The sequence below is a fragment of the Dendrobates tinctorius genome, unplaced genomic scaffold (assembly GCF_039654945.1).
Source record: "Dendrobates tinctorius isolate UK_male_01 unplaced genomic scaffold, ASM3965494v1 ptg000199l, whole genome shotgun sequence".
NCBI lineage: Eukaryota > Metazoa > Chordata > Amphibia > Anura > Dendrobatidae > Dendrobates > Dendrobates tinctorius.
In genome coordinates this window covers 9,259,426-9,383,693 of record NW_027361866.1, presented here as the reverse complement: position 1 = coordinate 9,383,693, position 124,268 = coordinate 9,259,426, and the positions used below count along the sequence as shown (strand labels likewise).

The following is a 124,268-nucleotide window of genomic DNA, read 5'->3' as shown; positions in this document are numbered from 1 at the left end:
GATCTTCTGGTCAAATAGAGCCCCTAGGGCTGCAATGCAATCTGGACTTTCATGATATTAGTGGAAAGGCCCATCTAGGTCTTTCTGAAGAAATTCCAATATTTCTGTAAGCGGAATCTATTTGGTTGACAAATTTCTTCTAGAGAAATCCAAGAACCTAAGCCAAATTTTAGTATAAATTATTATTTATTTATATAGCACCATTGATTCCATGGTGCTGTACATGAGAAAGGGTTACATACAAATTACAGATATCACTTACAGTAAACAAACTAACAATGACAGACTGATACAGAGGGGAGAGGACCCTCCCCTTTCGGGCTTACAGTCTACAGGATGGTGGGGAAGGAGACAGTAGGATGGGGGGTTGCAGCAGCTTCAGTGATGGTGAGGCGGTAGCTCCAGTAGTGGTGAGGAGACAGCGGGGATCATTGCAGGCTGTAAGCTTTCCTGAAGAGATGGGTTTTCAGGTTCTGTCTGAAGGATCCAATTGTGGTTGATAGTCGGACGTGTTGGGGCAAAGAATTCCAGAGGATGGGGGCTATTCGGGAGAAGTCTTGGAGGCGGTTGGGTGAGGAGTGAATAAGTGTGGAGGAGAGGAGGTCTTGGGAGGACCGGAGATTACGTGAGGGAAGATATCGGGAGATTAGTTAAGAGACATATGGAGGAGACAGGTTATAGCTGGCCTTGTAGGTCAGTATTAGTCATTTGAATTAGATACGCTGAGGGAATAGGAGCCAGTGAAGAGATTTGCAGAGGTGAGTAGCGAGGAGAGAGATGAATTAGTCTGGAGAGGTAACATTTTTCTACAGGAAAGCAGGTTAGAGATGAAGTTCCAGGATGTTAGATGCAGGTTGCGAATTTGAGGAAGGCAGACCAAATCCTTAAACAGAAGATTGTGACCTTAGGGAAGTTTCCAGGGGTCTGAGACTGAAATAATTCTTAGTCACGTGAACCATGATCTCATGGGCTAAAAGGGGACATTCTGATTCCCTTCTCCCAGGACTTGATCCACCGTTAATGGTCTTCTTAGTTTCCTATACGAGAACAAGAGCCAATGCAAAAAAAAACCCAAAAAACACACCAATATTGACAAAGTGCTAGTTGAAAAATCATAATGAAAATACCACAAATACTTGCTGCAATAGAAGGACTAAATACGGACAAGTCGCAATAATCCGAAACGCGTGTCGGGTGGACACGCCGACCCCTATCCCCTGCACAGGATCTTTTCACAGGTACTATTACCAGCCCTAATTGTATTTTATATATTACCTTTGTATTTGGCAACATTCATTATGGCACCTGTTGATGTGTTATGGCCAGCGGTCACGGGCAATCTTTTTATTGTTATCCATATAAATCACTATGGCCTTCTTTTGGGTCAACGACCAGTTATATGGGGATATTTTGTCATCATAGGGGTCTGTGCCTAATGGTTGTACTCACTGACAGTTTGTCTCTGCATACCTGCTCAATAAAGATTTATATTTTTCCTAATAATGGACTGTTTTGGTCGTAATTGTGGTCCTCACAGACCACCTTTTGTTTCGCTTAGTTTCCTATACGTCTGGTTGATGTGGCACTTTTTTTTTTTCTTTATGCAGAAAGGAGGGACCTCTGCTATAATTAGTTACAGTTCTGGGCACCACTGAAATACCCTAGGGTAAGCACTGATATAGAATATGAAGGTCTCCCTTGATATTTACAGCAACACAGATATTTTGATAGATTGAGACATACTAAACATTCTTCAGGGTAGATTCTAGAATCTCCATGCTGCACTACGCTATTTTGTTTAAATGCGAGTTTAGGGCTCATACTCATCAGCGTGAATAAAATGGGTCCAATGTTGTTCCTGAAAAGATGGACAAGTGTCATGCGATTTTTCTCACCTACCATCCGTCTGACATGCGTATGCAATGCGATTTTAACATTAGCTTTTACATAGAGTAATTCTTTGTCATCTATATATATATAAAATTGAATGTGTGTGTGTCACGAACCAATCACGAAACATCTTTCATTTCACCAGAGCTATTTAAAAGAAGCTGAGCTGTGATTGGTTGCTATGAGCAACAGTTTTCTCACTCCACAACAACACTTCAGCAGACAGTGACCGGGTGGGAGAAATCTAGCATCCCCAGACACAAGCTCCCAGCCATTGTCTGCCCCCCAGAAAGGAGCAGAGAGCACATGACAGAAATGAATCCCCCTCCCGTGCCCATATACCCATCACACATCCTCCATCTCATAGGCACATCTTCCCTCTTAAAGAGATCTCCGGTATGGGAGTTAGGACAAATCCCTCAGCACTCTGATTCTGATCCCAGGCTTCTATTAAAGGGATCATTGGTATGGAAGCCAGGGCAAATCCATCTAGCGCTTTAGTTTTGACCCCAGGCCTCTCTTAAAGGGATCCCCGATAAGGAAGTTAGGACCGTTCCACTCAGCGCTGTGGTTCTGACCCCAGGGCCTCTTAAAGGGATCATTGGTATGGATGTTAGGGCAAATCCTCTCAGCGCTCTGGTCCTGACCCCAGGGCCTCTTAAAGAGATCCCTGGTATGGAAGTGAGGGCAAATCCACTCAGTACTTTGGTACTGACCCCAGGCCTCTCTTAAAGGGATCTCCGGTATGGAAATCACTAGAACTCACTTCTGTTGTAGGAGGCACATTTCTGGCAGTTGGTCCACTACCTCTGGCGGGACCCATCCTGCAGGAGTTACCCTTAGGCTATGTGCCCACGCTAGCATTTTTAAACGCTCAGGAAAAGGATCCCCTTTCCTAGAAACCGCGCGTCTTTTGACACACGATTTCTGGGATCATTGGGGATGGCTAAAAACACTGAGCAATGCGGGAATTAATGAGCATGCTGCGTTTTTAGCCGCTAAGCGATTCCTGAGCGGTTAAAAACGCATGCATTGGCACAAAGCCAAAACCGCATGCTAATTAATTAGAAGCATCTTGTAAGCATTTCTGCAGCGTCTGAGCCGGCAAAAACGCTGCAGAAACGCTTACAAAAACGCAACGTGGGCACACAGCCTTATGCTTCCACTTGTAGACAGTTTGATGCTGAAAGTCTAGCCTGTCCCTCTGAAATTTCCTTTGTTTTCTGACAGTAACCTCTGTCTCATATTTCTCTAGACTTTCATTTAGCTTAACTCTGAAATTATTGACCTCTCTGTATCAAACTTAGTTCATTTAAACTCAAGCTCCTTTATTTGGGCCTTTGTGGAAGCAAATAACTCTTTATCATGCTCCAGAAGCATGTTTATGAGGATGTTGGAGCATCGTGTTAACCCCTGCTCCCATGTCTGCTTAAAGGAGGAAGAGGGCTCCCATGCTGGAAAAATAGGGATACGTAGACCGTGAGAAATATACCCAGCCCTCAAATAATCCTCTAAACTCCTCATATTCCACCAAAGTCTTACACCACTTTTGTGTGCATTAATAAGATCAAGACAAAGTTGAGAAAAATCTGAATTTACAGCCGGCACCTCAGCCTGAAACACATGTCGGTTTTGCCTGCCATGCTGCCTCCCTGGCATCCCAATCCATGACCACAGCAGGAGATGTACACACCAAAGTGTAATATAAATCAATCAACCAAGATTAGCTCCAATAGCTACCTCTATTCTACCCAAATAGGTATGTGCTACCCCACTAGAAAAAACCTGTAACCAGGAAAGGACAATATGTTGTATAAAAAGGTGTGAGGTGCACCAAACAATCAATGTGTTCTATATATGAGGGTGCAAAAGCCTTGCATGGAGAGAACCATGAAATGTAAGAGAAAAAAAAAGACCAAGCAAAGAATGGCCTACATAACAATTAAATCTGATAACACAACCGTAGAAAAATTCTTTATTGGAAAACACAACACACGTGTTAAGAACAATTAAAAAGGACAAAGGAAGTCCATGTAACACCCCCACATGTAATAATCACATACAGCCATAATAGGGATAGAGCTCCTTTTGTATCATTAAGAGCACAGACAATGAAAAGCCATCACAATACACCATGTGTGCAGAGTTTTTTCTGAGACATATGTAGTCTCCAAATTGATTCCTATATACCAGCCCAATGTACAAACTTTCCAGGACCACAACTCAGGAGCCTGAAAACAAATAAGGCTGTTAAGATGTAAGAGAAGTTGTAGCTACATACTCACTGAGCCACCTAAGTGCTGAAGGTTTTGCAGCCTCTGGTTTGCATCTTTATACACAGAAACACTAGCTGCTGTATCTGACCGGTCTGAATAAACTGAATACACTGCACAAACAAACCAATACAGTGGTATATGGAATGATCTCACGGTCTTACCGCAAGATGGGACAATCCAGCGGTCTTCTCGCGAGATTTCGGTGTGAACACCGGGCTGCACGAGACATCTGCAGGGCCATGACCACTGGGGAGTTTTCACACACCAGATGATGTTTAAGGTATTATCTACATGCTATTTAAATGCTGAGTTTGGGCCAGCAAGCACACTTCCCCTGACGAAGCTGCTTTAAGCAAGCGATACGCGTGGGGTTGCTCCTCACACCCCTGCTCCATGTCTTTAGCCCTGTCTTAGCTTGATTTTGGATGCCTATGGGCATTATTCCCTTGGCTATCCACAGACATCATGGGTGCCTGGCCATCCACCAGCACATCATCTGGCAATATTGAGCTGGCTTTCAGGGTTTTTGCTCACTAGGTGGCTCAGTGAGTATGTAGCTACAACTTCTCTTACATCTTAACAGCCTTAATTGTGGTCCTGGAAAGTTTTGTACATTGGGCTGGTATATAGGAACCAATTTGGAGACTACATGTCTCAGAGAAAACTCTGCACACATGGTGTATTGTGATGGCTTTTCATTGTCTGTGCTCTTAATGATACAAAAGGAGCTCTATCCCTATTATGGCTGCATGTTATTATTACATGCTGGGGTGTTACATGGACTTCCTTTGTCCTTTAGTTGTTTTTAACACGTGTTGTGTTTTCCAATAAAGCATTTTTCTACGGTTATTATGTGTTATCAGATTTAATTGGTGTGCAGGCCATTCTTTGCTTGGTCTTTTTTTCTCTTACATTTCGAGGTCAGCACGCTGCTGCTGGGACCAAACAGAGGAGACATCAGACCATGATAAGAGCTCCAAGGAGGAGCTGAAGATTTCTATCATGCTATTTTAGAAGAGGGGGCCAAGGGAGGGAAGGGGTGTGTTACCACAAGGGCACATAATGTGGCAATTTGGGATATTATGGGGGAATTTTGAAAGGGCATAGCAAAGGAGGAGTGGGGGCATTATGAAGAGGGGTGTGGGAGAGATTACATAGAAAGGCAGTATGGGGGGGGCATACAATCTGTACAATAGGGGGGGATATTTTGGAGAAGGGAAGTCTGTGTGGTGAAATATTTTGGAGAGGGGGCAGCGTGTGGGGGTTATTTTGTGCAAGAATCACAGAGGGGGGCAATTTTTTTTTATTCATCAGCAAGCCATGGGCGATATATTGTTATTAATGGAGCAGTATAATGATGCATTTATTTTTAAGGGCAGAGTGTTAGAATGTACTGCCAAAGATGGAGACAAGGCAAGTGTGGAGAGCAAAGCTCTGGGCATGAAATCTTTTCATAGCTTATGTGCTACATGGAGACAAAGGGTATGGGAATGACTCCAAGCAGATGTAGTCACTTAAAGTACCTGGATGTAAATTTTTCTTGGGACAGATTACATCTCAGTGCTGAGGTTCCTGTATGGCCTGCAGTTTGACAATGGCTAGTAACAAATCCAAGCTTCGCCTTACCCAATTTCTTAAGGACTGGAAGTTGTAGGTGCATGCAATACAAAGGTATATGGGGCTGACCTGACATTACAATTGATCACTGTACCAAGATTGGCTCTGCATTCTGGCACAGCATTCATGCACCGATAGTGGTTCTGATCTTGTACACATGAAACAATTCAGAGTGTGCTTGATGGCTATGTTACCACTTAGAAGTTTTAGATGGAGGAGGATTTGGAAAGTTTCTACTAAAAAACAAGCCTCTGTTTAAAGGTAGCTTGTGTTCACACGATCAAAGTCCTTCTCAGATACTGAAATTTGAGTTCCCGTGAAGTATTATGCACTGATGGTGGTTCTGGTGATGTATTCACGTAGCTGCTAGTTATGAGTGAGCATGCTTAGGTGGTATCCAACCATCTCGGGCACACTGGCGTAATGTGTTAGACCACTGCAACACATGCAGGGACTCAAACGTATTATTTGCGCATGACTGACATCATCCAAACATACATTAAACACCAAATCAGCCACTACATGAGGACTTTATGGTACTCTCCTCATTCTAATGTGTTGAAACTACCATACTAGAAGTGTTAGGGTAACCACTAGGCATCTCAGATCCTTACATCATGAAGAAAGCCCAGAGGAATGCCAGGCGGCAGCATCCAAAGGAACTTCTAAATCAATTAATCCTGGGTCCCCCCCCCCATTTATTACACAGACAATGTGAACACTACTCTCCTGGGAAGTAGGCCACCAGTTTGGGTGAACCAGCATTGCATCTTATGGCGCAGCAGTTCTTCGTCGCCTACACTTACAACAGATATTCAAAGCCATAAAGAACAAATTAACACCAATGCAATACCATATTTTATTGTAACAGTACAAAAATCCTTTAACAGCATTTTGTCTTTGGAATGCTAATGGTGGAAAAGTCGCAGGTTGGTGTGCGCCAAAACAATGCCCAACTCGTCACATGCTTCAATTATCAATTTGTCGGCTGCAGATCCAGAAGGAGCAGCAATGAACTGAACCCCGCTCTGCAAGGGAAATATAGGAATTAGAATAGGAACGATACAGCCTGAGACATAAGAGTGCACAGGTCGGTCATTAAGAGATACGACATGTTACAAAAACTTCTAAACATGGATTTACACTGTCGATTGTGGCTCGTAAAGGGTAGACATCGGCCAATATACGGTAACTAGCGGATTGGTGGGGGAGAGCAGAGCCATGCATACAACGAAGGGGACCGGGGGAGCCACACAGAGCAGGACAGGGATGAGGGGACAGTGCATACCCAGCTTATACTCAAGTCAATAAGCTTACCCAGTTTTCCATGGCAAAATTAGGTGTCTCGGCTTAAACTGTAGCATACAATATACCGTATATACTCATGATAACGCAATCTATTAACAAGTAAAGTTTTGCTTTTAAACTCAAATCCATTTGATGTGCATCTTTCCCCACCCCCCTATAAAAAAAAAAAAAAATAAAAAAAAAAAAAGATCCAACAAAGTAGATTGGCTTTACAACAATCTCATGCCCAGCTAGAGTCCGCACACGACTGCACTAATTTTACGGCTTAGTTACAGCAGGGTTTCTCTCATTTTGTCTCTCGTAGGTTTTGCATGTTTTATGGCCAATGTGAACATGCGTTTAAGTGCTGCATGTATGCCAACCCAAAACAAGCTGAATTTTTGTATTATAAGTGCACTAATGCAGATTCGCCAGAGCTGCATATAAAAGTATCAAAAACAGAGCAGCTTCATATTAAAACATACAAAAAAAAAAAAAAAAAAACCGACACACATGAGCTGCCCTATGTGCAGAAAAGCAGAGATGAAAAGTGGACAGATACTCCAGATGAGCGATTGCTTTTTGCAGGACTTTAATGCCATTAAAAAGGGCATAATGGCTGTTATTGGGGGGGGGGGGGGGTCACTGTCCCCAGACATCACAGTAGTGCATTATCTGTAGCGAGCACCAAGTGTGCAAGGAGCCTCCCTGCACCATCATATGTACATATATAGAGGCTATCAGGAAGAACTTTTTTTGGTCAGTATTTTGTCCCTTGGAGAACTTGCGCCATTTCACAGAATACCTATGTTCCCTGTACTCTGCTTGGATATAAAACCATTTTGATTATAGACCACTGTATAATAGGAACAAGGTAACCCCCCCCCCCCCCCCCCACCCACACACACACACACACACACACACTTGCTCATCATCTCACCTTCTTTGCCCGCTCCACATTGTCTCTGAATGGAAAAAATGCATCGGAGCTCAGGGAAACGCCAGCTAGAGTAGAGATCCATTGCCTCTTGTCTTCTGGAGTCAGCTGCTCTGGGGGTTGATCAAACAGGGACTTCCATTGCTCTAGCTCCTCCTGGGGACAGACGCCACATGTATACAGGGTTCAGTCATTTGTCACACTGCTCCAATGCTCACCAGTCATACAACACAGATGCCCCTGTCAAGCGATACCTTTTCTAGGGTCCCGCTGACATATTGGTCAATGGCATTTGAAATATCAGCCCTCTTCACTCCGGCTTTAAACTTCATTCCCAGGACACGTGGGTGGTGCCGCAGCCACCAGTTATCAGCTTTGTCCCCAGCCAGACGGGTGCAGTGTATGCGGGATTGTTGACCAGCCCCCATACCCACCACCTGTCCAAAAAAAAAAACTCAGATTATACATGTACTACAGAAAGTGATGCTTTATATGAAAAGGATATTTCCATGTTAAAGTGGTAGATTATGACTAGGATAAGCCAGTAGCTCCTACTATCCACCCTAGCCGACCCATCCCCATATCCTGACCCCGGAGAGAAGAATTAAAAAGTGTACTTTGTTTTTGAACCTTATGTCACAATAAGTGTATAAAATTCATAATTTCTTTACCTGTCCATCCTTGGCGTAGCATACAGAATTAGACTGGGTATATTTCAGGGCAATAGTGGCGACAATTAAGTCTCTGATTGCAGACTCTGAGAGCTACAAAACATATCAGAAGAGCAACTTTAGCATTACATTGTCTTTTAATCTCCATGCATCATACAATGAATAGGGAAGGTGTGTTAAAAAAAAAAAAAAAAAAAAAAAAAAGCACCAATGGCAAGATTATAGGGGTGGGGATATACTCTGTATCATAGTGTATTGGGACGGTGATACAGGAAGTGAACGTCACTGAAAACTTCCCAGTCATGTGGGTGATCACATGATCCAATCATACACTACGCTGGTTGGCAAGGGTAAGCTTCCTTAGCGCCAAGGACACTTACCCTTGCCCACTAGCGTAGGATATGATTGGATCATGTGACCACCCATATGACCGGGAAGTTGTCAGTGACGTTCACTTCCTGTATCACCATCCCAATATGTGGGGCCCCTGAGGGTCCAGTCGGCACAGGTACTGCACCTCATCAAGAGGTGTGGTATCCCATCCTAAGGTAAGGAGGGAGCACCACCCAGGACTCCTAATACTCGCACCCAACACACACCAGGTTAGTCAGGGCATCTGGGTATACCCTTGAGGATGGCCTCATCCCAGGCTGGCTAGGAAAGGGTTTTGGGGAGTTAGTGGGGAAAGGTAGGTAGAAGGGGAGGAGCTTAGGAGGTGGTGTGAGAAAGGGTATCCAGTCAGTGGCAGTTGGTGGGTGCAGTTAAGGTGGAGGAAAAGGATTGTTCTGGAAAGATCCAGTCGGTTGGTGACGGGACAGCAGAGGAGCAGGACTGACGTGGGGAGTGTAAGGGTCGGAGAGACACATCTAGTAAGAAGAAAGCTCTTAGGAGATTAGAAGGGGTCCTTGGGGCATGGGTAGTAAAGAACCACCCGTGGGGCCCGTATCCAGACGTGGAAGGACCAGGCCACAGTGGGGGAGCCAGCCCTTAAGTCTAGTGGAGAACAAATGAGGCTCAGCTAGCAAGCCAGAGGCTGAGGTACTTCAAGTGCCCCAGCCACAGGCATTCCCCAAAAAGGCAGCCAGATAGGAGCAAGACGACTTTGGAATGTCACCCGACAGCGTCTGCTGGCTCAAGGACACTGCTTGTGAAGGCGCAGGGCAGGAGAGAGAGGAGGAGATCAGCGCAGAGAGGCAGCCTAGAAAGGTGAACATAAAGGGGAGTCCTGAAAAGGTGTTCCCCAAATTACCTGGGAGTTTGCTGGACCCCTCCCCGGAGGACAGTGCCAAGTGGGCCACCGTATACGCAGGAATTGTGAGTAAAAACCCTGAAACTGCACCCAACTGTGTTCGAGTCATTTGCGTTTAGCCTGCCTTACACTGCATTCACCATCTCACCTGTTACTACCTTAACTGCCCTGGGACACAGCTCTGCCCATGGAGAGCTTCATCTCTGCTGCCCCAACACCAGAGGATTTGCATTGCAGCGTCGGCTACCCTTGCCGAAAACCACGGGTGGTGTTACAATTTCATTTTCCCTACCATTTTCCCCCATCATCCTTCATTAAACATCCATCTTTACTGGACGCCCAGGGCCACGGACTGGGTCACTGCCACCGTGACATTCCCTTTAAAGAACCTGACCGGCCCGGTACAGCGTAACCCAAGGCCCTGTGGGGGCGCTCCAATTACACACTAAGATACAGCGTATATCCCCACCCCATATCTTGCCATTGGTGCATACTTATGTTTAACACCCCTTCCCAATTCATTGGCCCACAGTTCATTTTATACTCACTACCATCCTGATGACGCCACCCCCTGACAAGGCAACATGCTGAAATGCGCGTTGAGGTGGACACCATCCAGGAGTCAGAGCCATATCTCCACTGAGTATTCCCACATCTGGTCATTATTTTACTGCTATTTTTTTCACTTTGTTCTCTGCTGTACACCTTTAGTTTGATAGTGATTCTATGTGCGCATTACCTTTAGGTATATTTTTAGACCCTCTACACTGTATACCCCTGGCTCACATTTTTTTGTCACACAACCTTATGGTATATTCTTATACTTTCTACACTGAAGACCCCTTGCTCACTTTTTTGCACACAATGTGTGTCTTAACACTAATACTAGTTTTTCGGCAATTTGTTTACTTTTACCAGTTATATTGCACTGGCACTTTATGCCACTTGTTAATTCTTTTTATCATTTTACATATTTCTGTGCAAGTGTATGTGACAGCATTATTTTGCACATTTCACCCAGTTTTTAATGCTTTATACCTGGGTATGCGTCCTCTGTATTAGCATTGTACTTATCTTATTACCTGTATTTGTTTTACCAATTATCTATATCGGGGTGTGTGTAACCAATCACAAAGCATCTTTTACTTCACCAGAGATGTTTAAAAGAAGCTGAGCTATGATTGGTTGTTATGAGCAACAGTTTCCCCACTCTACAACACCTCAGCAGACACTGACATGGTGGGAGAAATCTAGCAACCCTGGGAACATAAGCTCCCAACCATTGTCTGCCCCCCAGAAAGGAGCAAAGAGCACATGACAGAAATGAATCCCCCCCTCCCATATCCCCTTCACACATCCTCCATCCCATAGGCACATCTTCCCTCTTAAGGGATCTCCGGTATGGAAGTTGGGCAAATCTCTTAGCACTCTGATTCTCACCCCAGGCTTCTATTAAAGGGATACCCGGTATGGAAGTCAGGGCAATTGTCTTCAAATGCTCTGGTACTGACCCCAGTCTCTTAAAGGGACCCCCGGTATGGAAGTTAGGACCATTCTACTCAGCACTGTGGTTCTGACCCCAGGATTCTATTAAAGGGATCATTGGTATGCAAGTCAGGGCAAATCCTCTCAGCGCTCTGGTTCTGATCCCAGTTTCAGAGTGATCCCCGGTATGGAAGTGAGGGCAAATCTACACCGCTTTGGTCCTGACCCCAGGCCTCTCTTAAAGGGATCTCCGGTATGGAAGTTAGGGTAAATCCCTCAGCGCTCTGATTCTCACCCAGGCTTCTATTAAAAGGGAACATTGGTATGGAAATCAGGGCAAATCCACTCAGCTCTCTGGTTCTGATGCCAGGCCTCTTAGGTTAGTTTCACACTTGTGTTAGGAGGCGCACGGCCGCCATGCAACTCCGCCCCCTGCCACGCCCCCTCCAGTCAGCTCCTCCTATGGGTGCATGACACTGCATGAGACTTGCGTACCCCCATCGTTAGCATTGGGTACGCAGGCATGATTTTGATGACGCATGCGCCCTTTTGACAGTATGCAGACGTGCGCCAAATGCACCGTGTTGCATTTTGGTGCGCTCTCCCTACATTATGCTGATGAGCAGTGATGCCACATATGGGGCTCTTTTAAAAAGGAGCATGACAAAAGTCAGTTTGTTAGGCATGTGCTAGGTGTATGGATCCCTAGAATTAAGTCCAGTGTATTTTCCGTGACTTCTCCTGGCACATATAGCCATTACAATGTTTTAAACAGAATTAACGACCCATAAAAAATGGACTGCAAGCCTGTACCTCTTTCTTTGCTGTAACCAGATTGCTGAAGAGGGAGCTGTCCACAACTGCGTCATTTCTCCGTTGTTCCAGTTGCAAACCAAAAATGGTTCGTATCTCGGTATCATCAGGTTCATAAGTGGAGTCCACCTAAAAGAGAAAAGGTCATTAACACCACTAGTCTGCTTTAAGTGTATAATGAAGACTGCTTTCAGGTGCCCATACTGGAAAGAGGAACCCACACGACAAGTTAAGCTACATCTCCTCAAATTGCCATTTTTTATGTGACAGTTTCGCCAAGGGAGAACAACTTTTTTGGCAACCAAACTTTCAGAAGTGTGCCCACTCAGACCTTACTCCCAAGCACATGGAGATCATCATGTTCACCACAACATGTGCTTCCAACTATATGGAGGTGCTTATTACCAAATTATGGGATCAAGCTGTGCATGGGCACCTAGTGCTAGTGTAAGGACTCTGCGAAAGGAGAATGAAAAATGAAAAAAAAAAACCCAACAATTTCGCTAATCACATCCAGATGGAAAAAGCCCATCATATCCCAATATAGCCCACTTAACTTCTAGGACCCTAAATACCTTTGTATTTACAGCATTTTCTGGATTTCTTCATACTGGAGATCAGTGAGGATGTACATCGTTTAATGAAAACCAGCCCCCCCCCCCCCCCCCCTGTGTACGACCATACATTACCTGCAGGACACAATAATTGCCATTCTTCTTTTTGGAGAGGATTTTCAGAGCCTCTTCATCATACCCTGGAGCTATAATGCCATCAGAAACCTGGCAGAATAAAAGATTAAGAGCTGACCATTAGCGACTGATGAAATAGGATTACGGGAGGATTCGTTATTAGGACGTGCATCGACTGAGTCAAAATCCTTCCATCTGCATTGGAATAAAGCTGGGATTCCCATGTAGGAGAGTTCAGGCCTAGGCCATACATATGCCTGGTAGTGCGATGCCAAATCCTTTATAGATTTAGACTCCAATGAAAATTAGGCAGGTGGTGGACACCTATTCGATAAGGGCTTGCCTGGGACCTAACTGATGAAAGGCTGGATACAAGGGCACCGTCAGACGGCCATATAAGTTGGGACAGACATCGGATTGCAATGCAAGGACTGGCCGGGGGCTCTAACAGAGTGGGACTGTTTCATACATATTTCTATGCAGCCGTCACGCTCCGGTCAGGAGAGCCGTTGGCCAGTCTTTCATTGTGGTCACATTTATACGACCATCTGACTGCACGTATAGTGATGTAGGAGGCGGAACAGATGCACCCAGTACTACAACATCTCCCATTCAAGTCTATAGCTTGGGTTGGCAAAGAATGCACAGAATGGACGGGAGAAAAGAAAAAAACCCATAAAATTGAGTTTTCCAACTGTTGGCATAAAGCATATAACTCATACCTCCACTGAAGGCTGCTTGCCCTCACTTTATAGACCCCAATATCACTGGTCAGTGCAGCCCCTGTACCAGGGGTGAGAAGCTTTAGCGAAAACACTGATCCCTTCAGTAATTAATGCCCAGCGTTTCACCTAGTGAGCTCTTCGTACCTCTCTGGAGATGATCTTTGCAGTGGGGACATCACACACATCAGAAAGGGCAATAAAGTCACCAAAAGACGACATCCTGTCAGAACCTAAGAAATAAAAGCCGTCGCAACAGCAATTAACAGATGCCCAAATTCTTGATGCTTTCCGAAAAAAGGAGATTTTTGTGTACTCACCGTAAAGCCTCAGCCTTTAATTGGGGGACACAGAACCGTGGGTGTTATGCTGCTGTCCACTAGGAGGCGACACTATGCATAATCTGAAAAAGATTAACTTTGTCTCCTCCTCTGCAGTATACACCCCTGGACGGCGTCAGCCTTCTCCAGTTTTGTGCAAAAGCATTAGGAGGAAAATACCAGAAACATAACCATGCCTGTAAGAAGGCTACTATAAACGAGCTCAAACAACAATAAGAGAACCCAACCGTAACAACAGCCCGCAAGGGCAACAGGGTGGGAGCTGTGTCCCCCAATTAAAGGCTAAGAGAAAGATTTTACGGTGAGTACACAAAAATCTCCTTTACTATGTCGCCTTATTGGGGGACACAGAACCGTGGGACGTCCCAAAGCAGTCCCTGGGCGGGAAGCAGTGGACGAATATTGTGCTGACAGTCCCCTAGACTTGGGGTACTGCCGCCTGCAGGACCCGTCTACCCAGGCTCGCATCCGCTGAGGACTGGGTATGCACTCGGTAGTGTTTTGTAAATGTGTGCAGGCTAGTCCAAGTGGCTGCCTTACACACTTGATGTGCCGAGGCTTGATGCCGAATGTCCCAAGAGGCCCCTACCGCCCGCGTAGAGTGCCTTGATACCGGCCGGAAGAGGAGAATTGTTGAGGCGGTAAGCCTCTTGAATGGTGGACTTGATCCACCTAGCAAGGGTGGCTTTGGAAGCCGGTAGGCCCTTGCGAACGCCTTCTGGAAGAAGGAAAAGTGAATCAGACTTCCGGAAAGGAGCAGTCCTAGACACGTAAACACGCAATGCCCTGACAAGGTCAAGCGTATGCAGAGCCTTCTCCACCCTATGAACGGGAGCCGGGCAAAGGGACGGTAGTGAGATTTCCTCATTGAGGTGGAAGCTGGACACAACCTTCGGAAGGAAGGATGGGACTGTACGTAGAACCACCTTGTCCTGATGAAAACCAGGAAGGGTTGTCTGCAGGAAAGAGCTGAAAGTTCAGACACCCTGCGTAGCGAGGTGATCGCCACCAGGAAAACCACTTTCTGTGATAGAAAGCGGAGTGAGACCTCCTTAAGGGGTTCAAAAGGAGGTGACTGTAGTGCTGTCAAGACCAGGTCGAGGTCCCATGTCTCCAACGGACGTTTGTAGGGGGGAACCAATCGGGAAACCCCTTGGAGAAAAGTCTTCACTTGCGGCTTGTTAGCAATACGCCTCTGAAAGAGCACTGAAAGCGCTGACATCTGGCTCTTCAGCGAGCCCAGGGATAGCCCGGCGTCCAGGCCTGACTGAAGGAAACCGAGGACCCTTGGAAGAGAATAGGGGAGTGGGATCTGCCCACGAGATTCGCACCATGTGAAGAAAACCTTCCAGGTACGATAGTAAATCCTGGCTGAAGTTGGCTTTCGAGCCCTGATCATGGTTTTAATGACTTCCGGTGAAAAACCTGCTTGGGTCAAAACCCAGGTCTCAATGGCCACGCCGTCAAATTGAGAGCTCCTGAGTTCTGGTGGAAGAACGGGCCTTGTGACAGAAGGTCGGGACGTGTGGGGAGACGCCAGGGAGCGTCTGCTGTGAGTTGCACGACGTCGGCGTACCATGTACGTCTGGGCCAGTCTGGAGCGATCAGGATGGTGGGAACTCCCTCTTGCTTGATCTTCCTCAGGACTCTGGAGATCAGGGGAAGAGGTGGAAAAATGTACAGAAGCTGGAACTGGGTCCAGTCCTGAACCAGGGCATCTGCTCTGAGCGACCGCGGATCGCACGTCCTGGCCATGAAATTGGGAACCTTGGCATTGAGATGGGATGCCATTAGATCCACGTCCGGGGTGCCCCAACAATGACAGATCTGACAAAACTTTGGGATGGCGAGACCACTCCCCCCCCCCCCCCCCCCCCCGAGTCCATTCCTTGTCGGCTGAGATAGTCAGCTTCCCAGTTGTCCACACCCGGAATGTTGACCGCAGAGAGTACCGAACTTGCATTCTCCGCCCATTGTACGATACGTGTTACTTCGGTCATCGCTTGGATGCTGCGGGTGCCGCCTTGATGGTTCACATATGCCACTGCCGTGGCATTGTCCGACTGTACTCTGATATGAGAGTCTGCTAGCAAGTGATGGAAGGCTTTCAACGCCAGGAAGATGGCCCGAATTTCCAGGATGTTGATGGGCATGGTCGCTTCCATTGGTGACCACCTGCCTTGCGCTCTGTGATGCAGGTGCAACGCGCCCCAACCTATAAGGCTTGCGTCGGTGGTCAAAACCTTCCATTGACCGGAGAGAAAGGATTTTCCCCTTGCAAGCGAGGTTGGCTCGAGCCACCAGTGCAGGGACCTCCTGGTTTTTGCTGATAACCGGAACTCCCTGTTGAGGGAGAACGGATTCCTGTCCCAGGACTTGAGGATGGCCAGTTGAAGGGGTCTGAGGTGAAACTGGGCAAATGGTACCGCCTCCATTGCTGCTGCCATCCTGCCAAGTACTCATGGCATACCGGAGAGATCTGGGGGACTTGGAGGAGTGTGTGAACTCCCAGACGGAGAGCCAGTGCCTTGTCTCTGGGGAGAATCCCCAGACCCTTGGAGGTGTCGAATAACATCCCCAGGAAGGTCAGAGACTGATCCGGGGTAGTCGAGGACTTCTGTAAATTGACTAACCATCCCAGGCGCCTCAGTGTCGATCGTGATCGAGACGTTGACCTCGCAGTCCTTGAGGGTGGGGGCCTTGATGAGAAGGTCGTCCAGGTATGGAACGACTACTATGCCTCTGGAGTGCAGAACGTCCATGGTAGCTGCCGTGACCTTTGTAAATGTTCTGGGAGCCGTGGCGAGACCGAACGGGAGGGCCACAAACTGGTAATGGTCTTGGTCGATTGCGAATCTGAGGAACCTCTGATGGGCGGGAGCAATCGGTATATGCAGGTATGCGTCATGTATGTCTATGGAGGCGAGATATTCTCCTTTTTCCATGGACGCAACGATTGACCGGAGGGATTCCATGCGAAAGTGACGAACTCGAACATACTTGAGTTTTCTTGAGGTCTAGTATGGGTCGGACGCTGCCTCCTTTCTTGGGCACCACGAACAGGTTGGAGTAGAACCCTCGGAAGCGCTCTTCTGCTGGAACCGGCACTGACTCCTGCTTGCAGGAGGGAAGAAACCGCTTGACGGAAGGCCTGAGCTTTGAGCGGGGACTTTGGAGGGACAGAGGGAAAAAACCTGTGCGGTGGGCTGGTAGTAAACTCGATTTTGTATCCTGAAGACACTATTTCCTTGACCCACTTGTCTGTAATAGGCAGCCAGACCTGCTGAAAGAGTAGCAGTCGTTCGCCTACAAGTGGGGTGTCTTCCGGAGGGCATGAGTCAAGATGAGGGAAAAGTCTGAGGTTTTCCTCCTTTAGATTTCGCTTGGCTTGCCTTTGACTGCCAGTTCCTGTCCGGCCTCTGTGCCGCACGCGTGTTGTCCCTGCGGGGGGGGGGGGGGGGAACGACTACGGTTTTGTGCTGGGCGTGAGACGAACCAGCCTGAAGAATTCCGAAAGGATCGGAAACGAGATTGATTAAGTCTTTTAAACGTGCGTTTTGGTCTTAGTTGAGGGAGGGAAGTACTTTTGCCCCCGGTAGCATTGGATATCACTGTATACAGCTTTTCACCGAAAAGACGGCCACTGAAGTACGGGAGATTTGTTAGGGACTTTGAGGCCGCATCCGCTTTCCATTCTCTTAGCCAGAGGATACGCCGGATTGTGATGGCGTTTGATGCTATTGCCGCTACCCCTCTTGCAGAGTCTAACGCTGCATGGACCATGTAATCTGCCACCACTGCAATTTGCACCACCTGGTCCGCCAGCTGAGGATTTGAGGCTTGAAGGCCCTTTTGCAAGAGATCAGCCCAGGCCATGATGGCTTTGGCTGCCCAAACTGAAGCAAATGCGGGAGCCAGAGAGGCACCTGCTGCTTCAAAGATTGAACGAGCCATGCGTTCAACCTGTCTGTCTGCTGTGTCCTTGAGGGTTGAACTGTCTGGCAGTGAGAGAAGCGTTTGTGCTGCTAGTCTAGAGACTGGAGGGTCCACTTCAGGCGGATCTGTCCAATCCTTGGTGTCTCTGTGGGAAGGGGTACTTTGCTTCCAAATACTTGCAATTGGCGAATTTCTCAGGCTGCGAAAAATGCTTAGAAAGGATTTTTTGAAATTCCGGGTGATTAGGGAAGACCTTCGATGGTTTCTGAACACTTTCAAAGGAAATCTTGTGTTCTGGTGCATCCGGGGTTGGATCTGAAATGTCCAGCACCCGAAGGATGGAAGAGACGATATCCTCAACTATCGCAGTATTGCTAGGGGGACAAAGGAGCAGAGCGGTCTGTTTCGTTATCTGAGTTGGAGTCACATATGCCCTCTGAGTCTTGCGCATCGCTAAGGAGCTCCCTAGCGGGCGAACTAGAGCGGAGGTTTTCCCTGGTCTGGGATCGTTGTGGAGATCCGCATTGTCTTTCCCCATCAGGGAACGGCCTCGGTGACCTGGAGCCACTGTGTCTCTCCCTGGAGGGGGGAAGACCTATTGCTATGTGAGGACGCAGATGAACGCGACCTGTGGGTCCGCTTATGCCTCGGTCAGAAGCGCCCTGTATGCGAGACCGGACGTCCCTTTGCTGGGTAACGTTCATAGCCGAGACATGACCCTGCAGTAATGTGGAGGTCAGGTTATCTATAGACTGTCATAGACTGCGACATCAGAGTTGCCCATTCCGGCGCAGTAGCGGTCGCAGAAGCGTTGGTAGGGACTTCTTGGTGTTCTGCTCCGGTTTTTTGGGTACAGTCCCGGCAGTGCGGGTACGTGCTGCCGCTGGGGAGAGTGACCTTGCAGGCTGTGCAGACTGCATAAAAGCAGTCTTACCTGGTTCTTTTCTTTGAGCCCGACATAGTACCTAGGCTGATTAATAGAGGCCCTACAGGGGTATCTACGCAGAGGAAAGGAGTAGGAGAGCGCTATAGGTTATAGGAATTCACAGCTGAGTACCAGAACCCAGCTGTGATCTTACCCCACCAGTGCTCCCCTTAGGTACAGTGCTGATAAGCCCCACGTCCTGTGCCCCCCAGAGACTGCTGTGCTGCCTTCCTTCAGGTGCAGCAAGATGGCCACCGGATTCTGAGGTGGAGAGGGAAGGGGGCGGAGACCTGGAAAAGTGTGCGCTGAGCTATGTAAAAGCGCGCCCTTCCTGCCTCGATCTGCCCCTTCTATGACACTGCAGTGTCATTTTTGTCATCCGGGGGGCGGGAAAAAGGCGGCGGCTTCGGCTAGGCCGAAGCCGCGGTCTAAATTCGAGGCCTGATGCCCAGGAGGGCTCCATAGCGGCGCGGTAGTCCGGGAGGGGGTCGGATTTGCACCGGACCCCCCCGGAATGGGCGACTGGCTAGCGGTGGGGGCAGCAGGGCTAGCGGTTCCTGTGTGGGGGGGGTCCTTGGAGCGCCATGGAGCCACTGCTGCTGCAGAGGCAGGGGCTCAGAAAGCCCTGTCTCTGCTGTGCCACGTCTGCCTGCACCCTCCCCCGGCCCCAGCAGGATCCCACAGCTGGTCTGAGGTCCCTGGTGCAGAATGCTGTCTGTACTCCGACCCTACCTGCGGCGTCTCAACCCAATGCCCCCTGCGGGGGATTAGGGAGGGTGCGTCTGTCACGGTCAGGGTGTCTTCATCCTTCCCTCAACCCAGACCCTGAAAGGGGTTGGGGAAGGAGGGGGGGGGGGGGGGGGTCTCAACTGCAGACCAGTACCCGAGGGACTGGGGAAGGAGCGACAAGGAGAACCGCCATCTCCACTTCAACTGGGCACCCCTAAAAAGGGGGCCAAGGAAGGAGCCATGCCGGGAGTCTCGCTGGAGACCCACTTTTCTTCATCTGTTCCGACGAAAGGAAAAAAAAAAAAAAAAAAAAAAAAAAAAAAAAAAAAAAAGTGTGCCTCCTTGCGACACTAAGGCCTCTTTCACACTTCAGTTATTTGCCATCAGTTATAATCCGCCAAAAGGGCAGACAAGCGGATCCGTTCTCAACTGATGTGGAGGATCCGCCAGAGCGATCTCTCTCGCGGATCCGTTCTCAACTGATGTGGAGGATCCGCCAGAGCGATCTCTCTCGCGGATCCGTTCTCAACTGATGTGGAGGATCCGCCAGAGAGATCTCTCTCGCGGATCCGTTCTCAAAATCCGTTCACATCAGTTAACAGATCCGCTTCTCTGACTTTTTGGCGGATTTGAACTGATGGAAAAAACTGAAGTGTGAAAGAGGCCTAAGCAAAAACTGGAGAAGGCTGACGCCATCCAGGGGTGTATACTGCAGAGGAGGAGACAAAGTTAATCTTTTTCAGATTATACATAGTGTCGCCTCCTAGTGGACAGCAGCATAACACCCACGGTTCTGTGTCCCCCAATAAGGCGACAGAGTAATTACAAGTTAATATGTTGCCATGGCAAGGAACGCTGCATCACTGAGAAAACCCGTCGCTTACCTCTGGCTCTCGCATAGGCACATGCCAAGGGAGTGAGCGTGGCGAAGAGGTCGTGCACCATGCACACCTGGGCCTCTTCTTCTGTCAAAGGAACGCCAACAGCAGCACCTGGTGATAGAACATGAAATTACAAGATCGGCATCAAATTACTGGAGGAAGTTAGAAGTGACTGCGCTGGAACATAGAAGAGCCAACAATCTGTTCTTTAATATCGATACATGTCAAGAATGGTCTAAACAATATAATTAAAGCGTAGTTTTAGAAACTAAATATCACAGGATTTTATGATGTGGATTGTTACCTGCAGGGCTCACATGTTTGAAGGAGGTGGCTGCAGGGAGGCCTAAAGCATTTTTCAGCTCTCTCACCAGCTGCCAGCCATTCAGGGCATCACACAGATTAATAAACCCCGGAGAGCCATTCAGCACTGCAGAAGGGAGATAGGATAAGGAACTGCAATCAAGTCACTATACTGTGAATCATCTGTTCCATACACTCCTGGGTCTTAACAACAGTAAGGCTATGTGCCCACGTTGCAGAAGTGCTGTGGAGTTGTCTGCGGCATTTCCGCAACTCCCCGCTACAGGTAAGACGCATGCGGAATTCACATGCGTTTTCCTGCAAACACAAGCGTTTTTAGCTTGCAGAATGTTAGCGCTTTCCAAGCGATTTGAAGCATCGCTTGGAAAAGTGATTGACAGGTAGGTCACACTTGTCAAGTATAGTGCTAGACAAGTGTGACCAACTTTTACTATTGATGCTGCATATACAGCATCAATAATAAAAGATAGAATGTAAAAAAAAAAAAAAAAAAAAAAAATAATTAGGGCTACACTTGCCCTCTGTCAGCTCCCAGTCTTCAGTGAAGCTGCTGGCAAGTTTCATTCCCTGGAATGCATTGTGAGAATCACCTCAGATAACATGACAGTCACGCGACCATGACGTCATCTTGGGAGATTCTCGCAATGCATCCCTGGGAACGGAAGTTGCTGGCAGCGCCACGTGCACCGCGGAGGACTCAGAGCCGACAGAGGGTAAGTATATCCCTATTTTTTTTTTTAATGCTATTTACAGGAATATGGTACCCATGGCATGGAGGAGAGTTCTCCTCTCCTCTAGACCCTGGGTACCAGCCGCACATGATGCGCTCACTTTACACATGTTGGGCATAGCCACATGCATAAAGTGAGTGTTCCAATGCAATCCTATGGCGGCGGAGCCGCTGCGTTTCTGCAAAATTAATGGACATGCTGCAGATTTTAGTGTAAAAATCAGCCTGGGCACAGCAACTACGGATTGCACTGAAAAATCAATGATGTGTTTTGTTAGCGTTTAAGAGTTTCTGCCAGCAGCAAAAATGTGGCAGAAACGCTTCATGCAGGGGTGCATGCACAACTTTTAAGAACACTGCCGTTTATAAAGAACGGGATCTAAACATCTATGAGCGACTTCAGAGCAATGTGGTGACGGTCAAAGCTTTCGCCAGCTCGGTGGAGACCGAGTCAAGACAAGAGTGACAAGTGGCTCCGGGAACAAGACATTAAGATTTTAGATCCATGGCTAAGCCAAGTCTAAAAACACTGAAGGAGCAAAGTTTGAAAACCAAACTGTCAGCTGCAACTATATAAAATACTTGTGACGAATGGACATGTGCATTAACAAAGTTAGAGAACACGCCTGATGTATTACCTGTAACAGAAAGTGAACATCGCTACACCATGGAATGGTACAGAACAGACAACTATTCGGATATTGAGCAATATGGGGCCGATCTTTCTAAACATTCTGTAAATCTACAAAATTTCCTATAATTTATTTCATGGTTCATAAACGACCAGAAGCATTGGTTTATTGGTCACTTACCGGTTAATGGAAGTCGTGGTCCATGAGTAAAGATCTGAGCGGGCACCTGGTGAGGATTAATGCCGTACCGCAGTGGAAGCTGAGATACACCCTTACCGTACTGCTTACGGAAATAATCCGAGATGGCGCCATCATACTGGGCAGTGTGAGTGAAAGCCTGTGACAAGAACAGAAGCTATAACATCAAGGGATAGAACAGGCCACATCTCTGGCCCTGTCCACACTTTACCTTTAGAGCCAGTTGGCAACGGCTCTCTAGGGTCGTGTCCTTCTGTTCAGATTTTTCCATTTCATCTGCAATATTGTTGTAATCGCTGGGATCACACAGAACGGTGACACGGGCGTGATTTTTGGCAGCTGCACGAAGTAGCGTTACACCACCTAAAATTATTAAACAGACATCTTTAAGTGATAAAATTGCAAAGAGTTTAAAAAAAAAAAATAATAATTTCTAGTGTCCTGTTGCGCAAATGTGAAACCAGCCTTTCAGGGCGCAGCGATGGCCTGCGCACGGCTGCCGCTAAGCCCCGCCCCTACCGCGCCTCCGCCGGTAGCTCTGCATCCAGGCGCATGACGCTGCATGCGTCCCCTATCTTTATCACTGAGGACGCAGGCCGTGCGCAGTATGCGTTTTTGCGTCCTTTTGACGGTGCGCCGACCAGCGCCAAACGCAACCTGTTGCAATTTGGTTGCGCTCGGCGCACCGTCAAAAGGATGCAGGTGCCGCCAAATGCATACTGCGCACGGCCTGCGTCCTCAGTGACAAAGATAGGGGACGCATGACGTATGCAGAGTCATGTGCCAGGAGGCGGAGCTACCGGCGGAGGCGCAGCAGGGGGCAGGGCTTAGCAGCGGCCGTGCGCATGCAGTCGCTGCGCCCTGAAGCGCAAATGTGAAACCGGCCTTACTAGCCACTACAGAGGTGGCCGGTTTTACTAGGCCAGGAACACATTTGCCGCAGACTGAAATCCAGCTTGTAGGCATTACTCTGATGCTAGGTTGGATCTCACCAGCTTCAGTGCCCCGCCAATGCTGTAGACACAAAGCTGACCCTGCTTGTAGCATCAGCAATCAGCTCAATTTTGCAAGTACAGCAATATCAAACATGTCTTCTTTCTTTCTAATACATATACAGTATATTTTAAGTTTTGTTTCAGTGTTTGATCACTTTTGCTGCATCATATGGTAAAAGGCTTGCATCGCTGAGTGCAAATGGGAGCCCGAACCCCTGGGGCCGATCATGGCACCAAAATGTCACCATCAGAGACTGACAGCTGAATTTAACAGGTTAACAGCATCAATGCCAAGTATAACAGTAGGACTTGCAACAAGCAAGTAGTAACTACATCAAATTAATACACAGTCACTTTAAATATTGGATTGTTCTTTTAAGAGGGACCTATCCCTTCCTCATTATAAATCATTGAGCTCCCCTGATCCTGCTGCTCTTTTCCATTTTGTGTTGCTCCACTGCAGAGATTAAAGACTAACATTTGTTGCCTTTTGAGCGCAACATTTTACATTTCTTTGCAATCAGTGAGCATTTTTTTTTTAGCATCTGATCTGGAGGTGCAAGTCTTCACCCCTCGCTCCCAGTCACAGTCCTGCAGAGAGAGACCATTAGGTCAAACGAGTTGTGATCGAGAGCATCTGGAAGAGGAACACGAGATCACAAACCTCTAGAGACACTGAAGAAACCCAAGTGGGGTTGTTTTTGCTCATTTATTTCTTTGTAAAATATTTCTTGCACATATAAGAGCAGGGCCGGACAGGCTACATGGCAATTCTGGCAAATGCCAGAAGGGCCTGTCTGGTTGTGGGCCGCCTTGTCTGCTACGTTGTTAACAGAATCAGTGTTCTCAAGGCACCCATACTGTTAAGAGTTGTGATGGAGCACAAAGTCGCTGACTCCGTCACTTACCCCAGCAGACCACGGGTATCATTAGAAATATTGGTCTTGTAGTAAATCTTTCTTTCCTCCATCCAGGGTAATATATCCCATCTGGTGCTTGGGGACTGGGACAGCATGGCCTGTGTGATTTCAAATGCCAGGACTGAATTTCAGCCCCAGTCCGTACCTGTATAAGGGCAAGTAGTGTTCTGGACTCTTTAGCTTCAATTTTAAGCCACTTATTACTTTCATCATTTGCCTCTACATGCCTTGATTTTTTTGCATTTATGACATCCATAGATTTACACAAACTCCAGCGTGTAACAGAACAGAATACCTAAAGCAAGGAGTTGCGCTAGGCAAAATGACACGTTCCAAGCGTTTATACTCCTTGTGGTAGCCTGGAGTAGGCCCTTCATACGCTTCCTAGGATCCCTTCACAGGAAGCAAAGAAGTGAAGAGCTCTTAACTCAATGTCAAGAAGAGGTAGAGAAGCATTTACCAATATCAACCTGCTCAACCGCTTCCTCCACCGTCACACCAGATGCAGACACTGTCTTCACAAAGGGATACAAGTTGCAGACCACCACCCTGCAAGGGGGGGGGGGGGGGGGGGGGAGAAAAAAAATACGGTTAATATCAAAAGTCGAAAAGCAACACCTCGCTCCACGTTTTCAGACCAGAGGCAAGTGGGGGAAACAGTAATAAAGTCTGAGCCGAGTGATAATGGAATATGATGAACCAAATCTACTAATGTGAGTGTTCAAAAAAAATATAACACGTGTGATGTATTGCTTTATTTTCTACAATCTGCAGTATTGAGCATAAAGGGATGCGAAGCAGTATATTGTAATTAGTACCAAAGCAACCAGGTCCAATACATTAGTGAATGAATTTTTATCTATCATTTTAAAATATGGGGTGGACCACTACACCCAGCAGTGGGGAACAACCATAGGGATCCTAGCTATGGCAACCCCAGGGCTGTGGAGTCGGAGCTCATTTTGGTGGAGTTGGTATAAAATGGACCAACTCGACTCCTAAAATATATAATAAATTGGGTACAGTAGTGCAATGCAGAATGTGCTGAATTTTTTTAATAGGAATTTGGGAAAGTTATGAAATGTCCCATAAATGGCTGTTCTATTCCTGATCTAAGGCTACATTCACACAGCGTTTTTGCTGCGTTTTTTGAGGATACGTTTTTCAGCTGCAAAAGCAGATCAGCTTTTTAAAAAAAACCACATCACCTGAAAGGTTTTTGAGTTCATAATGTTTTCAATAGCAAAAGCAGATTAGAAGTCTGCTCTATCCATTTATCCATATCTTATCTGTACCAAAAAGAATGAAAGCCAGGTAGCACACAGACTAACACGCCTTTTTTTAGCACCAGTCAGATACACCTCATAGCTGCCCAAAAGGACACCCAGGACAGGCATTGCTCGTCTTCAGTAACATATCAACATCAATTGATAGTTGGAATAAATAGACTGCATTCACCACATCTTAAGGTGCAGGCTTTATTTTCAAGTGTAGGGGTGTGCAGTATAAGGTTCTGCAGCAGCTGAGGTGTGCAGCATGAGATTCTGCGGAACAGTATGAGGTTCTGCCCCCCCCTAGTTTTGATCCTGGCTAAAACCGTTTTATAGATATGGCGAACCCTCAGGTAACCCTAAATGAAGGTCAATGGACACAGGTGGCTGAATTGAAGGAATTGCTTAATCACCCATTTACCGTGACTAAAAAATTACAAGCTGAGGATTTTACTCCTGGCATTTTCATAAGGGAGTGGAAGAACTTGCTATTTTGCCTGTCTCAAAGAGGAGATTTAATCGCAGATGGCATTTCTGCTTCAATGTAACGGAGAGAGACACAGCTATTGGAAAATAAAATTGTTCTGGCAGCTGTTTATGTGGACCCAAGTCATCGTATATTGCTTGATGATCAACAGCTTACTAAAGGAAAAGAAGCTCTGACTGAGGTAGCACTTCGGATGAGTGGCCTCCAGGAGGACTGCCAGGCGCAAGAGGACTTGGGTCCCGACAGTGCTACTGCTGCCATATCTTCATCCTCATCAGATGAGGAGTTTGACTTTGACAAGTATTTAGATGAAATGGAACAGGCAAAGCGTTGCTGCAAGGAAAAAGATTTCATGCCGTCTCCTATAGCAAGCAGATTGACCATATTTCAGCAAAATGTTTCACTTGCTCTCAAAGAAAAATTCAACCGTTCATCAAAACTGACTGTGCATGAGGCAATTCCTTTATACCCGGAAATTGTTAGAGATGTTGCCCATGTGGTTACGGCTTTGCCTCCAACCCAAGTTAGTGTAGAGAGGTTGTTCTCTAGCCTGAAAATTATTAGGTCAGATTTTAGGTCATCTATGAAGGAGGATCTGATGGAGGCAATTTTATTTTAGAACAAATTCATAGACTGCACAAATGTTATTTAGTATGTTTTTGTTGAAAACTGTTTTTTTGCCACTTACATAGTTTATTACATAGTGAGATAGATTATATATATATATATATATAAAAATCGATATTATAGTGTATTACATATTTACAATTTATTAGTTTGTGTTCTAAAGTTGCATTCCATTATATTATGTTCTATCTAAATGTCTTGATTATTGTATCAAAAATGATTAAATGTCTGATGTTCACATTGTACTACAATAAATTTTTCACTTAAATATAAGCAATATATGTTGGAGTCGAAGTCATGGAGTTGGTGGAAGGGAAATTGAGGAGTTGGAGTCGCAGGTTTGGCTTACCGACTCCACAGCCCTGCCTATATATGGGGTCAACTCCTACCTTGGCGGTGTACTCTGAAAACTTGGTCCTCTGGTATGGTGGCACAACTGAACTTTAACAGTTTAAGTGATATAAATAACAGATTTGAATGTCACCATTGCATACTACTGTATCAAGAAAGTTTTGTGCTGCCGATTTACAGAAGATGTCAATCCAATCCAAGAGTATTTTTAATAACTATTGTAAAGCAAACATAAAATGCAAGTTTTAGATTTAACCATATGCATTGAGGTTGTGTGCACACGATGCATTTAGCGTTTTCACGGCACTTTTCTGCTGCAAAGACGCTAAGAAAACGCATCCCATACAATCTTATGGGATTCCGCATTGCTGTGCTAAGGCTGCGGAATTCTCTGCTGCGGAATCGCATAATGGAAAAATCCACAGCATATTCATTGTTTGAGCAGAAACGCATCAATTCCGCACCCATAGGACTGCACTGAAATGCTCACTTTACACATGTGGCTATACCCATCATGTGTAAAGTGAGCGCTTCATGTGCGGATGGTACCTAGGGTCTGGAGGAGAGGAGATTGTCCTCCATGCCCTGGGTACCATATTCCTGTAAATAGAAAAAAAAAAATTAAATAAAATAAATGATATTCTCACCTTACGACGGCCGGAGCCTTCCCACCTGTCCGCCACGCTGCCAGCATCTTCTGGTCCTAGTGATGCTTTGCGCGACTCACCTGAGGAAGTCGTGCTCTCGATAGAGTGGCGTCACAAAGGTCCTTCACGCAAAGCATCACTGGGACCGGAAGAAGCCGATGAGATCGGGGGCTGTCGAAAGGTGAGAATAACCAATTTTTTTTTTTTTAACATCCTATCTTGTAAAAAGTTGGTCACACTCGTCAAACACTGTTTGACGAGTGTGACCAACCAAGCAGTTTTCCAAGCGATGCTACAAATCGCTTGGATAATAGAATTCTGCAAGCTAATTACGCTTGCAAAACGCTAGTGTTTAGCGGGAATATGCATGCCAACTCCGCTTGAGTAAACAGACCGCAATCGTTTTATTTCTCGGCCCAACTGGTTACTAAATGTGCCTAAAAGTCAATATGAGGCACGTTTCGCGCTGGGCTTCGTCGGGGGGCTTGGGATTAGACATTCTACAGCGATACGCCCTATATGGGCAAGCATGGTTTATTTGGGTTTTCCTCCTTCACATAACTGCTATTGTGCAAAGAAATTTTTGGCCTATGTTTAGGTTTCTGATGTGACTTGTGAAGGATTCCTTTCTATCAAACCCAGTGATTAGTGGGCTATGCACATGGCACAACTTTTTTTGGCGCCTGCCCTATCAGTGTAGGGTTTGGTTTGACTTTGATTATAAACCATTGCTTTTTATATCAGACATGCTGATGTCTTCCCCCTTTTTGTGTCACTTCTGATACCTGACTATACTGTTGTGTTTTCATACATATAAAACATTTTTTTATCCATTTATATCTATTATGTATCAATAAAGATTATATTTTTGTATTACAATCGTTATTTTTTGTAGATTTATTACCTTGGGCGTTACACTCTGGTTTTTCTATGTAGGTATGCATTGGTTATTGGGAGTTGCCCTAGTACCATGTTTTTTGAACTTTTTTCCTGATGAGGAATTACATTGAAGTTATCAATAATGTTTGATTGTGTTTCGATTGTTCATGTACTTACACTAATAAAACAAAGTGCACAAATTGTGACCATTGACAATCCAGGTGCACTCAAGTAACCATTGGACATCATGTATGGTACATGTCACACTTGCTGTCTCTTTTCAACATCTTTTTAAGGCTGGGTCCACATGGCGTTAGGGTGGTGCATTTAACGCATCTGTCACATAGCGGTATTAACGCTATGTAACGGATGCGTTAACGCACCCATAGATGGCCATAAGGCAGCGCATCGCTACCGCATGTCATAATCAGCATGCGTTAGCAATATGCCGTCATTCTGTGACGGCCCCTCGGACGCAGTCTGCAGCGTCCGAGGGTCCATCACTGCTAGCGCAGATGGAGCATCTACGCTAGCGCGATCGCGTTAGGGAGTAGCGTTAATGCTATGTGAACCTGGTCTAACGGAATATGATGAACCAAATTTTTCAGCAGTTCACATGTCTATTATCCATACTTGTCTTACAAATAGTGGATTTTGCAGATTTGCTGCTTGTGTAATGGTCAGTTAGCAGCAACCAGTCTTAAATAGGAAAAGATGCTGAAAGAAGGGAGCAGGTTTTAAGAGAAAGATGTAGGAATGGAGAAACTTAGTAAACTTAGGCCTGTCTACCAAGATATATTTTCAGTACACGCTTAAACTGTGGGTAATAGAAATAAACATGGTCTTCGGTAGTGCATAGAGCTTGGAGACTCAAGCCAGAGGTTGTTCTTCATAATTTATAAGACTACTTGAGTTCACTAGTAGAGTGAGAATAGGGAGGACATGTAAGGCAGTGCTGGTGCAGCTCTATGGAAAGCTTTATTGACCAGTGTAATAAGCTCATGCTGTATACTGTAGTGGGTGGGCAACCAGTGCATGCACAGGCTGGAGGCATCGGTGTAGTAGCTGGACAAAAGTCTAAGCCCAAACGCTGCATTAATGATTAGATAGGGGAGGGTTTAGCGAGAGGAAGACCAGCAAGTAATTATAGTAGTCAATATGAGCATGAAATGAAAAAAAAAAAAAAATATAAATTTTGAAATTTTAATGGGTAATAAAAAAGGGCACGTTTTTCAGATGTTGTGAAGTGCAGAAGTCAGTAGTGAGATCAGAGCAGAGTTAAAAAAAAAAAAAAAAAAAAAAAAGTTACATTTAAGATTCACTTTTGTACGAAGAAAGGAAATGCTATTGGAGACCGTGGACAACCACTAGTATTTTGATAAGAAACAGTGTACATCCTGAAAATAAAAATACAAAACTTTGTGAAATACAATATAATATCACATGATGTCATAAATACATAATGATAAAGTTCATGACTAAAGGGGAGAGACAGACATAAGTATGTTACACTGGGCCTGGCATTTATAAATCTAGAGGTGGGATAGTAGCAGCTAATACAAATCAGTCATAGTAATCAAACAGTGCTATAATATATATATATATATATATATATATATATATATATATATATATATATATACACACACACACACACACACACATACATACATATATACATACACACACACACACATGCGCTCAGATGACAAAAAAGTAATAAAGTGCAAGATGAAATCACATTCAATTGACCACCCAGGTCAAAAAGAAAAGACCAGTGCTAGATAATTGTAAAGATATCGTAAAGGCTATATAAAGCCACTGAGAGCAAAAAAATATCCAAAAAAGAGCACAGTAGTATCAAGAACACTGACAAAGCCACTCTTACCCATAGTCCCCCTTCCCAGGGTCCCGGAACACGCAGCCCCAACACGCGTTTCGCGTTGGCTTCCTCAAGGGGCAGTGTCCAAAGTGTGTCCATACCGCTTTAAATACATAACAAAACGTGGCGTCCACCTGTAACTTGATTAATGGCGCGTGTGTTGCTGCCGTGCCCCGGAAGTTGCAATGCGCCTGGCGCTCCAAGACAAGGCAGGTCACAGGGAAAGCCCCGCTGACGTCACAGACCTGCCGCGTCATCAAAGAGCGCCCGATGCAACACTCCGGCAGCACGATTACACAAGACATGGGCACTCGTCACTTCCGGTACCGGAAGTACCCGGACCGCCATTTTAACTGTGGGACCAATGCTAATGAACCATTAAAACTTGCCCTAACAGGAATCACATGAAGGACATATACTAATAAAAGCGATCACGAACATGGACTATATAAAGAATGTATTAGCATAAAGAATATAGTGAATATATTTACCATATAATAATTCTAAGGCACAAAATACAATAATACATAGTGATATAATAAAGTATCAATGTCATGACAGACGATCAGCTCTCCACCCTTCTGTCAAGATCACACCTCACCACTTGTGCCCTCGACCCGCTCCCGTCTCACCTCATCCCTAAATTGGCCAGTCTTCATCCCATCTCTAACACACCTCTTCAACCTTTCACTTACAAATGGTGTCTTTCCCTCATCCTTCAAACATGCCTCAATCACACCCAACCTCAAAAAGTCCTCCCTTGATCCATCCTGTGTCTAACTATCGCCCGATATCTCTTCTCCCTTATGCCTCAAAACTACGGGAACAGCATGTATATCTTGAACTGTCCTCCCACCTCTCCTCCTGTTCCCTCTTTGACCAGTTACAATCTGGCTTCCGACCTCACTCAACTGTAACTGCCCTAACTAAAGTCAATAACGACTTCATAACCGCCAAGAGCAAGCGACAATACTCTGTCCTTCTCCTGGACCTGTCCTCTGCCTTCGACACTGTAGACCATTCCCTCCTGCTACAGACTCATCTCTTGGCATCACAGACTTGGCCCTATCCTGTATCTCATCATACCTAACAGACTGAACATTTAGTGTCTCCTTCTCACACACCACCTCATCACCTCGTCCCCTGTGTTGGTGTTCCTCAAGGCTCTGTCCTAGGACTCCTACTATTCTCCATCTACACCTTTGGCTTGAGACAGCTCATAGAATCCTACAGTTTGCAGTATCACCTCTATGCCGATGACACGCAGATCTACCTATCTGGACGCAACCTCGCCTCGTTACTGACTGAAATCCCACAATGTCTGTCTGCTATCTCAGCCTTCTTCTCTGCTCGCTTTCTCAAACTGAACATGGACCAAAACAGAATTCGTCATCTTTCCCCCCCCCCCCCCATCTCACTCTACCCCTCCACCAGACCTATCCATCAATGTCAATGGCTGCTCTCTTTCCCCAGTCCCGCACACTCAGTGCCTTGGGGTGATCGACTCTGCTCTCTCTTTCAAACCACATATCCAAGCCCTCGCCTCCTCCTGCCGCCTCAAACTCAAAAATTTCCCGGATCCGCTCATTCCTCAACCACAAAAACTAGTGCATGCTCTTATCTCCTGCCTCAACTACTGCAACCTCCTACTCTCTGGCCTCCCCTCTAGCACTCTGGCTCCGCTCCAGTCCATCCTACACTCTGCTGCCAGACTAATCCACCTGTCTCCCCGCTATTCCCCAGCCTCCCCCGGCTTCCTATTGCCCAGAGGCTCCAATTCAAAACCCTAACCATGACATACAAAGCCATCCACAACCTGTCTCCTCCATACATCTGTGACATGGTCTCTAGGTACCTACCCGCACGCAACCTTCGATCATCTCAAGATCTCGTTCTCTACTCCCACCCCCCTTCTTTCCACAACCGCATACAAGACTTCTCCCGTGCTTCCCCCATACTCTGGAACTCTCTGCCGCAACACAACAGACTCTCACCATCAACGGAAACCTTCAAGAAGAACCTGAAGACCCACCTGTTCCGACAAGCCTGCAATGATCTTCGGTCTACTGAACCACCACACGACCTGCTCTACCCTCTCCTACTGTATCCTCACCCATCCCTGTAGACTGAGCCCTTGCGGGCAGGATCCCCTCTCCTTATGCACTTGTGCGTCCCTTGTCTTACACATGTTTATTATACTTGTCTATATTTCCCCTTTTCACATGTAAAGCGCCATGGAATAAATGGCGTTATATAAATGCATAATAATAATGTGGTGATAATATATATTCCAATAGGGAGTGAACATACAGTGACATGAGAATAGTGACCACGTTCAATTATAACGTTTTTTGTGCAGTCCAGTGTTGACTTTTCCTGATTCGCTTAGAATTGTATGTTTATTATTCACTCCTTATATTGGAATATATATAATATATAAAGCTGTGTGTGTGTGTGTGTGTGTGTGTGTGTGTGTGTGTGTGTGTGTGTGTGTGTGTGTGTGTGTGTGTGTGTGTGTGTGTGTGTGTCCGGGATAGGCAACCGCACCGTCGCAGCTACAGCCACAAAATTTGGCAGTCACGTCTGGACCCCGAGAGCATCCTAAGCTATGTTGTGAGGCGAAATTTTAACCCCCCGCGTTTCAATTCACCAAACAATTTTGCCCCTATCTACATACTGGGGGGAAAAGTGTGTGTCAAGCCCCGCCCCTCGTGATGTCATAGTGCCCCTATTTGCATACTGGAGAAGCAGTGTGCGTATCAAGCCCCGCCCCTCATTATGATGTCACAACCGTTGCCATGGCGACGATGGTGTCATCGGTCGCAAGCCCCGCCGCCGCTCATTATGATGTTATAATGGTTGACTATGGGATGGAGGATGTGTGATGGGTATATGGGTACTGGACTATGGGATGGAGGATATGTATGACGGGTATATGGGCACTGGACTATGGGATGAAGGATGAGTGATGGGTATATGGGCACTCGACTATGGGATGGCGAATATGTATGATGGTATATGGGCATGGGACGGCGAATATGTATGATGGGTATATGGGCATGGGCCTATGGGATGGCGAATATGTATGATGGGTGTATGGGCATGGGACTATGGGATGGAGGATAATTATAACTTGCTACAACTAACCACAGTTAGTTACTATGCCCGGGCAGCGTCGAGCGCTATATCTATATATATATCTATATATATCTATATATATATCTATATACACATACACACACACACTCTCATTATCACCACATTGATACTTTATTATATGACTATGTATTATTGTATTTTGCACCTTAGATTTATTATATGGTAAATATATTCACTATATTCTTTATGCTAATACATTTTTTATATAGTCCACGTTAGTGATCGCTTTTATTAGTATGTCTTGGGTAATCGTGCTGCCGGAGTGTTGCATTGGGCGCTCTTTGACGACGTGGCGGGTCTGTGACATCAGCGGGGCTTTCCTCGTGACCTGCCTTGTCTTAGAGCGCCGGGCACATCGCAACTTCCGGGGTACGGCAGCAACACACGCGCCATTAATCAAGTCACAGGTGGATGCCACGTTTTGTTATGTAAAGCAGTATAGACACGGCCCCCTGAGGAAGCCAACGCGAAACGCGCGTTGGGGCTGCGTGTTCCAGGACCCTGGGAAGGGGGACTATGGGTAAGAGTGGTTTTGTCAGTGTTTTTGATACTGCTGTGCACTTTTTTGGATATTTTTTGCTCTCAGCGGCTTTATATATCCTTTACGATATCTTTACAATTATCTAGCACTGGTCTTTTTCTTTTTGACCTGGGTGGTCAATTGAATGATTTCATCTTGCTCTTTATTGCTTTTTTGTCATCTGAGCGCATATATATTTTTTTTTTTGCACTGTTTGATGATTACTATGACTGATTTGTATTAGCTGCTACTCTCCCACCTCTATATATTTATAAATGCCAGGCCCCGTCTAACATACTTATTTGTCTGTGTCTCCCCTTTATTCATGAACTTTATCATTATGTATTTATGACAATGTGATATTATATTGTATTTCACAAATAAAGTTTTGTATTTTTATATTCAGGATGTACATTGTTCCTTGTTATCATAGTATCTAATGAGTGTTCCTATTGAAAGACTTTTTCCTGGTACCAGTGTAATTGAACTCTGAGGATCTTAAATGATGCAGACAGAATGTATTTTGTTCTAATTTGTCTCTGAACCACCAGTATTTTGTAGCAATGCTAGGGTGAGGTCAATGAGAAAAATAAATTGGGTTTCATCAGCATACAGATACCAAATATAAAACCTGCTGATAGTGTGTTATAAGGGCAGGGATAACACGACTGATCCTCAGGGAAACATGAAGAGTAAAGTGAAAAGGATGAAGTAGAGCCAGCAAATGAGATATGGATAGGGGCCACAGGTAGGTGGCTAACCAATAGAGCAGCATCCTTAAGGTCAAATCCGGTGCTGTTGAGTTTGCAGCCAGTCCATACACAGGTATCTGAATTGAGCCCAAGGCTGATAAAGGGAGAAGTGAAGAGGGTTTGGTGATCTACTATGTTAGGTGTTGCAGCGAGATAAAGAATAATCAGAAGAGAGTAGTGACCAACAAACCTGACATAACTAAAGCCTAATCTTGTAAGATCTGCCTGGTCTTCAGGGGTGCTTCTTGCCAGAATACCTGTCAAAAGAAGATCAAGAGTCCAATGTAATTTTGTTATACCCGACATTTACATGTGCACCGTTTTGCAGTCTGAAGACCAGAAATATATTTTTCTGGACATTGGTGTGAATTAATTGCTGCGATTATGACCAATTAGTGACATTGTGCCATTTAAATACATCCATAGGATTACATCTCTATCTCCACACACACATTATATACACCATCACTCAAAGCTGGGGTAAAAAAAAAAAAAAAGTCTGCACAGCAAGGCTGAAGAAAAGCTGGATTACTTACCAGTAATGCTCTTTTAATGAGTCCACGACAGCACCCACTGGAGGTATCGGATCCGCCCCACTTGGAACAGGAAACCCTACAGGAAGATAAAAAGGGGCGGTCCGCCTTTCCTCCTCAGTTTTGTATTTCAGAGTACCAGGAGGACCGCCAAAGGTTAGGCAATGTCTTTGCTTATTCATCCTTAGCAGATACACTTTATTATTGATATCTTAGCAGGGAGGGAAGTGAGCGGGTGCTGTCGTGGACTCATTAAAAGCATTACCGGTAAGTAATACGGCTTTTTACCCTTCGCCACGACAGCACCCACTGGAGAGATTCCAGAGACCATCACCTGGGTGGGACCACCATGCCAAGGACCGTCCTGCCAAAGCTTAGGTCAGAAGTTGATGAAAAGGTCAAGTCTAGTGATTATAGAAGGTAGAAGGGGTTGACCAAATTGCTGCCTTACATTTGGCTTCAATTGGAAAGTCTCCCCTCTCGGCCCAGGAGGTTGCCACTGCTCTGGTGGAATGTGCTATGATGTTCTCCGGAGGCTCTTCATTTTCTGCAGAGCAGGGGAAGCAAATGGCATCCCTGATCCATCGGGAAATGGTGCTCTTCGTGTCTCTGTACCCTTTTTTACAGCCCTGAAAAGATATATGAACAGCCCTACACTGCCTCCAGTTCCTGGACCTCTCAATATATTTTAGGAAAGTGCTTCTAACGTCCAATGTGTGGAATTTCCGCTCCTCCGGAGTGGAGGGTTCTCCAAAGAAGGTCGGAAGAAGTATCTCTTGAGATCTACAGAACCTTAGGCAGGTATGAGGGGTCTGGTTTTAATATTAACCTATCCTGGTATATCTGAAAAAAAGGGTGGGTCTATGGATAGGGTTTGGATATCACTCACTCTCCTAGCTGACGTTCGTGCCACCAAGAGGGCCGTTTTGAGCGACAAGCATTTCAGGGATATCGTGTCTATCGGCTCGAAGGGTTCTTCCATAAGAGCGTCTAAGACCAGATCTAAGTCCCATGCAGGGATTGCAGGAATAATAAATAAAATAAATAATAATAATAATAATCTTTATTTTTATATAGCGCTAACATATTCCGCAGCGCTTTACAGTTTGCACAGTTTGCACTGTAATGAATCGTGATATCCACTTATTTCCTGCTATATTATGGCCGTACAGAGCACCTAATGCGGACACTCGGACTTTCAGCGTGTATACTGCCAGGCCCAAGTCCTTCCCTTTCTGTAGAAATTCCAAGATAGGAACTATCAGAACTTCTGTTGCATGAGGCGCGGTATGAAACTGCAGGAATTTTTTCCATATTCTTGTAAAATTTGGGTAGTGGACTGCTTCCTGCTCTGTAGGAGCATAGCAGTTAGTGTTTCAGAAAACCCTCTCGATCTTAGTAGCTGCCTTTCAAATTCCATGCCGTCAAGAGTAAACTGTCCACTTGGGGGTGGAAAAAAGGGCCTTGGGAGAGTAGGTTGGGAATCGAAGGGAGGACCCAAGGATCTGTCACCGACAATTCGTAGCCATGAGAACCACGGTCTCTCAGGCCAGAATGGTGCTATCAAAATTACTCTCGCCTTGTCCTCTCTGATCTCCCAAATGACCTGTGGTAGGAGAATTATCGGAGGGAAGGCATATGCCAGGTCAAACTTCCATGAGGCCTGGAGGGTGTCCAGTATGTCCGGATGATATGACGAGGACAGGGAGGCAAACGCTTTCATCTGTCTGTTCTTTTTTTGTGGCAAAGAGGTCCACCTGAGGTTGCCCCCATAGAGCTACTATGTCCTTGAAGATTTGGCGATTGAGGCACCACTCCCCTTGCCGAAGTGTGTGTCGGCTTAAGAAGTCTGCCTCCTGGTTGTTCTCTCCCCTGATATGGAGGGCCGAGAGGGACAACAAATAACTTTCGACTAAGTTTAAGATTCTTGCCGCAGAAGACATCAGAGACTCTGATAGAGTACCTCCCTGTCTGTTTATGTAGGCCACTGTAGTGGTGTTGTCCGATAAGATCCTGACATGCTTCCATTGGAGCTGTGGAAGAAAATGGTGTAGAGAATAATATACCGCCGTCAGTTCTTTTAGATTAGACGAGTAGCCTAGTTCATTCTCCCTTCCACCTTCCTTGACAAAAGCTATTCCCCCATATGGGCTCCCCAGCTGTGGGGGCTAGCATCTGGGGTTAGGATACAAGATGGTACTATGACCCATGGGACTCCTGTGGACAGATGGTTATCATATAGCCACCATTCTAGAGAAGCCAAGACCTCCTGTGACAAGGTTATCTTGCTCTTGAGGTGACCACTAGGTCGCCTGTCCTCTTGGAGGATCTGATGCTGCAGTGTGCGGACGTGATAATGGGCCCACCGAACTGCCGGGGCACAGGAAATGAGTGACCCCAATAACGACATTGCCCCTCTCAGACATCCGTGGTCTACTTATGGCTGCCTCCACCTTCTCTTTTGTGAGTGTAATTTTTACCTGAGGGAGTAGACATCTCTGGGTTGTAGAGTCTAACTGGAACCCCAAGAACATCTAAAGGGAATGCGGAACAAGTCTGGACTTCTGGAAGTTGATAATCCAGCCTAGATCCTGCAAAGATGAGACCGCATCAGCCACACGCCTGGTACACTGGGTGACCGAGTTCCCGATAATTAAGAAGTCATCCAGATAAGGCGCAATTAGAGGGTCTTTCTGACGAAGATAGGCCATCACCTCCGCCATCACTTTGGTGAAGATTCTTGGCGCCGTAGAGAGGCCCAAAGGCATGGCTGTATACTGAAAATGACGGTTCTTGCCTTCGAATACCACCGCGACCCTTAGGTACCTTTGGTATCTATCATGAATAGGATGATGATCGTAAGCATCCTTCAAGTCAATCCCCGCCATTACACAGTTTGGAAAGAGAAGTTTTATGGTGGATCTGATTGATTCCATCTTAAAAACTTATACTTTTTTTTATAAACGTATTTAGCTTCCTCAAATTTATAATTATCCTATCCTAAATGTACCATCTGGTATGGAAAATAAAAATAAAGGGGAGTAGAAACCTCTACCCTCTTGTCCCTCTGGGACTTCTTCTAAAACCCCCTTGGATAGTAGGCTCTGAATTTCTACTTTGAGGGCCTTTTGTTGTACTATAGAGTTAAGGCGGGTTATGATCAAGAAATAAGGCATTTGAAGGAATTCTATTTTCATTCCCTCTCTAATTAAACTTCGGACCCATGGACACGAAGTTATTTGTTCCCATTTTGAAGAAAAAACATTTAGTCTACCCCCTACTGGGAGGACTGATTTTTTAGTATTTATTTTCCTTTCTGAATGTTGAACCTCTAAACATGCTACCCTTTTGCTTTTCTTCCTTTCTGGGCCATCTATTTGATTTATCCGCTGGTCTCCTTCTAAACCGTCACCTTTTAAAGGTTCTCCTGTAGAAAGGGATAGAAGAATCAGGGAAGGCCTTCTTCCTTTCTTTCGCTTTGGCAAGTATGTCATCTAGGGCTTTCCCAAAGAGAAACTCACCCTCGCACGGGGTTGCGCAAATCTTAGACTTTGATTGCGCGTCCCCCTTCCAGCTCTTCATCCATAGTGCCCTCCTGGCATTGTTTATAAGACCAGCTGATCTCGCTGCCAGCTGCAGAGTGTCTGCTGATGCATCGGCCATGAAGGCTGCTGCCCCTCTAATTAATGGAATAGCGGCCCGTAGTTTTTCCCTAGACACCTTCTGCTCGATTTGTTGATCCAATTGGTCCAACTACACGAGCATAGACCTGGCGGTGCATGTGCTGGCTACTGCCGGCTTAAAAATGCCTGTGGTGGACTCCCAAGACCTTTTTAATGATGACTGCTTTACGGTCTAGCGGGTCCGCCAATAAGCCTGCGTCCTCTACTGGAATAGTAGACTGCTTCGAGGTAGAGGCTACAAGGGCATCAACCTTTGGAACTTTGGTCCATTTTAATAACTAGTCATCGCTAAATGGATACTTTCTCTTTGAGGCCGATGGGAGAAAACTTCTTTGATCGTGTTTTTGCCCACACTTTGTTACAGCCTTAACTGCCGGTATTACTGGAAACGCTCTCCTTTTCCGCAAACATTATTTCTTGTGCGGTTTGGGCGCACAATGTCGCACAATGTCTGATGATGACGATGATGCAAGTGAATTAGAGATTATCCCCTGTTCTTCGTCTGAGCTGAGGGTTACCTGTTTTTTGCTCCCAGCTTCTGAGGGAGTACTGGCACGAGTGATCGCCTGTATTTCCTCCCTAATTATGGCCCGAATGTCCTTTGAAGACACTGCCGACCCTTGTCTAGTTTCTCTGGTGCATTGCTTACAGAGCTTTTTGGGGTAGGAGTCAGGGAGAGGCTCAGCGCATAACGCGCATTCTTTATGTTTGGACTTCTCTTTTTTCTTCACCTGGAAGAGGGGAGATGGAGAGGTCAGCTTAATAGGTAGAGTATATATATTGCACACTCAGCCATCTGATCCATTAATAAAAAGCTTCACTGGGTGAGATCCTTGTCCTAGGTCTTGACTCTCCTGCAGGCAGTGTCTGTCCTGGTAGTGCGGTCCCTGGAGGAGCTGCCCCCCGCAGAGTCCCCTGCTGGAGCGTGTACTTCCGCTGGGGATGACATGGCTTCCTGCTGCTAAGCTGCGGCGCTTGTTTAAATAGATTTTTTTTTTTCCTCCCCGGAAGTCGCTCCTCCTCCCCGGGTTCACCACACATGCACTGTTGCGCTCCTCAGCCATCATGCCCCGGAAGTTCACCCATTACTTCCGGGGCCTAGGAGCATCTGCGCCGGCCGGCTACCGCGCCGCCGCTTTTGTATGCGGCCCACGCGTCTCCCGACGCTGCCGCCACCTCTGTCTTTTTCTCTTCGCGCCACTGGCGCACTTACCGCTTCCCGCAGCGGTGGCTCCTGCATGCTTGGTGCCACCTGGCGCGCCCCTAGGTGAGACCGGGCGGCCCCCCCGGACCCGGTCATCACCTCTAGCCATCAGACAAGGGGGGAGCCGTCTAACGGAGTCTCCCCCGACGCTGCTTCCAGACCGCAGCCTCTGTCGTTCTCATGGACACCGGGCAGGCGGCGTGCATATGGCCCAGGTAAGTCTTCCTGAAGGATTCATCCTGAGGGTCCCTGGGAACAGGAAACCAAGACTGAGGAGGAAAAGCGGACCGCCCCTTTTTTATCTTCCTGTAGGGTTTCCTGTTCCAAGTGGGGCGGATCCAATACCTCCAGTGGGTGCTGTCGTGGCGAAGGGTAAAAACAGATGTTAATTCTGTTGTAACTGATCTAGTAATTAGTGTGAAAAGGTTTACTCCTTTTTAGGGTATGTGCACATGATGTGGATTCTGTTGCGGATCCACTGTGGATCTGCAGCAGATCCTCAGGCATTGTACAGTACAATGCAAAGCAATGGGATTTCAAAACCGCAGTGCACATGCTGCGGATTTGCTGCGGTTTTAAATCTGCAGCATGTCAATCCTTTCTGCGGATTCTGCAGCGGTTTGACACCTGTTCCATTGTCCAAGTATCAAACCATAGGGGAAAACCACAGGCAAATCCGCACGTCACTTTACCTGCAAATCCACGCGGAAAAATTCACAGCTGAATCCACAATGTGTGCACTCACCCTTAGAAGCATTTTAGGAAAATATCTTCAAATTCTAAGAGCATCCTTAGGTGTATGCGGCAATAATGTTTATTGGAATAGCATGGAATCTAGTAAAAGGGGTGTGAGGGACAAGGGAGAATCCATTTTGGATTATAGGTTTAGGACATTTCCGTCCACTTCTGGAATGTGCCCCCACAGGCCATAAAAGGCAATGCAATGTTTTCCTTAATTAACTCCAAGAACAAGCCCTTTAGAGCTCTGGTCCCCACGAATTATCACAAGGGTGTGAACTCTCCTGCAGCTACAGCTAGCTCCCCTTGTCTGACCCAAGCACATGGAGACATCGTGGCACCATAGGTCACAGCAAGGCTCTGAGGTATTGAATCTGGAAAATGACCCATAACAGAATGCAATACCTGAGACTAGCCAAGCACATAATCGGAATCGGCACTCCTTCCCTCACACACCCGTAGCCAGCAACCACCTGCAGCGCTCCGTTATGAAGCATAGCTACCAGGGATTACATACTGTAGGCAGATTTGGTCTCCATGCGCAGAAAATCCAGCAGCACCGCTGCCATTCCATTTAGAGCTTCAGGTGGAAAGTTATGAGATGGGAGGAGAGAGGCTGCACAAGACCAGGGGTGGGCACAGAGTGTGGGAGGGAACAGCCTAGGAGATAAGAGACAGCTGCTCATTTTGAGCTGAGTTTTCTACTGGCAGGAGGATCCGTTAGCCAACGCAGCCAGGAAAACTATAACTAAGATTTGGACCTGTGATCCATCAGCGCCTCCCTGTTTTCACATGCTACATAACAGTAATTGCAACCTATCTATACCCTATCCTTGTACTACCCTCGACTGTATACCTGCGACGGCCAGGAGGTATAGGTGTGTGTATATATATTACATACACACACAGTATTCAGTTGTACAGGATATCTTGTTCTCCAGACCTCGATTTTTGTGCTTGTGACGCCATTTTGTTGTTTACTAGTTAAATTTTGTAAATAGGTGAAAGATCGCAGCTGTTATAAAACCAGACTGTTCCAGCTTGCACAAGATATGAGATATGAGACCCTGATGAATGTGCTATTGTTCTATTCTCTACGTCACGTAACTAGGGACAAATTCCGATTTTCTTGCAATACTATTGGCTTATAAAGTAAATGTGTCACGACGATGCTATTGGTAACTGGGTACTTTGCATAATTAAGCAAAATACTATAAAAGAGGTGGCATAATAAACGGGGTTAGTGATCTGCCTTGATCCTCCCATACAGAGGCACACGTCTCCGTCTGGTTATTCCCAGTTGCTAACAACGCCTTGTGGATTAATTTGGAAATCACTTGGTCAACCGTGAAGGGTTAATTTAGCCCTCCCTCAAAAGCTACCTTGAGATATATATATATATATATATATATATATATATATATATATATATATATATATATATATATATATCTCTATCCTCAGCCTGAACTGGCGATGTACTCATACATATAAGGGAAGCCTTTCCAGCTACTATTTGCCCTCGGTACAGTTCCCTAACTGACCCAGTGTAAGTGGTGGCAACAGAGCCGATCCATGCGGGTCCTTCTCTCCTCTCCCCCAGGTGAGCGAAGTAGACACCCACTTCCCTTGTGCGATTTGTCACAGGGGGGTGCACATCACAACTAAACGGGTAGTGATGAGCGAACATGCTTGGAGAAGGTGTTCTCTCTGAGCATGCTGGTGTGCAGAGTGTCTTCGGCATGCTCGAATAATATGCTCAAGTTCCAGCGCCTGCATGTCTCATGGATGTTAGACAACCGCAACACAAGCAGGGATTGCCCAACAGCCACAAGACATGCAGCCGCAGGAACTTGAACGTATTTTTTGAGCATGCCGAAGACCCCATGTTAACATGCTCGGATAACACCTTATCCCAGTACGCTCGCTCATCATTAGAACCTAGGTATTTTTACATGCCGAGGCAGTAGAATAGCTACGTAGGTGCTTCTTCTCCAATGAAAATTATACCCTTTTTGCAAAAATCTGATGTGCCAGCCATGAGAAACCTAGCTTGGGAAGCCATATACATAACAGGCTAGAAGTGCACTGGAGGCGTGTTAATGCACTTGGGTTGTTTCTCCCAAGAAAGTTAAAAAAGGAGCTGCACAACTACAAAGCGTTGTACCCAAAACATTGAAATTCTTGAGTCAAAACACAGTACAGGATGGTATATGAGAACCAAAAACTGCTCCAAAGCCAAAAATATTTGTCACTTGACAAACATTGAGTTAGTTTTTAGTCCAAGTACTGTCCAACAGCCACATGAACACCACAAGCACTTCAATACGGATTGTGTGAATAGCCCCAAAGTCGGCATGAATTTGCATAGATCAGTGTAGCCATCTTGGCTAATAGATTGGATGGCTACTTACAATAGGAGATTATTCCTCGGTTACAGAGATCTGTGGTCAGACGCTGGGTTTTCTACGTTAAGAATTGCAATGGTTCCCGTAAGGATGGTGTCCTAACGACAGCAGTTTTTATTAAAGACACCCATTGAGTGGAATGGGAAAGTGAATAAAAAAATTCTGGCAATTTTTCCACACAGACCAGTCTGCAGTTCATGTATAATTTTAATCAGAGCCATTATTCAGTAAAGTGTATGGAGGGCTTATATACATGAACACTCACCTCCATGAATCGTGGGATGAAGAGTTTTCACACGACCCCCAAGCATCTCCGGGAAGCCAGTAAGTTCAGACACATCTCTGAAAAAGGGGGGGGAAATAAAAAGAAAGAAATCTAAACTGCAAGTACAGATATCTGCTCAAGGCATCAAAAATGCTAATATCTGGGACTGTGGTTCTATGAGTGGACACATATGTACATGGAACCACTGTTCTAGGACTGAGAATTGTGGAGATAAATTACAAACTAATTACAAACTATATGGGGGTCTAGAAGATGACACTGATAAAATAATCCTGCCAGCAATCCCTACATGTACACTAATCTGGAATAGGCATCCTGGGGTCATAAGTAATCGGCAATAAAGCCCCATGATTGCATGTCACAGCCACCTACTGACACACTTAGGCTGTGTTCACATGTATCTTTTTTTTGTGTTTTCACGGCCTTTTTAAACGAGCAATTTTGCTGCGAAAACGCAAAAAAAAGCATCCCATGCATTCCTATGGGATTCCGCAATGCTGTGCTAATGCTGCAGATTTTTCCAAGACGGAATTGCATTGCGGAAAAATACACAGCATGATCATTAATTTTGCAGAACCGTGGCAATTCCGCCCACAAAGGAATGCATTGTTCTGCTTACTTTCTGCATGTGGCTGTGCCCACCATGCAAAAAGTAAGCAGAACATTTGTGGATGGTATCCACGGTCCGGAGGAGAGGAGACTGTCCTCCGGGCTCTGGGTACCATATCCCTGTAAAAAATAGAATTAAAATAGTCATTCTCACCTTTGATGTCCCGCAAGGCGTCCCCAGGCCTCATCGATGCTCCCGGCAGGTCCCTTTCCCAGTGATGCATTGAGATAATGACCTTTGATGAGACGTCATGAAAGGTCATTGCCACAATGCATCACTGGGAACGGGAACTGCCGGGAGCATTGTGATGATTGGGAACGCTGCGCGGGACGCCGGAATGTTAGAATGTAAAAAATAAATAATCGTGTTTCTATCTTTTTACTACTGATGCCGCATAGGCAGCCTCAATAGTAAAAAGTTGGTCACACTCGTGAAACACTATGTTTGACGAGTGTGACCAACCTGTCGATCAGTTCTCCAAGTGATGCTCCAGATCCCTTGGAAAACGCTAGCATTCTGCAAGCTAATTACGCTTGCAAATCACTAGTTTTTCCGCGGGATATAGGCGGAAATTAAAATGCGATTTGCTCGCATATTTCTGCAACGTGTGCACATATCCTAAGGCCGGGATCACACTTGCAAGAAACTCCCACCTAAATATCCGGCACTGCCGTTAGCACTCGGGACCGGAGTGTACGGCTGCATAGAAATACATTAGTGCCGGCGGCAGTGCCGGATACTGAGGTGCGAGACTAGTGCGAGTTTCTCGCAGGTGTGATCCCGGCGTACAGAATATGTATAGTAGAAGTAGCCTGAGCGCACCTTTATTATGTCAGAGGATATAGAAGTCCCTATTGATCTACGATCATGTATTACCTGACAGTGAGGCCGGCATCACGGAGACATTTTGCAGTTCCACCTGATGCCACCAAGGAAAGACCAAGAGCACTCAGCCGTTGGGCAATCTCCACAATCCCAGTCTTGTCGGAAACACTGAAGAGAGCTGCAAGACAAAGTCATCCAGTACATACACCAATGGTCATAGGATGTGTCCTTATAACTGTACACTTAGGATCAGTGTCAGACTGAAGAACATTGGGCCCACCAGAGGATTTGATTCTGAGGGCCCACCTTTCTCCTCCCACTCAATAGCCCAATTGCAGCAGCAAGGTTTGCACTATGTAATCTCCTGAAGGAGAAGCGAGGGCCCACCGGAGGATACTTCTCTTCTCTGGTGGGCCAGTCCAACCCTGTTAGGAAGCATGGGAGGTGCGGATCAGAGCCAGAGTATTAGGCCTCTTTCACACATCAGGTTTTCGCCGTCAGGCGCGATCCGGCGCTTTTGACAGAAACCGGATCCGGCGAAATGCAATGCCGGATCCGGTTTCCCCCCCATTGACTTGCATTTGCGCCGGATCGCTCCGGATGGCCATGCGTTTCATCCGGTTTTCGCCGGATCCGGCAATGTGTCACGATCCAGCGTCTGGAAAAAACGGCTACTGTAACGTTTTTTGTCTCCGGCGAAAAAGCCGGACACGCCGGATCCGGCGCGTCCGGCTTTTTTACACAATGAAAGCCTATGAGCGCCGCAATGCGCCTGATCCGGCGAAAGCCGGATCCGGTTTTTTGGTCTGAGCATGCTCAGTAGCTCTGCCCACAAGACATATATAAAAGCAAGACAGTGGGACCCACAGCCACACCCAACATGCCACCCAAGAAAGCAACCAAGCGCAGCAGGAGAAGGCAGGAGACCACCGCAGCACCACCCCAAATGGAGCAGCAAAAGGAACATGCTGAGGAGGGGAGGCCAGCAGCAGATGAGAGACGGTAATTATCAAATCCCCCATTCCTCCAAACTAGGGCTATTTAATATCAAGATATTCATTGGCCCTCTGTTTCTCTTTATTCAACAGCCGCCCAATAGATGCAGCAGCAGCAGCAGCAATGGCAGCAGCTGGAACACCACCCACAGGCATGGAGTGTGGCCACCAGGAAGACAGCACATCATCTTCTGGGAGCCCTCCCTCGCATCGTCAGCGTTTGACGGTAAGTTTTTATTTCCAAAATCCATCATCTCTGTAATATATGTCTATTCATTGCCTTTTATTTCAAAACAGGATTCACAAGATGAAGAGGAGCTCCCAGAAGAAGGAAGGGGTGGACAGACACTTGGAGTGGGCTCACAATTGGTAAGTTTTTTGCATCAAACGCAGAAACACAACATCACACTACACACAACACATAGAAAACAATGTTCTGCAGACCACACACAGCAAACAAATGCCTACATCCAAAGACATAACATTTTTTGTTTTCTTCTCTAGTCTTCCCAATCTGGTGCTCGGCCAAGAGGTCCTCGCAGTGCCTCCCAGGGTCGTCGGCGACAGCAGCGCGGCGGTCACCAGCGTGTAAGTATAAATATTTTTGCTTTTTTGCACTTTTTATTTCATTTCTTTTGTGGAGGCTAATTATGTTATTTTTGTCTTTTTCTTTAACAGCCTTCACAGCGTGCTCCCGACTCTGACGGTGAGGATGGAGGACTCGATGTGGACCACCTCATCGATCTCGTCAGAGAAAGGGAGCCGCTCTGGAATATGGCTGACCGCCGCCACGCTGACCTTATCGTTACCCGACGACTCTGGGAGGAAATCTGTTCGCTCCTTGTGGGCCGCTGGGAGGACCTCGATGTTCGGGCCCAGATTAAAGAGCGTAAGTATATACAGTACCGGTTGCTTGATGTAAACCAGTGTTTCCCGAACTCCAGTCCTCGTGGTCCCCACGGATCATGTGTTCAGGATTTCTATTTACTATGGAAATCCTGAAAACATGACCCCTGGGGACCATGAGGACTGGAGTTTGTGAAACACTGATGTTGTATACTAACCACTCCTTTCTCGTTTCAGGGAACAGAATTGTGAATCGGTGGCAGTCTGTGAGGGATCGTTTCAAGAAGGAGTTCAATAAAGAGATGCGGGCCCCGAGTGGATCTGGAGGACGCAGGAGCAAGTACAAGTACGCACGAGCCCTGTCGTTCCTCCGGGAGACAATGCTCACCAGAAGGTAAATATTACACACCACATGTGAAAAAAAATGTTAGATGTAACTTTTTTTTTTCAGCCAGGGCCATACCATGTCAGTATTTTAATTGTTTTTTTTTCTCTTTATTCCACAGCACGGTGAGCAGCACTCGGGAGCCTGCACGATTGGACCCTTCTGAGGCGATCCCTGAGGAGACCGGCACCGAGGGACACTTCGACCGCCCCGGTACATCTGCACCTTCCCAGCCTTCCCACACATTCGACCCATCTGTCCCATCCACCAGCACAGGAGCATCGTGGCCGCCTACATTACATGAAGCTGCTGGTGAGGAGATCGCTTTCCCTTTACCCCACCCTTCTGCCCCTGCCACCTCTAGTACACCTGCGGGTACTGGGCGGCAGCGGGGTCAGGAAAAGAGTTATGCGCCAGAGTTCTTGCATCTGAATGCATCTTTCCAGAACTGTCTAAAAGTCTTGTCAGAGCAAATCTCCGCAGGCTTTCAGCAGATCAACTCCAGCATTCTGGAGGTGAAGACACTTCTGCAAACCATGCACTCAGAAGCAAGATCTTCGCCAAACCACACCTTTTTCAGGTCTGTTGTGGAGCACATGGCAACACTATCTCCTACCCAGCAGATGCATGTAATGCATTCGTGCCACGGTGCTCTACAGCAGGTTACCTCCCACCACTGTAGTTCCTCCACCTGCACCCCCTCCAGCCACTTTCCATCCTCCCCCCTCCTATTACATCTGCACCCCCTCCAGCGTACCAAACTCCTTCCCCGTACCAAACTCCTACAGTCCCTGCCCAACCCTCCACTCCACCGCCCACCACCTCTTCTGCCTCCCACATGTCCATCCATTCTGTAGCTTTTTCCACACCATCACCTCTAACTGTTCCTTCCCCACCACGATCCCAGTCCTCTCTCCACACTCCCATTGTCGAAGTGTCCCGCAGCCCCTCCAGCAGTATTTCCACCCCACACTACACCGAGTTATAATGTTTTTTTTGTAACAAAAATGCCCATTTGGTTGGTTTCAAACCTTTATTAAAAAAGTTTTTTTAACTTTAAAAACAGTTTACACAAAAAAAAATTTAAATAAAAGTTAAATTATTGTTTACACTGGTTGTCTGTCATTTCTTTCTGCGGCGAAATATGTTTAAAAAAAAAGGTTAAATACAGGGTATTTAAAAGGTAAAAAGGTATTCAAAACCAGGTATATAACTGTGGGTAAATTTTAGCTTTTTGCCACAGTTGTGTTCCTGGTTGTGTTTGAAGCAAAGTATTTCACCTAAAAAGTTGTGTTTATTGTTGGTGATTTCCTAACAATGTACACAACTTTTGTTAAAAGGTGAAATACTTTGCATAAAACACAACCAGGAACACACCTGTGGCCTAAAGCTAAAAATAGTAAGACCATGACAAGATAGCCAACTTTGGTTGGCAAAGGTATATACTGTTGGTCCAGAAGGTACACAAGTTTGGTTAGGGCACAAATCTTTCACACTCTGTCATCCTGCCAGTGTACTCTGCCTTGAGGTGACATAAAGTATAGTGCAAAATTGTCCCTGAAACCGTCACAGAACTTCTAGTGGTAATATTTCCAATGACAACATCCATCTTCGCCAGTAACTTGCTCTTCTCTCCAACCTGCACTTTCTTCTCTACAACCTGTCAAAGAAGGGCTGTAGGAACATGCTATATCTAGTTTTCCAGTAGCCAATCCCGTTCGGAAGGCCACAAGGGTCAATTTTAAAAACCAGATCCGGCGTAATCCGTCGAAAAACGGATAGAAAAACGGATGAACCGGATGAGACGGATCCGGTTTTGTCTGTCAAGAACGAGACGGATCCGGCAGAAAACCGGATCCGGCACATCAGGTTTTACAAAACATTTGCCGGATCCGGCATTCCGGCACGACGCCGGATCGCGCCTGACGCCGAAAACCTGATGTGTGAAAGTAGCCTTACAAGGACTGTTCTTTAATCAGATCTGGGCTTACACTTTATATAGCAGACAGTAACAATGGGCAATACCCTGCGCTGGAGAGGGATCCGCACCGATCACGGGATCCTACACGGCCATCACGTGGATAATAAGGAGGGGAATGAGGAGAGCATGAGGCCACGTGAGCTGCCCCACAACAAAGACGGCTTCTGTGGGATCTGACATTGTAACCAGGACACATTCTATGAACTCCGGATCAGAGCAAGAAGCCTGCAGGAACCGGACCCCGAGAACTTCCTATAAACCCCCACGTGGAGGAGAGGGGTCTGCCCGATCACATGCAGGGAGGACAATCCAGGCCCCGATACTGAGCAAGGTAGCAGAGCGGGAGACCTGTGCACATGAACAGACCCCCAACACTAAGCCTCAGAGAACCCAGGATCTTCCCCCGAAAAATACGATACCTAAATACTAATACCGGACATGCAGCCGATAGTCAGGCACAGAGAAACCAGCAGCGCAGCCAGAAGCTTCTGTCCTTGCGGCTACAAGGCCGCGTGCTATAGAGGAAACACTATGGAGGCGGCAGAGCGCGGACTGGAGCAGCATCTTACCCAGCTCCGCCATGTCTGCTCGCAGCGCTGCACCACACGTGGACGAGCCGTCAGTCCGAGCCTGGAGCGGTGGGCGGGGCTCGCATATATCACGGATGTGGAGCTTTGATTAGGGGGCGGAGTTAGGGCGTGACCTGGGGTGACGGGCTGTCAGTTCGTGTTGTGGGCGGAGTCAGTGCTGTCCTCTCTGCGCCGCTGCAGCAGCCGTTGTTGTGTCCGTTGTGAGGCGGAATACCGCTCTGCGGAGGGAGCAGCTTTCCTACACAACACTGATTTTTTTTAGGCTGTGGGCCCACGTTGAGTTTTAGGCTAAGTGCACACGTACCGGAACTCTGGCGGAAATTACCGCGAGAATTCCGGAATTACAGTCCGCGGGAAAATCGCATTTTAAATTCCCGCAATTTTCCCGCGGAAAAACTAGCATTTTGCAAGCGTAATTAGTTTGCAGAAATGCTAGCGTTTTCCAAGCGATCTGTAGCATCACTTGGAGAACTGATTGACAGGTTGTCACACTCATCAAACAGTGTTTTTACTAGCAGCTTTTTACTATGGAGGCCGCCTATGCGGCCTCAATAGTAAAAGATAGAATGTTAAAAATGATAAAAAAATAGAAAATCGGGGTATATTTACCTTCCGATGTCCCGCGCTGCATTCCCGGCCTCAGCGTTCCCAGCAATGCCTTGCGAGACCTGTGATGACGTTGGTCTCGCGTTACTATAGCAATCTCACGAGACCGCTAGAGTCACGAGAGACTACGTCATCACAGGACCTTGCCGCAAGGCATTACTGGGAACGCTGCGGCCGGGAATGCAGCGCGGGACGTCGGAAGGTAAATATACCCCGATTTTTTATTCTTTTTTTACAGGGATATGGTACCCAGGGCCTGGAGGACAGTCTCCTCTCCTCCACACCGTGGAAACGCTTAGCGGTAAAAAACGCAGCATGTTCATTAATTTCCACTTATGTCCACATTTTTGGCTATTTGTTATAGTCCAAAAGACACGTTTTTCCACGCGTTTTCTGGGAAGGAGACCAGTTTCCTGAGCGTTTAAAAACGCTAACGTGGGCACATAGCCTTAAGGCTACATTCACAAGTAGCGGAACTCTCGCGGAAGTTACCGCGAGAATTCCGGAATTCCATTCCGCGAGAAAATCGCATTTTAAATTCCCGCGGAAAGACCAGCAATTTGCAAGCGTAATTAGCTTGCAGAAATGCTAGCGTTTTCCAAGCGATCTGTAGCATCACTTGGAGAACTGAATGACAGGTTGGTCACACTCGTCAAACACAGTGTTTGACGAGTGTGACCAACTTTTTACTATTGAGGCTGCCTATGCAGCATCAGTAGTAAAAGATAAAATGTAGAAAAATAATAAAAAAAATATTGTCATTCTCACCTTCCGGCATCCCGCGCAGCCTTCCCGCCTCTCTCCACGCTCCCGGCATCTTCCGGTCCCAGTAATCCTTTGCGCGAATGACCGCGAGACCACTACGTCATCGAGGTCATTCTCGCAAAGGATTACTGGGACCGGGAGCGTGGAGAGAGGCAGGAAGGCTGCGCGGGACGCCGGAAGGTGAGAATGACAATATTTTTTATTTTAATTCTATTTTTTACAGGGATATGGTACCCAGAGCCCGGAGGACAGTCTCCCCTCCTCCGGACCGTGGGTACCATCCGCAAATGTTCTGCTTACTTTTCGCATGGTGGGCACAGCCACATACGGAAAGTAAGCAGAACAATGCATTCCTATGTGGGCGGAATCACCGCGATTCCGCTAACTTAATCAGCATGCTGCGTTTTTTACCGCAAAGTGATTCCGCTGCAGAAAAAAACGCATTAGCACAGCATTGCGGAATCCCATAGGATTGCATGGGATGCTCATTTTTTGCGTTTTCGCCGCAAAATCGCGCGTTTAAAACCGCCGCGACGTGTGAACTCAGCCTTAATCTTTTTGCATTTCCTCTGCCTTTTATCCCCTAAGTATGTGTTCACACGGTGCTTTTGCTGAGTTTTTGGAGCAGAAAAGCTTTTGAGGAGTTTCAAAAGGAGATTTTGGAGCGTTTCAACTCCAAAAACTGACAAAAAAAAAGACTCCATGTGAACTAACTCTAAAGCGTATGTGCATGCTGGGCACCCGGCGAGGTTTTCGGCTCTTTTCCCTGAAGCGGCGTCACTAGAGGTTTCACCATCGTTTTCATGGAGCCTCCGGTGTCTTTTTTCTTGCCACTGACTGAATCTGCGTGTGAGAAAATTCCCAGCATGCACCGGCTTTTCCCATAAATCGGATGATACTCGCCCATTCAAGGCTGTGGGAGCACGAAATAATCAGATGTGGTACGGAGCCGCCGGACAGCAACAGTTCACTACGGATACAGTGCAATTCTGTAACACGGGAAACCGTAAATGATTAATAGCTGCTGTAAAAAGACATTGCGTGTGGACTGCACACGGTGACAAGGGAGACAACTTGTGACGATTTTTTATACGCTTGTGTGAACCTAGCCTAAAGGGGTTGTGCGGGCCAAATGGATACATCTGCAGTCACTCTGTGTGCCACTCCGTGTGACTCCAAACTTATGAATCCCCCCAGCGCACGCACTATGCAACTGCTAGGAATCGCCTGTTTCTGAGCCAGGGGGGCAGGAGCAGGGTCGGACTGGGCCACCGGAGAACCAAAGGATTCTCCGGTGGGTCCAGACACTGACACCTGCTGGCATACAGAGCCAGCAGCTGCCTAGGGCCCCCACTGCTCCAGGGGCCCCAGCCAGTGGCGTGTCGCTAATGGCACACCACGCAGCTGCTATGGGGGACCCTGGTGCCTGCGGAGCAGCAGGTGACTGTAAGCCGAAACCTGTTCCCGCTGTAAAAGAAAATGAATATTCACACTTCCCCATGTCCCCATGTGCGTGGAGAGGAGTGACTTCATTCTACTTTAATAGCGGGCAGTGTTTGCCGCAGGCTGCAGCTAACACTGCCCGCTATCAGGGCCCGCAGACTAGGGGCCCCCAGCCCATGCGGCCGCTATGGGGCCATAAGCCAGGAGGACCCGGCGTCAGCTGGGTCCCTCCAGTGCGTCCCGCATTCAGCTGTATCAGCATCAGATGCCGATACAGTTGAAAGCAATCTCCCATGCTCCTGAATACCCCATGTGAACTGCATTGTATTTTATATGGTATGCATTGCTTACCCATCTTCTTGTATCCATAATTGTACTCCATCTTGTTATATTTGCCACACATCTATGTGGTCTGTGTAACCCCTTCCCCCTTTTATGACCTTTGCTTAACTCTGTGCATTTGGCCTGGGCAGTCACACCCCACTTTCACTCACACCTGATTGTGTTTAGCTGCACATATATTCAGCACCATGAGTCTGCTCCAGACGTAGTCGGCTTCATCTACTTCAAAATCCATATTTCAAAGTACACTGAATTAGACTAGAATTGGACTAGAATTGGACTGGAATTGACTGTAAGGTAACGGACTATAACACCACAACAATGTTTCGCCTTCTTTTTACTATCACCCCCATTCTACTCTATTTCTCCTTAACTCCTGAAATCCCTCCACCCAGTAAGGAACTATTCATTTCCCCCTCCATCCTTCCCAGCCATCTCACCTCTTCGTCACAACTGTTCCTCCACATAAAATCCTTTTTCTCCAGACACACACAGCCACATCATGTCCTATCTTGCTCCCACCTTCTAATGTTCCGTCTACTACTCCTCATTGCTGGCGACGTATCCCCAAATCCTGGCCCTCCTCAACACATCCCCACACTAATTTCTAACATCCTGCCACGATCCTCTACACTTTTTTGCAACCATGACAACCTCATACCTATTCATCCAGCCCCCACTCCCCCGGTCCCCCTACCTGGAGCTCTATGGAATCTACGCTCTGTCTGCAACAAGCTATCGTTTATCCATGACCTCTTTATCACCAACAAACTCTCCTTCCTTGCCATCACTGAAACCGGGCTCGCTCCCTCTGACACAGCCTCTCCAGCCACGCTTTCCTATGGTGGATTCCATCTCTCTCACACCCCTCGCCCCAGCAACAAACGTGGTGGAGGAGTTGGCGTGCTCCTGTCTGATACCTGCTTCTTTACCCCAATTCCTCTGCCACCCTCCGCTACTCTTCCTTCGTTCGAGGTGCACTCCGTCCGCATCTATTCTACCTCCAACTGACTGTCATCTATAACCCCCCAGAACTAGCCATCTCCACCTTGCTCGACCACTTCACTACCTGGCTACTCCATTTCCTTTCTGCTGACATCCCCACCATCATCATGGGCAACTTCAACATCCCTATTGACACTTCCACCCCAGCTGCCTCTAAACTTCTATCGCTCACAGCTTCCCTTGGCCTCACTCAATGGTCCTCTGCGGCCACTGACAAAGATGGTCACAGGCTGGACCTTATCTTCACCCATCTCTGTTCCCTCACTAATCTCAATAACTCACCCCACCCCCTGTCTGACCACAACCTTCTGACATTCTCTTCCCTCTCCTCTTCTACAGCGCAACCCCCACTCCATAAACTCGCTCACCCTCGCAGGAATCTCAAACACCTCAATTTACAATCACTCTCTGTGTCCCTTTTCCCTCTTACAGACATAGCTTCCCTTCCTGACACAGATGCTGCTGCCACTTTTTATAACACCACAAAAACAGCAACACTTGATTCGGCTGCTCCCCTCACGCAGAGCAAAACTCGTACAATCAACAGGCAGCCCTGGCTGACCAGCCTGACCAAAGAACTGAGACACGTTTCCAGGGCCGCTGAGCAGAGATGGAAGAGAACCCATTCTACTGAGCACTTCAGCGCATACAAGCAGTCTCCTGTTGAGAGTTCATTTTTCCCTTCACCATTGAGGTCTGATGAACTCCCTCCTCTGGTGAAGGAAGGTAGTGAGGCTGATTACCAAACACATGGGCAGCTAGATGATGACTGGGTGGCTGGAATTGAGGACTGGATATAAGGCTGCCGACGCCCTTCTTCCTGGCTGGTGATTTTCCTGCTGGAGTCTTGGAGACCAGTCTGATTCCTGCATCTCAAAGCTAAGTTTTTCTGCTCTGCTTTGTACACTTCAGTTTGGTTTTTGTTTTGCCTTGTTTTTTGGGAGTTCTGCCATCCCTGGCCGGGGGTGAGCTGAATTCCATTTTTGTCTCTGATCTGTTGATCTTTTGCTCTGTCTTCAGAATATACCTGAGTACTGATATAGTCTTTTGAAGCCTAGCGTCTTCAGGGCCTGTTTTTCCTATCAGTCGGTTGGCTCATTTTGATAGGGGTTTTGCGGACGGCAGACAGCAGCTTTCCTATCCTGTCCTATGTAGTTAGCTTGGGCCCCATCATTTGCTCAACCTATCTTTCTATCTGTGTTAGTGTTTTCATCTTGCTTCACCATCATTATATGTTGGGGGCTGCCTATTGCTTTGGGGTCTGCTGTGGGGCAGTTTAGTTTTTCCCCTTTCTGTCTTTAGGCTATATAGTTCCCCGGCTGTGATCGAGGGGTCTAGGGCACCGTAGGAACCCCCCACGGCTACTGCTAGTTGTTGTGGATAGGTTCAGGGGTCTGCAATCCGATAGCTGGCAACCTCTCTGGTTTTTCTGGACTTAGCTGTTATTTTGCTTTTTCCTCCTTCGGTGACTCATCATAACAGAATCACCAGCCATACCGCAGATCCTAGGGTACTCAATAGCAGGAGAGAATTGTAAAAAAAAAAAAAAGTGTCAGAATTTTTATTTTTTTTTGTGCATATTTTTTCCTCTATATCTGAGGCCGTAGGGGGAATTTTTCTCTCAGTGGAGATGAAGCAATTGTCTGATCGTGTGGAGCAGCTCGCTGCTGAAGTGCGGGGAATTTCCGCCTATCTTGCTCATTCACATGCTGCTGAACCAAAGATTCATACTCCTGATGTATTTTTGGGGGATCGGTCTAAATTCTTAAATTTCAAGAATAATTGTAAATTATTTTTTGCCTTGAAGCCTAACTCGTCGGGGAACTCCGCGCAGCAGGTTAAAATTGTCATCTCTTTGCTGCGCGGCGATCCCCAGGATTGGGCGTTTTCTTTGAAACCTGATGATCCTATTCTGAATAATGTGAACGCATTTTTTCAAGCCTTGGGGTTGTTGTATGATGAACCTAATGCTATTGATCAGGCTGAAAAGACCCTGTTGGCATTAAGCCAGGGTCGGGATTCGGCAGAGTTGTACTGTCAAAAATTCCGAAAGTGGGCGGTCCTTACTACCTGGAAAGATGGTGCCTTGGCAGCCCTCTTTCGGAAGGGTTTGTCAGAAACTGTAAAAGATACTATGGTGGGATTTCCTGTTCCCTCTGGTCTTGACGATTCTATGTCATTAGCCATTCAGGTGGATCGGCGTTTACGTGAACGCAAAACTACACGAGAGATGTTGCCACCTGTTGAACAAATGTCTGAACCTATGCAATGTGATAGAGTTTTGCCTAGAGCGCAACGTCAGGAGTTCAGAAGGCGTAATAAGCTGTGTTCTTTTTGTGGAGATGCCTCGCATATTATTTCTGTCTGCCCTAAACGAGAGAAACGTTGTGCACACACGTTTTCTGTGGGTGGTGTTCAACCTAAGTTTCTTCTGGCAATTACTCTGATCTGCTCCCTGTCCACATTTTCCGCCAAGGCTTTTGTGGATTCAGGAGCAGCTCTGAACCTGATGGACTTGGATTTTGTAAACGTTGTGGATTTCCTATGACACCTCTGCGGACGCCTATCCCTTTGAGGGGTATTGATGCTACTCCTTTGGCGAAGAATAAACCTCAGTTTTGGACTCAGGTGGTAATGCGGGTCGCCCCAGACCATCAAGAAAATTGCAGATTTTTGGTGTTGCATAATTTGCATGATACCATTGTTCTGGGGTTTCCCTGGTTGCAAATTCATAATCCAGTTCTGGATTGGAAATCTTTGTCTGTGGTGAGTTTGGGTTGTCAGTGTGCCCTTAGTGATTCTCCTGTTTTCTCCACCTCTCCCCAGTCGCATGATGTTCCTGACTATTTGGCTGACTTTTATGATGTATTTAGTGAGAATGAGTCTGCGTCTTTGCCTCCTCATAGGAGTTATGACTGTGCAATTGAGCTGAACCCGGGGTGTAAATTCCCCAAGGGTCGGCTTTTCAATTTATCTGTACCCGAGCACGAGGCTATGCGATCCTATATTAAGGAGGCATTGGAGAAGGGTCATATTAGACCATCCTCTTCACCCTTAGGTGCTGGGGTTTTTTTCGTGGCTAAAAAGGATGGTTCATTAAGGCCTTGTATTGACTATCGTGCCCTCAACAAAATTACTGTTAAATATCAGTATCCGTTACCCCTGATTTCTGATCTATTCTCCAGAGTTAAAGGTGCTTGCTGGTTTACCAAGCTTGACCTCAGGGGGGCGTATAATCTTATTCGCATTAAGCATGGGGATGAATGGAAGACGGCGTTTAATACTCCGGAGGGACATTTTGAGTCCCTGGTGATGCCTTTTGGGCTCACTAATGCCCCTTCTGTCTTCCAGTGCTTCATGAACTATATATTCCGAGACTTTGTGGATAAATTTTTGATTATCTATCTGGATGATATTTTGATCTTCTCCAAGAATTGGGACTCTCATGTGGAACATGTTCGGACTGTGTTCCGGATTTTGAGGGAGAATTCCCTGTATGTCAAGGGATCGAAATGCCTTTTTGGGGTACAGAGGATTTCATTTTTGGGATTTATTTTGTCTCCGTCAACTATTGAAATGGACCCGGCCAAGGTACAGGCCATTTATGATTGGGTTCAGCCCACTTCTTTGAAGGCCCTCCAGAAGTTTTTGGGTTTTGCTAATTTTTATCAGAAATTTATAGCTAATTTTTCTGGTATTGCCAAGCCATTGACGGATTTGACTAGGAAGGGTGCTGATGTGCTGAATTGGTCTCCGGAGGATGTTTCTTCCTTTCAGGAGCTGAAGCGAAGATTCACTTCTGCTCCAGTTTTGCGGCAACCTGATGTCTCACTCCCGTTTCAGGTGGAGGTGGACGCTTCTGAGATTGGTGCAGGAGCGGTGTTGTCCCAAAAAGATCCTGTGACATCTAAAATGAATCCTTGTGCTTTCTTTTCCCGAAAGTTCTCCCCATCCGAACGTAACTATGATGTGGGGAATCGGGAACTGTTGGCCATGAAATGGGCATTTGAGGAGTGGAGACATTGGTTGGAGGGAGCCAAACACCAAGTCGTGGTCCTTACTGACCACAAGAATTTGATTTACCTGGAGTCGGCCAAGCGCTTGAATCCTAGACAGGCTAGGTGGGCCTTGTTTTTCACACGTTTTGATTTTGTCGTCTCTTTTCTTCCGGGCACTAAGAATGTCAAGGCAGACGCCCTCTCTAGGAGTTTCCCTGCTGATTCTCCTGTTGTGACTAAGCCTGCTACCATCTTAGGCGAGGGGGTAGTTCTTTCTGCCATCTCACCCGATTTGAGACATGCTCTGGAAGAGTTTCAGGAGGACAAACCTGAGCGTTGTCCCAGTGGAAAGTTGTATGTTCCTGACCAGTGGAGGAAGAGAGTGATGTCTGAAGTTCATTGCTCTGCATTGGCTGGTCATCCAGGTATTTTTGGTACTAGAGATCTGGTGAGTCTGTCTTTTTGGTGGCCCGCCTTGTCTCATGTCGTCAGGAATTTTGTGCAGTCCTGTGGGACTTGCTCCCGGTCTAAACCTTGTTCTCGCTCAAGTGGCTTGTTGATGCCTTTGCCGGTGCCCAGGAGGCCATGGACCCATATTTCAATGGATTTTATCTCTGATATGCCTGTCTCTCAGAGAATGACTGTTATTTGGGTGATTTGTGATAGATTCTCTAAGATGGTCCATCTTGTACCACTCCCTAAGTTGCCATCTTCCTCTGAGTTGGTGCCCTTGTTTTTGCAACAGGTGGTTCGCTTGCACGGGATTCCTGAGAACATTGTATCTGACAGAGGAGTTCAGTTTGTGTCTAGATTTTGGAGGACTTTCTGTTCCAAGCTGGGAATTCAGTTGTCCTTCTCCTCTGCGTTTCACCCTCAGACCAATGGGCAGACGGAGAGAACAAACTAGACTTTGGAGTCGTATTTGAGATGTTTTATTTCTGCCGATCAGGATGATTGGGATTCATTTTTGCCCTTGGCCGAATTTGCTTTAAATAATAGAGCTAGTTCTGCCACTTTGATGTCACCTTTTTTTTGTAACTTTGGTTTTCACCCTCGATTTTCTTCAGGGCAGGTGGAGCCTTCTGCCTGCCCAGGTGTTGACACTGTGGTGGAGAGAATGCACCAGATCTGGGACCAAGTAGTGGATAAGTTGTCTCTCTCCCAGGAAAAGGCCCAGCGGTTTTCCAACCGGCGTAGGACCGTTGGTCCCCAGTTTAAGGTGGGTGATATGGTTTGGTTGTCATCAAAAAATATCGCTATGAAGGTGGCTTCTTCTAAGTTTAAGCCTAGATTTATTGGACCTTACAAGATTTTGGAGATTATTAATCCGGTCTCTTTTCGGTTGGCTCTTCCTGTCACATTTAAAATTCATAATGTGTTTCATAAGTCCTTGTTGAAGAGGTTTGTTGAACCTGTAGTTCCTGTGGTGGCACCTCCTGACCCTGTATTGGTTGAAGGTAACATGGAATATGAGGTAGAGAAGATACTGGATTCCCGTCTGGCTAGACGGAGACTCCAGTATTTGGTTAAGTGGAAGGGTTATGGTCAGGAGGATAATTCCTGTGCCTCTGATATTCATGCCGAAAGATTGGTGCGTGCCTTTCATCGGGCTCACCCGGATCGCCCTGGTGGCATGGATGAGGGTTCGGTGACCCCTCCTCAAGGGGGAGGTACTGTTGTGAGCTCATTTTTCCCTTCACCATTGAGGTCTGATGAACTCCCTCCTCTGGTGAAGGAAGGTAGTGAGGCCGATTACCAAACACATGGGCAGCTAGATGATGACTGGGTGGCTGGAATTGAGGACTGGATATAAGGCTGCCGACGCCCTTCTTCCTGGCTGGTGATTTTCCTGCTGGAGTCTTGGAGACCAGTCTGATTCCTGCATCTCAAAGCTAAGTTTTTCTGCTCTGCTTTGTACACTTCAGTTTGGTTTTTGTTTTGCCTTGTTTTTTGGGAGTTCTGCCATCCCTGGCCGGGGGTGAGCTGAATTCCATTTTTGTCTCTGATCTGTTGATCTTTTGCTCTGTCTTCAGAATATACCTGAGTACTGATATAGTCTTTTGAAGCCTAGCGTCTTCAGGGCCTGTTTTTCCTATCAGTCGGTTGGCTCATTTTGATAGGGGTTTTGCGGATGGCAGACAGCAGCTTTCCTATCCTGTCCTATGTAGTTAGCTTGGGCCCCATCATTTGCTCAACCTATCTTTCTATCTGTGTTAGTGTTTTCATCTTGCTTCACCGTCATTATATGTTGGGGGCTGCCTATTGCTTTGGGGTCTGCTGTGGGGCAGTTTAGTTTTTCCCCTTTCTGTCTTTAGGCTATATAGTTCTCCGGCTGTGATCGAGGGGTCTAGGGCACCGTAGGAACCCCCCACGGCTACTGCTAGTTGTTGTGGATAGGTTCAGGGGTCTGCAATCCGATAGCTGCCAACCTCTCTGGTTTTTCTGGACTTAGCTGTTATTTTGTTTTTTCCTCCTTCGGTGACTCATCATAACAGTCTCCTCTCTGCCGCTAAACAAACTTACTTTGCATCTCTCATATCCTCCCTGTCTCACAACCCAAAACAACTCTTCAACACTTTCAATTCTCTACTCCGCCCCACAGCACCTCCTCCCCCTCCTCTCATTTCTGCTGAAGACTTTGCCTCCTTCTTTAAGCAGAAGATCGACACGATCAGACAAAACTTTGGCCCGCAGCCCCCAATGCCCCTCTTAGCCGCTCAGCCCGGTTCTGCAAAAGCCAGCTTCTCCACCATGACAGAAGATCAGCTCTCCACCCTTCTGTCAAGATCACACCTCACCACTTGTGCCCTCGGCCCACTCCCGTCTCACCTCATACCTAACTTGGCCACAGTCTTCATCCCATCTCTAACACACCTCTTCAACCTTTCACTTATAAATGGTGTCTTTCCCTCATCCTTCAAACATGCCTCAATCACACCCATCCTCAAAAAGCCCTTCCTTGATCCATCCTCTGTCTAAATATCGCCAGATATCTCTTCTCCCTTACGCCTCAAAACTACTGGAACAGCATATATATCTTGAACTGTCCTCCCACCTCTCCTCCTGTTCCCTCTTTGACCGGTTACAATCTGGCTTCCGACCTCATCACTCAACTGAAACTGCCCTAACTAAAGTCACTAACGACCTACTAACCGCCAAGAGCAAGCAACACTACTCTGTCCTCCTTCTCCTGGACCTGTCCTCTGCCTTCGACACTGTAGACCATTCCCTCCTGCTACAGACTCATCTCTTGGCATCACAGACTTGGCCCTATCCTGGATCTCATCATACCTAAAAGACCGAACATTTAGTGTCTCCCTCTCACACACCACCTCATCACCTCGTCCCCTGTCTGTTGGTGTTCCTCAAGGCTCTGTCCTAGGACCCCTACTATTTTCCATCTACACCTTTGGCTTGGGACAGCTCATAGAATCCTACAGTTTGCAGTATCACCTCTATGCCGATGACACGCAGATCTACCTATCTGGACGCAACCTTGCCTCCTTACTGACTGAAATCCCACAATGTCTGTCTGCTATCTCAGCCTTCTTCTCTGCTCGCTTTCTCAAACTGAACATGGACAAAACAGAATTCATCATCTTTCCCCATCTCACTCTACCCCTCCACCAGACCTATCCATCAATGTCAATGGCTGCTTCCTTTGCCCAGTCCCGCTCGATCGGTGCCTTGGGGTGATCCTCGAATCTGCGCTCTCTTTCAAACCACATATCCAAGCCCTCGCCTCCTCCTGCCGCCTCAAACTCAAAAACATTTCCCGGATCCGCTCATTCCTCAACCACGACACCACAAAAACACTAGTGCACGCTCTTATCTCCCACCTCGACTACTGCAACCTCCTACTCTCTGGCCTCCCCTCTAGCACTCTGGCTCCGCTCCAGTCCATGCTACACTCTGCTGCCCGACTAATCCACCTGTCTCCCCGCTATTCCCCAGCCTCCCCCCTATGCCAGGCCCTTCACTGGCTTCCTATTGCCCAGAGGCTCCAATTCAAAACCCTAACCATGACATACAAAGCCATCCACAACCTGTCTCTTCCATACATCTGTGACATGGTCTCTAGGTACCTAACCGCACGCAACCTTCGATCATCTCAAGATCTCCTTCTCTACTCCCCCCTTATCTCATCTTCTCACAACCGCATACAAGACTTCTCCCGTGCTTCCCCCGTGCTTCCCCCATACTCTGGAACTCTCTGCTGCAACACATCAGACTCTCACCATCAACAGAAACCTTCAAGAAGAACCTGAAGACCCACCTGTTCCGACAAGCCTACAGCCTGCAATGATCCTCGGTCTACTGAACCACCGCACGACCTGCTCTACCCTCTCCTACTGTATCCTCACCCATCCCTATAGACTGTGAGCCCTCGCGGGCAGGTTCCCCTCTCCTTATGTACTTGTGTGTCCCTTGTCTTACACATGTTTATTATACTTGTCTATATTTCCCCTTTTCACATGTAAAGCGCCATGGAATAAATGGCGCTATATAAATGCATAATAATAATAATTGAAGAGAGAGCGTCAAATGACGCTCCATTTCCCATCATTCCCCTCTGCCGCTGACACACAGTGGGTGCGTGATGACGTCACTTCATCGCGTACCTGCTCAGTGCCAGCCCCGATATGCATAAGAGCAGAGCCGCCACCAGAATCAGCGTGGGACCGAGGAGGAGAGGTGAGTATTGTGATATATATATATATATATATATATATATATATATATATTGTGATAAAACACTCCGGGGTCGCCTTTGCTGGGGTCAAAGGACACGTGCGTTGATGCGTTCAGCATGAAACTCAGGCGCAGAGCTGGGATTCGGGTATAACTGACACTGGGCCAGGTTTATTAATGGTGAAAGCAATGCATAAAGAAATAAAACATAAAACAAATCCTTGCCTGTCCGGCACTAACTAAACAAGGTACCACCTAACTACCAACTGGCGGGCTTCTCCCGTCCAGCCAAACCACAGTTGCAGTGGGCACTGCTTTCACTCACGTGTGTTTCTCACAGACAGGCTCTCTGTGTTCCCAGGCTGAGACACTCACACAACCACCTGGCATCCTTTTATATCCACCTCCCATTATTCATTAGTAAGCAGGTGCGATACTGACCAGACTAGGCCACATAGGAAAGGAATCTGGGCGAGATATACCTGCCCTCATCCACTATTCCCACATGATTCTCACATATCCCCCCCCCCTCTGCTCAGACCACTCCGGTCGAGCAATGACACCCGCCAAACAGTGCACTGGGGACAGGGCATCTGCATTCCCCATCTGTACCCCTGGGCGGTGCTCCACCGTAAAAGTGTAGGCCTGCAGGGCAAGGAACCACCGGGTCACCCGGCTATTCCGTTCCTTGTTCAAGTGCATCCACTTGAGAGGGGCATGGTCAGTGTCTGTGAGCACTTGGAACCCCCAAGTGCTTCACAGAAGTTTATAAACGCAGAGCCATGAAAATAAAAAAATAATTTTTTTTCCTCAAAAAATGATTTTTAGCCCACTATTTTTTATTTTCACAAGGGTAATGGGAGAAAATCGACCCCAAAAAGTTGTCCAGTTTGTCCTGAGTACGCTGGTACAGTAAATGTGGGGGGGAACCACTGTTTGGGCACACGTCGGGGCTCGGAAGGGAAGTAGTGATGTTACTTTTGCAGAGCCCCTGATGTGCCTAAACAGTGGAAACCCCCCACAAGTGACCCCCATTTTGGAAGCTAGACCACCCAAGGAACTTATCTAGATGTGTGGTGAGCACTTTGAACCCCCAAGTGCTTCAAAGAAGTTTATAACGCAGAGCCGTGAAAATAAAAATTATTTTTTTTCCCACAAAAATAATTTTTTAGCCCCCAATTTTTTATTTTCCCAAGGGTAACAAGAGAAATTAGACACCCAAAGTTGTTGTGCAATTTTTCCTGAGTAGGCTGATACCCTATATGTGGGGGTAAACCACTGTTTGGGCATAAGTCAGGGCTCAGAATGGAGGGAGCACTGATTGACTTTTTGAACACAAAATTGGCTGGAATAAATGGAGGCGCCATGTCGCGTTTGAAGACCACGTGATGTGCCTAAACAGTGGAAACCCCCTCAATTCTAACTCCAATCCTAACCCCAACACACTCTTAACCCTAATACCAACCCTAATCATAACCCTAACCACAATCCTAACCCCAACACACCCCTAACCCTAATCCCAACTCTAACCCTAATCCCAACCCCAACCCACCCCTAACCCTAATCTTAACCCTAATTCCAACCCTAACCCTAATTCCAACCCTAACCCGAATTCCAACCCTAACCCGAATTCCAACCCTAACCCTAATTCTAACCCTAACCCTAATTCCAACCCTAACCCTATTTCTAACCATAACCCTAATTTCAACCCTAACCCTAATTCTAACCCTAATGGAAAAATAAAAATATTTTCTTTATTTTATTGTTTGTGCCTGCCTATGGGGGTGAAAAGGTGGGCGGTGATTTTACTTTTTTTTAATTTGATCACTGTGAGAGTTTATCACAGTGATCAAAATAAATTAATAAATCTGTTGCTTTGCAGATTCTGGCGGGCGCACTGTGCATGCGCCCGCCATTTTCCAAGATGGCGACGCCCATAATCAGTGATGGCGGGACACCAGGATGGCCAGGCAGACATCAGAGGCACTGTGGAGGGTGAGGGGAGGTGATTGGAAGGCAGTGGGGAGCAGATGATGATGGCGGCGGCCGATCGGCGCCTTCAGTCGGTGGGAGGGGTCTGATCATTGTCCCCAGCCATGGCCGATGCTATTGCAGCATTGGCCATGGCTGGATTGTAATATTTCACCAAATTTCATTGGTGAAATATTACAAATCGCTCTGATTGGCTGTTAAAAGTGAAATAGCCAATCAGAGCGATCGTGGGCACGTGGGGGCTAAGCCACCGCCCCCTGGGGTGAACTGCAAAGGGTCCTCTGTGTGTGGGTTGGGTGACCTTTCAGTGACCCCAGTCACCCGACCCGCAGGGGGGCAATCAATTCATGACACCACATAGGTGTCATGGGTCGGATTTGCGCCGACTTTCATGACGCCTACATGGCGTCAAAGGTCGGGAAGGGGTTAAGCAAAAGTTTATGTAAGGTAAGGTCACCTTTTACATTTGTCACTGTACAACATCAGAACCGAGCACCACTGAATACATTGCAATGTCAGCAACCAACTACTAGTACTCAGTAATTCAGGAGCCAAACAATATAAGCACAACTCCACCTATTGATTTATCACTATTTGGCTACCAATAATGAAACATGGCTCCAAAAAATGGTGCTCTCAATTTAAAATAATATTTTATTGAATAACAATTAAAACACATATACAGAGAGGTGTATATCCAATAATAAGAGGACCACCATAAAAACAAGAGACAAGAAAACGAATAAATGGCCAAAAAATGTTTGTGATAGTATAAAATATAAATTTTATTAGTATACCAGGACTTAAAATGGTATAAGATCAAAGAGTTACATAATTAACAATTGACAATATCAAGCAGTATGCCATATAACAAAAGAAAAAGAAAAATGGGGCGCAACTCAGTAGTATAAAATTAGGTGTGGATATCTATGAATGTACAGGGATATACTGTAAAAAAAAATTATAATTTATAATAAATATTGTAATGTGAAAAAATTGAAAACAAAGTGTTAAAAAAGTATAAAAATACAGTGTGTGAAATACATATATTATAATTGTGCTAAAAATGCGCAATGAGAATAATAATAACACCCAGAGTAAAGTGCAAAATATGTGCAAAAAAAATATTTTGCTGACTGCAAATTTGAACACAAAAACTGATAGTGGGGTGTAATAACCAAAAAGAACCACCAAGTGGCAGTATATCCACAAAAAGAAAGCCTCAGCACATTGGAACTATCTTTGTAAACTAAGTATGGTAGTAATACTATATATAAGCATAGTGCCAGTTTTAATATATCCACATCTTTATATTAGGACCAGGGCTAAAAATGAAAGCAGGTAGGTATTATAATATACTGTTAACTATAAGTAACTCACAATATGATGTCAGCAACTCCTGGTCTCCTGAGGCGCCCTCCCCAACACGCGTTTCAGCCAGCAGCCTTCATCAGGGGCTTCTCTTTTTGTGGATATACTGCCACTTGGTGGTTCTTTTTGGTTATTACACCCCATTTTTCTTTTTCTTTTCCTTTTTTTATATGGCATACAGCTTGATATTGTCAATTGTTAATTATGTAACTCTTTGATCTTACACCATTTTAAATCCTGATATACTAATAAAATTTATATTTTACACTATCAAAAAATTTTTTGGACTTTTAGTCGGTTTCTTGTCTCTTGTTTTTATGGTGGTTCTCTTTCCGATGTCCAATAAAAGTACAGTCTAATTCATTCAGTAGTGCTCAATTTACGTGGTTTTCTTACCCATGGCTTACTTTGATTCACATTGTTGACAGAATTATAATTTTTTGCACTCTGAATTTGGGTCCCCTACTCTTGTTACCCAATAATAAGAGGGACTAGAAAAAACCCTGGGATATCCTCCAAAAAAGGTCCATAAATATGATATGCAGCCCTATTAATAATATAAACTTATTATGCAGTGCAAAACATCTATATACATAATTGCCTTAAATTGCCTGTCATCCACTTCCATCTGGATGTCCCTGAATCCCACAATCCACTGCACCGTACCGGAAGTTCACCGACCGCCATTTTGGTACACCCAAGTGATGCCGCTCGGATCCAGGCCACCGATATGATACCAAACGCCGCTGGGATCCCAGTTGCCGCTCTGATTCAGGCTGCCACTGCAATCCCGACCGCCGCTGTGATCCCGGCCGCTGCTTGGATCCCAGCCACCGCTTGGATCCCAGCCACCGCTGCGATCCCGACCGCCGCTCGGATCCCAGTTGCTGCTCGGATTCAGGCTGCTGCGATACTGGCCGCTGCTTGGATCACAGCCGCCGCTCGGATCCAGGCCACCACTGCGATCCCGACCACAGCGGGGATCCCAGCTGCCGCTCGGATCCAGGACGCTGCTGCAATCCCGACCGCCGCAGCGATCCCGACCACTGCTGGGATCCCGGCCGCCGCTGGGATCCCAGCCGCCGCAGGGATCCCAGCCTCTGCTCGGATCCAGGCCGCCGCTGCAGTCACAAGGCTGTGAAAGGGGTGTAACAAGGGGGTATAACGAGAGGGGTGTAATGAGAGGGTGTAATGAGGGGGGAGTAATGAGAGGGATGCCGCCGCCGGACCCCCACCAGGACCCACAGCCTGACTACACGCGCCGGATCGCGCCACTGCCTGCCCACCCACCTCCGTGCAGTCACAGCGGGAAGGAAAGACTGCAGCTTGAGGCCTGTGCTGGAGATTGGGTGCGTGGCGCCGCACACCATCTCCAGCACAGGCCGCAAAACACCGTCTTTCCTGCCGATTGTGACTGCACGGAAGTGGGTGGGCTGCCACCCCCAGCGCCACAAAGCTGCCCCCATCGTGATGTTACTGCCCTCCTGATGCGATAGCATCGGGCACACATCTAGTATAAATATAAATAATCAATGTATTTTGATGTAACCTAAGTAAATACGGTAATAGCAGAGATACCAATGATAGGGTATGTACAAAACAGACACATCGGACCTGTTCACATATAAAAGACCGCTATAAAAGCATGTCAAACAACAAAGTGCAGGGCTTTCCAGCATCTAATAACCCCTACTGTGAACCGCTATTAATGCCAAGGCTCAGTACCAAATGATCACCACTAGTGAAGTAAATGAGCAATCATACCTAATATGGACACATAGAATCCCCCAGACATCCCTCTGCCCCGATGCGCATTTCGCTGCACCTTCTTCGGGAGGCATAACCCTTAGCTCAAAGGGTTTTCCCATGAACAGTCGCACCCCTTTCTACTAAGTACTTGCTGCCTTCTATGGCAACACAGCGGGTACCATCTTTGAAACAGTGAATGCAGTCAGCCTGCACAAAAAGTGAACGCAGAGACCACAGTTAGCCATCCAACCAGCACTTTTGTGTGGTTCCATCTTTGAATCAGGGAAGACAACCAGTGCTTAAGAATCCAAGATGGACTGCTCCCTATGCTGAGGTCTGGCACAGCTCTTAGCCCTACTACCCAGGGACAGTTCTCTTTGCCCTACTACCCAAACACAGTTCTCTTAGCGCTTATATTTGAACCCTTGGTCCTGTGTTCTGTGGTTGGTGTCTTTTTGCTGAGCCACAGCAGATTCACCTTTTTGTTGGTGGTTTTAGTTCTGTTCTATTTTTTCCTGTCTGTTTTGGGCAACAGGTGTTTTTCATTTACTCTGTTTGTTTTCCCTATCACCTTTCGGGTTCAGCTTTACATTCCTTCCCCTGCTGATGTTTCCTGCTGTTGATAGTCTTTGTTGGATTCATTCACTTTACTGTAGTTTGTGTTGGTTGGAGTTGTCCGATAGCGTGCACTGAGTGGTGAGCGCGTTATTCCAGACCCGGTGCCTGTGGCCGTGTGCACTACTCAGCAACAAGTGATGTGAAGTGAGCGCTTTCTCATCACCTGCCGCTGTCGGCTTCTACTGATCTCATTGCGCTGACCGCTCTCTCAGCCGTGGGGTGCTCGATGAGATTACTAGAAGCCGCCAGCAGCAGGTGACGAGAAAGCGCTCACTTTACATCACTCATTGCTGAACAGTGCAGACATCCCGCCGGCACCATGTATGGAATAACGCACGTACAGCAAAGCCGGCTCAATCACAGACTGTGAGACTGCACATACAGCACGGGAACATCTATAATGGAGGTGATATTTGGAGGGATTGATGTCACCGGAAGGGGAGGGGCCTCCTTCAGTCCAGTGAAGACCAGATAGCCAGAAGCAGTGCTGTGCTCAGGCTGCTGGAGAGAAGTGATAGGCAGTCCGGCTCTTTTTGGTGATCTGGCCCTCATGGCTCTGCTCACCAAAAAGAGCCAGCTCTTTTTGGATCGTAAATGGATGCCTATTAAATATGTGCTCACCACAGGTTAACCCATATTGAAGGTGACGTGAATATGACTGAAACTCCGCCCACCAGTGGTCAAACCCACGCCCATATGCAGCCAACCAATTAAATTAATGAATAGATGGGGTTTGTTTCAAGTGGGCGGGGTTACTTCTGCCGAACTTGGGAATTATATGCCCAGTGAGAGCCATTAAGAGAATTCAGTGGCTCTCACTAGAGTGTCGGCTTCACCACCGGGATATAAATATTACATTCCTCCATTACATTCTATTCATTACAGCAGTCGGGTAGGCTATCTTTATTTTGTTTTCGTCTTTACATGCCCTATTTTTCTTTTTCCCTTTATTTTTGATTTGTTTACATTTTTTGCCTGAACTATTTTTGTCCCTAGACTGATATAAGGTTGCTGTTATAGGTTTTTTTACTGGGATATTCTAATATGTCTATATATTGGACCCATTTGGGCCATAGTAGTCAAATATATTGTGTATTTTTTTTCCTTTTTGTTAGTACACTGATGAAGGTCAAGTTAGAACGAAACGTCTGTGCTTTGTACTACTGACTGTTTATTAAGTCTTCCTATTATTCATCAAACAAGTTGAGTGCCAGGTTTTGTTTATATATACCGGCTTCACCACCAGAAATGGAATATGGCATGGGACAGAATGACGGACAGTTGAGGGATAGTTATTTTTTATTTTTGCTGTATTACAGGAGACGAGAGATTCAGTGGAATGACGTGAGTATGGTTTAATTTAGAATCATTAAAGGAGTCTGTGTCATTCTTTCAATTAAAGGACTTTATTCTTGCTTTGTCTTAATTTACCATTTACAGTAACTATAGGATTAGTAATGGAGAGGTGTCTTATAGACGCCTCTCCATTACTAAGCCGTGGGCTTGATGTCATCTGACAATACAAAGTTGGCATCAACTGCACAAATATGAGCCCCGCTTACCCCTGCTACAAGGCAAGTGGGAAGAGGCGGGCAAAGCATCAGAATTGGCGATAGGAAGCAGGGTTTGTCACGCTGTCATGCACATGACAGCATGGCAAACACTGGATGTTCGGACCCCCATTCTAGTGACTGGTCTATATGTATCCTGTGTCTAGTGTGTGACTGGTCTGTATGTATCCTGTGTCTAGTGCGTGACTGGTCTGTATGTATCCTGTGTCTAGTGCGTGACTGGTCTGTATGTATCCTGTGTCCAGTGTGTGACTGGTCTGTATGTATCCTGTGTCCAGTGTGTGACTGGTCTGTATGTATCCTGTGTCTAGTGTGTGACTGGTCTGTATGTATCCTGTGTCTAGTGTGTGACTGGTCTGTATGTATCCTGTGTCTAGTGCGTGACTGGTCTGTATGTATCCTGTGTCTAGTGCGTGACTGGTCTGTATGTATCCTGTGTCTAGTGCGTGACTGGTCTGTATGTGTCATGTGTCTAGTGCGTGACTGGTCTGTATGTATCCTGTGTCTAGTGCGTGACTGGTCTGTATGTATCCTGTGTCTAGTGCGTGACTGGTCTGTATGTATCCTGTGTCTAGTGCGTGACTGGTCTGTATGTGTCATGTGTCTAGTGCGTGACTGGTCTGTATGTATCCTGTGTCTAGTGCGTGACTGGTCTGTATGTATCCTGTGTCTAGTGTGTGACTGGTCTGTGTGTATCCTGTGTCTAGTGTGTGACTGGTCTGTATGTATCCTGTGTCTAGTGTGTGACTGGTCTGTATGTATCCTGTGTCTAGTGTGTGACTGGACTGTATGTATCCTGTGTCTAGTGTGTGACTGGTCTGTGTGTATCCTGTGTCTAGTGTGTGACTGGTCTGTGTGTATCCTGTGTCTAGTGTGTGACTGGTCTGTATGTATCCTGTGTCTAGCGTGTGACTGGTCTGTGTGTATCCTGTGTCTAGTGTGTGACTGGTCTGTGTGTATCCTGTGTCTAGTGTGTGACTGGTCTGTGTGTATCCTGTGTCTAGTGTGTGACTGGTCTGTGTGTATCCTGTCTCTAGTGCGTGACTGGTCTGTATGTATCCTGTGTCTAGTGCGTGACTGGTCTGTATGTATCCTGTGTCTAGTGTGTGACTGGTCTGTGTGTATCCTGTCTCTAGTGTGTGACTGGTCTGTATGTATCCTGTGTCTAGTGTGTGACCGGTCTGTATGTATCCTGTGTCTAGTGTGTGACTGGTCTGTATGTATCCTGTGTCTAGTGTGTGACTGGTCTGTATGTATCCTGTTTCTAGTGTGTGACCGGTCTGTATGTATCATGTGTCTAGTGCGTGACTGGTCTGTATGTATCCTGTGTCTAGTGTGTGACCGGTCTGTGTGTATCCTGTGTCTAGTGTGTGACTGGTCTGTATGTATCCTGTGTCTAGTGTGTGACCGGTCTGTATGTATCCTGTGTCTAGCGTGTGACCGGTCTGTATGTATCCTGTGTCTAGCGTGTGACCGGTCTGTATGTATCCTGTGTCTAGCGTGTGACTGGTCTGTATGTATCCTGTGTCTAGTGTGTGACTGGTCTGTATGTATCATGTGTCTAGTGCGTGACTGGTCTGTGTGTATCCTGTGTCTAGTGTGTGACTGGTCTGTGTGTATCCTGTGTCTAGTGCGTGACTGGTCTGTATGTATCCTGTGTCTAGTGTGTGACCGGTCTGTATGTATCCTGTGTCTAGTGTGTGTTTGTGTCTAGTGTGTGTATGTGGCACATGTCTAATACAATCTTTCTGTGCTTATAGAATGTCATTGTTCTCGGCAGCACTTGTGTTGTATACACAAAATTATCTGTTGCCGATAAGAATGTTTTTAAATCAAGTATAAAAATCATTTCACCCAACAAATGAGTGCATTGCTGGTTTGTCAGGTGATTGTTTGGACATTGTATATAGTTGGAAAAAATTCCCTCATTATCAGCTTTACTAGATGGAAGCTAAGGGAAGACTCTGCAGCGAAAACCCCTTAAGCGTGGTGGCCCCCAAGAATGATTTTCTCTGGTGGGCCCAAACTACTCCAGTCCGACGCTGGAGATATGTATCAGCATGGGAGTCCATATACACCAACCAGGATGGGGACATACTGTATATACCAGAATGTGGGGCCATATACAGTACACCTGGATGAGTTCATATACAGTTGTGTGGAAAAAGTGTTTGTCCCCTTCCTGATTTCCCATTCTTTTGCATGTTTGTCACACATAAATTTTTCAGATCGCCAAACAAATTTAAATATTAGACAAAGATAACACAAGTGAACACAAAATGTAGTTTTTAAATGAACATCTTTATTATTGAGGGAAAAGAAAATCCAAACCTACAGGGCACTGTGTGAAAAAGTGATGCCCCTATATATGGGGGGCCTTATAGAAGAGGATGAGGGGTCATATATACCAGCATGGGGGACTTATATCTCTAGAACGGGCCCATAATGGGGGACATTTGTGCAGAACTGGGGGACATTTCCCCTATAACCGTGTCAGCAGCAGATCCCCTCCATGGTATAGGCCATTGTTCCTAAGAGCGGAGGGTGTGGTGATTATAGCTGATAATGGCAGACTGCTCTTGCAGGCAATTCAGTTGCCTCTGCTGACGCCAGGCTGACAAAGCAGTGGATTATTTTTTAGCTCTGCTCTGTTAGCAGGTCAGGACTTCCGACATCATTCTGATTGACAGTATGATTCCTGCTGCTTAATTGTGTCACCTCGTTAACAGTGCGGAGTAGGGAAGAATCCACCGCTCTGTCAATGTGACGTCAGCAGAGGCAGCTGAATCTATGGCAGGAGTGGTCTATGACCAATGTGTGTTGGGAAAGAACGGCGCCAGGCATAACAAGCAAGTAAGTAACAGCTACCTGCCTGTTAGTTCCTAGACACATTTTTTGCTTCTCAGAAAGTCCCGGATGTCCCTTTTAGGCCATGTTCACACATTCAATATTTGCGAGCTGTGTGGAGGGGTCTGCGGGCTATGAGGAAGGGGTCTGCGGGTATCTATCCCATATCTATCTATCTATCTATCTATCTATCTATCTATCTATCTATCTATCTATCTATCTATCTATCTATCTATCTATCTATCATCTTTCCATCCCATATCTATCTATCCCTTATTTATCTAGCTATCTATTATCTATCTATCTATCTATCTATCCCATATCTATCTATTTATCTATCCCATATCTATCTATCTATCTATCTATCTATCTATCTATCTATCTATCTATCTATCTATCCCATATCTATCTATCCCATATCTATCTATCTATCTGTGTGTGTGTAATGGAGTGTGGGTTGGACAAATGTAAAAGATGAGTTTGGACAGAAATAACATCACAAATCTTTTTTTTTTTTTGTTAAATAATATATCTTTAACCCCTTCACCCCCAAGGGTGGTTTGCACGTTCATGACCGGGCCAATTTTTACAATTCTGACCACTGTACCTTTATGAGGTCATAACTCTGGAACGCTTCCATGGATCCCGGTGATTCTGACATTGTTTTCTCGTGACATATTGTACTTCATGTTAGTGGTAAAATTTCATTCAAATAACTTGCATTTATTTGTGAGAAAAACGGAAAATTTTGAAAATTTCGCAATTTTCCAACTTTGAATTTTTATGCCCTTAAATCACAGAGATACGGCACACAAAAAACTTGATAACTAACATTTCCCACATGTTTACTTTACATCAGCACAATTTTGGAACCAAAATTTTTTTTTCTTAGGAAGTTATAAGGGTTAAAAGTTGACCAGCGATTTCTCATTTTTACAACACCATTTTATTTTTAGGACCACATCACATTTGAAGCCACTTTGAGGGGTCTATATGATAGAAAATACCCAAAAGTGACACCATTCTAAAAACTGCACCCCTTAAGGTGCTCAAAACCACATTCAAGAAGTTTATTAACCCTTTAGGTGCGTCACAGGAATTTTTTTGAATATTTAAAAAAATATGAACTAACTTTTTTTCACAAAAAAAATACTTCAGGTTCAATTTTTTTTATTTTACCAAGGGTAACAGGAGAAATTGGACTACAAAAGTTATTGTGCAATTTGTCGTGAGTACGCTGATACCTGATATGTGGGGGAACGACTGTTTCGGCACATGGCAGAGCTCAGAATGGAAGGTGCGCCGTTTGACTTTTTCAATGCAAAATTTGCTGGAATTCAAAATGGACGCCATGTCACGTTTGGAGAGTCCCTGATGTACCTAAACAGTGGAAACCCCCTAAAAGTGACCCCATTTTGGAAACTAAACCCCCCAAGGAACTTATTTAGATATGTGGTGAGAACTTTGAACCCACAAGGGCTTTACAGAAGTTTATAACGTACAGCGGTACAATTAAAAAATCATATTTTTTCCACAAAAATGATCTTTTCACCCTCAATTCTTATTTTTCCAAGGGTAACAGGACCCTAAAAGTTATTGTGCAATTTGTCCTGAGTACGCTGATACCCCACATGTGGGGGTAAACCACCACTATTTGTGCGCATGGCAGAGCTCAGAAGGGAAGCAGCGCCATTTGACGTTTTTGGCTGGAATTGAGATCGGACATCATGTCGCGATTGGAAAACCCCTGATGTACCAAAACAGTGGAAACCCCCCACAAGTGACACCAATTTTGAAACTAGACCCCCTAAGGAACTTATCTAGATGTGTGGTGAGAACTTTGAACCCCCAAGGGCTTCACAGAAGTTTATAACATACAGCCGTACCATTAAAAAATCATATTTTTTCCACAAAAATGATCTTTTCACCCTCAATTCTTATTTTTACAAGGGTAACAGGACCCTAAAAGTTATTGTGCAATTTGTCCTGAGTACGCTGATACCCCACATGTGGGGGTAAACCACTATTTGGGCGCATGGCAGAGCTCGGAAGGGAAGCAGCGCCATTTGACGTTTTTGGCTGGAATTGAGATCGGACACCATGTCGCGATTGGAAAACCCCTGATCTACCAAAACAGTGGAAACCCCCCACAAATGACACCATTTTGGAAACTAGACCCCCTAAGGAACTTATCTAGATGTGTGGTGAGAACTTTGAACCCCCAAGGGCTTCACAGAAGTTTATAACATAAAGCAGTACAATTAAAAAATCATATTTTTTCCACAAAAATGATCTTTTCACCCTCAATTCTTATTTTTCCAAGGGTAACAGGACTCTAAAAGTTATTGTGCAATTTGTCCTGAGTACGCTGATACCCCACATGTGGGGGTAAACCACTATTTGGGTGCATGGCAGAGCTCGGAAGGGAAGCAGCGCCATTTGACGTTTTTGGCTGGAATTGAGATCGGACACCATGTCGCGATTGGAAAACCCCTGATGTACCTAAACAGTGGAAACCCCCCACAAATGACACCATTTTGTAAACTAGACCCCCCAAGGAACTTATCTAGATGTGTGGTGAGCACTTTGAACCCCCAGTGCTTCACAGAAGTTTATAACGCCCGGGCGTGAAAATAAAAAATTCCTATTTTTTCCACAAACATGATCAATTAGTCCCCAATTTTTTTATTTTCCCAAGGGTAACAGGAGAAATTGAACCCCAAAAGTTGTTGTCCAATTTGTCCTGAGTACGCTGACACCCCATATGTGGGAGAAAACTACTGTATGGGCACACGTCGGGGCTCGGAAGGGAAGTAGTGACGTTTTGGAATGCAGACTTTGATAGATTTATATGCGTCTTTTTGATCGCGCGTTATTGCACTTTATGTTCAGCAGTATGATAATAAATCATTATTTTTTGCTTCGTTTTTTATTTTTATTTTTTAAGTGGTTAGCTAAAGGGGTTAACTAATGGGACAGTTTTATAGGGAGGGCCGTTACGGACGCGGCGATACCTAATATGTGTACTTTTATTGTTTTGGGTTTTTTTTTATTTCCAAAAAATGGATTTATTGGGGGAATATTTTTTTTTTTTTCTAATTTATTTGGCTATTTTTTTAAAATTATTTTAACACTTTTTTTTTTTTTTAACTTTATTACATAGTCCCAGGTGGGACATCACTGTCCTGTGACAGATCGCTGATCTGTCACGTCACAGATCACTGTGATCAGCGATCTGTCACAGGCAGTGCAGAAGGCTTCCTCATGCCTGCGCTTGGCAGGCACTGAGGAAGCCAGCTTCCTGCAGGCCCCCGAAGGCCCCCGTCGCCATCTTGGATTCGGAGGCCTGCAGGAAAGGAGCCCCCCGCAGCAGCGCTGCACATTGCGCTGCCGTGGGGGGCTCAGGGAAGCACGGAGGGATCCCCCTCCCTGCCGATGCTTCCCTTTAACCCCCGGTACACCGCGATCATGTTTGATCGAGGTGTGCAAGGGGGTAACGTGTCGGGGGCGGTCCGTGACCGCCCCTGACACATTGTGCCGGGTGTCAGCTGTGATAATCAGCTGACACCCGGCCGCGATCAGTGGCGCTCACCACGTGGGCGCCGCTGATCGCGGTAGACGTACTATCCCGTCCATGGGCATAGGGGCCCGGGTCCCATGGACGGGATAGTACGTCGGATGTCAGGAAGGGGTTAAATAAATTCCTTGAAGGGTGTAGTTTACAAAATGGGTTCACTTGTGGGGGAGTTTCCACTGTTTAGACAAATCAGCTGCTCTGCAAACACAACATGGTGTCCACTATCTATTCCAGACAATTTTCACTCAAAAAGTCAAACGGTGCTCCTTCCCTTCCGAGTCCTGCTGTGTGCCCAAACAGTAGTTTTCCACCACATATAGAGTATCGATGTACTGAGGAGAATTTGAACAATAAATTGTATGGTCCATTTTCTTTTGTTACCCTTGTGAAAATGAAAACTTTGGGGCAAAATCAAAATCTTTGTGGTAAAAAAGTATTTTTTCATTGTCACAGCTCAATGTAATAAAATTTTGTGAAGCACCTGTGCATTCAAGATGCTCACAACACCCCTAAGTAAATTCCATGAGGAGTGTAGTTTCCAAACTGGGGTTACTAAAAAAAATTAATGTAGTTTTGTAAATTTTGCTGGAAAAATGAGAAATTACTAATAAACTTTTAACCCTCATAACTTCTTAACAAAAAAATATCATGGTTCAAAAATTATGCTGATGTAAAGTAGATATGTGGGAAACGTTATTTATTAACTATTTTGGGTTATATAACTATATGATTTCAGAGCATAAAAATTAAAAGTTTGAAAATTGCAAAATTTACAAATTTTTTTCCAAAATTCTCATATGTTCAGAAATAAATGCAAAAATTATCAACGTAAATTCATCACTAACTTAAAGTACAATGTGTCATGAAAAAACATTCTGAGACTCACTTGGATATGTTGAAGCGTTCCAGAGTTAATACCTCATAAAGTGACACTAGTCAGAGTTGTAAAATTTCATTTGATCAGGAAGGTGAAAACAGGCTTGGAGGGTGAAGGAGTCAATAATTGGAACAATAGTATTTTTAAGTTAAAATTGTGACCTTAAAGACTAATTCACATGTGACAGATTTGATGCTGCAATTTCCGTGACTGTCCCATTAATCTGAATTGCAGAAATACATGTGCTTGGCATAAAATAATCCCATTCAGATAAATTAAATTTATTTTTTGGTTGCTGAAATTTCTACAAAGCTGAGTGTGAAGATACCTTTTAAATACCTAAGGGCTTAATGGTCTTTCCAAGATGTCCTCTTATGGTCTTTATAATTTATATTGCAGGAAATACCATGTGAAAGTAAAGTATTGATATCACAAGGAAAAGTCATAGTCTTAAAAGCCCACTGCAACCTGAGTAAATCCAGCTCATCTGAGTCAGACAGCAGTGAAGAAGTAAGAAACCAGTAGAACTTGTACAATGAGGGTCCAATCGACATTTTCTTTCTTAAGCCTATGAAATGGCAGAGACAATATCTGCATTAAAGCTGTGGTACTAAAACAATTTGAGATAAGCTCTGCAGTGATGTAGACAAGTTAGGAGAGACTTTAATTATTAGGGTTACTAGGGTTATTATTAGTGATGAGAGAGTATACTCGTTGCTTGGGTTTTCCCGAGCATGTTCACAAGTCCTCCGAGTATTTTGGCGTGCTCGGAGATTTAGTTTGTGTCGACGCAGCTGCATGATTTGCAGCTGCTGGACAGCCTGAATACATGTGGGGGTTGCCTGTTTGTTAGGGAATACCCACATGTATTTAGGCTGTCTAGCAGCCGCAAATCATGCAGCTATGTTGACACAAACTAAATCTCCGAGCACACCAAAATACTCACAGGACACCCGAGCATGCTCGGGAAAACATGAGCAACGAGTATACTCGCTCTTCACTAGCTATTATCACTATATTATTAGGGTTATTATCACTATATTATAAGGGATACATTTCATCTGTTGGGAAATAATAGCTGTCACATTGTGGTGATGGACAAAGCACAGTATATTGAGACTGTAATTGGGTAAAGGAGTCCATGGCTCCTGTCCTTTTTGAGTTAATAAAGCTTCTGTCACAGGGGAAGACCAAGGGCATAAGCAAAGGGTATAAGTCATTTGGCCCATGTGAAAATACATATTGTCTCGTCTATTTTGAGGTCTCCTGGTCAAAGCAAGGTGAGATACTAGAGTTAGAAACCATCCTGAGTGGGTACACCAGGTTTTGGTGGGATAGGTTTTACCCTTTTTTGATCAAAACAGTATTAACTAAGTACCCTATGTTATTTACATTCTGGATGACATGGTTTTCTGTATGGCAAGAATTCATCTCCTTAAACCCTTCCCGGATTAGAATGTGAATTACCATCTTGGGTAGGGTGGTCTCTTCACACATAGTTGATGGCGGCTATATTACATAGCCAGCATAAGTCTCTAACAGCCACGGCTGGAGCCGTCTTCCGTCCATGGATGGTAACCATTTAAATGCCGTTGTAAGACTAACAGCAGCATTTAAATGGATATGTGCTGGTGCTCGCTCACAACTCTCTATGGCTCTCCATGACAAGATCGTAGAAGATCGATGGGTTATTATCACAAGTGGAGATCTACTGAAGATCCCCAGAGCTGTCATCTCAGCCAAAGGCTTAGCTTCAGGGAAGACCAAGATTTTCACTATACACCTCAATAATATGTATTGCGATATACTGTATAGTACAAGCAATCGAAGGTTATGTGTGGGGGAATCAAAAATAAGTGAAAAATAAAAGTTTTTAAAAAGATTAAAAAATAATGTAAAAATTCAAATCGCCCCCTTTATCCCGTGATAAAAATAACACCAGAATTGCTTTTTTTGTCACCTGAACTTCCTAAAAAATGTAACAATAAACAATTGATAACAATAAAAATGTAATCTCACCACAAGAAAATCAAGCCCTCTGTTAGCCCCATTAATAAAAAGAATAAAAATGCCACCGGAAAACATTTGTTACAATATTCAGAATTTTTCACATCACGTAAATAGAAATAGAATTGATGCAACTTTGATATCGCCATAATTGGACTGACCTACATAATCATGTCATTTTAACTGCACAAATGAAAGTTTTAAAAACGAAACACCCCAAAAATGGCGGAATTTAATTTTTTTCAAATTTGAATTTTTTTCCCCATTTTTCAGCACATTATATGGTAAAGTGAATAAAGCCATTCAAAAAAAACAATTCGGCCTATAAAAAAACGAGCCTTCGTATGTCTATGTCAAAGGAAAGATAAAAAAGTAATGTCTTTTTAGAAGAAGGCGAGGCAAAGATGAAATCGCAAAAATGAAAAATTCCCTGGTTCCTAAAGGGTTAACCTGGTAATAAAGCAATTGAGGATGTATAAATCATTACTGTAAAGATTGCGTTATTTGCCAGCCTGGCATGTTTACTGATCCACAGGGGGCACCTTGCTATGCCTCACCCATACAGTGGTAAGCATGCCAAAGGTTGATGTGGCACCGAGTATTCTGACAGGTGGGTTCTCTGCTGAAGTGAGTGTGAGGTGTATCAGGATTCAGCAATATATCTGACTAAGGAGCCAGTGCACTTCATTCACTGTGACCCTAACCATTAGAATATAGTGTCCGCCAATGGGGACCTGATGGTAAGCTATGAATAGCAGATTCGGACTGCTGTCCTGCATAGGTTGCTGTATTACAGAGTCAGTGGCACTGAGTGACGGACAGAGAGGTAGGGGCACCGTAAGAGAAGAATGTTGGATATTCTGTTGTCTGATAATCTAATGCTTTCTCTGTTACAACACAAGATGTTCTGGAGGGCTCGTAACTCTGCTAGAGGAAATCTAAGGACCAAACCGGGTAAGTTGTAAAGTGGCAAGAAACCTTATTGCATTAGCGGTCCCTTATTGACATGCCATTTTACGCAATGCATTTGTCGTAATCAAAAAATACGGAGAAAAAACGAGTTTACCATATACAATGAAAAATAACTATTTATTAATACAAAAGTTCATCAATTACATAAATTGTAAAATGTACAATAAAATATATCATATCAGTTAGTATGTATGGATACACATGATCCACAAGATTGATGGCCACAGTCATGTGGATCATGTGTATCCATACATACTAATTGATATATGTTATTGTACATTTTGCTATTTATGTAATTGATGAACTTTTGTATTAATAAATAGTTATTTTTCATTGTATATGGTAAACTCGTTTTTTCTCCGTATTTTTTGATATGTATCTCTGAGTTTATATACATGAAATTTTCTTGACTTTGTGCTGGTACGTTTTATGTTATATGCATTTGTCATAATATAGAATGTTTGCTTCAATGACGCAACCATCATTTCCAGATCATAGAATACTGATGGGCTATCCTTATTAGGAGACATGTCTCAATATTTATTCGTTGAGGGTTTGACCCCTGGAAGCCCATCCGATCAATGAAATACCAGTGTCTATGTCACAAAGCCATGCACCTGACTGTAGCTGTACCTGGTACTGCAGCTTAATCCTATTTAATATAGCATACTGTACCAGGCGCCGCTTCTTCTATATATATGCTTAAACATTGAAGGGTACAAAGCGCTTGCTGTACTGCCAAGGCCTATTTATTCACATATATATAGCAGTGCCGGGAGTGCTGTTAACAATGGATTGCCTTTCATAGGTATATGAGATCAATTATGTACACCCCTCCTCACATGTAAAGCTCCATGGAATAAATGGCGCTATGATAATAAATAATAGAAGAAAAATATATATATTTGGGGGCGCTAGTACTAATAAAGGAATGCCCGCCGCATGACAGAGCAACACACCACAACGTTGTAAATGAAAACTATAAACATAGATATGTGTCTGCGCTGAGATATCCTTAATATATCACCCTAAATTAACCCTAGATTAGAAACATGAACTAAATGGTAGAACTGTAAGGTTCTGTGGTGACAAATGAATATGATGCAATATAAAAAAAATATATAAATATAAAAAATATATACAGTATATAAGCAGAGGCGTTTATATAAATAAAAATAAAGGTAAAGTTTAGAAGCAATTAGATCATAAAAAAGAGCCTGATGGAGATTTACCTCAAATATGTTCAGTGCAATACTAGGATTTGCATTGAAGAGAGAGGGTGATACCTCTGATTTAGTGTGTTGCACTTGTGGGTCGCCCTCCCAGGGCTGTGGGGTACTCGGTACCGGGCCGTGTCAAGGCGGGAATGTGTCACAGCAGCGGTGACCCGGTCCGTGGCCATGGGCGCCCAATATCAATGGCGGTGATGTTAATGGTGTTAAAGTTTATATGAGTAGTTCGTGACGCCACCCGTGGTGTTTGGCAAATGAGGTGTTAGGCCAACGCTGCATACAGATCCGCTGGGACTGATGGTGTGGTGCAGCAGAGATGGTATAGCTCCCCACAGGTGGAGCTGTACTCCCAGGGCAGTGTAGGTGCAATGGATGAGGAGAGGCGTAGAATGGTATGGATGCTGGTACCCAGATGTAGTGGTGCGGGAATAACTGGAGGACACCAGAGCATGCGGTTCCAAAGCTTTACTCACTGTTTGCAGTTCACACAACTGCCTGCCTCTGTACTGTGTTCTCCAGGTCAGGGCTCCAGCCAACCTCCAGGCAGGATAGGATTCTCCCTTCCACACTCCGCCAACATGTACCTTCACTGAATGACTCCTCCAATGCGCCTTTAGGTGCGAAGCACTCCAGTACTTAGTTACCCTCGAATGCCTCTCTCTAGGTGTTCCTAGTCTTTACTTGTATGACAGACAGCTGTAGCCTGCTTTGGGGACTCCACTCTGCCTCCCGGCTCTCTATTCAGTTGCTGTTGTGTCCCAAGTCTATGATGGGAGCAAGGCGTTAGTGGCTCACTACTCCTCCGATGGCTGTTGCCGGACATAAATATCCAATCAACCTCGGGGACCGGGCCCCGGCCGTCGCGCTCTCTGGACTGGAAGGGTTCTCTATCTTTCTTCAACCAGCTTCCCACCGTCCTTCTATTCTCCTTCGTTCTGATCTATTCTATCTCTCTTATGGAAGGTTAGGTTATCAATCTTATCAGTCTCTTTCTCTGGTCTTTCTCGTGCCAGCAGCCCAGATCACTGGGACCTGCTGCAGCACGTCCCTCAGACATCCATCTTCTCTCTTCTCTCTCCTCTAACCAACTAACTAACTCTCACTCTTCCCACCTTTTTGTATCATCTCACTCCACCTGCCTCCCAGCACATCTCGTGTTACAAAGCAGGGTTCCACGAGGGGTGCTCTCCTAACCCCCAGCCTGAAGCTGTTAGGTGGCCCCACTGAACTATCCTGTGTGTGGAATGCAGGTGTGGAGCGTGGTCAGGAGTTCCCACCTTACCTGGATGGTGGGGCACTACACCTTAGGAGAAGGTGCAGTACCTCTGTGGCGACTGAAGACTCAGGGGCGCCACACTTGCTTGAGGACAGGGTTAAAAATCCGACACAGATGGTTGCTGGAGCACTGCCCCTCCTACTTGCTGTGCTGTGCTTGCTTGAGGACAAAGCAGGGTTAAATCTCCAACACACAGTTTCTAGAGCACTGTCCCGGCCGGCCGGTAACAGGCTCTCTTGTTACTCACTGATCCCTCGACGCGCTAGCGTGGTTCACAGCGTGGAGCTGCTGGACCTTCGTGACGTCAGTAGTCACGTGGTGGGATCCGGAGAGCAATGTGGACCAATTCCTTTCCTTCCTACCGGTTTCGGAAATGCTCGGTTTCCTTCCTCAGGGATGGTCCATCAGGGGAATGGTCGTCTTTTAAACCTGCGGTTGTCAACTTGGCATATTAACTCATTAGATGCTGTCCTATTTTTTCAGTTGAATGAAAATAGTTCACCCTCAGCATTAAGTCCCCTTGGCATTAGGGAGTCTAAATTAAAAATCCATTGACTTTCTGCGCGAGACATTTTCCTAATAAAATCCCCTCTCCTCCAATCTTTCTGGACAATTTGTATTTTATTATTGTGCCATTAGTGGAGCCCCTATGGTGATGTACATAGTGTTTGGACAATGGGTGTTCTATAAATTTGCGCCTTATATTTCTTAGATGTTCATTAATACGTACATTAAGTGGACGCTTTGTTCTCCCTACATATAATTTCCCACAGGGACATTTTAATGCATAGATGACTCCTGTTGTGTTACATGAAATGTGATCCTGAATGGTAAATTCCATATGCCTCCACAGCAATCCCCACACTGTATGATTCCCCCACAGTAGTCCCCACACTTTATGATGCCCCCACAGTAGTCCCCACACTGTATGATGCTCCCACAGTAGTCCCCACACTGTATGATGCCACCACAGCAGTCCCCACATTGTATGATGCCCCCACAGTAGTCCCCCTACATGGCCGTCTCCGCAGGTGATCCGCGGGCATCTGTGGATGCATAGTGGACATAGGATTTCTTGAAATCCCATCCACTATGCTGTAACATCTGGCTGCTGCAGGTTGGACGCTGCACAAGTACACAGCGCCCAACTCGCAGCGTTTACTGATTGTGTGCACATCCCTTAAGGGTCAGGCCACACAGGGTAGATTTCATCAGTTCAAAATATGCATTTATTTTTTCCATATAGCTGCACGGTTTTGATAGTCCATTTTTAATTACATGTAATTTAATAGGTTCATTGCACAGGTATTCCATGTTAATTAACTTTACCCATTAAATAGAATCTGTCACCAGATTTGTGCTATCTCTTCTGAGACCATAATGATGAAAATGTAGAGATACTGATTCACATACTGGGCTGCTTGATCCAGTTTTAATAAAAATCCCTGTTTTATTTACTGCAGACATAACCGTTCTCTGAATGCTGAGCTCTGTATAACCCCGCCCACACCATTGATTGGCAGCTTTCTGTATGCACTGTGCATAGGCACAAAGTTGCCAATAGGGACAGGGTTATACAGAGCTCATGAATATGGAGGACTAAATGGCAGCAGGTTTACTAGTCCTCTAGTGATAATCTCCTGCTGATAAAACAGTGATTTTATCAAAACTAAGGAACGCATCCCAGTAATTGACACATCGTTTGAATCAGAGTTTCTGTCTCTACATTATACTGCTTTGAAAATTAGGGCACACAAATCTTATGATTGGTTCCCTTTAAAGAAATGTTCTCAAGATTTCTCTTCAGGAGCACACTGCTTCCGTGCCTCTGGGTTTCTGCTTTTCAGGTGGTGGGACGCTCATGAAAATTGACAATCCAGGCAAGCAGTATTGTTGTGCTGCAGGCAGGGGCGCACCTACCATGAGGCAAGTTGAGCACACTTGAGCCTCAGGCGGCGCTCTATCCCTGAAGAGAGGGGGCGGAAGAATCTGCAGTTGTAGTGACTGAACTTGCATCGGAGACGCAGGTTCAGTTCCTACTCTATTGCCTTGCGGGCCCGGGCTGTCCCTGCCAGGAGCTACTCTTCCCGCACTGCACTGATACGTGGCCACGCCCCCCGTGAACCCCATCCTCGCCCTACCAGACAGACCCACCAACACGCTGCGCTTCCCACCCCGCCGTGATGCTGCACAATATGGTCATGCGCCCCCGCCCCCTCCTGATCCTGACCCTCCCCCCATCCGAAAAGACAGCAGATTTCCTGGATTGCCTAACGGAGGGGAGGTTAAAGAAAAAACATTCTCTTCCATGTCTTGGTGCCGTGCCCCTGCAGCCCAGCGCCCTAGGCACCTGCCCTCCAGTGCCTAGTGGCAAATACGGCCTACCCTTCCCATATGGGGTCAGTCACTTCATCGTCCACCACCTCATCTTCCACTTCCATACTCTGGTCCTCCTGACTTGTTGACTTAATAACATCACTTGGCAACAGTGTTTCATCATGTACCTCTTGAGACACTAATTGTTGTTCCCCATATGTCATCTTCTTCTGACTGTGGCTGCTCAAATATTTGGGCATCGCTACACATGATCTACTCATGTCCCTCTGGAGAGAGTTCAAAATCAATAAATGGAAATGTAAAGAGCTCTTCGAAGTGTCCGAGTGTGGATCCACTTGACTCCTGGGACTTGCCATGGTGGGAAGAAGGAGGCTCAGGGTAAGAATTCTGTGGTCCAGATGCCTGGCTATTGAGACTGGACCGTGTGGAAGACGGGTAATGCTGGGAAACATACTGGAAGCAGTATCTGTCATTTAAAGAGAATCTGTCACCAAATTTTTTGACTATCAGCTGCCGTCACCGGCATCAGGGGCTTATCTACAGCATTCTGAAAGATAAGAAAAAAAGAGTTAGATTATACTCACCCAGGGGCGGTCCGGGTCCGGTTTTGGTCCAATGGGAGTCACGGTCCGGTGCCTCTCATCTTGTAGGGATGACGTCCTCTTCGTTCCTGCCCGTCGCGGCTCCTGCACAGGCGCACTGCTCTGCCCTGTTAAGGGCAGAGCAGAATACTGCAGTGCGCAGGTCCCTGACCTCTCCCGGCGTCTGCGCACTGCAGTATTCTGCTCTGCCCTTAACAGGGCAGAGCAGTGTGCCTGTGCAGGAGCCGCGACAGGCAGGAGAGAAGAGGACATCATCGCTACAAGATGGGAGGCGCTGGGCCAGACCGCGACAGGACCCACAACAGGCAGCAAAGAAGAGGACGTCACTGTTAGAAGATGGGAGGCACCAGACCGCAACACCCATTGGTCCAAGACCGGACTGCCCCCCCGGTGAGTATAATATAACAGCATTTTCTTATCTTTCAGGTTACATTGGGGGCTTATCTACAGCATTACAGAATGCTGTAGATAAGCCACTGATGGCGGTGACGGCAGCTGATAGTCAAAAAATGGGGTGACAGATTCCCTGCAACTGACCACCTGTTTGCACTGTTCTGGCTTTAAGAGTGGTGTCCTGCAACCTCTTGCAAGGTGGAACAGGAAGCTGCATCTCATGGATAAGCATGTTTGTTGTGTTCCTGCAGCACCCACAGTTTTACCTGGCTCACGACCTCGGCCCCTGTGTGCACCATCAGCAGCACGTAAACTTCCCTGTCCCTTACTCCACGCCTTGTGCTTTTTTAAATTAGGTTTATAATATATGCTTGCGAATTTCTGGTATTTATAGTGAAAAGACAATATGTAGCATTGAAAAGGCCTTTTGTTTTTAGGATACAGCAGCACTATACCTATGGTAGGACTGTAAGGCAATAAACCCTTCCTATGTGCCTCTAATCCAAAACTATCCCTCCTCCACCAGCTATCCCTACCCTTAATGCAGGTAACAGCAGTTTTACTAGAGAAATCACAGTATTGAGCCCTGAAAAGGACTTTTGTTTTCAGGGTGCAGCAGCGGTATACGAGTACAGCAATAGAAATTAAACACTGCCTATATGCTTGTGGGTCGCCCTCCGTCCCAGGGCTGTGGGGTACTCGGTACCGGGCCGGTGTCGATGGAATGTGTCACAGCAGCAGTGACCCGGTCCATGGTCCTGGACGCCCAAGTAATGGGGAAATGTAATGGTGTAATGGAATAGTTCGTGACGCCACCTATGGTGTTTGGCAAGCAAGATGTTAAGCCAACGCTGCGTGCAGATCCTCTGGGGATGATGGTGTGTTGCAGCACAGATGGTATAGCTCCACACAGGTGAAGTTGTAACCCCAGGGTAGTGTAATGGCAATAGATGAGAATAGCCGAAGGTGGTGTGAGGAATGTTGGTACCCAGATGTAGCAGGGCTGGTGGTGTTGGCGCACAATTGAATGGAAGACACCAGGGCTTGTAGTTCCAAAGCTTTACTCACAGTTCGTGGTACACACTGGTGCCTGCCTCCGTGCCATGTCCTCCAGGGCAGAGACTCAATCAACCTCCCGGACAAGTCAGGCTTCTCCTCTCCAACACTCCACCAACATGTACCTCTCCTGAACGACTCCTCTATTGCGCCTTTTAGTGTGAAGAGCTAGCCAAACGCACTGCTCGTATCTCCAACAAGTTGATCTGGAGGCACGCCTCCTGTTTCGACCATTGCCCCTAGGTCGTGTGGTGACGAAAAACTGCTCCCCAGCCGAGAAAGCTCGCGTTGGTTGTGACCACCAGCCATTGATCCAGGGGAAAAGGTTCCCCTGAAGCAGGGAGGAACTGTTCGTCCACCACTGTAGTGACTGTTTGACCTGAGGGGACAACCGGCACCGGTGATCGAGCGTGAATGGGTTCTTGTTCCAGGATGACAAGAGGGCGTGCTGTAGGGGACGAAGATGAAATTGGGCAAACGGAATCGCTTCCATTGCCGCCACCATCTTCCCTAGCACCCTCATCCCAAACCGGATGGTGTGAGGGACTGGTTGCAGCAGCTTCCGGACTCCTTGCCGAAGCACTAGAGCCTTGTCCTGAGGGAGAATTACCAACCCTCGGGAGGTGTCGAAAAACATCCCTAAAAAAGAAATCCTTTGGGCTGGGACAAGGGATGATTTCTTTCTGTTGACCAACCATCCTAGACGGGATAGGGTATTCAGCGTGATGCTGACGTTTTCCTTGCATGCCCGAAATGAGGGGCCTTTCACCAAAAGGTCGTCTAAGTATGGCAAGACCCCGAGAGTGCAAAATGGCCATGACAACTGCCATTACCTTTGTGAACACTCTGGGGGTGGTGGCTAGCCCGAAGGGAAGTGCTACAAACTGGAAATTGCGACCGTTGATGGCAATACGTAGGAACCTCTGATGCGGAGGAAAAATAGGGATGTGCAGATAAGCATCCTGGACGTCGATCGAGGCCAAGTATTCTTCCTGCTCCATGGCCAATATAACCGAACGGAGACATTCCATTCGAAAATGTCTGATCCTGATGAACTTGTTCAGGAGCTTTAGGTCCAGCACTGGCCTGACTGTCCCGTCCTTTTTGGGGACCGCGAACAGATTGGAGTAAAAACCCTGAGTCCTCTTGTACTCTGGTACGGGAATAATGTCTCCGTTGCGCTGGAGTGACTCGATGGCCCCTATCAGCGCCTCTGCCCTGGCCTCCCCTTTGGGAAGCTGGGAGAGAAAGAAACACTTTGGAGGATACCTGAGAAACTCTATCTTGTACCCTGAGGACACCAATTCTGCCACCCATGAGTCGCGTGCTACCGTGACCCAGATGTGGCGAAACCGGAGCAGGCGGCCGCCTACCCTGCCACTTTTGGGTAGAGGGCGCCCCGAGTCATTTGGCTGAGGATCTTTGGGATCTTATTCCCCTTGACCTGGGCTGGCGAGCCCACATCCTGCCCAGCGGGTTGGCTCTATATGTGACCTGTCGATCCTTATCTTGGTTGTAGCGGGCTGGCGTGGCGGAACTGGCCGGTGCCATCCACCCGGGGTTGTGAAATGCTCGAAACCGTGCCTGAGGCTGGCGAAAAAGCGGTTTAATTTTCTGTTGTGGGAGAAAACTGCTTTTTCCCCCTGTAGCATCAGAGATGAGTTGGTCTAATTTTTCCCCAAATAGGCGGCCACTTTGATAATGTAGGGAAGTCAAGGATTTTTTGGAAATCGAATCGGCTTGCCACATCCTTAACCATAGGGCCCTCCTAATGGCGATTGCATTTGTAGCCACAAGTGCCGTGCAATTAGCCACATCCAAGGAAGCATTGATTAAGTAATCACCAGCCATCGCGATCTGACTCGCTATCTCTGATATTTCCGTCGGCAGGTCCCTATCCTGCAGGACCTAATTTAATGAATCTGACCATGACATCATGGCCTTGGCTAGCCATGTTGCTGCGAATGAGGGAGAGTGCTGCTCCTGATGCCTCATACACCAAGCGAGCCAAGCTTTCTATGAGCCGATCCGTGGGGTCTTTAATGGCAGAAACACTAGGTACTGATAACAAAGTTTTTGAGGCCAAGCGCGATACTGGCGGATCCAACACTGGGGATTCCGCCCACTTCTTACAGAGCTCCGGTGCAAACGGATACCTTGCTTCCAGTGTTTTCTAGCCCGAGAAATGCCTGTCCGGTCGTTCCCTATGACGCTGCACTATGTCCTCGAACTCCGGGTGAGTGCGAAACACTCTATGCGGTCGTTTGGCCCTCTTAAAGGCCTCCTTATGACCTGAGGCCAGGGAGATGTCTTCCTCGATTCCCAGACTCTGATTGACTGCTTCAATGGCCACCCTGGAGTATCTAGGTCCAGGGGCTTGTCTGCGTCATAACCTGAACTCTGCTCGCTCCCGGATAATGGTGACGGTGAACGAGACGCCGCGCTCACAGATGCCGAGGCACCGGATGGGCCCGGAGACGAAGTGTGGGTTCTTTTCCTTTGTACCTGCCTAGAGTGAGAGCGGCCCCTGCAGACCAGAGGCTCTTGTGAGGTGGATGATCCCTCCCAGACCGCCGAGCCGCCATCTCTGCCCCTACCTGGGGCTTGAAGGGTCTCAATTGCCTTTGTCAGCGATGCCATAGACCGCGAGAGCGATAAGGCCCTTTCCGGGGGGATCCGGACTACTGGGCTCTGTCTCAGGGGAGCACGCGGGAACATAGCCCCACAGGAAATGCATGCGGCATAAAGGAACGTGTGTGACTTTCCTTTTCCGGCCATAATGCCTGCCAGACTCAATCTATACTATGAGGGTTGAGAGGAAGGAGGAGGAAAGCCCCCTTTTATTGCACGTAGCGCGGCCTCTAGGGTCGGGGTCACACTTACCCCGATCCTGTGTCCCCCCGCCTGCTGCTGAGCTCCCTTGCATCCTTTCTCCTCTGGGTAGGCCGAGATGTCCTCCTCCAGTCGCGGCCCACCCTGCACTGAAGCCGGGAGTTCAATTTGTTTGGCGTCCGCCCTAGTCGTGGGGGGCGGGCGCCGGAAATGACGTCACACCGGGGGCGGGACTTCCACCTGCGGCCTAGGCTCGGCCGAAGCCGCGGACTAAATTTTTTATCTGCCTGCCCGCCGCGTGGTGGATGTGCGCAGGAAACCCCGCACTCTATGGGCGCTGGAATCGGCGCCAGAACTCGGCGACTGCGCCGGGGGACGGGGCTGACATCCTCTTTTTCACCTGCATTCCTCTGATGCCTGCCGCAGGACCCTCCCCAGCCCTCCATACCTGACGAAGGAGATCCTCATGACAATTCCAGGTAGAGGGAAGGGGGTAATCTTCTGGACGGTGCAGGCACCCTAGCTCCGTCCAACTTCCAGGGTGAGGAGAGGGACCGTCCGCCGCCCTGCAGCACCGCCGTCTAGCGTTGGTGGAGCAGTCTTGTGCCTCTGTACAAGCCCACGGTTTCTATACCTAGGGGTGGACAGGGCTAAGTCTGGCATAATCTCCCACGTCGCGGGAGAGGATACGTGGAGGGACACTCGCACGTTCTCGCCCGTTGATAGTTTGGGGAAATCGGACCCTTTCAATAGGATCTGTTGCCCTGGTAGTTTCTTCACAAAATAAAAAATAAAAAAAAAAATAGAAGTCTGGGGAAAAACGGCCCAGATATGTCCCACGGTGCGGGAAAGGATACGCTGAGACGATACTCAACGTGTGCTCGCCCGTTGATGGTTTGGGAGATCGGCCCCTTTCAATAGGGTCCGTCGCCCCTGTCTTATCTTCATAGTAAAAAGAAAAAGGAAAAAATAAATAAATAAATAAAAGTCTGGAGACATGCAGACGTGTGTGCCTCCACAGGACACTAAGCAAATAACTGGTTTCCGCCCGCGATTGGGGCGAGGGTGTATGCGGCGGGGGAGGAGCTAACCTTTTTTTGTTCACTTAGTGTCAGCCTCCAGGTGGCAGTAGCATACACCCACAGTACCTGTGTCCCCCAATGAGACGAAGGAGAAGATATTCAGCCTACCATACATCAGTGTCCATATAGTCCATAAGCATAAGCGGTCTGATGCCAGGAGATGTCCAGTGCGGTTCAACTGGTGCTATAAATCCAAATCCAAAGGAAAAAAGAGGGGGTCTCCAGCACCAAAATTAGTGAAAAAAGATAAAACTCACATTTATTAGGAAGGTTTTAAAATCATATTCTTCTTAGGCCGGAGTCACACACAACGTGTAAAAAAATCAGTCCGATTTTGTAATGCAATAATTGCACAACTGTTTTCCGTATGTAGATCCGTATATAATTCATTTTAAATGCGATGATGCGATTTCCTCGCATCTAAGGATCCGTGTGACATCCGTATGGCATCCGTATGACGAGATCTTCTCGCCGGCTTGAAAAACGAGCAAATGATTGATTTCTGAGCTGAAAATAATTTTAAATTAATGTTTTAGGCTATTTATTGGTTGACTACCAGGTCAGCTTCTCCTCCTAGTTTTCTGTTGTGTTTCTCGAGCTGACTTGTGTGCAACATGTCATACAGGCTAACCTTTAACACCACTGAGCAGGTTCTTTTATACTGGGTTTTGTACCAACGTTTCGGGGAGCCTTACCCAGTGATTGTTGATCTGAGGAGGCGGACAAGAAGAATGTGGGTCCATCCACTTTTGAGACAACGGGTGACAAAAGGCCATTTTCACCGTCTGTATGCTTCACTACGCAGCCATCCAGACATGTTCTATCAATATTGCAGGATGAGCTTGCCCACATTTGATCTTCTCGAGACTGTGCGTTCTGGGATCACGTACAAGAACACTGTGATGTGCAAGCTATTTCGGCAGAGGAGCGTGTTCTACTGACTTTACGGTATGCTACCAACCTTAAAATGTTGTGGGGCTTTTTAAGATTTTTTTTAGATCCTAATTTTTTTTTATTTGTGCCTCTAGCTTTCTGTCCACTGGGCTATCCTATGCGGGCCTACACCTTGAGTTCTTACTCGGTAAATCCACCATTTCAGGCATTGTCAGTTGGATCTTCCACCCCCACGTCAGCTATCAGGGTCTAATCTAGAACCAGTGCCTTATGTGATGGTTGGTGATCAGGCTTTTCAGTTATTCAGGATCCTCATTAGGCCCTATCCAAGGTGAACGCTGGACCACCAGTGCAGAATTTTTAATTTCCGCCTATCCCGTGCACGCCGCCTGGTGGAGTGTGCCTTTGATATTCTCACTGCCAAATGGTGGGTTCTGCAGTCTGCAATCCAACTAAGCGAACAAAATGTAAATCAAGTTATAAAAGCATGTGTGGTACTACACAACTTTACCCGAAAACATGACTGTCTTGCCAACAAAGCTTATGATGTTGCAGGTGTAAATACTGTCGGGCCTACTCAACATGGACATCAAACACGTCGGCCACCATCTGGACTTAAAGTGCGTGATGTCTTCGCTACTTATTTTGCTTTGCCGGAGGGATATACTCCTTGGCAAGACAATGCATTGTCTATGTTATGATTTGTTTGGCTGTGTGTGTGCTAAACACAAAATTTTGGTAAATTTCCCTTTTTTTTACCCAAAAATATAATATGTCTCAAATAAGACATTCCAAGCATCATCTAAACATTAAAAAAACTAGAAAACCATATTGACTTTACGCTTTTTACTTGCATAAATTGTAGTAGTTAACATACCATATTAATGTCATATGGCAAATATGGCCTGTATTTGAGGCCAGAAAGTTTCACAAAAGCAAACAATACTAAGAAAATTTTTAACACAAAATTATAAAACCAAGGCAAAAAAACACTCACAAATTTATATATGTAGGTGGTGGAGATGGTGGAGCAGCAGCCTGAGTGTTTTCGGTACTTTGTTGGCCTAATTGGCCAAGATGCTGCTTGGTGGCAGAGGCGGCATGATGGAGCATGGAAGGTACTTGGGGTGGAACATGCTGGTACTGTCCACTTTGGTAATGCGGGACATGCTCAAGGGCATTGACAGGGCCCATGTGCGGATACACCCCAGAATGTCCATGTCGACCATACCAATGTAGTGGCCACTCTCTTCCACTGGGTATGGTCAAGTGGCCATACTGGTGATGTACTGCAGGAGGATATACATGCCCATGTTGTGGGCGGTGTTGGCTAACACCTTGAGGTAGTTGTGGGGATGGACTACGCGTGGAAGGGGGATCACTTTCAGGTCTAGTGTTATCCTCTGGTGGCACAGGCATTTGGAGACGGTTTGCCCGTGAAAGTTGCCATCTGTCTAGATAAGCCAAGATCTGAGTTGGGTTATTGGGTGGGGTGCAGGCATCTATTACAATTTGTAGAGCACCTCTGGCCCACAGCCTGACTTCTCGGGGGATTGTGCGTAGATAGCGAGCCAGACTCCGGGCATATGCCTCTTCCCCATCATCATTTGCAGTGCCGGACAGGTAGTTCAATACCCCAGTATCCACTTGGCGTTTGGTATCCAGTTTGCATCGCTCAGGCCGTGACACTACTGCAGCCTGTGGTGAGGTATCAAGTGGGAGGGTTGGGCTGCTACTCTGCCCACGGTCTTCCTCTTCTTGATTTGCCTCCTGTCCTGCAGATGGCCATGCTGGTGGTGGTGGATGGTGATTGCTAACTTGATGGGATGATGGTCCAGCCTGTTCTTCCCCTTCACCAACTGGGTCCACTTGGACCTCAGAGTCAGAGCCTGTCTCCCACTCTGTTATATTAGATTCAGTTCTATTTTTTAAGAAAAAGCCAATAATTAGTATCATACCTTAAGGAGTGGGGCAAACGTGCGGGAAAACCGGCTCTTTGGGACTGGAAGCCGGAGTGAAGAGAGTGCTACACCGACAGTGAGTGACACATTAGCCAATGATGGAACAGTAGTAGTCCCATCATCAAGTTAATGTGTTGAATATAAAAAAACAAGCAAAAAAAACATACAGAACATACAACATATAACATACAACATAACATAGAGTACATACTTACCAATCACCTAATTCCCCGAAGCCCTCGTCTTCTTTAATAAAAATAAAACAAACCTATACTTACCTTTCCAGTCCAGTGAATAACGAGGGTCCCACGACGATCTCCGGTGTAGAACACTGACATCGGGTAAGTCAGTGCTATACAGGGGCTTTTACGATGAACTGACAGCGGATCTAATCCTCTGCGGAGTATATCCCTCCGCCGCTGGGAAAGAGGTCCCGTAATCCTAACACTAATTCTCATGCAGCATTGCTGTAAAGTGAGAGCCTGAACTCAGGTACCTCAGTGATGCACTGCAGGAGGCATTGTCTCCTGTGTTATGAATGGGTCACCGCTGAGGATAGCAGGCCCAGGCTAAGCCACAGAAAACCAGAGAGGTTGGTAACTAAGCGGATGCAGACCCCTGATCCTGTCCACACAACTAGCAGTAGCCGTGGAGCGTACCTACGATGATCCTAGACGCCTCGGCACAGCCGGAGAGCTAACTAAGCCTAAAGCAAGAAAGGGGAAATCTAATCTGCCCCGGAGCAGACCCCAAAGGAATAGATAGCCCCCAAACATATATTGTCGGTGAGACAAGATGAAAACACAAACGCAGGCAGAAAAATTGACTGAGCAAACTATGGGGCCCACACTGACTAGACAGGACAGGAAAGGAAAGACACTGTCTGCAATCACGCAAAAAACCCTGCAAAAAAGTCCAACACATCTGCTGCACAAAAACACTGACGTTACACGACTTCGCCCCCACTAATCAGCACTCTGGTATATTCTGAAAGCAAAGTAAAAAGAGACCAATAAAAAAGGGGACAAAACAAACTGGTACATGCAGTAACATATGGGCGGTGATTCAGCACAGCCACAGCCGGAGCTAGCTGACCCGCACAAAGCAGAGATAAACAAAACCAGATCAAATGCAAACAGAATAGCAAATGAACCACTTAGCTGAACATACAGGGAAAGAGCAGGAGACATCAGACCTCAGGAGGCACAAGAAGAAAATCACCAGCATTGATAGAGTGAGTCAGCTGTCTTAAATCCCAATCAGAAACCCCAGATCTCCAATCGTCTTCCTCATTATCAGGTGGCAGGCCTCTGTCAATCAGACCAGCTTCACTACCTCCAGTAACCACCAGAGGGAGCACAGAAAGAGAACTCTCAATCTGACCAGCTCCACTATCTTCAGTAATCACCAGAGGGAAGCCAGAGAGAGAATTCACAACACTCCTGTCAGTTCATCACTGGGAGGCCCTATAGAGCAGTGACATCACCTGATGTCACTGTTCTGTAGGGGAGATCGTCGTGGGACACTTGTTATTAATTGGACTGCGTCGGACAGGGAGTATACGGTTGCTTTATTTTTTTACTTTTCATTATAGGAGACCGAAGGTGTCGTTTGGATGTGGGCGTGCAATAAAAATATGAAAACGGTGTTGTGTTTTATTTAATTAAAATACTTAATTCTTATGTGTGTGGTTTTTTAACTCTTTATTTATATAAAATTAATAATGGATAGGTGTCTTATTGACGCCTCTCCATTATTAACCGGGCTTAATGTCACCTTACAATAGCAAGGTGACATTAACCCCTTATTACCCCATATCCCACCACTACACGGGAGTGGGAAGAGAGGGGCTAAGTTCCAGAATTGACGCACCTTATAGATGCGCCATTTCTGGGGCGGCTGCGGGCTGGTATTTGTAGCCAGGGGGGGTCCAATATCCATGGCCCCTTCCTAGGCTATGAATATTAGCCCGCAGCTGTCTGCGTAGGCTTTTCTGGCTATAAAATATAGGGGGACCCCACTTCATTTTTTTGGGGGTCCCCCTATTTTAATAGCCAGTAAAGGATAAGCTAACAGCTGCGGGCTGATATTCAAAGCCTGGGAAGGGGCCATGGGTATTACCCCCTTCCCAGGCTACAAATATTGGCCCCCAGCCATCGGCTTTCCCCCTCTGGCACAGAAAATTGCGCGGGAGCCCACACCATTTTTTTTTTTTTTTTTTAAATGAAACATATTGTTCATTAATAAACATGGATATGGATAGATCTATGGATATATCTGTGGAAATATCTATTGATATATCTATGGATATATTTATGGATATATGGATAGATATATCTATGGATATATCTATACATATATGGATAGATATATCTATGTATCTATCTATCCCATATCTATCTATCTATCTATCTATCTATCTATCTATCTATCTATCTATCTATCTATCTATCTATCCCATCAGGGGAGGACACTGACAGCTTGGGGCCCCAGTGCAAGAAATGTGCCTGGGCCCCCTTCCTTTTATGGCGACAAAGCTAAATATATACATACATATATATATATATATATATACACACACACACACATTATATATATATACTAGCTGAAGAGCCCGGCATTGCCTGGGTATAGTAACCAACTGAGGTTAGTTATAACAAATTATAATGAATATATTGCACATAAAAACATTTCACATCATATATTCAACACTACAGATTTGCAACACAAATTAACTAAATGATTACCCAAGTATTGATAGGAGAGGGAGGACTGGGAGCTTGCATCGCATCCAAATGAAAACCACTTTGGGCTGAGTTCATTGATCCACAGGTGGGTGCATGAATACGCTGGTGAGCACAGCAGATGTCCACAAGAAGAAAAAGTTTGTTCAGCACACCGGCATAAATGAAAAAAACTTTATTAGGCTAATATGCCATATTACAATGCAAAAAACACCTGACGCGTTTCCGGTGCACAAAGGCACCCTTAGTCATAGGTGACTAAGGGTGCCTTTGTGCACCGGAAACGCGTCAGGTGTTTTTTGCATTGTAATATGGCATATTAGCCTAATAAAGTTTTTTTCATTTATGCCGGTGTGCTGAACGAACTTTTTCCAAGTATTGATAGTATTTTATTTTCAGCCTTTTGAAAAACATCATGTGTATCTGTGTATCTAATCCTATCCTGTGTGATAATGTCTGCTGAGCTGTGTACCTAATCCTCTCCTGTGTGGTACTTTCTGCTGAGCTGTGTATCTAATCCTATTGTGTGTTGCTGACTGCTCAGCCGTGTATCTAATCCTATCCTGTGTGATACTGACTGCTGAGCCGTGTACCTAATCCTATCATGTGTGTTACTGACTGCTCAGCCGTGTATCTAATCCTATCCTGTGTGATACTGACTGCTGAGCTGTGTATTTAATCCTATCCTGTGTGATACTGACTGCAGAGCCGTGTATCTAATCCTATTCTGTGTGATACTGTCTGCTGAGCCGTGTATCTAATCAAATTCTGTGTGATACTGTGTGCTGAGCAGTGTATTTAATCCTATCCTGTGTGATACTGACTGCTGAGCTGTGTATCTAATCCTATCCTGTGTGATACTGACTGCTGAGCCGTGTGTCTAATCCTCTCCTGTGTGATACTGACTGCTGAGCTGTGTATCTAATCCTATCCTGTGTGATACTGACTGCTGAGCTGTGTATCTAATCATATCCTGTGTGATACTGACTGCTGAGCAGTGTATCTAATCCTATCCTGTGTGAAACCATCTGCTGAGCCGTGTATCTAACCTTATCCTGTGTGATACTGACTGCTGAGCCGTGTACCTAATCCTATCATGTGTGTTACTGACTGCTCAGCCGTGTATCTAATCCTATCCTGTGTGATACTGACTGCTGAGCCGTGTATCTAATCCTATTCTGTGTGATAATGCCTGCTGAGCCGTGTATCTAATACTATTCTGTGTGATACTGTGTGCTAAGCTGTGTATCTAATCCTATCTTGTGTGATACTGTCTGCTGAGCCGTGTATCTATTACTATCCTGTGTGATACTGACTGCTGAACTGTGTATCTAATCCTATCCTGTGTGATACTGACTGCTGAGCTGTGTATCTAATCCTATCCTGTGTGATACTGACTGCTGAGCAGTGTGTCTAATCCTCTCCTGTGTGATACTGACTGCTGAGCCATGTGTCTAATCCTCTCCTGTGTGATACTGACTGCTGAGCTGTGTATCTAATCCTATCCTGTGTGATACTGACTGCTGAGCCGTGTATCTACTCCTATCCTGTGTGATACTGGGCTCCCCCTGCAGTCTGTGTCAGAGGGTGGTCTGTGTTGGCACGGTAATAAATTGTGTTATTTGCAGCTTTACAGGACGATAACACCATAGAAATTATAAAAATAATAGGCAAAATTGTTTGGTGAATTGGAACGCATGGGGTTAAAATTTCGCCTCACAACATAGCCTATGACGCTCTCGGGGACCAGACGTGTGACTGTGCAAAATTTTGTGGCTGTAGCTGTCACGGTGCAGATGCCAATCCCGGACATACACACAAACATACATACATGCATACACTTTTTCTCAATTATGTATATAGGGGCAAAATTGTTTGGTGAATTTGAACGCGTGGGGTTAAAATTTCGCCTCACAACATAGCCTATGACGCTCTCGGGGTCCAGACGTGTGACTGTGCAAAATTTTGTGGCTGTAGCTGCGACAGTGCAGATGCCAATCCCGGACATACACACACACATTGACCTTTATATATTATATATACATACATACATATATATATATATATATATATATATATATATATAGCCACACACGCATACATGTATACATATTACATAGTCTCCTTTATTATGTATATTGCTGTCCCTTTTACAGTGCCCTCTCTTGTTATGTACAGTACCGTCCCTTACATATTGGATTATATAAAGCCCTGTTTTTTTATTACATACCGTCCTGTCTTGTTAGCTGTATAATGCAATGATGGCTGATGGAGCATGGGAAAGCTTCCTTTCTAATGGAGGAGCTGATGGACTTGTAGTCTGGTCACCGGCTCCTCGATCACCAGTCATTTTATATCTAAAAAGAGAGGGGACCATGTTATAAAAGAGGACACTGTGAATAGCAAAATTAACAAGAATACACTATGTAAGAGACAGCACTATACATAACAGCAGAGGAAGCTGTATAATAAGGGACAGCACCATATATACTGTAACTAGAGAGGATGGTACGTAATAAGGGATGGTGTTATACACAATAAAAGAGGAAAATATGTAACTAAGGCTGGTTTCACATTTGCGTTTTTTTTGCGCTGGAAAAAAACGCATACGTGCGCATGCGTTTTTTCCCCTATATTTAACATGGGTGCGCATACCTGCGCGCTGGCAAGCGCACGTATGCGATTTTCATGCGCTGCGTTTTTTTGGGGTGTGCGTTTGTATTTTCCAGACGCAGCATGTTGCATTTTTTGGCCCTGCAAAAAAGCGCATGCGCACGTATGCGCACGTTTTGCGCTAAAAATGGCCATTATAGCCTATGGATGCGCATACGTGCGCACTGGCATGCTCATGTATGCGTTTTTTTAGCGCTGCATTTTTTTGGTAGTGTCCACTTGTTGTACTAGTTATAATCTTCTAAAGTCAAAAAAAAAAAGTCTATATAAAGGAGGTGCCTGCCAAAACTCTGCCACTACTACACTGACAGATTGGAGAGCAGACAGTCAACAAGGAAACCATCTTCTATCAGCGAAGAATGTGAGTATATTACATTATATGCCTGTCCTTTTAAATTATGTATGTACTAATGATTTTTATTATTTTTACATGCAGTATGTCTTCAGAATCTGAGTATTCCCCATCGCGGCAGGAATTGGCGCAAGCAGACCGTGAGGTGATTATTTTCGTGCATCTGGTAAGTATATCTGCTGCTTCTCCAAATCTCTTACGTTTTTTTCAACTTTTTTAAGACATCGTCATCATCATCATCTTCTTCTGCGGACGGGACTAGTGAGGGCGAAGAGCAGGAGCAGCGAAGCCAAGTCCCGGTGGTGATACGGAATGTATGTATCAAATGATTTGTAATGTTCTTTATTTTTTATCTTCTATTTTTACTCTTTTTTATGTTTCTTTTTTTGTAACTTTTTATTCAATTTAAATTTGATTATTCTAATGAATGTGTTTTGTCTAGGTTCCACAACGGGATGAAGACGTCTACCTGGATAATGAGCAGCTCATCAGCCTGGTCCAGGAGCGTTCGCCGTTGTGGGACAGCCGTGACCGGCTGCACAAGGACATTGTGGTGACCCGGCGGCTATGGAATGAGGTGGCCGCAGCGTTGATGGATGGCTGGGACAGCGCCACAGCATCCTCCAAAAAGGCGTTTAGTGAGTATTTCCCTGCTCTGTATTGTGCCGCAGTGACTGTTGTCCTTGACGGCACTGTTGGGTTTCGTGCTAGTCATACTCTAGCAGGAAACCCAACAGTGTCATCGGGGTCTACAGTGACTGCTTTGAGTATTGTATTGCTACATTGTGCCGCAGTGACTGTTGTCCTTGACGGCACTGTTGGGTTTCGTGCTAGGTGTATTCTAGCAGGAAACCCAACAGTGTCATCGGGGTCTACAGTGACTGCTTTGAGTATTGTATTGCTACATTGTGCCGCAGTGACTGTTGTCCTTGACGGCACTGTTGGGTTTCGTGCTAGGTGTATTCTAGCAGGAAACCCAACAGTGTCATCGGGGTCTACAGTGACTGCTTTGAGTATTGTATTGCTACATTGTGCCACAGTGACTGTTGTCCTTGACGGCACTGTTGGGTTTCGTGCTAGGTGTATTCTAGCAGGAAACCCAACAGTGTCATCGGGGTCTACAGTGACTGCTTTGAGTATTGTATTGCTACATTGTGCCGCAGTGACTGTTGTCCTTGACGGCACTGTTGGGTTTCGTGCTAGGTGTATTCTAGCAGGAAACCCAACAGTGTCATCGGGGTCTACAGTGACTGCTTTGAGTATTGTATTGCTACATTGTGCCGCAGTGACTGTTGTCCTTGACGGCACTGTTGGGTTTCGTGCTAGGTGTATTCTAGCAGGAAACCCAACAGTGTTATCGGGGTCTACAGTGACTGCTTTGAGTATTGTATTGATACATTGTGCCGCAGTGACTGTTGTCCTTGACGGCACTGTTGGGTTTCGTGCTAGGTGTATTCTAGCAGGAAACCCAACAGTGTCATCGGGGTCTACAGTGACTGCTTTGAGTATTGTATTGCTATATTGTGCCGCAGTGACTGTTGTCCTTGACGGCACTGTTTTTTTTTTAACAACAGTGGACAAAGTCCGAACACGTTGGCGTTCGATCAAGGACCGCTTCAACAGTGATGTTCGTGCTGAGGGCCAGGTTCGCAGTGGATCTGCGTCAAGGACCAGAACTCGATACCGTCACTATCACGCGTTGCAGTTCCTAAGACCGGTCCTTGCCACGAGATCGTAAGTATTATAAATTTTGGGTTTTTATTTTTATTAATCTGTGTTTTTCTAATCCACAGCTGATGCTTCTTGTAAAGGCATGGTAGTAATGATTTTCCTTTCTTCCACAGCAACCCTGGAGCGGTCCTTCCTCGGACGTCCTCTGACCCGTCCCAGCCATCCGACAGCCAGGAAGCACCTTGCAGGTCAACCACACACACAGCTGGTGACCAGGAAGCTGGGCCATCAGGTGTTCCCCTGTCCCAGGTCTCTGCCACTGGTTATGCGGGCACTACCCGCCAGCGGCAGAGGGCCTTGGACAGGAATGTCTTGCCCGAGTTTATGCATTTGAGCGAGGCCTTTAATTCCAGCCTCAAGTCACTGTCCGACAGAGTTGAAAGCGGTTTTGCACTCATGGAACGTGGTTTTAACCACTTTGAACACCGCTTCAATTCTGTAGAACAGCGCCTTGACCGTCTGGAGGCCGACCTCAACAGACCAGCACACCATTTTTTTAGTAAGATTGAAAAGGGCATGGCGGAACACCTTAGTCCTGAGCAACAGCTGAATGTGCTGCAGGCCTGCAACAATGCTTTCTTGCAGGCTATGCAGCATAATCGGTACGGTCAGCAGTCAGTGGTGTCATTTCCACCTGTGCCACCATTGACTCGCTTCACCTCACTACCGACTTGTGCTGCATACCACTGCACGGACACCTCTATTCAAAGCCAGGACACCCAACGTTACACCACCACAAGTCTGAGTGCAGCTGGTCACTTCACCGACACCACCATGGCAAGCGCTGCTCCTGTCTGGAGCACCACCGCCACTCCCATGCATGCGTGGAGCTCAGCCACCACTAGGCAAACATGGAACAGCCCTGCCGCTACAACAACATGTAGTAGCCCTGCCACCACCACTCTGCAAACCTGGACCATCACTGCCGCCACCAGTCCTCCTGCAAGGACGAGCACTGCCAACGAAGAGCAGCAGCAGCAGCCACCTCAGCAGCAGCAGCCACCTCAGCAGCAGCAGCCACCTCAGCAGCAGCAGCAACCACCTCAGCAGCAGCAGCCACCTCAGCAGCAGCAGCAGCCACCTCAGCAGCAGCCGCCACCTCAGCAGCAGCCACCTCAGCAGCAGCAGCAGCCACACCAGCAGACGGGGGACCTACATTCAATATTTGCCCCTAGTTCAAGGCGAAATCTATCAAGGCGGGCATTGGGCCAAAGTCGGTCCAGGCACACAAGCCTACGGCGACATGCCATTACAACTAATGTACCTGAACAGATTTCCTCTCCTCCAAGTGTTCCTAGTTTAATTCCCTTAACTGGACTACCTTCCCCCACAAGTTTTGTTGCCCCTTCCCCTCAAACACCGTCTTCAACAGCAAGTGTTGCATATTCCCTGCACACCCCCAAATTGAAACCATCTGCCCCCAAACGCCGGAAAAAATAATTTTTTGGTTTATTTTTGTGATAAAAAATAAATTTACATTTGTGGTTCACCATTACTAAGTTTCATTAATGTTGTTTGCGCCGCTCACACACACTGATGGGTAAATACATGTTAAAAACCAACCCAAGGCCTAGTATAGTCATATGTGAAATAACACGGACTAGTATAGTCATACCAAGGCCTAGTGTAATAACTCGAGTTTTACCAACTTGGATCTGGTTTCATGAAAAACAAACTGTTGAAACTTGACTTAAAAATAAGTTTCTTTCTAGTTTCACCAGTTTGTTTTTTGTGAAACAAGATGCTAGTTGTTAAAAATCGAGTTATTACAGTAGGCCTTGGTATGACTATACTAGGCCGTGGTATTTCACATATTACTATACTACTAGCCCCAAGGCCTACTATACTCATATTTGAAATACCACGGCCTAGTGTAGTCATTACAAGGCCTAGTGTAATAACTCTAGTTTTACCAACTAGAATCTGGTTTCATGAAAAACAAACTGTTGAAACTTGTCAAGTTTCACCAGTTTGTTTTTCGTGAAACAAGATCCTAGTTGGTAAAAATCGAGTAGGCCTTGGTATGACTATACTAGGCCGTGGTATTTCACATATTACTATACTACTAGCCCCAAGGCCTACTATACTCATATTTGAAATACCACGGCCTAGTGTAGTCATTACAAGGCCTAGTGTAATAACTCTAGTTTTACCAACTAGAATCTGGTTTCATGAAAAACAAACTGTTGAAACTTGTCAAGTTTCACCAGTTTGTTTTTCGTGAAACAAGATCCTAGTTGGTAAAAATCGAGTAGGCCTTGGTATGACTATACTAGGCCGTGGTATTTCACATATTACTATACTACTAGCCCCAAGGCCTACTATACTCATATTTGAAATACCACGGCCTAGTGTAGTCATTACAAGGCCTAGTGTAATAACTCTAGTTTTACCAACTAGAATCTGGTTTCATGAAAAACAAACTGTTGAAACTTGTCAAGTTTCACCAGTTTGTTTTTCGTGAAACAAGATCCTAGTTGGTAAAAATCGAGTAGGCCTTGGTATGACTATACTAGGCCGTGGTATTTCACATATGACTATACTAGTAGGCCCAAGGCCTACTTTACTCATATTTGAAATACCACGGCCTAGTATAGTCATTCCAAGGCCTAGTGTAATAACTTGTAAGTTGGAATGGAGCAGATTACATTCATCCACTCAATGCTGACTTGTATTCCCCATGGACTTTCATTGGGGTTGGGTTTTGAGGGTTGTGTTTTGAGAAAATCACATACTTTTTTTTCAACTATTTGCACAATTTTCTCTTGAAAAAAATTGGTTTCCTGATTCATGGCCTGCAGCTTTGCTCGTTCCAATATATTTCACGCAGACTATCAATGCTGCATTTTAACTCATATGTGTATTTACCTGCCCAGGTGTGTGAACATCAAAAAATTCAGTTATACATGGGAAGTTTTTTATTTAATTGGAGTTTAAAAAATATAGTGCACTCAGTAATGGTATCAAATAAGGTTTTTTATTACCATAAACAAACAAAAACATTACACCATTTCATCTTGCCAGTGCACCCGTCTTACATCAGAAATAATGTAGGCCGCAAATTGGTCCCTCATTTGGCCAACTTCAACGGATGACCTGAGAGTGTGCTGAGTGAATTCAGGCAATGGGTTAGGAGCATCATCGTCCAGTTCAAAGGTCGGGTGCTCTTTAGCCATCACAAAGTTATGTAGAACCACACAGGCCTTCACCACCTCATCGACTGTTTCAAGTTTAAGATTAATGGCCGTGCCAAGAATTCGCCATCTGGAGACAAGAATCCCAAAAGCACACTCGACAGTTCTTCTGGCCCTGGTCAGCCTGTAATTAAATATTTTTTTGGTGTGGTCCAAGTCCCGGCTGGAGTAGGGTTTCAGTAAGTTTCCGCACATTTGAAAAGCCTCATCGCCAACCATTACAAAGGGCAGTGGCGGAGCTTCGGTGTGAGGAAGAGGCCGTGGCATAGGGAAATTAAATTGGTTGCCATACAACCTCCGGCCCATGTCTGAGTTTTTAAAAGCCTGTGAGTCATTACCACGGCCAAATGCTCCAATGTCCACTGCTACAAACATACATCCGGCATCCGCAATCGCAATGAGTACTATTGAAAAGTACTTTTTGTAATTATAGTACTCAGATCCCGTTCTTTGGGGTTTGATGATCCGTATGTGTTTACCATCAACAGCTCCCAAACAGTTGGGAAAATTGCATACTGTCCAGAATTTGTCAGCAATTTCCATCCACTTTTCAGCGGTGGGCAGGGGCATAAATTCTGGACAAAGAACATTCCAGAGAGCCCGGCAGGTGTCAGCAACAATTCCAGACAAGGTAGAGATTCCAATACGGTACTGGAAGTGTAGTGAAGATAGGGTTTCTCCAGTCGCCAGGAATCTGTGAACAGACAAAGAAGTAAAATTAATATTTATGTATATTATTTTAAAAAACTATAAAATAAAATATTAGTACATTCACGAAAACTAATTACCCAAGGTTTTGAATACTAAATTTAAAAAAAAAACATCAGACCGCACCCCTTGGTTTTTAAAACATACCGTAATGTCACCAGTAGCCGTTCCTCAGGAGGAATCGCACGACGGAGCTGTGTGTCCTGTCTCCGGATGGATTGTTGGACACGAGCAAGCAAATACATGAAACTTTCGTGGGACATCCGGATATAATCTGTAAATTTCTCCGGGTTTGACTGGAGCTCGCTGTAGAGGGTGTGGTATGCCCCACGGCTCTCCCGGAGTTCAACAATCGGATGTATCCACATACGCCGCCGTCTTCGCTGCCTCTCTCTCTTCCTTTGTTCATGGCAAGCAACTGCATACGCCTGAGCCATCGCGATGTCCAAATCCAAGTTGAAGCGAAAACTCTTCCAGCGCAGATCCATGGTCACGAGAAGAATCAAGCAAATGTGAAGAATACTGTAGACAGGGTCTATATATTAACATACCACACCCACAATGAAGTCCCATTCGTCTTGTGTGTTGTTGAATGGTTGTTTTTTCTTTTTTGTGGGGTTTTTCCAAAATCTGTAAAAAAACGCAAACGCACAAAAAACGCATACAAACGCGCAAAAACGCTGCGTTTTTTTCCTGCATGCGCATAAAAATGCTTGAAAAAAACGCAGCGTTTGTATGCATTTGTATGCGTTTTTTCAATGCGTTTTTTTGCGGGAAAAACGCGCTGCAAAAAAAAGCAAGTGTGAAACTAGCCTAAGGATGGTGTTATACAGAATTATTGAGTACAACATATGGTAAGGGACTGTGATATAAATAATAAGCACGTACACTATATGCTAAGGGACTGTGTTATACATAATAAGTACGTACACTATATACTAAGGGACTGTGTTAGACATAGTAAATGAGTACATTACATACTAAGGGACTGTGTTAGACATAATAAGTGATAATGTCTTCCTCCACCTCCCCTTGTTCCTAAGGCCATTATAAGTCCCCCTTCCTCCCATCCCAATCAACCACCATACCCCTCATTGTCCTCCTCCCCCCTGCATCCCATTATTTTCCCCTCTCCCACCCTATCATTGCCATCTTCACCACCTCCATCATTGCCTTCTCCACCACCACTATCTTTGCCTTCTCCCCCACCACTCCCATTCTCATCATTGCCCATTCCACCACCTCCATCATTGCATTCTCCCCCACCACCCCCATTATCATTTATTTTTCACCCCACCACCCCATCATTGCCCTTTCCACCACCTCCATCATTGCCTTCTCCCCTACCACCCCATCATTGCCCTCCCCATCACCCCCATCATTACCTTCGCCTCATAACTCCCATCATTGCCTTCTCCCCATCACTCCCATCATTGCCTTCTCCAGCATCCCCATCATGGCCTTCTCCTTCACCCCATCATTGCCTTCTCCCCATCACTCACATCATTGTGTTCTCTCCATCACTCCCATCATTGCCTTCTCCCCGTCACTCCCATCACTGCCTTCTCCATCACCCCATCATGGCCTTCTCCCATCACATCATGGCCTTCGCCATTACCCCATCACTGCCTTCTCCCCATCACTCCGATCATTGCCTTCTCCATCACCCCCATCATTGCCTTCCCCCATCACTCCCATCATTGCCTTCTCCCCATAACTCCCATCATGGCTTTCTCCATCACCCCCATCATGGCCTTCTCCATCACCCCATCATTGCCTTCTCCCCATCACTCCCATCATTGCCTTCTCCATCACCCCATCACTGCCTTCTCTCCATCACTCCCATCATTGCCTTCTCCCGGTCACTCCCATCATTGCCTTCTCCATCATCCCATCATGGCCTTCTCCCATCACCACATCATGGCATTCGCCGTCAACCCATCACGGCCTTCTCTCCATCACTCCCATCATTGCCTTCTCCATCACCCCCATCATTGCCTTCCCCCATCATTGCCTTCTCCATCACCCCATCACTGCCTTCTCTCCATCACTCCCATGATCCCATTAATGCATTCTCTCCATCACCCCCATCATGCCCTTCTCTCCCCATCACGGCCTTCTCCTCATGCCCTCATCATATCATTGCCTTCTCTCCTCCAGGGCCAGGCTCCACCTACACACACACACAGACAGACACCACCTCTCTCCTCTCACCTGTCCGCAGCATCGCCCGCGCTTCCTCACTCTGGCACAGCAGCGGCCGCTGAATGATGACGTCATTCAGCGGCGCACTCCTCTCTGTGTCAGAGACAGGAAGTGCGGCCTCCGGGCAGGAAGCAGGATGGATCCTTGTAGCTCCGTTCCTGCTATTTTCTCTTGCAGGCAGCGGAGCTGCTTGGATCGCTCCCTGCCCACCGCTGCACATGAGGGCAATCTGGCCAGGGGCCTCCAGAGTCTCGGGCCAGATTGTCCTCATCATTAGCCGCCTTGCAGGGCCCCCTGGAGGCTCTGGGCCCCGATGCAGTCGCACGGGTTGAACCGGCGGGATGTCCGCCCATGTATCCCATATCTATCTATCCCATATATCTATCTATCAAAATGCAACACGGTGCGTTTTTGTGCGCTCGGCGCAGCGCCAAAAGGGCGCAAGCGCCGGCAAAATCATACCAGCGAACGGCCATGTATTGCCAAGTTTTTAACACTAAGGTTTGGATACGGCTTTAAAGAAGGCTACTACTTGCGATATACAGCAATTTTATTACAAAGCACAAAATTAAAGGAATTATATTATTAAATAGTATGATTGCGTATACTTTTGTATATTTTAAGATACAAAGGTTAAGTACATATAAAGATTGAATACATATAAAGGTTAACTATATACAGTATCCCAGCAAAGAGCAAACAGATGAACGGCAAACTAGGGCACACAAATCACCACATTACCAGACGGAGCTATTTATCTGAAGTATTGCGGTATATATTTCTGTCAAAAACGGAGGTGCTTGCATGAAAAAACATGAATATTTCAATATAAAATGAAAAAAGAAAGAATATGCAGCACTCACCAATGAAGCTGAAAAACTGTGCGTCTTTATTTCACATGAATTCCATCAACAGATATGTGGACATGCAGGACATTAGAGGAATGCTAGGGGAGGGAGGTACCGGACAACGGCTGTTTCGCGATTGCTCGCTTCTACGGGTCCAGGTTAAGTACATATAAAGATTGAATACATATAAAGGTTAACTATATACAATATACTCACATCATCAATCACCAAGAGGCTTTTAAACATCATCCGTTTGGAATATCAGAGAAGCAACGCCAAGAAAGAGAACCCCTGGGAGATTCAATACACTGCATGGGCGTCCCCAGTTATGCAGGTATCAACACTGTACATGTGTGTATAGGTATCCAAGTTGTGCTTCTGTCTTAGTCATGTTTCTCTGGCCTTATATACTAAATTACACTTATGTGTAACTTTAGCTTCATCCCATCTCTTCAAGTGGCTGGCTTTCAAGATTGGATGAAACTGATAACATGGCATCATCAGACAATGGGTCATAAACCCTTACAATATAAAAGCCACATGGTTTTAGATAAAACCACCACAGACAGAGGTTAAATAAACCTTAATGTTTTACATTGACAAACAACAAATATAGATAAACATAGAACTGTTTGTGAAGTGAAATGGTTTCAGGTAATAAACAATAGTTCTTAAGATGAGCATTGTATTGGTCTGTAACTGTTTGACCAGAAATGCAGCTCTGTCATGGTCTGAATGCATTCTGTATATTTCAATATGGACTCAAAAATAGCCATTTTTATATTCGCACTACAGGCCAGCGTACCCAACGCTAAATATAGGGTACGCTGATCGCATGCAGTGTCATGCGATAGGAGCTGACCGGAGGAGGCGCGGCCGGGGGTGGAGCTTAGCGGCGGCCCTGTGCTGCGCCTCAGAAAGCTAGTCTGAAAGTAGCCTTAGTTGTGTGCCAGGAGCTGCCCCCTTTCACTACTGCGTGCACACTGCTGAAGACGGCCATGGCTGCAGCCACGTGTGCACGCTGCGTTTCCCACTCCCCCATGATGCTGCACAATATGGAGATGCGCCCCTGCCCCCTCCTGACAATGACCCTCCCCCCACTCCGAAAAGACAACAGATTTCCTGGATTGCCTATTGGAGGGGGGGAGGTTAAAAAAAACAAAACAAAAACATTCTCTTCCATGTCTTGGTGCCGCCCCCTGCAGCCCAGCACCCTAGGCACCTGCCCTCCAGTGCCTAGTGGCAAATACAGCCTGACCTTCCCATATGGGGTCAGGGAATTCATCGTCCACCACCTCATGTTCCACTTCCATACTCTGGACCTCCTGACTTGTTGACTTAAAGGGAATCCGTCACCCCATTTTTCCCTATCAGCTGCTGTCACCACCATCAGGGGCTTATCTACAGCATTCTGTAATGCTGTAGATAAGCCCCCGATGTAACCTGAAAGATAAGAAAAACACGTTAGATTATACTTACCGGGGGGGCGGGGGCGGTGGGTGTCGCGGTCCGGTCCGGCACCTCCCATTTTCATACAATGATGTTCTCCTCCTTGCTTCTCCCTCGGCTCCTCTGCTGTTGAGGGCAGAGTAAAGTACTGCAGTTCGCAGGCGCCGGGAAAGGTCACGTAAACTTCCCTGTCGCTTACTCCACGCCTTGTGCTTTTTTAAATTAGGTATATAGCATATGTTTGCGAATTTTCCGTTATTAATGGTGAAAAGACAATATGTAGCCTTGAAAAGGACTTTTGATTTTAGGATACAGCAGCAGTATACCTATGGTAGGAGGGTAAGGGAATAAACCCTGCCTTATGCTTCTAATCCAAAACTATCCCTCCTCCACCAGCTCCCCCTACACTTAATGCAGATAACAGCAGTTTTACTAGAGAAATCACAGTATGGAGCCCTGAAAAGGACTTTTGTTTTCAGGGTGTAGCAGCGGTATACAAGTGCAGAAATAGTAATTAAACACTGCCTATATGCTTGCTCTAATCTAAGCTCTCCCTCCTAGATCAACTCTCCCTTAAATTCTTCCAGAGGAGATTATGCCGAGCATCACATCATCGTGTCTTATATTAAGCCCCCATCACATATAGCGATCTCGCTAGCGAGATCGCTGCCGAGTCACAAGTTTTGTTACGCAACAGCAATCTCACCAGCGAGATCGCTGTGTGTGACACTAACCAGCGACAGGCCCCCCTGCCGGTTATCGCTGATCGTCCTGAAATAGCCTGGATATTTTTTTGATCGATGGTCTCCCGCTGGCCAGCACGCATCGCTGCATCTGACAAGCGGGAGACCAGCGATCAGCGAACAGCGCGCTGGTAACTAAGGTAAACAGTGGGTAACTAAGCGACGTGCGTCGCTTGTTACTCTGTGTCGCTGGTGCTGATCGCTAGTGAAGCTGCCTGTTTGACAGCTCACCAGCGATCGTGTAGCGATGCACCAGCGATCCTGACAAGGTAATATCGTTGTCGGGATCGCTGGTGCGTCGCTATGTGTGATGGGGCCCTAAGACCCAGTGGCGCAATGTGGCCGTCCAATCACAGTAATGCCAGTAGCCAACTGTAATATTAATATTGAGCAGAATGAATTTAAGCCTATTGGTTCCGCCCTCCACAACAGTCACGGTCTCTCATGTAGCCCCTTGGGAAAATTAATAGCCCAGCACTGGTATATATAGTAACATTGTCTATAGTGTCCTCTCCTATATACTGGCCATTTATTCTACAGTAGTGTATCTACCTCCCCATCCAACCATCCATATAATCTAATCTTCTGTAATACTGGGATATATGGGTAATTGTTGTCGATTTATCCCTGTTCAAATCAGTAGAAACTACTCCACAATCACACTGTATGGCAATAATGACATTGTGGCATTTTATAAAAGTTTTAAGAGGTCAAGGTGGATAATTAGAGTTCATTTAATGTATATGGTAATGACTTGGTTGTATGGTCTGGTCACCTTAACCCCTTAGTGACAGAGCCAATTTGCAACTTAATGATCAGGCCAATTTTTACCATTCTGACCACTGTCACTTTATGAGGTAATAACTCTGGAACACTTTTACGCAGGGGTCTCAAACTCGGCAGAGTAAATGGGCCGCACATAAAAAAAAATAAATAAAGCTGGCGGGCCGCATTCCTTTCAAACTTAATACAGTCACAATTGATAGCGGTATCTAAGGGGTTAAATGGCCGCGATCGGTGCTAATACCGATCGTGGCTGTTCAAATAGGATGTCAGCTGCGATGTACAGCTTACCTCAGCAGATGATAGTGTCGGCTCTGCATGTCAGCCGGTGCTATCATCTCGCTGTACACGCACAGCCACTGTCACCTGCACAATCCAGCAATGGGGGGAAAGTCATGCCTCCACTCTCTGCGCGCTGGCATGATGTCATTACACAGCGCCAGAGGGATGTCGTCACGCAGGACCACAGCCACTACGGAGCGGCGCACTCCTCTCTTCTAATGTGAGCAGTGGCGTAACTACAAAGTTATGGGCCCCCCATGCCAAAATACACGCACATCTCCGCTAAGCACACCTCATACACACGCGGCTCTGCTCCACACACCTCGTACATGCGCGGCTCCACTTCATACACACAAGACTCCACTCCGTACACACATGGCTCCGCTACCTACACCTCGGTCCTTGTACACACGCGGCTCCGCTCCCTACACCTCATACACACGCGGCTCCGCTCCATACACACGCGGCTCCGCTCCGTACACCTCGTACACACGCGGCTCCGCTCCGTACACCTCGTACACACGCGGCTCCGCTCCGTACACCTCGTACACACGCGGCTCCGCTCCGTACACCTCGTACACACGCGGCTCCGCTCCGTACACCTCGTACACACGCGGCTCCGCTCCGTACTCCTCGTACACACGCGGCTCCGCTCCGTACGCCTCGTACACATGCGGCTCCGCTCCGTACGCCTCGTACACACACAGGGCTCCGCTCCGTACACCTCGTACACACGCGGCTCCGCTCCGTACACCTCGTACACACACAGGGCTCCGCTCCGTACACCTCGTACACACGCGGCTCCGCTCCGTACACCTCGTACACACGCGGCTCCGCTCCTTACACCTCGTACACACGCGGCTCCGCTCAGTACACCTCGTACACACGCGGCTCCGCTCCGTACACCTCGTACACACGCGGCTCCGCTCCGTACACCTCGTACACACGCGGCTCCGCTCCGTACACCTCGTACACACGCGGCTCCGCACACCTCGTACACACACGGCTCTGCTACATCCACCTTGTAAACCCCTCCTGATCCACACAGAAACTTACCCAGCACCATGACAATCAGCACAGACAAAGACAGCAGAGGTCTGCATACACTGAGGCCCCTGATCATGTGACCCCCTGACTCCTCCTTCTCCTCTGACCTCACCCCGCTTCCTGTGCACACAGCGCACACACAGCCATCGCGCACTCCTGGATGGCTGCGTGCCTTCCCCCTTCTACCTGCCTCAGGGGGTGAGACATGTGGTGCACCGCGGGCCGCAGATGACTGCCTCAGGGGCCGCATGAGACCTCTGCTTTAACGGATTCCGCTGATTCTGAGAATGTTTTTCGTGACATATTGTACCTCATGGTAGTGGTAAAATTTCTTGGACATGACTTGCGTTTATTTATGCAACAAATGGAAATATGGCAAAAAAATGTTGCAATTTTCAAAATTTAATTTTTATGCCCTGTAAGATAGGGCTGACTGTGTGTGTTGGGGGCAGGGCCAGACTGGGACTAAAATTCAGCCCTGGCATGTGAAGGCGTTACAGGCCCACTTGTCACATGGTGACTCTATAACATATAGTCACAGCTGTGTCCAGTATTACAGCTCAGTCCTATTTATTGCTCTTGATTTGAACCCAGGACCCAAGAGCTGCATCCTGCTGATACCCCAACACTGGGCCGCTGCCCTGTCTCTATTACTGCACCTGCTGTGTGGTACAATGACCCTCTTACTGCCCCACATAATAATGCCTCTTTTGTGCAGTATAGATGGTAAAATTGCCCCCCAAAAATATTAATGCACTGTGCAAATGCACTAGAAAACAGTATCTGCATTTTTCCCCCTAGAAAGTAATAATGCCCTATGTACACATATGATGGCCATTGTATTCTGAGTGCCCCTACAACAAATATGCTTCTTAAGTGCCTGCTTAACATCTACTAATGTCCCCTGAGTCCCCAATGTACAACTCCTCTATATACATTATGATGGGGAAACTGTTCCCCTATATACAGTATAATACACCCACAGTTCTCTATATACAATATGATGTTCCCACAACTGCGCTCTACACAGTATGATGGGCCCACAGCTCCTCTGTACACATTACGGTGATTCCACAGCTCCACTATACACAGTATGGTGGTCTGACAGCTCCTCAATCACAGTACGGTGATTCCACAGCTCCACTATACACAGTATGGTGGTCTGACAGCTCCACTATACACAGTACGGTGGTTCCACAGCTCCACTCTACACAGTATGGTGTCCCAGAGCTCCACTATACACAGAATGATGGGCCCACAGCTCCACTATACACAGTACGATGGTCCCACATCTCCACTATACACAGCATGGTGGTTCGACAGCTCCCCAATACACAGTATGGTGGGCCTACAGCTCCCCAATACACAGTATGGTGGTCCGACAGCTCCGCTATACAGAGTATGAATGGCCCACAGCTTCCCTATACATAGCATGATGTCCCCACTCTTCCCCTAAAATACTGAATTATGAATCCCATAGTGGCCCTCAGACTATATAATGGCCCCCGCATTAGTCCCCAAACTGTATAATGGTCCCCGAATTAGTTCCCAAACTAAATAATGGCCCCCGCGTTAACTCCCAAACTGTACAGTATAATGCTCCCCCACATTAGCTCCCAACCTGTATAATGGCCCCTGCATTAGTCCACAAGTTATATAATGGCTGCTGAAATAGTCCTGAAAATGTATGAGGGCCCCCACACAGTTTTGGGGTCCTATATACAAGTAGAAAAGCTACTGACCAGAAAAACACAGGGATCACCAAAAATAATGATAATTTTTATTGAGACAACCATTGACAACACACAATAAAAACAGTTAAAAGTCATAACACATGACAGATCATACACAAGGCTCCTAATAAAGCCAAACAAGCATCCCCCATAGAACAGAAATAAATGGGCAATAATGCAGATAATCTGAGGAGAGCAGTGTGTGACAAAAGTAATCAGTAACAATGATTCAAAAAGTACAAAATTAAATACATGCCACTAATAGCAAACTGATAGTTATCCATAAACTCACGACATGTCCAACAATATTGCTGCAGCAATATAAGTAAATATATAAGGACAGGTGGAGGTAAAACCAAAATAGAAGAGAGCAAATTGTGCCATGTGAGAAATAAACACACAAAACGTGCTCTGCAGAAAATGCAAAAGATACCGTTGCCCAGAATATCCTAATAACCCTCTTACATATGGGGGAGCTTGTGGAGTGCCCTGCCCGACGCGTGTCGCTACCACAGAGGTAGCTTCGTCAGGGGCTAGAGAGTGTTTGCAATGAAGGTCATATAAATACATACCAAAAATGAGCTTGATAGGTAGCAGCTGCGAGGTTTAGAACTAATTGAGCGCAATGTATAAAGGCGCGAGGACGCATATCAGGCCGGGACCGGAAGTGTGACCCGTGACTCACCACTCCTTCCGGGTACATACAAGAGAGACACGATAACTTGTGCTGCGCATGCGCCAAAGGCAGAGTGTTATAGCAACCAGAGGACGCTAGTATCGGCGATTATACAACCAGCAGACGTCATAGTAATCAGAGAACACATAGATCGGCGATAAATGATAACTTAAGAGACTTGGACGCATATCAGACCGGTACCGGAAGTGTAGCCCATGATTCACCACTCATTCCGGATATAAACAGGAAAAACACGATAGCATGTGCTGCGCATATGCCAAAGGCAGGGTAGTTATACCAACCAAAGGATACTGGTATCGGCGATTATACAATAAGCGATCGTCATAATAATCAGAGAACGCATAGATCGGCGATAGATAGTGACTTAGGAAACTGGGACGCATATCAGGCCAGGGCCGGAAGTGTAACCTATGACCCACAACTCCTTACAGGCGCATACAAGAGAGACATGACAATCTGCGCTGCGCATGTGCCAAAGGCAGGATAGATACAGCAACCAGAGGACACTAGTATCGGCGACTATACAACAAGCGGTCGTCAGAGTAATCAGAGAACGCATAGATCGACGATAAATAGTCACTTGGGAGACTTTAATCACGATAAAGTATAATATATACGAGCGCAGAAAGACACAACAGTTCAGGGCCAGAAATATGACCCATTCCTTATAAATAATACAAAAAATATATATATATAAAATATATGAAAGGACATACTGCACATGTCCAAAGACATGATAATTGTGATGACCCAAAAACTTCAATACCGGCACAAATGCACAAATAAATAATAAAAATCAAAACATGCAAAAAAAAAAAAAAAAAAAAAGGGAAGGGAAGGGAGGGAAAGGAAGGGAAGGAAGGCATGATCACACCAAAGGTGTAAAACCATGAATGCAATGCCAAGAGTGATCTAATACAAAAATAGATGTGTAATTGCAGTAAAATCCAAAGATACAATGGAACATATTTCAAGTAGACCAGAATTAGCTAAAAGAATATAGAGATTCTCCACAAGCTCCCCCCAAGGGCATGCCAAAAATAAATATATGCTAATAACAAAACACATTGAGGGAAAACATAGTTGAGCAAAATACAAAACTGAAGGGAGCAGTATAATTACAGAGAAAAAATTGTATATGCTCAGAACTTAAGCCAAGATGAAAAACAATTCTGGTCGAAGATAAAGTCCTTTGAAAAAGGTCCATGGTATAGTAGATGTATATATCATGTTGTGAGGCGTAAAGAACTCAGACTCGTCCAGATAGCACCAGAAGGAGAACTAGATGCAGATTGACTAAACAAAAGTCGAAAACAAATTTTTGAATCATGAGGTCCAGAACAGAGGAGGTATAGGATTTAATATCCGGGATCTACAAGAACAGGAAAACAAAAAAGGGAGAAAAACTTAAACCAAATCAAATCTGTTTATAATATCCGGTAAATAATAAATCTTCATTTAATCCCAGAGGGGAACGACTCCGAAGGTGGAAAATCCACCTGGATTCACGTTTCAACAATTCCAACGAGATGTCCCCCCCTCTGATATTGATCTGTACAGCTTCCAACCCCAGGACTCTGATACCAGCGCTACACCCATGGTGTTCACGCAGAAAATGCAAGGCTACCGGGGTCAAGGGTTTGCCTTTATCACGATCTGTTTTGGCTGTGTTGATATTTGAGAGGTGTTGTTGAATCCTCTTTCTAAGTTCTTGTGTGGTTTGTCCCACATAAATTTTCAGGCAACGACACACCAATGCATATATCAAATTTTTAGACCTACAATTGAAGAAGGTCTTAGAACAGACCGAGAAAGTCAAAGTAGGTAAAATGACACCTTCACTACCAACAGTGAGATGACAAATGCTGCAACCACCACAGGCAAAAGTCCCAACCAGGCGTGCCCCTCTATTCAAGCTGGTAACAGGTCTTTTAAAGTGACTGTGACACAAGGAATCCTTTAGGGATTTTGCTTTTCTAGCGATGAGAGTGGGTTGTGGTGCAATATGCGGAGCCAACTTGGGCTCTTCAACCAATATTCCCCGGTATTTCATCAAAATGCCTCGTAAGTCATGCCAGTGGTTGTTGTATGTGGTGACAAGACCTAAAGGTCTATCACACCTAGGCGGTCGTGAGCGCAGCAATTCAGTACGACTCGCACCCCTAGCTGATTGAAAGGCCCTAGAGATTACCTTATGTGGGTAGCCCCTGTCCTTAAAGCGTCTTGTCAGGTCCCTGGCTTGTGTCAAAAAATCTTGTTGGGTGGAACAATTTCTTTTTAGACGGTAAAATTGTCCCTTAGGAATCCCGTTCTTCAAATACTTCGGATGGAAACTTGAATAGTGCAAAATACTGTTGGTGGAAGTTGGTTTACGAAAGAGCGTCGTCTTGATAGAGGACCCCTCCAGGACCAATCTCAAATCCAGAAATTCAACCGCAGATCCTGCAAAATTAGCTGTGAGATGAATATTTAAGTTATTATTATTAAGTTTATCAACAAAATTTTTACATTCTTCCAAAGGCCCAGACCATAGTAAGAGAACATCATCGATATAACGCCACAATTTAAATACATGATCTCTAAACTCGGTAAGTGGGTAGACGTGAGTCAACTCCCACCACCCGAGAAAAAGGTTCGCATAAGATGGGGCACAGCGTGCCCCCATTGCTGTACCTGAAACCTGCCTAAAAAATGCCCGGTCAAACACAAAGTAATTTTTGTCCAAGATGAAATGTAACAGGTCAATTAAGAAAGAATCGTGTTGGCGATCACCAGTGGAATGATGTTCCAAGAAGTAGGTGATCGCCTGAATACCCAAATCGTGTCGGATATTGGTGTACAAAGATTCGACATCCATTGAGACTAAAAACGTGTTAGAGGGGATAGTCAAATCATTTAACAGAACCAAAAGATGTGAGGTATCCTTCACATGGGAATAAAGGGTAGTGACTAAAGGTTGAAGAAAAAAATCAACATAAATACAAGGTTTCTCAAAAATGCCACCAATACCCGACACGATGGGTCGACCCGGAGGATCTACAGTAGATTTGTGCACCTTGGGTAACATATAAAAAGTTGGAACCCTCGGGTGGTGGGTAGTAAGAAATTCTCTTTCTTTTTTACTGATGACATTGTGGGCCTGGGCTGAATTTAAGAGTTTATCTAATTTAGAGAAAAACACTGTAGTTGGATCAGAGGGAAGTTTCAGGTAGAAATCGGTGTTGCTCAATTGTCTCCTGGCCTCTGTGAGATACTGATCAGCAGGCCAGATGACAATATTGCCACCCTTATCAGCTTCCCTTATCACGAGATCTTTGTTAACACTAAGATTTCTTAAAGCCTTTCTTTCAGATTTAGTAATGTTGTTATAACAATCAGGTTTAACTCTAAGTTGCTGTATGTCCCTACATACCGCATCAAAGAAGATTTGAACAACAGGAAATAGCGAGAATTTAGGAGTTGCCTGTGAGGGTAATCGTCCTGTAAACCGATTTCTAGTAGCAGGGTTGTCATTTTCTTCCAAAAGGGAAAGTAGATCTCTGAAAATTTGTCTATCCTCTATCGGTAAAGTGTCCACAATCGTAGGTTGATGATACAATAATTTGAAGGTAAGTTGTCTGCAAAATAAATATAGATCTTTAACAAAAACAAATTTGTCTAGCGTGTTCATAGGACAAAAAGAAAGTCCACGTTGGAGAATAGAGTACTCCATTTGTGACAAATTGTAATTAGACAAAGTGATAATTGACAACTTACCCTCTGATTGGTGAGCCGTATCAGACGAATTAGACGGAATAGCCATATAGGGGACTAATGACTCCTGTTCTGTCTGGTGTCACTCCGAAATTTGGGAGACCATTGGTGATGTCTCTTGGTCCTCCTTGTGGCTTCTCCTGCCACGTCTACCCCTCCTATGGCGCCTTCTACGTCGCTCTGTTCCGATGATAAAAAATCACTGGAATGGGACTCATTCACCGAGAGATTAATCCTATTAGTATTATTGACCGAAGCAGGACGTCTTCTATTGCCCCTATGGACCCATTTGTAGGCCTTTCCATTGTTGAAGTCCGTCTGATCCCGTTTAAATTTGTTCTTCTTACCCCCAATAATCTCCTTCTCATAGAGGTCAATTATATTCTTAAGCCGGCCCAAAAAAGGTTCGACCAAGGTATTCCTGTCGAATTTATGTAGCTTAGTTTCACAGATTCTAATTTTGTCTTTTAAATCAGCTAATAGGGTGCGATCATGTTCAATAAGTAAATTCATGATGATAGTTGAACATGAGAAAAGACCATCTTCCCATTTCTTACGAAAAGAACAATCAACCTCCCAAGCCGGGAAGATCTGCAACCTGAGTCCCCTTGGGACAAAGCCAAACCTTTTGTACTCTTCAAGACTTTTAATATTCCACCATGTTTTAGTGAGAGTTTTATGTAAACTGACAAGTTCTCTAGAGATAACGTCAAAATCTGGGTCATTCCCAACAGTACCTGAGGAGGTGCCAACCACAGTAACATCCTCAAAAATCCCCTGTGCCTGAGTGGTCCAAGCTGCCTCCCTTGCTGCTAAATCCATAATAAGACTAAGAATAAATTGTGTGCCAACACTCCTAGAAAGAACAGTGGCAAAAAAACCACCAAAACAACAATTTGAATAGAGAAACCAAGGAGGGCACCACCAAATAAAGTAAAGGGATCCTCCTGTAGTCAGCAAAAAAGTGGCACTATATACAAGTAGAAAAGCTACTGACCAGAAAAACACAGGGATCACCAAAAATAATGATAATTTTTATTGAGACAACCATTGACAACACACAATAAAAACAGTTAAAAGTCATAACACATGACAGATCATACACAAGGCTCCTAATAAAGCCAAACAAGCATCCCCCATAGAACAGAAATAAATGGGCAATAATGCAGATAATCTGAGGAGAGCAGTGTGTGACAAAAGTAATCAGTAACAATGATTCAAAAAGTACAAAATTAAATACATGCCACTAATAGCAAACTGATAGTTATCCATAAACTCACGACATGTCCAACAATATTGCTGCAGCAATATAAGTAAATATATAAGGACAGGTGGAGGTAAAACCAAAATAGAAGAGAGCAAATTGTGCCATGTGAGAAATAAACACACAAAACGTGCTCTGCAGAAAATGCAAAAGATACCGTTGCCCAGAATATCCTAATAACCCTCTTACATATGGGGGAGCTTGTGGAGTGCCCTGCCCGACGCGTGTCGCTACCACAGAGGTAGCTTCGTCAGGGGCTAGAGAGTGTTTGCAATGAAGGTCATATAAATACATACCAAAAATGAGCTTGATAGGTAGCAGCTGCGAGGTTTAGAACTAATTGAGCGCAATGTATAAAGGCGCGAGGACGCATATCAGGCCGGGACCGGAAGTGTGACCCGTGACTCACCACTCCTTCCGGGTACATACAAGAGAGACACGATAACTTGTGCTGCGCATGCGCCAAAGGCAGAGTGTTATAGCAACCAGAGGACGCTAGTATCGGCGATTATACAACCAGCAGACGTCATAGTAATCAGAGAACACATAGATCGGCGATAAATGATAACTTAAGAGACTTGGACGCATATCAGACCGGTACCGGAAGTGTAGCCCATGATTCACCACTCATTCCGGATATAAACAGGAAAAACACGATAGCATGTGCTGCGCATATGCCAAAGGCAGGGTAGTTATACCAACCAAAGGATACTGGTATCGGCGATTATACAATAAGCGATCGTCATAATAATCAGAGAACGCATAGATCGGCGATAGATAGTGACTTAGGAAACTGGGACGCATATCAGGCCAGGGCCGGAAGTGTAACCTATGACCCACAACTCCTTACAGGCGCATACAAGAGAGACATGACAATCTGCGCTGCGCATGTGCCAAAGGCAGGATAGATACAGCAACCAGAGGACACTAGTATCGGCGACTATACAACAAGCGGTCGTCAGAGTAATCATAGAACGCATAGATCGACGATAAATAGTCACTTGGGAGACTTTAATCACGATAAAGTATAATATATACGAGCGCAGAAAGACACAACAGATCAGGGCCAGAAATATGACCCATTCCTTATAAATAATACAAAAAATATATATATATAAAATATATGAAAGGACATACTGCACATGTCCAAAGACATGATAATTGTGATGACCCAAAAACTTCAATACCGGCACAAATGCACAAATAAATAATAAAAATTAAAAACATGCAAAAAAAAAAAAAAAAAAAAATGGAAGGGAGGGAAAGGAAGGGAAGGAAGGCATGATCACACCAAAGGTGTAAAACCATGAATGCAATGCCAAGAGTGATCTAATACAAAAATAGATGTGTAATTGCAGTAAAATCCAAAGATACAATGCAACATATTTCAAGTAGACCAGAATTAGCTAAAAGAATATAGTGATTCTCCACAAGCTCCCCCCAAGGGCATGCCAAAAATAAATATATGCTAATAACAAAACACATTGAGGGAAAACATAGTTGAGCAAAATACAAAACTGAAGGGAGCAGTATAATTACAGAGAAAAAATTGTATATGCTCAGAACTTAAGCCAAGATGAAAAACAATTCTGGTCGAAGATAAAGTCCTTTGAAAAAGGTCCATGGTATAGTAGATGTATAAATCATGTTGTGAGGCGTAAAGAACTCAGACTCGTCCAGATAGCACCAGAAGGAGAACTAGATCCAGATTGACGAAACAAAAGTCGAAAACAAATTTTCGGATCATGAGGTCCAGAACAGAGGAGGTATAGGATTTAATATCCGGGATCTACAAGAACAGGAAAACAAAAAAGGGAGAAAAACTTAAACCAAATCAAATCTGTTTATAATATCCGGTAAATAATAAATCTTCATTTAATCCCAGAGGGGAACGACTCCGAAGGTGGAAAATCCACCTGGATTCACGTTTCAATAATTCCAACGAGATGTCCCCCCCTCTGATATTGATCTGTACAGCTTCCAACCCCAGGACTCTGATACCAGCGCTACACCCATGGTGTTCACGCAGAAAATGCAAGGCTACCGGGGTCAAGGGTTTGCCTTTATCACAATCTGTTTTGGCTGTGTTGATATTTGAGAGGTGTTGTTGAATCCTCTTTCTAAGTTCTTGTGTGGTTTGTCCCACAATTGCTGCGCTCACAAACTGTTTTTATTGTGTGTTGTCAATGGTTGTCTCAATAAAAATTATCATTATTTTTGGTGATCCCTGTGTTTTTCTGGTCAGTAGCTTTTCTACTTGTATATAGTGCCACTTTTTTGCTGACTACTGGAAGATCACATTACTTTATTTGGTGGTGCCCTCCTTGGTTTCTCTATTCAAATTGTTGTTTTGGTGGTTTTTTTGCCACTGTTCTTTCTAGGAGTGTTGGCACACAATTTATTCTTAGTCTTATTATGGATTTAGCAGCAAGGGAGGCAGCTTGGACCACTCAGGCACAGGGGATTTTTGAGGATGTTACTGTGGTTGGCACCTCCTCAGGTACTGTTGGGAATGACCCAGATTTTGACGTTATCTCTAGAGAACTTGTCAGTTTACATAAAACTCTCACTAAAACATGGTGGAATATTAAAAGTCTTGAAGAGTACAAAAGGTTTGGCTTTGTCCCAAGGGGACTTAGGGTGCAGATCTTCCCGGCTTGGGAGGTTGATTGTTCTTTTCGTAAGAAATGGGAAGATGGTCTTTTCTCATGTTCAACTATCATCATGAATTTACTTATTGAACATGATCGCACCCTATTAGCTGATTTAAAAGACAAAATTAGAATCTGTGAAACTAAGCTACATAAATTCAACAGGAATACCTTGGTCGAACCTTTTTTGGGCCGGCTTAAGAATATAATTGACCTCTATGAGAAGGAGATTATTGGGGGTAAGAAGAACAAATTTAAACGGGATCAGACGGACTTCAACAATGGAAAGGCCTACAAATGGGTCCATAGGGGCAATAGAAGACGTCCTGCTTCGGTCAATAATACTAATAGGATTAATCTCTCGGTGAATGAGTCCCATTCCAGTGATTTTTTATCATCAGAACAGAGCGACGTAGAAGGCGCCATAGGAGGGGTAGACGTGGCAGGAGAAGCCACAAGGAGGACCAAGAGACATCACCAATGGTCTCCCAAATTTCGGAGAGACACCAGACAGAACAGGAGGCATTAGTCCCCTATATGGCTATTCCGTCTAATTCGTCTGATACGGCTCACCAATCAGAGGGTAAGTTGTCAATTATCAATTTGTCTAATTACAATTTGTCACAAATGGAGTACTCTATTCTCCAACGTGGACTTTCTTTTTGTCCTATGAACACGCTAGACAAATTTGTTTTTGTTAAAGATCTATATTTATTTTGCAGACAACTTACCTTCAAATTATTGTATCATCAACCTACGATTGTGGACACTTTACCGATAGAGGATAGACAAATTTTCAGAGATCTACTTTCCCTTTTGGAAGAAAATGACAACCCTGCTACTAGAAATCGGTTTACAGGACGATTACCCTCACAGGCAACTCCTAAATTCTCGCTATTTCCTGTTGTTCAAATCTTCTTTGATGCGGTATGTAGGGACATACAGCAACTTAGAGTTAAACCTGATTGTTATAACAACATTACTAAATCTGAAAGAAAGGCTTTAAGAAATCTTAGTGTTAACAAAGATCTCGTGATAAGGGAAGCTGATAAGGGTGGCAATATTGTCATCTGGCCTGCTGATCAGTATCTCACAGAGGCCAGGAGACAATTGAGCAACACCGATTTCTACCTGAAACTTCCCTCTGATCCAACTACAGTGTTTTTCTCTAAATTAGATAAACTCTTAAATTCAGCCCAGGCCCACAATGTCATCAGTAAAAAAGAAAGAGAATTTCTTACTACCCACCACCCGAGGGTTCCAACTTTTTATATGTTACCCAAGGTGCACAAATCTACTGTAGATCCTCCGGGTCGACCCATCGTGTCGGGTATTGGTGGCATTTTTGAGAAACCTTGTATTTATGTTGATTTTTTTCTTCAACCTTTAGTCACTACCCTTTATTCCC

At 45.8% G+C, this 124,268-nt stretch overlaps 1 protein-coding gene across 1 annotated transcript; it reads right to left on the bottom strand.

Annotated features, from left to right (window-relative positions):
- Positions 1-6,623: 6,623 nt before the first annotated feature.
- On the bottom strand, positions 6,624-50,040 carry ATIC (5-aminoimidazole-4-carboxamide ribonucleotide formyltransferase/IMP cyclohydrolase). Its single transcript, XM_073553224.1, has 16 exons — positions 49,886-50,040; positions 45,161-45,287; positions 43,654-43,730; positions 35,013-35,079; positions 24,708-24,796; positions 22,544-22,695; positions 22,315-22,471; positions 20,753-20,878; positions 20,452-20,559; positions 13,784-13,869; positions 12,915-13,004; positions 12,226-12,354; positions 8,679-8,771; positions 8,262-8,444; positions 8,011-8,163; positions 6,624-6,811 (listed from the first exon to the last, which is right to left on the bottom strand). The coding sequence occupies exons 1-16, from the start codon at positions 49,896-49,898 to the stop codon at positions 6,692-6,694; spliced, it is 1,770 nt and encodes a 589-aa protein (XP_073409325.1). The 5' UTR covers positions 49,899-50,040; the 3' UTR covers positions 6,624-6,691.
- Between the last annotated feature and the right edge of the window lie 74,228 nt (positions 50,041-124,268).

Coding starts and splice junctions, on each gene's coding strand:
- ATIC (XM_073553224.1), bottom strand. Junction 13,870..20,451: donor TGCCTATGCGAGAGCCAGAG/GTAAGCGACGGG, acceptor TTTATTTCTTAG/GTTCTGACAGGATGTCGTCT. Junction 8,164..8,261: donor TCAGCGGGACCCTAGAAAAG/GTATCGCTTGAC, acceptor GTCTGTCCCCAG/GAGGAGCTAGAGCAATGGAA.